The sequence below is a fragment of the Pieris rapae genome, chromosome 18, assembly GCF_905147795.1.
Source record: "Pieris rapae chromosome 18, ilPieRapa1.1, whole genome shotgun sequence".
NCBI lineage: Eukaryota > Metazoa > Arthropoda > Insecta > Lepidoptera > Pieridae > Pieris > Pieris rapae.
This window is the reverse complement of record NC_059526.1, coordinates 1,886,995-2,005,049: the sequence shown is the minus strand read 5'-3', so window position 1 is coordinate 2,005,049 and position 118,055 is coordinate 1,886,995. Positions and strand designations below refer to the sequence as shown.

Sequence of the window (118,055 nt, the reverse complement as noted above, 5' to 3'; positions counted from 1 at the left end):
TGAATACTTAAAAATATGTAATAGGACTGGTAAGTTATTACAAAGGGATCAGTGACAGCGAAGACAATATATTGAAAGATTTGAAGGTGTTGTTAAACTGTTTTAGAATAAGTTGACCAATATCAAATACATTAAAACATCTTTATCATTGAAATATTATTTCAATCAATATTTAAATATTGTACATAAATACTAAGTTTCGCTAATAACGCTGACAGACTGATTATTTTTGTAATATACACTACAAAAGTTAAGTTAAGTTCTGTGCTTAACAGAATATATTCAAAAGTACTACGCTTTCCCTTTGAAAATATTTTCATACAAAAAATGTGTTTTTCTCAATATTTAAATCTGAATATATTCTACGCAGAGACAACTTTAACTGCGAACGCAGTAGCACTAGTATCTGTCAAATGTCATAACATTTTGACGGATGGTAGAGTCCTGTCAAATTATAGTGGGTTGATAAATAGGCCCTTAAATTGTCTTTGTTAAGGTACATAGAATCAAATCTTATGGTATATACCAGTTTAGACAGTGCTCAAGACTAGATTGCGACTTGAGACATGTTATTTAATTCGGGCTTCAGTAAAGTGGAAAGAGATTTTACGTATTTGGTTCATGAAAGCGAATTGTGTAGGTAGACGAAATTTAAAAAATCTTTCTACCCTCGAAAATATTTCTTCTGTACAAACAAGTTAAAAATTAACTATAATAACGCTGGTAACTCCATAATGGCAAACACAATTACAGTTATAACGTGTAGAAAACGTCTTTGTGATAACATCAGAGCTGGTTCATCACCTCGATTAAGGCACCTTCACATTGAGCACATTAAACTATGTACAAATTGTATAAAGTATAGAAAAATATACATATAATAATATCCATACAAAAATAATATTCTGATTATTTATAATGAACAAATGTAGTTCAATATTGCACCTATTATCAATAAATGGAATTTTATCCCAATAGTATTTATCAGGGATTTGATCCCAATATTTTGTTTAATATGTAAACTGTCAAAAAATAATAATTTTGAGATAAAATTTCAAAATTCTAAAATCTCTTAAACTATTATGAAACCTGAATCAGTTCAACACATATTGGTCTCTTTCTCACAAATTGTATTTGTAGTGTGTTAAAAGAAGACGTCTTTAATAAATAAATCCACATTGATTTATTTATTAAAGACTGTTGGAACTGATATAGTTTTTTTGAATAGGGATATGTTGCATCATATATTTGCATATAATATATATGTTGTACCGATTTCACTGAGCTTTATAAGCTATGTTTAAATGTTTTTATAAGTAATATAAATTTTTATTGTCCTAAATTACATTTGTGAATGTTGAAAATACTTTAAATCTTTCGTATGAAGGCACAAAAATCACAATGAGCGTAAATATAATTCATAGATTTCTATAACACTTAATATTTTATGCATTCAAAAGGCCGTTGCACAGTCATTAAAGTTTTAGTAAAGGCCATTATTCGCCTTTAAAAGGCCGTCATCCGTCTAGTGAAGGCCATTCCTCCCAAAAGGTAATTAAGGCAGGCTTATTATTACGCACTTAGATCCATGTCAAAGCAGTGATGGGCGTGGGAGTTGGAATGGTGTGGCGCGTGGTGATGTCCCAAAAGAAGTGGGAGAGAGCTATCTCCTAATCCCACGCCAACCAGGGAAGACTCGCCGAGGAGGGAAGAATCTGTATAAAAATAAACACGTTATAAAAAGAATAAATTTTAGTATATATTAATTTATTTAATTATAAGTAATCTAACATAACAATACACAAAGCCAAAACAGATTACACAGATTAAATAAAAATTTTGTATTAATAGTATATTTTTCCGTTTTAAGAAATTAACGATCGACAAAAATATTTTGTCAAAATTTTATAGATATATAACACAAAAGAATAGATGATAATCAGCAATAATAATTATCAAATAACACACATATTTATACTAAATTGTTAGACGCGCACGTAAAGGGTCCATTAAAAGTATGTATACTTAAATTTGTAGCGTTGGCGTTTAAAGAGTTTTCTTTGCCACAAATTAATAATGTGCGGAAAAGTTTTAGAGGCCTACCTCACATTTTTTCAGAATTGTTATACCCTCCCAGTGATACCTAAAAATCGCTTATGCGCAGGTAAGGACAGGGTTTGTTCAAGATGTTTGCCGGTATAAAAAAAAAAAAAAAAAAAATACGTTTATTTTGGAACATAAGATCAATCTAGGTATCACTTATTCCACGTCATTAAATTCGAACCTATAGGCATCCCTACTCATCGGCAAAGAAGACAGAGGGTGTAGGCCGAGAGAAAAAGCCCGCGTAAAAAACTCTCGGTACTCTTTTAAAAAAATCAAACAATATTTAAAACAAATATATCAAATTAATCTATCTGTGTATCTGTACGAAATACTTGAACGGCCGTAAGTCAAAAGAGCATCATCACGACATGACACTTTTTATATATGTGTGTCTGTCCGTCTAAAAAGTTATAAAAGAGACACAAATATAGTCTTTCCAAAGTAGAAGCAATCTTCGAAATGAACTTACCATTATGATGGTGCGAGAGGTCTATGTGCAACATCGCTCGGTCTGCTGCATCAGCCACGGCTGAACTTAATCCAAGTTGAGACGTTGGAGATGAGCAAAGCATGGGATCGCCTATATTAAAAAAATGTATTTCAATCAGAAATTATGTTGTATATAACGCGCCAAGTGGATCCCCAAGGACCTCCCAAAATAGACCAGGGATCGAAATTGCAGAGGCGAAAGCAGCTAGAGTGACCTGATATCCCTTTAGACCCTGGATTCCCTCTCCCCCACATGGGGTGTACCTAAATGACCATTTCTTTTTTGACTCAAAACGGGACATTGTTTTAATTTGGTCAAATAATAAGGCACTGAAAAAAAAAACGCATTGTATATAATATTATGTACGTATCGTAGTGTGCCAATAACCAATCGACGGATTGTAACAGCCATCAATACAATCTATCTATGGTAGATTGGATCGGTGTATGTGGTACCTTTGTATGAAAATGACAGTTCAACTGTGCCAATATCCTATCTTAAGATTGTAACTTACCCCAGTTTTATAATAATTAAAACGCTATTTGATGTTTTAAACATAGACATATATATTTTAATATTATTTGTACGGTTTTATTTCTTTTATTTACTTTATATTAATTATCAAATATGAGTGTAAAGAGCGAAGAGATTTCAATATATCCGTCGCCAATTGGCTTGTCTTCGTAGAGTTTGGTTATTGGGATGCAGATAGGAGATCGATCGACTGACACGGTCTGATTAAAAACAATCTGAAATTGTGGATTAATTATTGGGTTCGGGTGTTAGTACTATAGGGATATGTGATTTTGTAAATAAATAATAAAACATACCCGTAGTGACTGGATTGTGTGAGTCATCATCCATAAGATCTTCGATCTGCGCAAGATTCAACACAGCTTCACTTTCTTCGCCGCTTAACAAACTTGGTGGTGGTGATAGACGCATCTATATATATTTTATATATATTACTATGTTTTTATACAAATAGTATGTAAGCGGTGTGCACTTCTCTTACTTACTGCTTCTTACTCTTTCTTAGTTTACTTGTATCAAATACTTAGGGATTAAACAGAGTAATAATAATAATAATCTTTATTTATTTTCTCACAAAACTTCATACATGATAACTTACAACTATTTATTAATGTATGTAAATAATTGTCATTCTTCTCTTGAGGGGTTATTGGTCAGCAGGCCTCCACCACTTCGGATCGACAAAAGATAATAAATAATAGAGAATAGACGGAATGGATGAACGAAAAAGTGCGTACAAATAAGTATAAATGTCAAAAACAAGAATTGTAACGTTTGAAATCCCGCGTTATACGAGGGGACTGAAATCGCGTAATATGAAAATGCGTTATATGAAGGTAAATATGTCAGATGGAATATTCGTGTATTACATAAAATGCTGCGAAATTACTCACCTTAATATCCTTGTGGTTAAACAGATGGTCCGTCACGGGTTCGAGGCATAAATCAGGTTCCAGACAGTCTAAGGACAGGCCATCAGATCGACTTAGTGGAGAGCAGGAACCCAGTTTTAGGCCATCTGGAATTACACAATTATATGGTATCATTAAATATTTATTGAAACAACAGGTTGAAAAGTTCATCGATCTACGCATAGATGGCGCTTTTAGCAAATATTTAATAAGATAGTTATTTTATTCAGCCCATTCGTCTTTAATATTAAATGAATTTAAAAAATCAGTGGCGCTAAAAATTTAAGCTTAAGCCTCAGATTTCAGTATCTATTTCGAGAGCGTTTGTTTGTTTTTTCTATTGTAAAGAGTTATAAATTATTATAAATATACAGTATTTACAATTAAATTAAAATAATCTTAGGACCCCGTGGAAGTGAACCCTTAATACTGGCAGCATTTCCTATCCGTATTGCGATACTTTCGTAAAAATATATTTCGACATATAATTTTGGTTAATTAAATCCTGTGACCGTTAAATGTTTTAAAACATATGATAAAGAAAACAAAATTATGATATTTATAAAATCTGAATTATGATAATTAATAAAAATCTATACTTACACTTTTTTGTTTATTTTTTTCTTCAGCCTAGTTCTTTAAGCATAGCATATTAAAGCATAAATCCAAAGAAGATATAAATATAACCTTACCTAAAGCATCTAGTGCGGAAAGTGGTTCGGCGGGCGTGTCCCTCAAAAGGTCCGGAGGGGGCTCGCTTAGCTCCATAAGGGGCGCTGGCTCCGTTTTAGGGACCATTATCTCCTAAAAGAGAAATGCTTAAAGTTACTATGTATTCCAGCAAAATATATTTTAAACAAATATTAAGTTACTGTTCAGTATCAGTTGACATTATTTGTGTGTTAATTTGTGTTTGTGGATAACAAAGAATCATATATAACGATATATGGAACGTTTTGGACAGGACCGGGTTGTTAATATTATTAATTTTTATTTAAATTGTAAAACACAGGATTCTTATTTTATTTAAGTGAATAGTTCCATAATGTATCAGCTGTCACTTTGACATACACTTATGTAAACAGAGAAAATATCTTATAAAAAGGTCTTTAAGTAAAAGAATATTTATTTTCGTCACTTTTAATTATAAACTTTGTTAATAATTATTAATATTATTAGAAAAAGTACTATCAGCAATGCAAATGCTGATAGTTCTTTTTGTAATAATCTGTCAGCTGTCATCCGTCAATGTGAACATTCTCTTTGTCATTCAAAAATCTGACACGTTAAACTTAAAAAATATTGGCATGTCAATTACTTACCGCTTGAACCCTTTGTGGGGAAGCATAAGGTTCTGGAGTCGATTTGACCCCGGAGTCAGTGGAGTGGGGTGACGACCAGCCCTGGCTTATCAGGCTTTGTTGTGATATGTTGTGCTGGAAGAGAAATCAATCTTTGATTGAAGAAGTAATGAATATAAATTTTCTAATGACTTTATCAAATTCTATCAAATCTACTAATTTATTTTTATATACAAAAGTACATACACACATAAATTAAACCGACAGAAAATACTTGTCAATTTTATTTACCTAGGTAATATATGAATAACAACCCATATTTAAAAAATTGTCTCCACCAATTATGATGAGAATTCTGTGTAAATTATTTATTAAATCAAATGAAATAATGATTCATTTATTCAGTTTAGATGATTCATGATTCAGTTAATAATACAAATTACTCACAAGGGGTGTTCTAGCAGGTGATGCGAATGGTTCCGAATGCGCTGTATCGACTCCAGAGTCTTCAGCGTGAGGTGATGACCAGCCATCGCTGGAGACGGGCAGACCGTGCATTTTTGCTAATCTCTCTAATTCCTGTAATTATTTTTATTTAAATTTATATGCATATTGAGAAGATTTAGTATGTTGCTATTTCTCCTCATAAATAACAGGCATTTAGGGCATGGGTTATTAAACTATTTAAAGAAAGATGAGAATATTTTTTTAATAATTTTTTAACATCCGCCCATGGGCATTTATAGCACTGAGGTTATCAAATTTACTAACTTGTATTCTCAACATTAACTTCCGGTTGTGCAGTTCAATTTGTTTCCGCCTTTGCTCGCTCTGTTTCAATCGATTCACTTCGTCCCGCAGGCATTTAATGTAGTCCACACTGCTTTTTAGTATCGTGCCCTTATTCGGTCTCACGTCCCTGATCACTTCATAGAATGGGTCATTATTTTTGGGTAGAAGTGTCCCTAACTCTTTTATACGGTCATTGATGTTGAATCGACGGCGGCGTTCGACTGTAAAAGGGTTTATTAGTTGAGATAAAATTCTGTGAAAATGCGCATGGACTGTCTAAGAGGTCAAAATGTGGACCCATTCTCGTAATTAGTTTTAAAATAGTTAAGAAAACAGATGTATATATGTGGCTTTAAACCTTCATAGAAGTTATAGATCACTGCCGTAGTTTGTATTCAAAGTGGTGATGTTTGGTGATGAAATGTTTAAAGACAAGGTTCCTTTATAGCGTGTGGACAACAATATTGTAAATAACTTTACTGTTTTTTTTATTATGATAATTAATATTACATATGGCCATTCTTTATGGAGCGAATTTTTTAATAATTAATCATTCTACATATAAAACTTTCTTTGAAATTAATCAATTTAATAATTATATTTCATGGCCCACTTATTCACATCCAAAATCATTGAAATGTTTAAGACTGCGTAACACAAATCAAGTTAGCATAATTAAGTTGTGAAATTAATTAAGTTTTTAGGAATTACAGTTTTTCCAATACAATTTTTATAAAACTAGACATACTCATATTATGATTATCCTTCTTCTGTCTATCCTTGGCCAAGGCGTGCATGTCTGCATCAGAAAGTAGGCCACAATCACCAGCCACAGAGCTGGCTGTAGAGGCTGGCTCTGATGATGAGAGGGGTCCACCCCCACCATCTAACGATAAAATGTCTTCTAGGAATTCATCCGCCTGAAATTGTAATTTTAGGTTGTTTTTAAAACTATTAAAATTTACAAAAAGCAGATAACGGAACAATCTGCTCTGCTTCAAATCTGTCTCGAAGGACCAAAAATTTCGGTAGACTACCCATCAAAAGTTTATTTATAAGTGTACTTGTGTATGACATTATCCTAACAGATGCATATGCGTTGATGATAAGGTAAATGAGAAAAATGTCTGTAAACTATACTGGCATCGAACATACAGTGCCTTTCAGATATGGGTGATCATAAAAAAAATTAGTAATAGCAATCTCTCCTATGGCATTGCATCTTCGTAAAAAAACTATTGATTTTGTAATTGGAGTAAAAATTAATAAGTTTTTACCTCAGAGTTACCACCACCAGAGCACATCCCAGGACTCATGAGTCCACTTGATGAGGCTCTGTCTGGGGAGTTTGCTCGTCTCCCCATTTCTGGGGCGGACTGGATGGGGGCACTTCGACCATTTGAAGATACCTGGAAAATTATAACAACCACATTAATCTTTTAAAACATGCCCCAAGAAATCTATTTAGACGCAATGTAATCATTTGAATGAATTTAAAGTTTAAAAGACTTTAGTTCGTCTCTCAGAACGGGTTGGCTGGAAGAGATCGCTTATGGGCGATAAAGCCGTCTGTTGCACTTCAAATCAAATCAAATCAAAAATCATTTATTCATGTAGGTAACATAATGTACACTTATGAACGTCAAAAAAGAAATATACAATAAATGCTTCTAATTTTACATTTACTGCCAGTTCTCAAAGGGCGTAGAACGGAAGAGAAGAACTGGCAATAAACTCTCCGCCACTCTTTTTAATCGCCAAGTTTTTATACACAACGTTTGTAAGGATCTGCCACCATTACACCATGTTCCATTAACTTAACCTTTAGATTTTTTTGTTTCATTTTTATTGTTTTCTTGTGTGAAAAGAAATGTGAAATTAATAAATGGAAGGGAGTTGAAAAGGAGATATTGTCAAATCAGTTCCTAAAGCTATACGCTATTGCTTGAAATTTGTTAAGAGCATAATCTTTATCAAACTTAATGATTATAATACAATTTGACTGACCTGTCCTTGTGGAGTGAACGATTCACTGAGATATTGTCGCACCTGACTCTTCTGTTTCTGGATCACGTGATACCTGGTTGGATTCTCCAGAACTGTCCGCACCTGAAGATTCACAAAATAAATTTTACAAATCACTACATAGTATAAAACAAAGTCGCTTTCTCTGTCCCTATGTCCCTTTGTATGCTTAAATCTTTGAAACTACGCATAACGCAACGGATTTTGATGCGTTTTTTAATAGATAGAGTGATTCAAGAAGTTTTATATGTATAATAACATCCATAAAGAGTGGAGAAGTACTGGTATTTTTGAGGTTTCTAATGTGATGTCGTAAAATACATTTTTTCCGCTTACATTGCAAACGCAGGCTGAACCCTACGAGTTTTATCAAAATAATGTGCTAAGTATTGTACACATTGAAAAGGTCTACAGAAAAGTCCGTGAATTCATATGTCTATATGGTATAGGTCGCGTATATTATCGGAGCTTTCCAGCGACGAAAATAACAATACATAATAAAAACCTGCTTTTCATCAGCATTGCCCCCATTGTGCGAAGCTGGGGCGTGTCACTAGTTATCTTATATGTTGGTGATACATGCTGTAGTTTAAAATAATATTTCGAATGTTCACCTGCAACACCTGTGGCGGCAATTCCACGTGTGGCGTGATCCTCGGCACCTCCGTTGGGCTTGATTTCTTCTTCTCCTCTCCATCATCCTTTGATTGACCTGCTTGCTGCGCCTGAAATTCAATAATTTTTTTCATGATCAAACTTTTGATTATCTTTCATCGTAATAAAAGACGTTTTAAGCACTGCCAGTAAAAAACATCCACATCACCGCTTCGGTCAGTAAATAAAAAAAGGAACTGAATACGTAATTTCTAAGAAGTAATTACTGGCAATATAATTATTTCCTGTCAATTGTATCGCACTCCACACTAAACCAATTTTGAAATTTACATATCAAAATAGTATTTACACGTTCGCCCAGTTTATATTCCCAACTGTTACCTATGAAATAACCTTTATCCACATGAACTACATGTTGGAAAGGTCAACTTTTGAAGAATCATCTTTATTTTTTTAAGTTCAAAAGTGCCATTTTAGGGGGTCTAATTGGAATAAATGATTTGACTTGACTTGAAAAGTTGTATGACCTAACCTTTATCTAATATAAAAAAAATCGTTAATATTTTTGAGTAAACCGAGTTTCTTTTCCCTTAAAGAGACTGTAAGATTTTTGTACACTTTCCTATTTACATATACATTTGAATAATTAGGATAGTTCTAAATTACTTAAAATGTATCTTTGTGCAGAGCCTGTTTTGTCTCTTAATTTTTATAAAACAAAAGAAAACTAATATTCAACTGTTCAAGGCTTTTGATATATAAACTATATAATCCTAGTGATAAGTTACTGATATGTGACCATTATTGTTAGCTATCTTTAATTCAAGTTTGTGTGTGTGTAAAGTAGGTTTGTATATGTTATTACCTGTAATGATTCTCTGCGTAGTTGCTCCTGCGCATGTTCTCGCATCAACTGTTGCTTGAGTTGCGTGCGCGATGTCGGCGTTAATGTTTTGAATGTAGGCGGGCTGAAACAAGACATACATAACTTGTTAGAGAATAAAACGTACTAAATATACGAAATGTATTTTTTTTTGGAGTTTATGGCCTGGTATCTAGACCTTTAGGCCAAGTCTTGAGTACTTTTATTTGGTTTATTATAATTTTCCCACTGTATTTTTGATAAATTTATATAGAGACACGTAATAAGATCTATTTTTTAACATATCACTCAGGCGGCGGGAGGGATCTTGCACTACCACTTGATTTTTCTCTATGTCATTAATTTCACTTACAAGAATCAATCTGTCAAAAGAAAAGCACTCGCATACAAATATGAAATGTTCGATATCACCAACAGGATTATTGCAGATGGTATACGAAATGTAATTAACACCTGGTGTTAATTACATTCCATACGAGGGGAAAGAAAATCGTTTTCTTTAAAAATAATAACAAATTCTTTATTTGAAAGTGGAAGATACACAAAATATAATGAACTGCAAAGACAGTATGTCTAATCATAATCTAAGAACTCCCCGTACTGCAGAAGCAATAAGATTTTAAAAATAATATAAGATTAAATGATTTCCTTGATAATAAATTTCTTATTTGTTGAGCTATAATAAAACAAAATGCTTTTTATTGAGAGCTACTAGGTATTTTGGATATTCCAGCTTCCACTACACAGAACAATACATAGACTACAATTATGAATATATGGGGACGGAGTGCCCTTTCTCATGAGCGTCTCAAAAACACACCGGCTGTACACTGCAGGATTAAATGGACCACTAATCGAATTTCTCTCTTTGTGCCTATTTCGGTCGAATAGTGAAGAAGAATATCCTGGAGAAACCGGCTTGCCTTAGACACAAAAAGCAGACTGCGTGTGTCAGTTACAGGAGGCTGATCACCTACTTGCCTAGACAAATCATGAAACAGATACATAAATGTGAGGCCCAAGCCTAAAAAGCACCACCAATGATACAATACTTATTTTTAGATGGGTTTTGTAAATTAATAGGCAGAAAGATTGAAGTCTGATAGGCTCAGTAGATGGCCGGTTCAATAAGCGTACTTTATAAATGAGTTATACATAAATGTATTATTACTGTTTTATTACTTTAACTATTCTATTGTTTATGTTAAAGGCGTTAAATACTAAATACCAGCGGTCGATAATAATTTCACTTATAATCGTTTTCTTTACGTACGTTGGTACTCTGTAACGCTAAAGTAGATTTTGTTCATACTAAATCGTTCGTCGTTCCCACTCTTAACCATAATACCGACAACTTTGCGAATATTTAAAGAATTTATGAAAATTGAATACAAAAACTTAATGGGCGGATAGATAGTCCCTATTAGCTGTCGTTAGTTTGTCTAAGAATCCCTCCACTGTATGCGATAGGACAATTGTTCCATGAGCCTCGTATGAATACGAGTTACCTACCTACATTATTCGCCAATGTTTCGTGTTTTAGCTATGACACTAATTATGAAGACTTAGATATTGTCCATCTAACCAAAGATGGGTGGAAATATTTGAAGAGGCGGAAACACTATGACTTTAATTAGCAGAAGCAATTTAATATTCCTTTGAAATATTGAGTATCAAATGCTGTTTGTTTAATGTTAAATTAATAATAATAATAATATATTTATTTTATTTCTCACAAAAACATATACAATAATTGTCATTCTTCTTTGGAGCACTGCTATTTATTTAAATTATATAATAGCTGTGTAATTAGTAATTACTAATAAATAAATACTCAAAATTGAAGTGTAGATCGTGACAAATAGGTTTGCAAAGACTGAGCGGGATCTGCGAGCCCGTAATTTTGTTATGATGATAAAGTTTTAGTGTTATATTGTAAATAAATAATATTATATGATACGAAGGGAATTCCAGAGGCTTAAAATACAATTATACTATCTGTGTTTTTCAAAATTATTTACGCATTAAGATATCATTTATATATACAACTAATCTTTATGGATTACATAAGATTTGTGGCATAATTTGATAATTTAAATCGGTTTTTAATAACATAAATGCGTTACTTATCGTCTGCATATATTACTTAAAAGAGCTCATTAATAAAACAATTGTTTTTCTTGTCTCCACTGCAATGTAACCTCAACGCACTCACACATTAAAATACTTTTTATAACGACTCCTAGGAGAAGAATACCATTTAAGGGTGAACTTAAATTTTATTTTTATGAAACTGGCTGTATTAAAGATCCTTTTAGGTCATTAGCCAACCCACGACGGCCCAAGCCAAGGTTCGAGTCTCGCAGGAGACGCCCTTGGGCTAATCGCGGTAAAAGAGTCCTGAGTTGTTAAGGATATAAGAGTTAGATTTCGTTTAAAAAAGTAGTACTGGAAATATAGGTACTTAGAGAAGAGGCTTATACCCAGCAGTGGACGCTAAAACGAACGAAGACTCCCGTTCTTCAAAATCTATTCGTATCATACATTTTGACGTACGGCTTAGCTTAAATTGCGGTTTTTGAAGCTCATCCACACACCTTACCACAAGACTTCTATAGTTCTATATTCAAAGATGGTAAATTAAGCAATGTATACTATAAAATGCAATATTTTGTTGAGGCAAATAAACTTTATTATTATTATACAGTAAAAATATCTGCCAATTGTAAGTCCGTGTTTTTAAAATAATTGGTATGTTGTAAGCATTCGGCATAAATTCGGTACTTTCTTCATCCTTAAACCAATGCCAACACATTGATATTCAAGTCGTTGAACGAATTTGACAATACAATACTCCGCACGCGCATTTATTCGTTAAAACGGATAATATTTATTAAAGCGTTTTAAAATCAAACATTAACGTCCCCGCTGAATTATTTTTATAACACAATGCCGATTTTATTTAGTATATTAGCTTTTTTAAACCTTACAGACTGAATAAAAATACATACAACATTTGTACCCTTTATAAAATGTCTAGTACAATTATTTCATGTCAACCATAATTAGTATGACAATTTTAAATGACGCTATCACTGATGTAATGCTCTAATAATTTGTACAATGTATGCCAAATCAATCAAATTCCTCTTGTCAATATACGTGTTGATTTATATTTATTAATGTCAGCCGTGTGTGCGTGACAAATGCAAATTAGTTTCAATTCTAGCAATATAATGTTAAAGTTATTTAATATCAGTTCTTGCTACAGTTGTGTTACACGGATATTTTAAAGGTTTGTTAAACTACTTATTTTCATACCTAGACATTTTACGCATCTTTCAGTACGGTTAACGTAAAGATTTCGTACTAATAATTTGCTTTTTCTTGTTTTAAACGATTCGTTAATTAAACGAATCGTTATTATTCTTGGCTCAATTGGTCCATGTTTAAACTGTTACTGGTGTATTTGTATGCTTATAAATAATGTCTAATATCCACTAAATTTTCCGTTACGATACGAACAAGAGTTCTTTTTTTAACGTATTAGTTATATTTTACAATCTCTCCCCTTATTCATACAAACATCTGTAAAACAGTATCATTCACACTAATCACACCGTCCATTCAATTTGTCAGAAAGAGAAGATGAAGATTCTAGTTTTATGCAGACGTCTTATTACTGAATTTTGGAAGTTGAAAGATCTCTGTACATTTCAGCATTGAATATCAGAATGGTAACGAATTTTTTAATGATTATGTATTTTCCAGATTAAATTACTCGTTATTAAGCCCGTTAAAAAGGGTAGCTTGAAAATACTAATTGGCAATTATTCTCTGTCTAATTTTAGCACAAATAAATTCTAATTAGCGGTCAGGGTTTGCATGTGCAAGCGTCAAGTTTATTTGTCGAAGGGTATACGTTGTTAAAAGTTTTTATGACTTACTTCCGTAAATTTTAATATGAAATTTTATTCATAGACATTAACAATACACCGTCGCAAAGTTATGTAATAAAAATTCCATCAAAACATAACTAAGCCTCGCAATGGATCTCACAAATTTTTCTACCGTAAAAATCCATCTAAATCCTACCTAGTCAATTTATTCAGACCTACTTATCCCCTGGACCCCCTGTCTGAAGTCAACAAGTAATTAGCAAAATTTTTTTTTCAAACCTAGCTTATGACATGTTATATCATCGTAACCATATCAATATTGCAAATCTCATGTTTTCAATAAATACATAAAAATTTCAGGCTTCTAATTTAATACTCATTAGGTAAAGTATTAAGGGGTCGAAAATAGTCAATATTTAAGTTGTAATAGTTCAATAAAGGGATACTACTGCCGTGCCGTAAAGTCGAACAAATCGTTGTTCGACTTTACTCACATTTGATTTTTTCTTCCTTTAGTAACACTAGGTGTTTATTAGGTATACAGGATTATCCCAAACTGCGTTACATGCCTCCATAAAACAAACAATAGTATTTAAAAAAAAACATTAATTTTTGAGCCCAGATAGCATTAGATAGTAATGACTATGACGAGCAATATCTAGGGCAGTTTATCAGTGTTTATCATCAGTTCTATGATTGATGACTTCTACTGTTTGCACAGTTCAGACGGCATCGGAGTTTCCATGTTCAAGAAGATTGGTGCATAATCCGGATATAATGGAGAGACTGGGTCTACGGGTACCAAGTAGAAACCTGAGGCTTACGTCTAAACTTTTGGATGTACCGCGAGCACATTCCAACTTGGCTTGTAAAGAGCCACTCACGCGAGCAATACAAATAATTAACAAAATTTCTATTGAGGTAGACCTATTTGTTTGTACACTGGGCTGATTTCACAAGAGTTGCTTGCTATATTGTTAGTTATAATATTTAGTAATGACCATATAAGTATAATTTGTTAATGTTTTTATGTATTCGTATTGACTCGGCGTCCGATGATTTTAAGAAAAATAAGAAATCTATCATTTTGTTTATTTCAATGGCTCTTATTGTGTATTGTGTATTAACATTACAGTTTTCGCAAGTACTTATATTACGATTCTGCACTGACAAAGGCTACGTGCCCGAAATATATATTATTTACGAAACGTAAGGGTCAATGTAGTAATTCGTAATCGAAATGTCAGTTTATTAGTGTCGTTTAACACATTTGTTTTACTATACGTTGTTGGTTAATTATAAAAAAAAACAATGGCAGCTACAACCTATTTTCCGTTTGAAGTGAGCTGGTTACGCGTCACATATTCCGTTACGCGCCATCTTTTCCTGTCACTATCACGGTTGATTCGAAGAGATTAGAAAGAATAACAAAAATATATAATAACGATAACAATGATAGTAATAATGCTACTACAATTAATTAAATAGACTTCAATAATTTTTCATCAGTAAATCTACAAGCCAGCGTTGACAATATTCACCAATAGTACCACAAATTACGATTGAATAATTAGAATAACAGCGCTTATGTCATATATTATATTTAGGGTCTGTTTCACAATGTCCGGATAAGTTCCAAATATGCTATTTATTACTTATTGGTAGGATAAACACTATTGTTGCGTTTCGCGACTGTCAGATAGCGCGATTCGTCATGAAAACTGAAGTTTCTTATTCGGAAGATAATACTTATTATGTGTTGCATAGCTATTTGGTACTTTATACGTACATTGTGAAACAGGCCCTTAGGATCGCGTGAACTAAAACTATTGAAGCTAAATTCACTGGCCTTAGAAGAACAAGCTAAAGTAGAAAATGGTTCCTCCAGATCTTCCTCCTTACGCTAGTCTACTTGATAGTGCTTCCAAAAATACAAAGAACACTGCAATAACTGGTTATAACGGGTGTTAACCAAAAATCTGTGTCAAAATGTATCCTTACGTAAGTTAAGCCTTCTACAGTGTTGATAGTTCTCATCAATCTCTCGTGACTGACGAGTTAACATAGATATAGTTTATGTTGTATACATTATATATAGGTGTGACGTATGTTCATTTTATAGTTTCCGATGAAAACTGAACCTTTTTTGGGTAAAATCTAGGGTAAACGGTGTGGTAGAAGGAAACCTGGCAACGTTAGGGATTAGACGGGTGTTGCGACAGAGAAAGAGTTGCTGCATTTGGACAGGACACACTGCCTAAGCAAGAAGATAGAAAAAAGTAGAAAGAAGATAGAAGATAGAAAAGTTTAAGTCAAGAACTTAGGGATTGAAATAAGTCTTCTATATTTTTGGAGTTATTCTTTTGACGCGTTAGGAAAAAATAATAAGATTTTTTACGATGCGCGTGCACACTGTCACAAAAAACCGACACCCTGAAGTTAGCCTATGTTTCAGTTATTTTGTGGTATTAATTTGTGATATATTAAAAAATTATCACAATAAGCAGGCGATAAAATTAAAATGATGAATGTTCTTTTAGGCAAATGTCCAAGTTTCATTGGTTAAAGGACTAATTAGCCCAGTATTGTCTTTTATTAACATAACTTTTACACATTTAAAGAAAAACAGTTTTATTACGGATTATAGTTACATAATTTAAAATTAACCGACGTATCGGTTAAAATTATGTTCAAATAATTATAAGTTTAAATACAATAATACATAACTATTATCCGTAAAAAAGTGTTTTTCTTTAAATAATTAGCCTTTTTATTTTCTATCTTTACAAATAGTTTAGATTTTTCATACATTTTTTTCTACTTTCGTAATATTATAAATTCCTTCCGATGATCAGATCTTCTTCATAGTTCAAGGCTCTCCATTTCTCCTATCCACCTTTGGACTAAACAAACGATAATTTCTATATCCAAATTTATCAAAATTAGTTCAGCAGTGACCTATGCAATCTTATCTATAATTGGTTAACACGATTTTATAACATGATACGTAATTTTGGTGCTTTTCCTTCATATTACTAATCGGCCCAATACGATAATATTATCGGCCAGATTAATTGCGCTTACGCATATGAGTGGTAATAATATTTTGATTTTTTTACAACTTACGCGTACTTGTTTTTTAAATCATGTTATTTGTTTAATAAATTTGGAAATTTGGAAACATGGAACAGACACATTCGTTGCTTATAGATAAAATGATTGCCTTTTTAGTTAGACGATTATCCTTCAACCTATTAATTTTGATATTATTGTATATGATTGCCTTTTTAGTTAGACGATTATCCTTCAACCTATTAATTTTGATATTATTGTATTCAATAATTCCAAGTTTCAAGCGATTAGCGTTTTTCGTTCTTATTGATCTATTTTTTTCTCGCAAACACATTGTTTCTTATAGAACAGGGGCAAAGGGATAGGAGGCTTCTGATACCGCGTGGTAGGTAGATATTCGCGAATTGGAATTTTAAGAATTGGAAACTTATGAAGTTATGTCTTGTTTTTTTTATTATACCTCTTTCATAACACAAACAGACTTTATTATAGACATGACTTTACTGCTGTAATTTGCTGGGACTATATATAGATTGAACCACCTGGTATCAGGCTGAAAATCTGTATTTTATGTCTTACTTGAAATTTCTGATATTTTAACATGCGTTAAATTTAAGCCATTACAAAACCTCATTAAAACTAAAATAGTTGCAAAAGCTTATTTTTGTATCCATATATTTAGCTCAAGCAAAAATACGATAGATTTTGAATACGTCCTATATATCGCATAACAACTACTTTAAAATGTTTTAATGCAAGTCAATGAGACTACAATCTTCAACCATGAGTCACATGGCGCTTTTCGTTTGTGGTCATTAGAGGGTTAACAGTTTTAACCTCTTCACTCTGGGAACTGAACCAGCGACTTTGGGGGTTCTATTAACAACTGTAACGATAGCAAGAGGCAAATTGCTGCTACGATCATGAGTTCTATGTCTGCGTAATGAATAGACGTTTAGATACGTATTTATGTGTAGCGGCTAAAAAGCCACCACACATTTTGGGTCGCAGAGCCAGTGGACAAGTATGAGATGGTAATATTTTCCAATAATCATTTTTTTCAGTAATAGGTTACTTCAATAATCGACTTTTTTGAGATTTTGATGTAATACGCCTTCTAACCTAATCTAAATAGTACCCCTCCACCCTTACAATATAACCTTACGTAACCAGGTGATTATTTTTTACCTAAAAGTAATTATGTGGCGTCGACTAGAATGTCGCTAATATAGGGTCGTAGGTTTGATCCCCGTCTGTACACCAGACATTTATTTGTATTTATATGTCTGAAGTATTTCCAAATCATTTCGTCTTAGGGTCCTTCAAGAAAAGAGCGTACCGATTCTTAAAAGACCGGCAGCGCGCTTGCGAGCCTTCTGGCAGTGCGAGTGTCCATGGGCGCGGTGTCACTTAACATCCGGTGAGCTTCTTGCTCGTCTGCCTCCTGTCACATAAAAAAATATGCGCATTTATCTCTCGCTCATCCGGTGAAGGAAAACATCGTGAATCAACATAAAGTTTAGAAAAAGTCAACCGCGAGTGATCACAGGTGGCTGATCATGTATCTACTTCGCTATTACGTATAACGTTATTAAAAAGCAAACATAAATAATTCCACTGATTAGACCTCAATTAATTTTCACACGCATTACATTCGAATAATAGCGGGTTAAAAGATGATGACGTGACAATTCATATAACGGCCTTCCAACCAGCCGGTAAATGAGTCTCTTCCTACAACCAAGGACTGCAATCGTGAGAGTGAATCTGTATTTCCGTATTAATTTGAACAGTGTTCAGTGTTTAGCAAAACTTATTTTGGTCAAAGTATTGAAGTCGAAAAATTAAACAAATAATAGTTGTTTTATAAACAATAAATTGGTCTTCAATGGTTTTAAATGACTCATCGGGGTGACACGGCGTAAAAACTGAGCTTAAAAGTAAGTCGAATAACTAAAGAAGATGGCGCTGGCCTGTAAACAATAGCTCCGTGTATTTTATTGTTTATAAATAGTTTCATTGCATTATTTCAATCAAAAAGTTAATCAGTGAAGTTTGTAAAAGTTATCTTTGTGATGGTAATATTAAACAAGTACTTCTTTATGAAACAGTGACAATATTAACAATAAAATGTTTGGCCCCTAACATTTTACATAAAACCATATTTTGCTTAAAAATACAATTCCCAATCAATTTACAAACTTAAAAAGTGACAACCTTACCGGTGAAGTGCTACAAACTAGTAAACTGCAATAAAAGTGAAGAAACTTAAAAATTAAGTGAATCCTTTGTTCTTCGATGTGACTCACGTCAGTTGAATTCTAACGTTTTTTCAACGCAATTTACACAAATATAAATAAATAATAGTTAACTTCGAAGCATACGTAATAGGCCTGTTGGCTAATGGTACTATCGACTTACCTCAGATACATAGGTTACTATTACGTGTCCTGGTTCGAATCACGTCGGTTCAAGCCAAACGTCTGTTAATCATATTTTCATTTTTTTTTTTTTTTTTTTAATAATGGAAAACGACTATGTTACCAAAAGAAGAAAGCAAAGAAGATCTATTGAATCACTTAACATTTCATCTAGTTCTGCTCAATCAAACTATGACTTTTCTGATCCAAGAAGTTTACCAGAAATATCTACGAGAGGTTTAGATGAACATTACGAACTACTGGAGCAAATAAAAAAATTAAAATTAGAATTAGATTCAGCACATCAAAAAATTAAGAACCTATCACTTGAAAATTCCACCAAAAGCCTTGAAATTATACAACAGAAGGAAACTATAAATAAACTAAAACAAAATTATTCTTCACCTTCCAATAATATTACTGCCAACACATTACCACAAAAGCAAAACCAAGAAAATGCAGAATCCGCCTGCAGTCACTGCCCTTCCAAATATAAAGAACTTAAAAAGCGCAGTATACAAGAATTCCCACCAAATATTGAAAACCACAATCAGAATATTAGGGAGCTGCCAATAGATGTCACTATAAGAACAACAAAATCAGATATTCAAAACGACAATGTCAAGACGGTAAATGGTCAAGCAATAGAAAATCAACCCAAAATAATAATATTTGGGGATCAGCAAGCTTGTGGCTTAACACATAAACTAATAAAATCAAGATCAAATATGCAAAAGGAAAATTACAAAATAACTTCGTTTATAAAGCCCAATGCTACTAGTGTACAGATTCTTAGTAGCTGTATTGGTGAGATTAATAAGTCCATAATTAAGCCCAAGGACATTGTAATGTTGGTAATAGGTGCAAATGATAAACGGCCTTATGCCTTCATCGCACAATTGTGTAATGTGCTATACCTACTGCGACAGCAAAAGGTGTTTATAACAAATGTACAGTATAATACTCACTTAAATGTAAAATTAATTAACTTTCATTTAGAATCTATAATATCTAATTATAAATATTGCCACTACTTAAAAATACGCCACTCGAAATACGATAAAAACACACCCTATTCTCATACAAAACACCTCTTCAATTTATGTGATAAGATAAACGCGGAAATCGAGTACATTCGATATTATACACAGCATAAGACAAATCTCAACAATAAATCCATCCATAGTCACACAAACTCAACTCGCACTGTACAATTAAAAATAACAAATTTTTTTAAAATGCCAAGTACCAATATTATAAATAAAAACCAGCCTTCCGGTGAGAATTTTTTTCGTTGCAACTAATAAGCAAAATAAATTAAGACTCATCCATCAAAATATAGCAGGGTTGCTTAACAAACAAGATCTGATTAATATAGCCATCATAGACCTGCAAAGAAATTTAGGAAATGTAGACATCATATGTTTCACAGAAACTTTTATTAAACAAGGTAGTGAATCCAACGTTAAGATAAATAATTATAGATTAGTCTCTTCATTTTCTCGGCCTAACCAACGCCGAGGAGGTTCGTGCGTCTTAATAAAAAACAATTTAAAATACAAGGAAATTTGTTACCCTAGACTCGCAATACCTCTTCAATTCGAATTTTGCGGCGTTGAAATAAGTAAATACAACTTAATAATAATATGTATTTACCGGACTCCTAAGTTAGATGTAACACCTTTTTTATATAATTTAGAACAACTTTTAAGTAACCTATGCAGGAAACGCAACAAAAAACTAATATTATGTGGAGACTGGAACATTGATATTTTAAAAAATGATAAAAATTCCCGAGAACTTATCTCTATTCTTCAAAATAATAATTTACAAAATCATATAAAGCTCCCAACACGTAAAAACGCCTGCTTAGACTTAATAGCAAGTAACATAAATGACACACAAGCGAGCCTCCACTACTTGGCACTTTCAGACCATGAGACCGCACAATCGCTGACTTTTACACTCGAAGAAAACGAAAACTTGAAAGATATCCCAAAGTACTGGTATATATACAGACGAGAACTCAATAGAGAAAACACTAATACATTTATGAGGTGTCTATCAAGCCTTACCTTCTCGGACGTATACAGCTCCACAACAACAAATGAAGCATTCGACAACTTCCATGACACTATAACATTATTTTACAATTTGTGCTTTCCGATCTTAAAAATCAAAAATACATTCAAGCCTATCAAAAATAGATTCTTTACTAAAGCGCTAAAAAAATGTTGTATAAGAAAAAGAACGTTATACCTAAAATATCATTTAAATAAGCACAATAAAAAACAAAATAAGTCTGCATATAATAAATACTCATCTATCTTAAAAAAATGTATACATAAATCCCATCAACTTAATAATGCAGAATACATAAATTCCGCAAAAAACAAAACTAGAGCAGCCTGGAATGTAATTAAAACTAATACACGAGACATGACATTTAATTCAGGAATAGAAGCAATTAATATCGATAACAAAACATATGAATCACCGCATGAAATATGCAACTTTTTTAATGACTATTTTACCTCACTGCCTACTAAAAATAAAACAAACAATTTGCCAGAAGCTAAAATCCCTCTAAACCATAAAAGTATTTTTCTTTCCCCCATAAATAACACGGATATACTAAAAATTATTACGTCGTTGAAAAATACAAAATCTACAGGATACGATAATTTAGATACCAAAACAATTAAATCATGCGCATTATACCTACTTGATCCACTGACATACATAATTAATCTATCGATAGTAGAAGGGATCTTTCCTGAAAAACTAAAAATATCAATTATCAAACCATTACATAAAAAAGGAGCAAAAACACAAATGACTAATTATAGACCAATAACTTTAATTCCCATATTATCTAAAATTTTCGAAAAAGTCATGTATAATAAAATAGAGAATTTCTTTTTATCATACGATATTCTAAAAAAAGAACAATTTGGCTTCAGGAAAAATCGTTCCACTACCCTTGCGTGCTTTACCCTAGTTAAACAAATTACTGAATGCTTAAATCATAAAATGCTTGTAGGTTGCATCTTTTTAGACATGACAAAGGCTTTTGACTTTGTATGCCATGAAAGACTTTTAAAAAAATTAGAATGCTACGGAATAAGAGGTAATGCCTATAACTGGGTGAAAAGTTACCTTGAAAATAGAATGCAATATGTGGAAATAACAAAGATTTGTAAACTAAAACAAAAAACCTATAGATCCAACTATAAGAAAAATGAGTACGGAACACCTCAGGGCAGTATTTTGGCCCCACTACTTTTTCTAACATACATAAATGACCTCCCAGATGCTATACACCAGAACTGTATACTATTTGCTGATGACACTACACTTATAATAAAAGGCAAAAACGACCAAGATTTAAAAAACAACTTAATTAAATCTCTAGACGACGCCATCAACTGGATGAATTCAAATAACCTACAAATAAACATGACCAAAACTAACATAATTCATTTTCAGACATATAACTCTAAAACACTAATAGACGTACAATATAAACACAATAAACTGGACATAATGAACGAGTGTGTATTTTTAGGTATAACGATAGATAAATTTTGTAATTGGAAATCACATATTGAAAAATTACAGAACAAAATAGACCGTTTTGTTTTTGTGTTAAAACGACTAAGGGAAACTGTTAACCATGCTGCGGTATTAGCTGCTTATCATGCATATATTGCATCTATAATTAGATATGGAATTATAATTTGGGGAAATTCAGTCGAAGTGAATAGGGTATTTAAGGCCCAAAAAAAATGTATTAGAGCAATTTGTGGAGCAAATTGCATCGATAGTTGCATGCCTCTATTTAAGAGACTCAAAGTGTTATCTCTTCCATGTATTTATATATTAGAAATGTCCCTGTTCGTACACAGAAATATACATATTTTTAAATCGAATGTAGTAAGTAGTAGACATGGGGAGAAATTGGCTGTGCCAAAAATAAATTTAGAATTATTTCGGAAAAACGCCTTCTGTATGGCAATTAAAATTTACAATAGATTACCGAAAGAACTTAAAGATCTTCCGACAAGAATCTTTAAAAAGCGACTTAGTGCATTACTTTTAGAAAAAACGTACTACTCAATAAACGATTATTTGTGTGAGACATGGTAATTTATATAAATTTAATTATGTATAATAATTGACTTAATTGATATGAATCTGACTAATAATGTAAAATCTAAACTAAGATAAATTTGCGCGCCACTGTGTGTGGCAGAATATGCGAACGACTGACAATTGTACCACCTTGACATTTTATACCATATTCGTGCAATAAATAAATTATTATTATTATTATTATTATTATTAAATGTATATATTAGTTAATAAATGTGTGAGAGAATATAATAAAACTAATATTTTAAATGTGTGTGTGAATTTTGTACTGTATCATTCAGAATCCTATAGGTAACCCAAAGCTTCATATGCCGGCGAAACTAAAATTTTTAACTAACTAAAAGTCATCAAATAAAACTGTGTTGAAGGAAGTATGATCGAAGTTTAATGTTTTTATGTACCTGTATATAGTGTATAAAGTCATTAATAAATCATAACTATGCAAACATATATTACGGTATTATCAATTAAACATCAATGCGAACCGCAGTTTATGAATGAAGGCGCAAATACACAAGCTATTATATGCAAATTTTATCGTAAAATCGTCTTAATTCCCTCCACTAATAGACGGAAAATTGCTTGCATCCGGCATCACTAAGACACGGCCGCAACCTAGGTTTTATTACCTGATGTAAATATCAAATAACAAATTGCGTTAGAATAAAAATGGAGAATGATAATGTAAATTAAAATATTAATAAAGAACTCGATAATAAAGACGATAATGATGACCTCGTTAAAAGATTTTATTAATTTTGCGTAAATAAATTTAATTTTCAGGGAAGTGATTCGAATTGAAACTTTAGTACTTTTATCAGGACATATAAAACATAAACATAATCAGATTTACGCCCGAACCCAATAATCTATCTAAATCCATTTTTGACCATATTAAAGGAAAGGCAAATTACAAATAAAGAAAAAGTCTTTATTTAGAATTTGCCTTTCCATGTTTGGGAACCTATATGACAACTTTTGAAGATAGCCTCAATGGAAGTTTACGACTAAAGAACGGTATCTTATACGAAAATTTTAAGTTTTTTATTTAGGCTACGAGCCAGCCCTAAAAGTCAGATGCCGCAGCAAACGGTCACCCATTGGTTTTTGTTGCGCTCGAACCGATTTCACAACTCACTAGTTCAAGAAAATAATTTTAAAAAAATACTCACTCTTTCTTATTGTTGACTACAATGACTAGTTTCACTTTCCGAGGGCCCTTGGTCATTTTGCAGTTATCCTTGCTTTTGTCCACCGGGCCCTGGTTTAAAATTTTTAACAGTGGAATGTTTTCGTTAAACTAACACTAAAGCCGAATGGCTATTGTCTATAGTCACCTCACTGACATCTTCACTATCTCAGTCCACTGCTGTTCCGACACATTTCACTTAGATCACAGGTCACTTGTTGAAATCACTTTAATACTGTTTAATGCTTTAGTTTCATAGCTGCTGTCAAAATTATCACACATGATATTGACAAAATAGATTAAATGATTGATGGGTTTATGTAATCATTACATACACTTATCAAACATCGACTAGACTATGAAAAAGGCTCTAATTTTTTTTATATAACCTTAAAGAATTTTAAGTATTGCGTATGTAACAAAGGGTAGACGGGGGTAAAATCGCCTGATCTTAAGTAATACCGTCAGACACTCACATTGCTAGAGGGCTTGCAAATACGTTGCCGGCCTTTGATTTTTTTGGCTCAAATCAAAATTGCTTATCACTCAAAGATATTTGCCAGAATAGAATAAAATAAAAATAAAGGTTATGTAACAAAATGGCACACATATGCAGGCGCCGTCAAGATTTCTGAATGATGAATGATGATGCATAGCGACATGAGATTAAAAAGATTATGATAAGAAGTTATCTGTGATACGAAAATTTCTAAATCTTAAGAATACAAAATTGACGCGGCCGCAGTGCAGGCGGAAAGTAATAAATGGCTTAAATATAATAGTCGTTTATTTAACTTTGATTTTGTTTAGGCCCTAATTAAAAATTTAATTTGGCGCCTGGTAGATAGTATTGGACACCCTAGAGATTGTGCTTTCCTCAACCCATAAGTAATACAGCATGGAAGTGCTGCCAGCGTTATAGTGGGACAATATATATATTTTTTTATTTTATGTATTTTATTTTAATTCTTATTACTATGTAGGTTATGCATATTGTAAATACTTTATACTTGTTGAAAATCAATATCAAACATCTTCAATACATTCAGTTAAAATAATTCTACTAAATACTGGTCAAAATACGTCATATCACATAGCATTTAATGTCTCCATTTATCTTTGTAATTACTAAGGAATTAATCAATCATACACATTTTATCTAAATCCTTGTTACGAAGCAGTAAATACATCGCGCGATTCCGAATTTGTTTATAACAGAAGCTGTTTAGATGATATTGTGTATTACAAGAAACATTTCAATGCAAAGGCATCAGTAACAATCATATCAATTTATTTGTAATGTCAGTGTAACAACGTAAAATAATATAATTGAATATTGTGTAAAATTAATCTAAAACTCTTTAAATTTCCCTATGATAAGCTAAGTATGTATGTTGTGTGTTGTGTTTTTTGGGAGGGGGCAATCCTAGGGGGTATATCCCAAAAAACACAACATACATACATATGCACACAAGGCAATCATACTGATGGGAGATTTCAATGGCCAGATTGGTAAAAGATTAACAAACGAAAATAACATACTAGGCCAATTCAGCACAGGAAAAAGAAATTATAACGGACAAAGACTAATACACCTGGCACAGGCACATAACCTTAGGATATTAAATAGTTTATATAAGAAAAACAAAAATAAAAAATGGACCTGGATTTCTCCAGACAGGAACGTGAAAAATGAGATAGATTAATATTGTCAAATAAACCTAAATTCTCCAAGGATGGGAAAGCCTAGGGGAGGCCTATGCCAAAAGGCAAACTGATACCGAAAATTGAAATAAATCTAATGTATATTTGTTACAGGTTAATCAGTAATAAAGGCTATTTTTATTTTTTATTTATTTTATTAAGCTAAGTATGCTTCTAAACTATTCCGTCTCTTTCTAACAGATTGGGATTATGCTATGATGAAGAGAGAGCAGTTCTTCATTTATTAACCGACAAACTTCGATCATAACAGCTCAGTGGTATAAGCTTAATTGGTCGTTCTTTATGTTAGATTAACATGTAGTTGATACAAATATTTCTACCACAAAACTAAAACAGCTGAACGCCTGAATCTTCATTGGTTGCTAAGAAGCATGGAGCGTTCAAGAGCTACGACGCAACACGTTAAACCAATACAAGAGTTCCTTACGTCGCGTCGGGGGTTAAAACAATTCAGAAAGTAAGAAGTACTAGACATCTCAGATTTAATTCAAGCAAAACTAAACTTTCCCAGATCATATTAAAGTATATAATACAATATTTTCTAGATGACATCTGGAACTCGAATCAATTTAGGTCGATTTAAAATCAATTGTTTCATGCTTATATTTATATTTTAGTGACGTAAAATCATTTGCTACAATCAAACTTTTACGTCATATCTGCAACAGATCCTATCTTTTAATTAGGGACAAGTTAAAGATTAAGATCCATACTAATATTGTAAAGAATGGATAATAAATAAGGTAAAATAAAAAAAATAATATACTGTGGTGCTAACTTTGTACAAGTAGGTCTCAGATTTCAGAATCTATTTCATGATCGTTTGACAAATAGGCAAGTAGGTTATCAACCTTCTGTGCCTGACGGACGTCTTCGACTTTTTGAGTCTCAGGCAAGCTGGTTTACCCACATAGCGCGCACATAGAAAGTCCATTGGTGCACAGCCGGGGATCGAACCTACGACCGCGGGATGAGAGTCGCACGCTAAGGCCGCAAGGCCAACACTGCTGAATTATGTATATATTTTAAAACTTGGCGGACCCGATCTGGCTACATGACTACGATGATGTGCGGCGACCTATTTTTTTTATAGAGATATTGAAGTTTAAACAGAACTCTTTTGCTTTATAATAATGAAATTTTCATAAATTTTCACGAAAATGTAAAATAAATTTAAATGAGAAATTTACATTTTTTTATGGTATTTATGAATTATAAATACCAAATGAACTACAAAGATTGTATTTATAAAACTGCTATTGTAAAACGTTTAATTAGTAGGAGACATGACTTTAACAATAAAAGAATATCCCATAAAGTTAGCAATAAAATATAACATTGTCGTCCATATTGTCTATGGTTTACCTACTCCACGTAATTTAAACATTTACATGATTTACTTAACAAAAAGCAATGTTATTATTTAATACAAAAACCAAACTTTTTAAATTTGTGTTATTTTTATAGATTTACATTATAACATATGGTTAGGATATCAGTTAATGTATTATTTATATTAATAATAAAAAAATATATTATATATATAAAATTAAAACATATTTAAAAAGTTGGGCCCTGTTTATATATACCCGTTAATTCGTTTTAATACTAAATATTTCTTGAACTCTTACAGTAGTGATTAGCTTGTTCAAACATACTCTTCATCTCTATATTAGGGTAAATATTGGAGGATAATTAGGGACTTTCGGCTGAAATAACTGTTTTTTCTTGTTCTTTAATGCAACAGGGAAGAGTTTGAGAACTTGAGAGCCGGGAACAAACGGGCAACAGGCTCACCTGAATTTAAGCAATCGATCTCTCTCTCTCTCTCTCTCTCCCCCCACGCATGCACAAATCGCCAGAAGTGTGTAAATGCGTTCCCGGGCAAAAATGAGTAAGATTATACATTTATTTGTAACCAAATCAGGACAAACTAATTTTAATTCAATTAATCTCAAAAACCTTTGATAAGAAACGTATATAGGTAAGTGGGTTGCACATTTTCAACTCAGAAATATTAATTAGAACAAGAAAGAATGTAAATATGTACAAATGATATGAAGGTAAATATATATAACACGATAAGATTGTATAATTAAAAGGAAAAAGTATTAAAAATTGCATTATAATGATTTTTATACACGTAAAGCTATTTTTTTATATACACGTAAAATTTCTTACTATTTTTATTATTTACTTACTAGTGAGAGAGGGACTAAACTAACATTGACCAATAAAGCCACCTTAGGTAGTCTGATAAGCAATATTTAGACAGCATATCTATATTTTGGAAGGTATAAAATCTCTATGTATTATCATGATGGATTTTATAACGCTGTCAAGTGATAAGAGGAACAATGCAAGGTTTACTACAACATAGCACATATATAAGATATAAATAACCAGTAACAAATGACTTAAAAGTACTAAGTACTACTAATTAAGTCTTTATACAATAAAAAATTGTATGCCCGCTATAATATTTTTGTATCGCCCTCAAAGGCAGCTTATATAATTAAATTAAAATCTATAATAAAAAACATTTTTTTCTATTATTTTTTTCACACGATAACAGCCAACGAATAAAAGTAATATGTCATCTTGTTAATGTTCGAATAATTAATTAAATGTTTTGGCAACCATTTAATTTAAATAGGTACACACTGCCACAGAGACCAAACTTTTTAAATTAAAACACACTTAATATTTTGTTTTGATATTAAAAGTTATTATTGTTTTATTTAAAATACTAATGATACTAGAAACAAAGCAGCGTATAAAGCTACTACTAATCAATAGTAACTGCACATAAATAGAATATATTTTGTGTAAACTAGGTTATGAATAATGCAAACTGTTTGCTTATATACTAAGGAATTAGATAATTAAACATTTATGTAATGTTATATTTTAACATATAAACATAAATTGTTTAAACATATAGACAAAATTATCACGCCATCAACCCTCAAAGCAATTAAAATCAAATTCATAGAAGTCCAGTTCATAAATAAAATTTACGTAGCAAAAATTTAGAATTTTAAAAAGAAATTTAAAAAGCTAAGATAAAAACGCTACAATTACGCTAAAAGAACTCTGTATCTATTTCGTCATCATTGTTTTTTTTTTATTATATATTATATAGATATTCTAATAGACTTGTCGGCGACCAGTATACTGTGTCTGATACAGAAGAAGATTTGGTTCTATAACATGTACATATAATAATTTCCTTCAAGAACGAGTGCGCACACACACAGGAACGTGAAGAACCTACGCCCTTACTTTCTCCTAATTATGACTCCCGTATATTAAACACTGGATTCATCCATCAAACTCTACCTTTAAAGCAAAGCTTAAGATGTCCCATTAAAAATAAACTTCATTTGTTTCCTCCACGAGAATGGGATTCAAGAGAACAAAGACTAGTGTATATTATTCCATACATTTACAGATCAGCCTAAAATATCTAAGGCCGTTAGGATATTCAGCCAAGACGTAAATGATAAACTATCATGCTAATCTGGACGAACAGTACATGTCAAGTGTTTTGATAGATGCGTGATGATAGTGTTCAAGGTAGTTCTTCCTATTTCTTAATACATTTATAAAGAAATAGATAGAAATCGAAAAATTTATGCCAAAAAGCCAAGTTTTCATCATCAACAATAACAACTTTTTTCTTTTTAATAAATGCCATTTCATTGTTATTTGAAATACTACATGTAACGGGGGACTGATTGTATAAATTGAGGATCAAATATTCTTTATACTTTTTTCATACAATTCCAGGTATTGTTAAGTGTGATGCGGCCTATTGGTGACGCCTGGTCCTGACCAGATATATGCCTGTTTCGCCGCCGATTGAATGAACCTAAGTTACAGGCTTTAAGAAAAATTAATTGGGGCAATGAGTTCCAGTCATTGTTCAAACCCACAAGAAATGACGCAAATCGTGTACCGTGCTTCTAAACGAGCGTAGTTGGAATTAGTATGAAGGAATCAGTTTGAGTAATGCAAAGGAAAAATATATTTATTAATATAGGAAGAAATATGTGGATGGTGAATGCATCTTTATACACAAGCAGACACACTGACACATTTGTATCAAAATACAATGTGTAATTATAATCTATAAAAACTAATTCAAGATAACAACTGAAATTCCGACCAGAACTAATGTACACAAATCGACGTTATATTTTTAAATAACAATCACAAGTGAGCAATTAAGCAGAACGACGAAGATTTCGTGGACATTTAAATAAATTACATAATGAGACGTCCTCGAAACGACTTCATTTTAGGTGATTGTCTTGAAAAATGTCTTCAACAAAATCCTTAGTCAGTAATGATTTACAATTAGGCGTAAGTGGGCTCACAATTTCGAAAAATAACCATAACACAGGTGAGCAAAATGTCGTGAATACTGATTAAAACCCAACACCAAGACTTTATATTTTTTGTCGCATCTATTTTACAATCTAATCAGATTTTTTTACGATTCATTTTATTTGCAATTGACAGTGTCACAAACGAGCAGTGTTGGCATCAGCATGCGACTCATCCCGGAGGTCATAGTTTCAATCCCGACCATGTACCAATAATCTGTCTAAATGTTCATTTAACATTCGCTTGAACGGTGAACGAAAATATGAAGCTTGCCTTAGACCCAGGAAGTCGACGGCGTGTTGAAGAACAGGAATCTGATCACCCCCTTGCCTATTAGATTGACAAATGATGAAACTGATACAGAAATCTGAGGCCCAGCCTATAAATGGCAATGCAGAGTAAAAACTTGTTACAAGATACTATATAAGATTATAGTAGTTCGTCATATATGTATGTTGTCTAATGTTCAGCGGCATCAAAAAGAAACTATATGTAAAATTATATCAAAGTCCAAATGCAACTTGAAACTGTTTCAAACAGAGTGTCATTAAGATTTTTCTATTGTTCATTGCGTGGGCACTTAATACATATCGCTAACAATCTCTTAATTAACTTTAATTAAACCTCTTCATTTATGCATGGATTCTATCAAGCTTAAGTTAAAACATCGCGAAAACCATGAAAAAACGCGCATCAAATCAAACGAGGCCATTCAAATTAAATAAATAATTATTTAAACTGTCTCAGACGCATCTTATCATAACCTTGTAACAAAATCACATCTCTTCATACGTTCGATCCGTGAAGATAATAGAAGCGACAAGCGGTGCAAATTTTTAATGTAAATTGCTACATGCTTGCATTACTTACGCGAAAACACAATAACACTATTTCATAAGTAAAGACCGTAGCGTGACCAGGTAGATACGTCAGGTCACGTCAAGCGACAAAGTGGCACTGATTACCATTATCATGAAAAACAATACAAATAAGTGAGATAATTATGAGAAACTACGATAGTAGGCGATGGGAGCTCGAAGCGTACGGTAGTGTCCATGTTGAATGCAAAGTTTTACGATTTTTCATGACAAACATTTCAAACTTTCTACAACCACGCGAAACGTGCCGAAACTACTACATTAGCCACGAAGTTTGAGAACTAGCACTTTGGGGAGTGTTTTACTCAATAGTTCATAAAGCGTGTCTAGATAAATCATATTCTTTTATTTTAAATTGGAATGCAATTCTGTATAAAGTTTAATATTAACCTTCACTGAGATTGTAATATCTCTGTGAAGATCTAACGCGATGAAGACATACTGTGGACGTCCTCTGTCCCATCTAGGGGTTATAGGACATAAAGTCAAGTCACGGCGATATTGTATAATAATATAACATTTATATATTTCGACCAACGTGGAAGAATTTTATTAGATAATACGAAACAAAATGTCAATAATGATTATTTAAATTATGATGTAATGAAGCCAACGTATTTGATTGTGTTATCTTAATTACTTGTAATCATTTACGTCAACGTGGACCACATTCTTGATGCGCAAAATTTTGTATGTATGTTATTGTTTGCCTTCGCTTGGAAAACCATGCAACAGCGACCTTGTTAGAAATGTAAATCCTCTATCAGCAGGAGGCATGGTGAATTGGACCACGCACTTACATTCTCGTAGGAACAACACGCATTTACGAAGTCGAAATAACTAACCGCATACACGAATTCAACTTCGACCACTCACCACAAGTCACCGCAATCTAACCCAAACCCCAGTGTTAAGGGAATTCAAACATCAAACCTGACACAAAATAGAAACTCATAAATTAATTGACATCACCCAAAAGTGAAATCCTTGAATTGACGTATGACGAAATACATTTTATATGAAATCGTGATTGAAAATTTTAGCGGGTCCACTGAACGTGGTTTTCCAATTTATATGTAAAAAACGAGGCTAAATATGTCATGACATAGTTGCGTATGCCAAGTTCGCCATTTGCAATGTATGAAGTCCAATTTATTTACGTTTAAGTCCTAAAACAACATATGCTCGGAAGATACAAGAAAAATATAATGTCACATCAATTATGTTAGAACATAAAAAATTACAGCTAGCAAAGAAAAAAACACTAGCTAATAGAAATAAAATAGAAACTTAATTCTCAACAATAAGAGCGAATATGAAATAACCTACGTCATATATTGAAACGAAAGATATTCCACACACACATATATACAACATATATACATTATTTACAACATTCTTAACTTACAAAGTAAAACTAATAATTAAAGATTGATCAATTTGACATTTGGTCTCTGTGGCAGTGTTTAAACGCTACCAATTCCCCGTCTTGCGATACTTATTCTTTGAGGAAAGCAGATCTGGGGTCATCGTTAGTATACCACGCGCCAAGTTAAATCTTTAATTAGCCCATGTGCAGTTGAACCTGAAAGATTCACTACTCCAAAGGAAACAAAATCAAAGTTGGAGTGATATTGTATGTATGTGATATATTTATTGCATTTATGCCTAAAACTATTTTATAATTTCTCTATATATATTATATATTTCTCTATATAAAGTCTGGGAGTCGAAGCTATCCCCTTGTACACTTCGCTAAATGCTACACAGCTCTCTGTAAAGAACTTAACATACAAAGTACAGACTAAAACGATGAAAGGAATGCAAGCTGTAAGTGTAGTTTTTTTATTTATTTATTAAGTCTACAACATCATACATATTACGAAATCTACTGATAATTTTATAAAATCTTCTATCTAATATGTACGACAATATAATTATGTAAAAATAATTATAGCAAAAAATACGAATTAAAAAAATACAATTAAAGAATATCAATATAATAAAATAAAATTATCAAGAATTTTTGGTACTTAAAACAGAGACAAAAAAATCTTTTTATAATAATTTTTATTTTTTGTAATTTTAATATTATTAATTGTTATTTTTTGTGTTTTGCTCACTGTAATTGACATATTTATAAGGATGGATAGATTATAACTTATGTATGATGTGGTAAACTTAAATAAATTTAAAAAAATGAAAGGACGAACATCTGGACACTAGACATAATTTCTACCAATCGTATAATTTTCTATACAGTCCATCGAACCTGTTTTTTATCCTTATCGTTCGTCTTGGATATTGGAACCGTATTTAACCGATATAACCGATAATAACAGTTATAACTAAGATAGATCTAACAATCGCTATATGTTAATATACATATACGTAATATATAATTTGTATATTTTTATAGATACGAGATCCGGTACTGTTTAGTTTAAATAGTTATACAACCTTAAGCATTTACTATAATTGAATGCATCGTGACCGCTCGCTTTGCACCAAGCAACGTGACTAAATCGAATCTTAAGTAAATTGTACAAATATTACATGTTCACTGTGAATATAAAAAATCTAATAGATTTCACAAATTGTTGCTATGTTCATTTTAAACATGTTTATATTGTAGAATAATTCAAAGTTAAATTCGTCTTTACGTCTCGGCTTTCACATTGAAAAACTTCTTTAGCACATTGTTGAAGCATGCTGAATATAAGAAAAGACTGCCATATAAAATAATAAACTAGATTAGAAACTAGTAATTTATATTTTTAAACTAAACAGGCTAAAAAAAGGTTATACATTAATTTATTCTACCGCTGGTTTAATGATTAAATCAAATTGATATTTATGTATACTTATAATCAGTACATATGCAATAATCCTTTTTATTAAGTATAATAAAGTTCTTTCTTTTTAAACGTCGGCAGTAAACAGGTATTATTAAATCCTACAGCTATATTTAAACTACCAGTCGTAATTGTAACCGCAGACTTTTCTACATATAACATAAACACACACATTCTACAAATAACATTGCAATAAGTACATTAGCCATATTTTTTAAAGAATCAGTACTAAAAAATAAGGCTTTTATCTCATTGATTGTTCTAAAATGCACAAGTGCAAATGTGATAAGCTATCAAAAATTCGTACGACCTCTAAGCCTATGTATGTCAAGTGAAAGATATCATGTTAGGATTTCTGTGATTTATACAGTTCACCTGACTGATAATATTTAAAATTTATTAGGTTAAAACGTGTTTAATTATGTTGGTTAGTCTATATTTAACATGGGATTGGTACACACGAGTATATTATTTTGTGATTGATTATTGTTATGACAGCGACATCACCCCGTCACCACAGAAGACGAAATTGTAAACGTATGATTACAATGCTTTTGCTGTTGCGGTAAAGGATTTTTAATAACTATGTAAAAATATGAGAATTTAGGAATCTATAAAAAAGAGGCGAAATGAGGTCCTTGGTTTGACAACGGTAGTAAATGCAAAATAAGAACCATACTTTTTAACGTTCATAAGTGGACATGGTTCCCTATATGAATGTAGGAATTTTGATCGTCGATTAAGGCAATTGTTAAACAAAGCAGTGAAGTAAAGAGTGCCCATCTTTGGACACCCCAGCACCAATATTAATACTACAAGTTTTTCGTAACTTTCCTGATTCTAATTTGATTTATTAGAATGACGGAATATAATAGCCATAGCCCTCGTTATCACAAACCTCTGGTAAACGCTGTCAAAAAAAACAGGTCATCTTTCAAAAATAGATTTATTGACAAAATCTGTAATGTTGTGTTTCTTTGTAACTATCCAAATAAGAAACAATGCATCATGATAAACGCCGAAACATTGGTAATCGTTTTACGTTTTTCCGTATCTTGTCGCTGAGAGAAATAATATTTTTACACAAATATATTACGATAAAAGTAAACGTGGCAGTCACGAATCAATCATAAGATAATTCTGTTAAGATAACTTGTAACTACTACACTTGTTTAAATGAAATACCAAACAAGAATATTGTTGCTAGGTTGCTACGACCAATGGTTGCGGGTCAAAGATGGCTAGAAAAAATGGAAAAGCTTGGAATTTCTTCGAGGAAGATTTTAACATATATAATATTAAAGTTATGTTTAAACTCAACTTGAAGTATTTTTTAAATTTAGAATTACAGTAAAAGTGGTAAGGCCATTAATTTGATAGTTTTTATCTATCGCGTCCAAACGGATATACGTACGTATATAATGTTAAGGTATTGAAATACGAAAAAATTAATGAGATAGTAATTAAAATATATTCCTACTACTTTGTAATACTATAATTAACGTTTTCATTTAGAAAGTACTTTACTGGATTGATACGAGCTATACATTCATATTTTACCAGAAGTTGTGGACATATTTGTTCGGTTTTTGGGGACATTTCTCTGTAACATATTATAATCTCATAGTTTTTACTGCGTACCTGGGCCACGTCATGACCGCTACCACCTTCAACTAATTATAATGGGTAAAAACCAAGGTAAACGGTGTGTTGGTGGAAGGAAGAAGTCATGGCTTCGCAACGTTAGGGATTGGACGGGTATTGCAAATGCGGAAGAGTTGCTACATCTGGCGCAGGACGAGACGCGTTTCAGGAAACTGACGGCCAACCTCCAGTAATGGAGAGGCACTTGAAGAAGAAGAAGTTAACTAAATTTTCGCTTAAAGTCAAGAACTTGAATCAGTGCTTTTTTATTAACAAAACGTAGGGCTATCTCTTTAAGAGTCCCGCCTGTTAAAAACGTCATACTTCGCGTCGGAAGTGTAAACTCTTTTAAAAAACTTCATAAATGCATTGTCTACGTTATATTTAAATTTACCAATGTTCGTATATAACAAACCTTATCTGTAGGCTATGATCAGTCACTGTCAAATAAAATAGAGCATAGATAAGAGAACGAGAAAATCCAAGAAAAACAAAGTCCACTGAATGGAAAATTCACTGATATTTGGCTATGGCCTCGTATATACAGTTATAGTAGTTATAGATAAATAATTAATACAAAGACGTGACGTAGATATGTAAGGTGTCGCTGAATATTTAACCAGATGGAGAGTGATCAGAAACGTTTTTCGGATTAATACTTGCAGCTTAGTCATAATCGGACGTCGAGGTAAAACAGGAATTTCCACCCGTATCACCTCGACGTCCGACGTTCTGCAACTCAGCGTTATTTCACATTTTCGAAGACAGTCATTGCCGCGCACCACCATGAAGTGTTTTCGAACTAATTTGACTTAGCGTCCTTCAAGAAAAGAGCATACCAATTCTTAAAAGGCCGGCAGGCAACACACTCGCGATCCCTCTGGCATTGAGTATCTATGGGCGGCGATATCACTTATCATCAGGTGAGCCTCTTGCCCGTTTGCGACCTGCTAAAAGGTTGTAGAACCACAGTTTATGTTTTCAGTATCTCTAATACTTATAAGAGTAAGATTATTACTTAAGACTGGCCTTCCCTTTAAATGCATTAGATGGTAAAACAATGATTTGTCATAATTCGTTCACTATACATTACTGGAAAGAACGAACTATGACAAATCACACACAAAAAAGACACCTTTTTATTTTACCTAAGGTGACCAAAGTAACCATACATTTGGTTTTGTATACAATAATACTCGTATTACGGTAAAAATTAACAGAGTTTATCCACAACTATATTTGTACTACAACTTTTGTTTGTAGTACAAATCAAGTTACAAGTTTCGCTAATTAGTAAGGGCACGTAACACCGTAACGGGCTCGTTCGAAGGTCACGCGCACAATACGCTATATTTTATTTTATTGCTGCACGTGGGACTCATCTTGTATTATCGATGGTATGTACTCCAATCTATTTATACATAATCTATAGGTATAGGTTTTGACGGATATTGTGTTATTCACTGTATCTGTCTTAACATAACCTCGCTTAATGATCTTTTGGATTACATTTCGCACTGAACAGAATTATTTTTGACAGTTTCTTTCCAGGCGTAATGCCACTCCACTTATTTAAGTGCTAGTCTCTTTTAGTAATTCGGTGATTGTCTTTATGTAAATTTGTATTAACCTAAAACACCTGGAATGTCACCCAGTAGGATAAACGAAGCACGCAAAATGAAACGGTATCAAATTTAAATATTGATTCATGGAATGCCAACAATACTAGTACTAGGAAATCACATGTGCATCTTGCAAGAGTATAATTTGATGCTAATTAAAAATCTTAACTTGCAATAAACATCAATTATTTTAATGTACAAAGATGCGATTAAAAGAGAAACTTGCATGACCATACAGGAGTCGAGATTACATTTTTTTAAATATTTTGAATAAAAATAAAATACGATAAAATAAAAATAAAATAAAATCTCTTTCTCAACCACTCTCATAGTTTAGTGGCGTTCTTCATTACTGAAGGCTGCGAGGGTGTTGCATATCTCCCCCCGTTCCTCCTTGTCTCTGCGCCTGTGTAAGGCCTGTAAGCTACTTTGCTTACTCTTGAGTAGGAGATGGACCCGGTCATCACAAGCTTCTCCATGTTATGGGGACCGGTGCGTGCTATATTTTCAATAAAGCTTACGATCCTGAGAAAGATGACGTCTCTTGTAGTTGTCTCAGCATTGACAAACTCATTTTTTTCGCTGTCCAGGAAATCCTGAGAATGCGCCTTCAAAACCACATTTGTTTACAAACCGACTTTGGACGCTCGCTGATGATGCTCATACTAATGTAATCAGAAATATTTAATTGCAACAACCTACTAAATCCAAGATGTTTTGTTGTACTAATATCATCAAAGGCGAGCGTGCTTTGAACTCATTGAATAATATTCCAGTTGATAAATCAAATCAAAATAATAATTAAGAAGATTAATTCTGGTAATTGTTTTTATAGGTTTATCGACCGGTTATCACCGTTACTTAAAGCCTTAATACAAAGTATTTAGATGACATATCCGTTGACATAAAATCGTAACTGGCTAATGTCTGCTAATTTAATACAGAATCGATGTCACTAACGATTAATAAATTTCTCGTTTGGAATTATGTGAAGTATGTTTTAATACTGATTTCTTTTAGCCTTATCATCATATAACTGGTGATTGAAGACACCAACGACATCAATATGTAACATTTTATAACTTTAGTTACTTTCAGTTGAATAAAATAATTTTATTGTTACCTATTCAGTTAATATTATTAGTTCTTGACTATATGGTTTTTTTTTTTTTTTTTTATAGAACAGGGGGCAATGGCAGGGACTCACCTGATGTTAAGTGATACCGCCGCCCATGGACACCCTCAATGCCAGAGGGCTCGCGAGTGCGTTGCTGGCCATTTAAGAATTGGTACGCTCTTTTCTTGAAGGACCCTAAGTCGAATTGGTTCGGAAATACTTCAGTAAATGTAAAGATTTATTAATGGCGTATAAAGAACATTATATTTAGTAAGTTAGTAATAAGCTGTAAATCTTTCTCAATAAATTAAAAAATGTATTCAGGATGGAGACAAAGCGCGACTGTATAGTAATATCGCATATACTGTTTTAGAAAGATAGCTTCTTTGGATTTATCTGCGCATCATCTCTTGCCTGCCTCTTAACATGTGGTCTGCTGGTTAGTTAAAAATCTCTTATAAAAGAGATTTTATCAAATAATATAAAAATAAATCAGCGACGCTACAATCTTTTTAGGTCTAGGCCCTGAGGCTTAGATATAATAATTAATAATTTATAGATTCTGTTATGACCTTTGACCCGTGGCCACTTCGTTGGGTTACATTTGTGACTAAATCAGACATATGCTGTTTGAGTTAGCACGCTAGCCTTTTTCTAGAAGTTAATCATACATCTAATCGTAAAGGTAGCGTTATTCACCGACTTTACAAATCCGATCACGAAAAAGCCTTTTGATTTTAGAGTTAATTAAAATTTGTGTCATTATATAGAGGTTGTGTATATAGGTCAATGACACAATTATTAACGTCAAATATATCTAAAAATCACCCCCCACAAAGTTGACCTCTTTATAAAATAGATGATACAAAAATACTCGATGAAGCAAGACAAGCCATGGACAAATACAAAAGACAGAAGCGAGTTCAAAGCGTTGTGTTCGCAAACAAGTTTTTACATAATAAATAATTGTTGCAAATGAGATCGTGACGACCTTACTTTTTACTTTTCAGTTGATTTTCTATACTCAAGGAGAGTAAACCTTAGTCTGTTAAGACATCCCATTGTTTAGTATTAAGGAAGAGCTACTGGTGCAAAACAATTGTTCTTGAACATTTTGTTTAGAATTATTTTTATTGAAACTATCACGTTGTTTTTGGAAATAGGGTCCTTCAAGAAAAGCATCCATGGGCGGCGGTATCACTTAACATCAGGTGAGCCTCCTACCCGTTTGCCCCCTATTCTATATTTAAAAAAAAACATTTGGGTCAATTGGGTCTAGTAAGATCGAGGAAGTTCTATGCTCTTTGCTTTAAGTATCTTAATACTTGAAGATCAAGACACGTTCAGCCATCTTAGATTACGGCTTTTCAGGGTTGCCAAACGGTACATATATGTAAAATAAAAGGTTATAATTTCAGCATGCATTTCATTCGCGGCCCTCATTCAGAGACTAGAAAACTGAACATCGCATACATTTTTGACAGACGCGACACATTTTCAGTACTATCATAATTGACCACGTATAGCCGTATAGCGTATAGTGATTTATACGTTACAAGCAAAGCACGTTTACTTCAAACACATGTTTTGGCATTTGTCAAATAATAACCGTACATAGATACCACACAAAATGATTACCTACCATTCTTTATATTCAAATATACATACATTTATAGAGTAATTGGAAGATTTAAACACGTCACGACTGAGATAACTTATCTTATCCGCGTGTAATTAGAAACAGCGACTTTTAAATTACTTTAACATATACAAAACCATATATATTTTGTAATTGCTAACATAAAGATTTTAATTTATAGCAAGTTAATGAAAGTTTGTTCATAATTTGTACATGAAAATGAACATAAATGAGTATTCGACATCGTTGTTTTAAAATAAATGTGAAATTTTTCACATATTGTTGTGCCCTTATAGTTCATATATAATTTTTATTTATTCACACTTCGTTGCTAGAAAGAAACACAAATAGCACAATACATATAAATTACAAGGGATGCAACGGGCGGCCTTATCGCTAACAAGCGATCTTTTCCAGGCAACCCTAGTAAGAAAAGAAAACAATAAATAAATAAAATATATATAATCATTTTCTAAAGGAATATTCTAAAGCCCATAGTTGCGGATGGTCAATAGCGTCGTCATAATCAACCTGTTCGTTTGCTCGTATTTCAAGCAAGTATATAATTTAAATTTGGAACGGGCTACGCACCAAAATGTAGCTTCTCAGATTGGACATTTGAATTTCGAATAGCGTCGTCTACGAACGTCTACGACAATCGAGTGGGTTTAATAAAAATGAAGTTCTATATAATCAATATCCGGCGATCTTATCATTGATGGTTCGTGTACCTTTCATAATAACCATATTCTTATGCTTTTAAAAACCCTGAAACCATTTCAATCATTGTACAATACCTTCGTCCTAATACAATTTGTGTTAGTGTGTAAATTAATTCACAAACGTGACAAAGTGAACGCCGGCTCATGCGTAACTAATTTTTCATTAATGCTGAGTTGTTATGAAATATTGATCAGTGTACTGTCTAATGTTCAATTATCAACTAGGTTTGCAATACAAATAATAATAATAATTTATTTATTTTTCTCCCTTAAAAATTAACAATAATAATTCATAATATAGTAACAGTATTGGGAGACTGGTTTCCAAACTAGGTAAGAACCTGTAATATGGATAACCAGGCTTCCATTCCATAGCATATACATAACAAAAAAGGAGTTTGTAAGGGATTGTGTATGTGAGTGCGATTTCCCTATATGTCACAGGAGATTTAAATCGTATGTACAAAATATTTTTTTATATAGAATAGGCGGGCTGGAGGCTCATCTGATGCTAAGTTATAAGTCCGCACACTCAATGCCAGAGTGTTTTACCGGTTGACCCTAAGTCAATTTAAATCGGAAATACTTCAGTGGGTAGCTGGTTTCACATAGTGGGCGTACACGGCGTATTTTCCTAATATTTCCCTCATCCACTATGTTGAAGATGAAATAAAAATAATATAATATTTTAAATGGAAGTGGAAAGCTGCTATATACAATGTTTATAATACCATAGACCCAATTTAATTGCGAATATTAGAAATGGTCACACCATGGTCATCGAAGTATAACTCTTGCGCAATATTCATTGGGCGCATTGCTATTACAAGGTCAAACGAATTAATGCCGGTGATCGAGATATCGAGAAAGTTCGATTGAGGATAAGTGATAACTATTCTAGAAATCCCTGCTTATATAAATCACATAACATCGCTTTTGAAAAGAGAATTTTGTATACAAATGACAAAAAATGACGCTAGTAAAAAATTACGATTCTCGCATACAATACATTAGTTTATTTAAAACTCCTACATATATCACAAATTGTATATAGCAAAACACAATTTTACTTACGATGCACAGGACGATTACACAGTAGATTATCCCATTGGTGCCGACGATATAGTTAGAATATTTAGAACTATTGATATTAAGAACACTACCGATCTTTGGGGTATTTCTGTAAAAATAATTAGTAGCATAATTGATATAATTGCCCCCCATCTAGCTATAATTTTCAACAATTGTATCGAAAGTGGGGAGTTTCCCGATCTTATGAAACATAGTAAAGTAATTCCTTTATTTAAAGCAGGTAATATGTCCGACCCCAGTAACTTTAGACCTATTTCCGTACTACCTACCTGTAGTAAAATCTTTGAAAAAACTATATTAAATCAACTTGTAAGTCATTTTAACGCAAACAAATTATTACACATTAATCAGTTCGGTTTTACCAAGGGTCGCTCGACAGCCGATGCCGGCGTTGAGTTATATAGATATATAGTTAAGGCTTGGGAGGAGTCGCATGACGCCTTAGGTGTTTTCTGCGACTTATCCAAAGCATTTGATTGTGTCCAACACGAGACCTTAATCGGGAAACTCCGCCACTATGGCATCAAGAATACCGCACTGAATCTTCTGACTTCGTACTTACATGGTAGAACTCAGAAGGTCGAAGTGAATGGTAAGAGGTCCTCTGGGTCGGCAGTGGATATGGGGGTACCACAGGGCTCAATTCTTGGCCCTTTCCTCTTTCTTGTTTATATAAATGATCTACCTTTCATGGTAGAGAAAAAACATCAGATAGTTTTGTTTGCAGATGATACGTCCTTGATTTTTAAAATCAAAAGACAAATAACCAATTATGACGATGTGAACAACGCTCTCTCTTCGATTGTCCATTGGTTTAGTATGAATAACCTTCTGCTTAATGCTAAGAAAACGAAATGCATTAAATTTTGTGCAAGAAATGCGAGGGTTATGGGTACTAGACCAACTATAAATAATGAAGAATTGAATCTGGATGATACAACTGTATTTCTTGGGATCACCTTGGATTCAAAACTTCAGTGGTCCCCTCATATCAACGGATTGGCGAAGAGACTTAGTTCTGCAGCTTACGCGGTTAAAAAAATTCGCTCACTGACTGATGTCGATACAGCTAAACTTGTTTATTTTAGTTACTTTCACAGCCTAATGACTTATGGCTTATTGTTATGGGGTCACGCTGCTGATGTCGAATCTGTTTTCATTCTGCAGAAGAGGGCTATTCGTGCAATCTATAATTTAAAATGTAGGGAATCTCTCAGAGATAAATTCAAGGAAATTAATATACTTACCTTTCCCTCGCAATATATTTATGAAAATATTATGTTTGTATACAAAAATAGTGATAAATATACTAGATTAGAACATACGCACAATGTCAATACTCGGAACAAACGCAGGCTGCAATTTCCCCGTACTAGACTGTGTAAAGTTAGTAATTCTTTTTTGGGGAAAGGGATACTCTTCTTTAATAAAATCCCAGAGGCTCTTTTATCTCTGCCTTTTAATAAATTTAAGAAATGTATTAAAGAAAAGCTGTGTAAAAAGGCTTACTATAAAGTTATTGATTATCTAGTTGATAAAAGGGCCTGGGACTAGTGCTGGGCAGGCTGCCTCTAATTAATTTGATATATTTGTTTTAAATATTGTTTGATGATTTGCTTTTTTAAAAGAGTACCGAGAGTTTTTTACACCGGCTTTTTCTCTCGGCCTACACCCTCTGTCTTTGCCGATGAGTAGGGATGCCTACAAGTTTGAATTGATTGACGTGGAATAAGTGATACCTAGAAGATCTTATGTTCCAAAATAAACGTATTTTATTTATTTTATTTTATTTATATTAATTTTACCGGCAGCGCACTTGCGAGCCTTCTGGCATCGTGTGTGTCCATGGTCTCAACAATGATAGTTAATAAACGTATTTAAGAAAATCAAAGACTAATGCTTACGTAATACTTAAACGGCTACTTACATTAAAAAATATCAATAATAAATATATCAAAACTATATATAATAACTAAGTAATCTAAATCGTTAATTATTTTATAAAGTTAAAAGTTAAGTACCAACGAGTCGATAATACACTTCTCATTCCTGTTAGTATTTTTATCACAAAAACTCGCCTGTTTGTAATGAGGTGCCACGCTTCATACTAAAGTTTTAAAACCGTCATTTTAACGTAAATATATTGTCAACAAAAACAAACGCGACATTTAATTTAAGAATAATGACGACCTACGTCTTCATAAAGATTAATTGTCTATTGTTTTTCAAATATTAGTTCCTTTGTATTTTTTATCGACGGTGCCGTTTTGCTTAATTATGTGATAATTATTTCGTATACGTTACGATTTAGACATAGAATTCTGGCTAGCTTGACTTATTGTCACTAAATTTGGATTAAACCATTCTTAAAAATAGGTTAGTTTTTGAAGTACACCCTTCTGCGCCATACATTTTTTGGGTCTAAGGCAAGGCGGTTTCCTCACGATGTTTTCTTTCACTGTTCGACGTACTTGTAAATGCGCACTTAAAATGAAAGTTAATTGCAGCATAGCCGGGCATCGATCCTACGACATCAACAATGAGAGTCGCACGCTGAAGCCAAGGCTGTTCCTAATTTCCTTAGCAAACGAATACTGGTATTGAAATTATTTCAATCGAAGCAAAATCCAACGAAAAGTCTGGTAAATAATAAGGTGAAGACAGAAGAAAGAAAAGAAGCTGACAATTCCAATTATTTGAACTTATTAAAAATAAAAACTCTTCGTCTAGCGAAGAGTTTTTATTTATTTTTACAACGATTAAAAAGCCAACTGTTTTTTATTAAAAAAAAACAATGGACCTAGTTCAATGCTGGCTCGAGTTTCAGTGGCCCGGTTTCTTTAAGGTGAAGGTTCGATGATATAAATTATTTTGACCCGTACGAGGTCTTAGTAATCAACTTTCAAATGTTTACTATGAATTAACATTCAGTATACATTAAATAAAATTCACAATATAAAAAGTGAAGTGACGAGAGAAAAGATGTGAACATAAATACTATAATAAATAATAGTACTAGACTATGTAAAGTTAGTAATTCTTTTTTGGGGAAAGGGATACTATTCTTTAATAAAATCCCAGAGGCTCTTTTATCTCTGCCTTTTAATAAATTTAAGAAATGTATTAAAGAAAAGCTGTGTAAAAAGGCTTACTATAAAGTTATTGATTATCTAGTTGATAAAAGGGCCTGGGACTAGTGCTGGGCAGGCTGCCTCTAATTAATTTGATATATTTGTTTCAAATATTGTTTGATGATTTGCTTTTTTAAAAGAGTACCGAGAGTTTTTTACGCCGGCTTTTTCTCTCGGCCTACACCCTCTGTATTTGCCGATGAGTAGGGAATAGGGATGCCTACAAGTTTGAATTGATTGACGTGGAATAAGTGATACCTAGAAGATCTTATGTTCCAAAATAAACGTATTTTATTTTATTTTTATTTTAAATATTTGGCCGGTTTTTTATACTAGTGATGTGAGAATGAGAAGGATAAAACCATTTTTGAATTAGTGAATTAGTGTATGCACTAACACTAATTATATTACACTTTTTTGTGTTAAATATCACTTTTTAGTAAATTACATTTGTTTAAAATACTTAATTTTAAGCAATAGCCTTACTGTTACAGTAATGTTAAAAGATCTAAAGTCTTTGTGCAGCGACAATTTATTAAAAATTAAACAATGTCTAGGAATTGAAAAAGCCGAAGCCATCCCAAAGTTAGTTTTAGCCGTTTAGTTAAGTATAGACTAGAATTTCTGTGTACTATGCGTTGCGAATGTGATTAAAACTATTCTGGTTAGACTATAGTGCAAAGTATCTTACCTACCTTCTCTATGTTCATCTATAGTTAACATTTAAATCACTTGGATAGTTTAGACGATAGCGTACAGACAGGAAGGTATCATCATGTGCAGTGCAAATATTTTTTTACAATTCCAATGAATTAGTCAACCAAATGACGGTTGAATCATTGCTTAGGAGGATTAAAAACTAGATTAAACCTCATAAAAGTTATCTTGCAACGAAAATTAAGTCGCACAAATCTACAAGGCCAAAATAATCGTTTATGATTTAATGGTGTGTAAGTTAATAATATAAAACGTATAAAAAAGACTTAGGAAATACTGTTAATTAAACTCTATGTTTTTCAATTCAAAATTAATAAAATTACTTATGTCAAAATATTGCCCGTATCATTTAGATGGCGTTTAAAGTTCTGATTTACAAATATATCAAGAAACTAATTTAGGTAAAGTTACAGAATTAGCATCTATTAGCATTAGCTTAATGAGCAGTGTTGGTCTAGTGGCTTTAGTGTTCGACTCTCTTCCTTCAGGTCGTAGGTTCGATCCTCGGCTGTACATCAATGGACTTCCAGTCTATGTGCGCATCTAACATTCGCTAGAATGATTAAGAAAAACAAAGTCGACGGCGTGTGTGATAGGTGTCTGATCATCTAATCGCTTAATATATTGAATAATTATCACATAGAGAAAGAGGTCTACATCTAAAAAGGTTGAAGTACCATTGATTTACACACAGTTAAAACAAAATAACGACGCGTGTGTTAACGGTTTAGACCTATGCTAATAATGCTAATAAACTGAGAACTAGGTTTGTGACTTTAAACACATAAACCTTAATACATAATTAATAAAAAAACATTCGCGCCTTCTCACCCAAGGTTCAACAATACTTTAATACGAAAGGTGTTTTCGTACGAACAAATACAAAAATTAAATCTTATTTCTTTGATTAAATCTTTTTTTATGATATGCACTTACAAACGATGTGTTTCTTATTTAATATTTAACTAACACATTCATTTCTACCTGACGTACATAGATTGAAATTTTGTAAACACTGTAATAAAAATGATTAAGTTTTTAATTGAGTCACATGTTTGTATAGTAATCGACCGCATCCTTTTGGAAGACATTATCAGTAAAATAAATGTTTAAATAGGCATAATGTCATTGGAGAATCGAGAAAGTTCATTGATGTATCGTTTGCAGTTAATATACTTAATAATCAAGTTGATTGCCGCGAACTTTTAACAGAGTGTCCATGGGCGGCGGTATCACTTAAAATCAGGTGAGCCTCCTGCCCGTTTGCCCCCTGTTCTATATAAAAAAGAACTCATTACATTTGTTCCTTCTTTTCGTAGAACGCGTTTAGGCCAAAACTCACCGACGTTAAACAAGCTGGGTTTGGATGTCCATAGTCTTATCACACATTAAAATCGATATTCGTTTATTTTTATGTAAATTACATTATTGTTTTGTTTTGACTTATTTTTATTTACTGTTTTATGCTATACTTAAAGGCAATTAAATGCTTGTCGCAATAAAATTTTAAATTTTATTTTTCTTGTACCAATGTTTGTGTGCCGAACGTTAGCAAGCTTAATGCAGTAAAGAGTTAAGAGCTGCTACCAGCTCTGAGAACACTTTTCGGTTTTCGGTTCTCTCTTTTTCTAACTTTTTCGGTATTGATAGACAGACAGATAGGCAACATTTATTACAAACAAAAAACACACACTTAAAACCACACAAAATAACAATAATTAAAAAAAAGAGGTTTCAACAATTAAAAAATCTCATACGGCTCGTTTCAAATGTGTTATGTGTGTGTGCTGTGGCTGTTGGCCCTGGCTCAGCATTATGCTGACGAGCAGAATGTTCTATAGCGCTGGTCATTCTGCCAGAGACAGCACCTAGTTTGCGTCTCAGTCGCAAAGGATAGAAAGAAATAATATAAATATTATTCTATATTCTCTCGTATAGCACGTTACTGTGCTAAACAATTATATGCAGCGATAAGTATCGTGGTGAACAAGTGTATTATCATTATAATTTCGTGTACCACACCGATACTTACCGATAGCCACTCACACGTGTCCTGCATAGTGTGGTTCACCCTGACATAATTCTTTAGAGGAAAAAGAAAATCTTAAAACATGCTTAGTTTTCGGATTGAAAAAAGTTTTTTTAATAATACTTTAACTTGAGGATCGGATGGGACTATATTGTTAATACAGATAAGTTTAAGGGCCTCACAATGTCCGGATGAGTTCCAAATAAGCTATTTATTACTTATTGGCGGGATAAACAGTATTTTTGCGTTTCACGACTGTCAGATAGCGCTATACGTCATGAAATTCGAAGTATCTTATTTGGAACTTTTATCTTTCGAATAATTTATGTGTTGCATAGCTATTTGATACTTTATCCATACATTGTGAAACAGGCCCTTAATGTAGTATACTTAGACATTCTGATATTTTTGAGTAGTACATGATATTTTGTTTCAATAGACAATAATGATTTTTCCTTACAATTGTAAACCAAAAATGTTTTACATGAGTGGCAGAGTTTCTTTGATTCTTAATGTTTATTAAAATATTGACGTGTACACATATAAACAAATCGAGATTTGATTATATGTGAATTTGTTTCCCGGTTTTTGCCAATATTGTATAGAAGTCGTCTTACACGTTTCGTAACTTTTAAATCTATTTCGTAAAACATTAAATTAATAAAAAACTTAGTTACGCATACCACTTATGTGTGAGACCTAATTAATATATTTATTGAATGCAATAATCAATAAATATATTTCGTAATTACTCGCTACAGTCAATAAATTTGCTAATTTATTTGCAGCTATCTTTATACGATTACAGTTCTTTGAACTTTAATAATATTTTTCTGAGTATTATTTTGTTTTTTTTTTATAAATTGTCTCTGCATAAAGACACGATCTACTAACTAAATAAGTAATTGAAAACTAATTTACTAAAAAGAAAGTGTCATACAAGACTACTCACACTATTAAAGAGGACAAACATTGTAACGTTCATCTGTCTACTGGATGTTGTCTCAATTGACGAAGCTAATTGGGTATGTTAAGGGCCTAAAGCGTATGGAATTAAAAAAATATTACCATTAAACCTACATTTCCCTGTTCTCCTTTTACCCCTTTAATACCTTACAGAGTCCCGAGAATATCGAATATCGATCTTTGCTTGAACAGTTACAAATATTAATCAAACTTTCCTCAAAAAAGTACGATCTCTTTCAACACAATTTGAAGAAAAGAGGCTAGTATAGAGAGATAGTACTCGAAAAATAATTCAATTTATTTTCATCGGAAAGTGACAGGTATTTACTGGTTACTCCTAGTACTCTCCTACTCCTGGTCCTCCTTGGTCTATGACAGCACTATTGAGGATCCACATTCAGGGGTTTTACAACTCATTTCCTTCCCAATTACTATGATTCACAATTTATCTGCAATGACGCGGTTGCGATAACTCGCTTGTTATTGTTACGGTTTAAAACGCTTAGTCGACTGATGAAATGTGTAATTACTTTTGGTTTTGAGTGATGCTAAGCAGGCTGTTATAATCTGTTTAATAGTTGTATTTAGTTCTATTCTAGAGGTCGGTTTTACCAGATTATAAAAGTTAAAAAGATTTCAAGTCTAAACTTAATTTTATATTTATATAATTATGTTCTTGACGATGTGTTTTATATATGTGTACTGATATGTTCACGAATAATGTTGGTCAACATAGTACTATAAAGCTTAATGAGCAGTGTTGACCTAGTGGCTTCAGCGTGAGACTCTAATCCCTGAGATCTTAGGTTCAATCTCGACTATGCACCAATGGACTCTCTTTCTGTGTTTGCATTTATCAGTCGGTTGAACGAAGAAAGAAAATATCATAAGAAGCTTGTCTTTGACCCAAAAAGTCGAAAGCGGCTGTCAGGAACAGGAGCCTGAACATCTACAAAGATGATTATGGAACATAAATCTAAGGCCCAAACCTAAATATATAAATCTATTAATAATGATAACCTTGATTTGGGAACTACAGAAAAACTACACTATGTGTGACCAGCAACCCACTGAAGTATTTCCGAACCTATTCGACTTAGGGTCCTTTAACACTTACGCACACACTTACACTTGCAAGCATTCTGAAGGGCGTGTCCGTTCTATCAAAAAAACTCACTAAATCTAGAACTTCCCTACTATAAAGAAAATATGATTAACGAAAAGATTAAGGTCTCTTCGTGTTACATAATCGTTTTTGCCTTTGGTACTATTTTATAATGCGTAATGGGTATGCACCTGACTTGTATCAGTGAAGGTTGCATGGTACACCACTTTGAATACTAGTAACCTACGTTTATTCGTTCGGGAACCAGTTCGTTACACATATGTGCTCTCAAGGTGACACATTACGCATTGCGCCGGCGGCGTTTGACACTTGCTCTCTATTCGCAAAGTAAAAGGATGATATGTAAACAAGTTTTGTGTTCTTGAGTTTATTATAGGGGGCATAGAGGCACTAGTAACCCATGGTCACAATGCTAGAATTTACTTTTAAATTTCCAAAGGATTACAGCACCGTATTCAAGTGTATTGTAAAATATATCTTAAGTTGAAATAATAAAGATGCTAATTCCGAGAATGTAACATAATAATTTTATTTTATCATCTCAAAAATCACACATGTCAAAACGAGGACAATCTTATGAAAACATTTTATACAATGGACATATTATGTTTAAAAATTACAAGAGAACTTAATAATGCGCAGCGGTTACCAGATCCATGAAACTGCCTCACAATCGAGTAGCACGCAATAAAAAAACTGGGTCTGCAAGAACCCGCGAAATTACAATGTTGATACAAAATTATGTAGGAATAAAAAAAATAACAATGATAGGAAATAATTAACATGCAGAAAATTTAAAATTAGAAGCATTTAGCAATTTATTTGTATTTTTGAAGTGAATTTCTTTATCGGAGTAGGAAAAAAATTACCGTCACATTTTTCGGTTACGCGACACATTTATCTGTTACGCACCATCTTATTCTTGTCACTAACACGGTTGATTCGAAGAGATTCAAATCTGTTAATAAAAAAAATATATAATAACGATAACAATAATAGTAATAATAATATTACAATTAAAGAAATTCGAATTCTGTATAAAATAGTTAATTCATTTAGAAAAAATATATAAGTGATATATTTTAGAATTTATATTAAGTTTTTTTATTTAATTTTTAATTGTCTAATTCAACTTTATTTAACAATATCTTTAAAGTTGCATATATTATATCATTTTTCGAAAAATAAGGTTCACTTGTTACATGTTAAATGTTACTTGTTAAATGTAGTACACGCTAGTTTCGTGTACTACATTTACATATTTATTTCTTGACGTACATAAGTGAATAAAAGTGTGATTTTGAATTTTGTAACAAAAATATGTTATTAAAATTAAATGTATACTTGTAATATTTGTTGTGTAACCATTGAGCAAAGACGTGGTAAGAAGTAAGATAACACTTATTTTTATCATTTATCTTAAGCCTCTCTTAGGCATAGGAAAATAAACCGACAACCACTCTAGTTATGATTCAACGAATCAACATTTATACCTAACAAAACAAGTTTTTAGTTTTTTATTCTTGGATTTGTCTGACCCCTTGCCTACTCCTAGTAATGTCCCAGCTTAAACTGCTTAGGTGTTTATCTACATATTAATAATATATGATACACACATATATACAACACGCATACATTTTTGTTATCCGAGATAAAAGTTTTAAAATGTCTCTGAATGTTCGCGTTGTGTACTTTGCTATGAAGGATCTATTTGTCATACAATTTAAGTAGCCTTCAATTGTATCAACAAGTCATTTAATTAATGTTCAGAAAAAGCTGTCAAATTGTGATTAACGTTACGAGTGAGCAGGCTCGGGTCACGGACAAATTTCGCATGAATAAAAAAAATAGCTAGTGTCAAATCTGTCAAACCTTGGACAATAGCTAGCAATCACCTTTACTAAAAAAACACTCCGATAACAAGCAAGTTCAAGTACGAATTCAAGTTAAAATTTATTTTATAGTTCAATTTGGTCAAAACAAATAAAATTACCCTAAAAACGTTATTAATAGCTGAAGTATGTAATAGTTATAACTAATTACACCAGTTACATAGAGACCAATACTGTCTCAATTTCGGTCTCTACCAACCAAACATGCATTGTAGTGAATACATTTTAATTAATTGCAAAGGTCATTACTATTATTATTAATTGCAAAGTTAATATGAACAACAGATTAAAGACGCGTCTGCGTGGAAACTATATATTTTATTTTATTATTTTTTATTTATTTTTCTTGACTTCGCTAGTACGATTTATGAAAAACGTATAAAATTTGATATACGGAGGACATACTGTGAATCTTTTGGTAAATCTTGCTACGAGTAATGGGAACACAACTTTATTCTTTTTTTAAAAGACAAGAACAAAGTGTTTGAAAATAATACAAAAGTAAGTATTTGAATGTGACATTGTCACCGATAACGAAAGATTTTGTATTTCTTAATCTTGGATTTGCGAATTGTTACAAAAATATCTTCTTGTTAAGATAATGATTTAGCATTTACAACAAAAAAAACGTGTGTGTTCTTAGATACAAGCGTTAGAAGACATACTACTTTGGTGTAACAGAGAAAAATATTTTGGTATACTTGGAGGATATAGCATTTACTGGCAATTTTGTTAATAACTTAATTGTATCTTTTATTATTTTATATTTATATATCTTAGTCTGAGTTTGGCCATGTATGGGTTGTAAGTAAATAAATTATACCTACTACACCGGCTGTAAAGCACTCGAAACGTTACTTTCACATAACGTTATATTCGCGTTTATAATCTTTAAAGTTAACTAAAATAACTTCAAGTAATTAACGACCGCGGGACAATAGACGTAATACACGTCAAAATACCAATGATAAACTAATTCACAACCCAATAGACTAGAAGGCCACACATAGTTTAATTATAATGAGTATTTGAGCGACAAATATTTAGGCTCATGAAATAACGTTTATTGTATGGTTAATTTAGCTCGTTTAACTAATTGTTCGGAGGGCCTTATCTGGCGCGTTACTTTGATCTACTGAATCGCCATCTCATACATCGTTCCCATAATAATGTATGCACAAAATTTTCCAGCGGTTAGCGGTGCGAGAAAGAAAAATTACAATAATAATTCGGTAAACATAATTGTACACGCCTGCTTTCATGCCCCAATCTTACTAGAATACTGATATGAATAGACTTACTGCTACCCAATCTTACTGCTTGTAGCAGTAAGATTGGGTAGCAGTAAGTCTATAAGTAGCAGTAAGTCTATAATAAAGACTGTTTAGACCAGTGTTTTCCAACGTGGTGTTCATGCCCCACAGATGGTAATTGGATAGTTAATGGGAGGCTATTCGAAAATTTACTAAATTTATTTGTATTGTGTATCGTTACCAAGTTACTAGTAAACTAGTTACCAAGGTACTAGTCTTCCTAAGGAGTAAACATATTGTTTCTTTAATTTACCGTTTCTTTTTTCAAATTAAAAGTTATGTATGTCGAATAGGCTAAGGTAATGATAGGATCATTATCAGACGTAAAATTCTTCATGACAATAAAATGCATATGTAATGTATCATGCATATTACACGATTATTTTGTATTATCTATTCTTCATAAGATCTTGTCTCTTGAGTTAAGTCAAGATTAGGAAGTGTTTGAAACTTTTATCTAAAATGATACACATAAGATAATATAATACTACATGTCGCAGCCAACTAGCTTATTCAGCCGTTCAATTAACAGCCTAGCCTTTTAACTTAACGGCGTCGTTCAATAGGCCTGAAAGATGTTCAGCCTGTTGACTGTTAATGTAAATTTAATTCCACTTACTGCCACTCTCAACGAAACAAAACTCTTCAAGCTGTCAATATGGCGTCGGCAAACCACAACTTTGATGGTGTTTTTCAAAATTTCATGAAAACCAAGAAGTATAGGTAATGGACGAGTGTATTAGAGTGTAGCAAGTGAGTGTGTGTAGTTGAATCAAGCAATTTAATTTTAAAAGAAATAAGTTTTCTTTTTGTCATATGTTTCACCTTTTTTTCAAACGCGACGGTTGAATATTTTTCAGGCCGCTAGTGAAACGGCGCCGTTTAGTTAAAAGGCTAGGCTGTTAATTGAACGGCTAATTAAGCTAGTTGGCTGCTACATATACACAGAAAAAAGGATACACGAGGTAGACGTTTTTAAAACTACTTTTTTTCTGGAACAGAGGCCAAACAGGCAGGAGGCTCACAATATACCGCCCCAATGGACACTCTGATTGCCAAATGGCTCGCGATTACGGTGTCGTTAAAGAAGGAAGGTAGAAAGAGAAGGTAGTGATCGCAATGAGACTTAAAATTGATATTTAAATCAATCGTCAAGATATTATCTTTATAACAAACAGTTTAGTGTGTAAACGAAGGGATAGTTATAATTGTATAATGTATATTAAGCTTCCTGAAAAGCTCTAAAGTTTTAGGTCCCTTTCGTTTTTCCACTAATAGATAGAGAGGGCTCATATACACGCTCCTGAACATTCACATTACAGGTTCGCCTGCGTTGCCAGACTTTTAACAATCTTTATCGTTTTTTAATGGATCCTAAGTTGGATTAATTTGGAAAAACTTCGTTGGCCAACTGGTTGGTAATAAATACTACTTACCTTAAAAACGTTGAGAAATCAAAATCAACATGATGATTTATGTTGATGTTGATTGTCTGGTCTGGTAAATAGCTGTCAAAAATTGAATTTGGAATTCCTATCCAAAGAGATATTTGAGGACCAAGTATTACAAAACGCCGATTTCATAAGCAATTATATTATTTCCTAAATTTCAATTTGTATATCTAGAGGATTTAACGATATCTTAGACCCGTATTCTTCGCAAATATGTTAAGGTTTTATGAATATTCAAGTGACTCTATAAATGCGGGTTGTCTCGTACCTGTCGCATCGAATTAAGTACGGTGTATTAATCTTAGTTTCATTTATTAAATCTATAGAATTTTATGGGAGAACTGGTAAACAATCGGTGGTATTGCTAACCGGTACCCATGGACACCGCCTTTGAGGATGGGATTTTTTTATTTCATTCAATATATCAGTTGTAAGCATAACAAAACAACAGTAGAGACACTTAAAACGTAATCTGAAATATATATCGTAATTGCAGTAATGCGTAAATTTTTACATTACTTATATGACAGCCGTTGTATATAACAATTTATTGCCATAAACATAACAAACATGTACCCAGGCTCCTGGTATAGCGAAAACTGAATTTCAAGAGCCTCTAACCTCTCAGTCACATGTTTCCTACTGAATGGATTTCGAATCTACAGAGGCCTCACTATGTAATTCGGCATGACCGTAGTTTCAAAAACTAACATAGACACATCGAATATGAGAACTCTCACACTCTCAGATACGCACACACCCATTCACACACTCATACATTCACGCATACTTAATATCTAAAACGAATAGTGTTTCATTAGATACTAAATTACTTTTTTAAATTGTTTAGAATAGTTTTTACATATCCCTACTGCGCGATAGGTGAATTTTGTCACAATCATATTTCTGCCTGGAATATTTTTTATTATGTATTATTAATAACGTCTTAAATTTCTTTTAAACACTTATTTTAGTTACCAAAAAACACCTAAAATAGTTGAACAATACGCTGCACTGTGAAAAATCACATTCAGTTCCGACATTGTGTTGTTAAATGCATATTACTATAACAAGTCAAGGTCATTTTTCTCATTACCATAATCTACATATCTAAACGCGTCGTTTTTTTCTATTGAATATCTATGAAAATCAAGTTTCTCTGATATAAATAGACTAAAAAATAAAACTAGCAGTATTGGTCTAAATGATTAAGCGTCATGCGCAGTGGCTCCACCATATCTTTTAGGTCGGCTTCAAATCGCTGAATCTCTTTCGTGATAATTTGTCAATCTAATAGGCAAGTTACCTCTGGATGCTTTCCTTCATCAAACGATAAATGCACACATAGAAAGAAAGAAAATTGGTGCACAGTCGGGGTTCGAACCTACCACTTCGGGGGTGGAAATTACACGATAAAGCCATTAGGCCAACACTGCTGCATATATCATGCCAATGCAAACAAAACGTAACACTACTCCCGACATTATTCCCAGTTCTTCTCTTCCCTTCTACGCCATTGATTTAAGAACTGGCAGTAGATGTAATAGAAGCATTCAATGTATAAGTTTTTTTTGACGTTCATAAGTGTACATTGTGTTACCTACATGAATAAATGATTTTTGATTTGATTTAATTTATTGTTTGTACCAATAATACTCGTAAAACAGTCTTTTGAGACACGTAATACCGGCCAATGCGCATTAACAAGTAATTCCTAGTGAAGCCATTGATTATATTTCTTATACTGATAACATTTTGACAATATAGTGCCTCATCATACGAAAATAAACATTTATAATGTCAGTTTAAATAATCTATAAACCATAAAAAATTGAAACAAATTCATTTTCAAAACAGGTTTTGGTCTTGATGTCATGAAAGTAAATGAAATTCTTAATGTATAAATTAAATGTTAATTAGAATTCGATAAGTGCTGAAATTTTAATACTTAATTTAGGGCATCGTAACCGACTACAAAAAAGGATGATTAGTTTGACATGTGTGTGATAATATTGGAATTAAACAATGTCAGATCTATTTAGGCTGTTTGTATGTTTGTTTACATGTCTGCTATATATATGCTATGCTTTTGAGATATTATTTGACGTATTTCTGGGATATATAGTATAAATGTAACAGGTATTAGAATTAATTTTTAACAAACTTTATTACTTGTCAATTTTCGGCGTCATACATTTGTACTGTTTAATAATAATCAGTGTTTACTATTTGTTTATAACATAAAACAATTTACTATGAATAATTTATAACTTAACATAACAATTAATATTTATTTAAATGTTTAATATGAAACGGCAAGTGAGATTTCTTAATCTACATCGCTAGGATACAAGACAGGAGTTGACTTTGACCCAGAACCTCCAGCGTTGCAATAAAACCAATGACAAACAACGTATGTGCCGTACACATATCAAGTTAATCAACGAATTAAATACACTCCCATTAAACATCTGGAGCTGTCTACTTTTCCATACGTTTAATTAGTTACAAGCAATATTGAACTGTATGTATCAAACAATAAAAGCGACACAATCAAACGCGCCTCGGACACTTGACTTCTATTTATCGAAGTATTGATTGTTAAAGTAATTTGGTATTTATCAGTGATTTCCTTAAGGTTAGCTCACATGCTGTTATCGTAAGCAAGGCATCAAAATAAACAATGGCCGAGCGTGCCAAATTATACCGTATAGAACGTTGAGCAATCCAACGAAACACAAACTAGCACACACAATTGATATTAAATTGTCAACAGTTATTTACTAACAACGCGTAAAAGAGCGCGTGGCCGCGACAACCACTCGCGTTGACGTTACGAATGACACTGACGGGTTAGCCTTCTGAATTTTGATACGCGTGGAGCCGGCGCCTGCGCATGTCTATCAGGTATATAACAGGTAAATTGCTGCTGAAAATTGCTGGCAGTGATGCAACCGTCAACTGTTTTCCTTCCTACGCAACCTTTCAATGAATTATCGAGACAGGTTGAGACTGAAGTTTAACAGATATGCTTTGGTTGATCTCTTAGTACTGAATGATGTGTTTGTGATGTGTTTGCATGTGAGGTTATAATGCATTTTGTTTATATATAGAAAACATACAATTTAGGAGCTAAATAAATAAATTCCCAGACGGAAAGACAACTTCATAGAGAAAAAATCAATGGCGCTTCATTTTAGGTCTGGGCCTCAGATTTCTGTATCTGTTTCATGACCATTTCTCAATCTTATAGGCAAGTAGGTGATAAGCCTCCTTTGCCTAACACCCGCTGCGGACTTAATGGGTCTAAAGCAAGCCGCTTTCTTTGCTCATGATATTTTCCTTCACAATACGAACGAATGTTAAATGCCCATTAAATGAAACTCCAGTGTTGCACAGCCGGGAATCGAACCTACGACCTCAGGGATGAGAGTCTACTTTATCAAGACGTATTTAAATAAAAAAAATATATTAGTGAACTTGAATTTGCAATCCGTCTGATTGCTTTCATTAAACAGAACTATAAATAAACACAAGAGAACATCAGCAGATTCCCAGAAACATCTTGAGGCACGATAATATTTGCTATCAAACTTGTATTGCTAACGTGATTTAAAAAACGGGTATATATCTGTGAATGACGTTTATGATTACTCATATTATAGGAAAACATAATAGGTATGTTAGTTTTATTATATGTTAAAAATGAACAGGCCAGGACGATATAAACAAGGGTTTTTCAACGTGGGACTCAAGCCCCACAGGGGGACAAATTGGATTGTTAAGGCGCTATTCGAAAATTTATTAAAACTACAGTTTTAGTTTTTCATTATGTTTTAAAAATTTACTTAAAGTGTATCGTTAAAAAAATTCAAGTTATTTCTTCCTATCATCCATTTATAAAACCTATCATTTATGTATTATTAACTGAACAGTTGAATTTTTTTATATTAAAAATTATTTATACTTACATTTATAAACGTTGATTTAAACAAATTAACTAACGTCCTCCATATAATACATATTATTCATTCAAGAAATAAGTTGTTATAAGAATATCACTGATTCAATCAGAGCAGATAGAAAAATACTTATGACTACAGTTAAACACTGTTAAAAGTATAACATACTGATAGTATGCGAGTTATAATAAATTAGTTCGATCTACAAGTTTGAAAGTTTCTTAACATTGATATATTTGCTAAGATAGTCATTAAGTTTTAGAAGTTGTCATTTTGCTAATTAAAAGATAGGCAAACAATTTCTACATGTTGACAATTGGGTTAGTCGAAAACGATATTGATCATTCTATTAAATTTAAATGCAACCATTCATTTGTTTCATTCATGTTGTATCGAGTAAAAAGCAGTTATAAGATGCATCCTTGAAAATAAAACAAGTAATGTCTCGCGGTTAGCAACACTCGCGTGATGAACGGCCAATTCGTTCTGGGACCCTTCTCAATTGAAATACACGCGATTTTGAACTCTCGATGCAAATCTTACAATGCAATGCTACTACTGTAATTAAGTACTCCTGAATGCGGTATACTCTACTTGGCTCTCTGGGTAGAAGAAGATATATTTGGAGTGAGTTCAGTTTCTCACATGTGATGTCGGGAATGCGAAAAACCTATTTCCACCTTAGATAGAAAGGGTGCATTCTATTGTGACACATTCCGCATTTAGGCGCTTATGGGTATGGGTGTGCCTTAAGTCCTGGCTAATTAACCCAGCCTATCTCTTTCCAGGTTACGAATTATTTCTGAAGTATTTCAGAACCTCTATCATTGGGAGAATCTATGGGCGGCGGTATCACTTAACATCAGATGAGCTTCCTGCTCATTTGCCACCCGTTCCATAAAAGTGCGTACGCACGAAGTACATACACATGTCGGAAGTCAAATTTCTTTGTAAATTAATTATTACTTAGTTAAAAGCTCCAAAAGATTATCATGTATATGATCACTCCATGTATTTGTATATCTGTTTCACACTGTTTACACACTGTATATGTGCTAATGATAATATAAATAAATGAAAAATCTGCGTTTACTACACAAGAAGTTATGCGACAGAATTGCCAACCAAAGTTCTAATATGTAACTACTAAACGAATACATCAACCAAAAGCGTGTATTTTTTCTCGATCACTCTCTCTCAATCGGTCTTTATCGCTATCTCTCTTTTCTTCGACAAAAACGCTGCACATCTTCGTGACGTTTTATTCGTAAAATTTTTACCCTCTACGCCTAAAGAAGTAAGTCCTCAGTGTTCCGAGGATTTCTGCTCTAGAAAGCTACAGCCTCTAACTTCAAGTCTACTTGTGGGACTGATTCCTCTGAGCTGAAACAGCGTCTGCACAAGGTACTATTTGTCGCACCATGGACAAAGAGATGTTTAGGAATTAGGAGACAGTGGACCATAACTATCTCAATTATTATTTTGAAATGAATACATCTTGTCATTACTGAACGCGTAAACTATACTGTATTAGTGTCAGTCAGAACTCCTTTTTTACCATTAAGTTGTATACAGCTGAAAGGCAACGTCAAAAATAACTAATAAGTGTTAACTTTTATTACACATACTATAATTAGTAGAATTACTAATATTTGATCGACACGTATTTGAACATTTAGGTAAACTCAATAGATCTAATACTCCAAGGGCAATATAATAAATTGTTATAAATAGTCGAAATGATTTAACCTCAAAAGAAATGTCAGTCGGAATCTGTATATTAGCAAGACACACAAATGATTTAAAAATACTATTTAGTGCGATTAACAGTAGTACTGTATCGTATATTAAAAGTCACTTTATTTAGAAACTATTTAAATTTTATTTATTATTTTAACTCTATGTGTAATATGTCTTATGAAAATCCAAAATGCCCTTTTGCGTTATTAAATTATTCAGACTTTATTCTGTAGACTGTTCCTTGCATATGGACTTTAATTAAACCATATTTTTTGTAATATGTAAATAAAATCCTCGTTTCGTTATTTACGATTTAAATGTAAACCTAAAAGTAGTTTTGATACAACCTTCGTTTTGGTTATTTCCATGCTGGTTTGACTACAAAAAGCTGCAGGGAAAAACCGCATAATTATTACATAGTTGATTCACTATATACACATTTGATACGATCTAGTACATATAATATATATACAGCCAATATAAAGTAATAAATAATTACTAGAAAAGTTTTTTTTTGTAACAAATATTATATTCAATTATTGATTGGACTAAGTCAGTGTGTTTATTAAAAATATTCAATGACATGGTGTTAAATTAGTTTTAATTACATAATAACTTAAGATAGAAGGTGCATTAAGTAGGGACTGAATTAAACTGACTGGATCTTACAACTGTTTTATAGAACACAGTTCGAGACTTGGTGTTTTTATTAGTTATGCTATTGATGAAATCTTCCATTTTTATGCTGGTCATCATGTTCATTGTGTAACAATATTCTTTTGTGGTTAAATTATTTCCACTATTTACTTCACTCATTAGAACTACTGTAACACCAGGTTATCCTATAACTGAGTTTTGCCAGTGTCAAACGCTATTTTCAAAATAGACAGTATCTCATACGTTAAATTGCCACAATGGTACCTCAATTTTTATAAACTTATAGAAATGAAAATTCAGTAATCGTAAACAAAACAACTAACTCATAAATTGATTTTTAATGCATTAATTCTAATTACTATCATTTCATTTAATCAAAGACTAAAAATACATACAATAATTAAAACAGGCCAAACAGCTTACAGCACTGTTGTTAATGTAATTCGAGTACTTGCATATCACTTTCACTAAACACAACACAGGCCATTCATTATCAAAATCATCAAGCCTTCCAAAGTCACAAAAAAAGCCCGTTAAAATTTCGCGGTAAATGTCAAAATTGGCGCGCGACGCCATGATGCAAATATGACGCGCTCCGAAGAAAAACGACGCGTCCCAGTCGTGTTCCGAAATAGAATATGTATCTGCCAGACGGGCAGACTGAGGGTTGAAAATAACACAGATCGAAGATATAGACCAAAACCAAGGTTCGAAATACGAATTTATTGCGCGTAATTCACTCGGCTTGTAAACTTTTAAACATTAATTATTAAAACTATAGGCAATTTCGTTTGTAACACAATTGGAACATGTATCGTATACGTCCCGAACTGAGTAGAGTATGGAGTCATTTTAACTCGTTACAACTAACTAAATGTTATTTTTATTACTAGTACGACGAAATAGTCTGTACACATAGAACTATTACTATTTCGTCATCATCAGCTCGGGTAGAACGTGATGGCAAGCCCAGAAGACTTGACGTAAATCAAAGCACCCATAGGTTACCCATTATTAGCAATAGCTTGGTTTGATGTTATCTGTTACCTGAAGTTAGCTGCGTCAGAGATAAATACGTAAAACGAATCTACTCTTCTGAAATCCAAAATTCTCTTAAGTATCACTCTGCCCTGTTTCGGTAAATGTTAGAACCTTCTTTGGCCAGATCTATAGTATTAATATTTTTGTTATATTATTAACTGTAAGATTATATAATTTTAGGAAAGGAAGGAAGGAATATAATTTTTTGAGGATTTTTACTTGACATCAGAAGAGCTTCATGACTGTTTGTTTCCCGTTCTTCAAAATAGAATGAATAATACATCTATTAAAGATTACAGCGACCGTTTACGCACGTTTAATTTTTAATTCCTGACTAATTACAGCATTAGTTTTCCTCGCGTAGTACGTATACGTGATTCACGAAAAAACCTCAATTTGACTACATATAGGACGCGTTCAAACAAGTAAAAATTTATTGCATTATATATACTGCCGTGTCAATTATTATTTATATGTAGTAGGCTTAAGCATAGCGTTCGTAGGTTCGATTCCGGGCTGTGCACCAATGCCAAATTCTTTCTGTGTGCGCATTTAATATTGGTCGAACGGTGAAGGAAAACATCGTTTCCTCATGATTATGGCTTGCATTAGACCCAAAAACGGCCTGTGTTAGGCGCAGAAGATTCTTATTCTATACATTATGTTTATAAACACAACTTATTTGACGGATTTAAACGAAAGGAGACGACCCCCAATCACATTCATTACTTTATACAGATTGAACTTTATATAAGGATGTTGTGATTTTGAAACAAAGAAAATTTTGTATTAGAAAAAGAAAAAGTTCTGTACTGTCTAGTGTTATTAATTATTATTTTTGCATGGCTTCTTTTGCTGCACCAGAAATTATGTTGTATTTTTTTACTTATTAATATGCATCTTCATGTTAAAGCACGGCCAAGCAATCCCAATTTGTAAACCAAAGAACGAATTTCGCAGAAATTTCGGTACGTATGCTGCAGATAGTCGAGTTTATTCCGGGATAGGAAGTTTTAACTAATTTAGGCAACTTACATTTTTTAATTGTTTTATTGTTGTTTTTGAGGGTAGGAGTAATGCTATGTAAAGTGTTTCATTGTATGGAAGATCTAAACCATCAAAGCTGAGCGCTTTAGAGGCGTCGTCGTTAAATGGAGAGACGTTATATGGACATTTCACTCTATTTTTAAAAGCTTTCAAACGGACAGGCTCAGCTTATGCGAAATGTTAAGATACTCACACTGCGAGTGCGAACTTTTGTGAATTACTACAGAATCAGAATTTACTAAGCTGAATCCTACGCAAGACGATTCGTTTACCTAACGAGACATTTATATACATTCAATGTAAACAAACATTGATTAGTATTGTCTAACACATGCGCGATTGAACTATTCGCGTATAAAATCCCAGAACGCGTAGACTGTAAGATTGGCAAAATAGTTACTCACTTTGTAAATTCTTGGCGGTTATTTATCTAAAATACAATGTATTTATTCTATACTGTTCTTCAAGAAAAGGCCGGCAACGCACTTGTGAGCCTTTTGGCAATATGAGTATTCATTGGCGGCGTTGTCACTTAACATCAGATGAGCCTCCTGTTACATAATATAAAAATAAAATTTACATGTGGTGTGCTCGGTGGAAAAGGTGAAAATGTATTCATACTAGAATTACCACTTCGTCATCATCATCATCATCATCAGTGGCTCTTGTGGGCCTTATCCTAGCGCATGCTGGAAGAGATTATGAAACTGAACGTTCCAGACAATTACCACTGCCGAAAACTCTTATACTCCACTTTCTTTCGCAGCTGAATAGCTTTATCAATTCTTCGCCGAAAAGCAACCAATTTATGATGCGCATGGGGGCACATACTACATGTATAGAAGATTAATGTTAACATACTAGGGTTATTAAATTATAAGTTAATCATTCTTAAAAAAGAAATACAAATTATATCTTATAGAAAATCGGTATGAATTCTGATTCGAAAAACTGATTCCTAACATCAAATATTTACACATTACGACCGCAGATAAAATAGTAAAACTATGACATTGGACACATCTACGCGTGCGTTAAAATTAGAGATTCGCATGTCGTGACGTAGTGTGACGTCATGAAATGCGTATACGAGTATTTTGGTACATTATGAATTAAATGGGTTTTTAGAACATTACATATTCCTTCATTCATTCATAGTAACGATATCAGATAACGAATTTCATACGACAATTCTTAGTAACTATACTCTCTAAAATACACAATGTGAGAAATTTTCTGTTCTGAGCGAAAAAAAACCTAGAATGGTAAGAATACCATTGGCACATGTAATCTTTTACTCTGAAAACTGAATCATGCGTTATCTAAATGACATCATCGGCCATCGACACAGTTTAATTGATCTGCAATCATAATGTGGGACAAGGATCAAATGATTGTATCTAAATCATACAAGTAGGTGTTTTTTTTACATTTAAATCGGTTCGATTCCCAGACGTGCAATTTTTAGAACATCTTTGAATGCAGAATTACGTACTTTGAAAAATAACATGAAGTCTTCTTTCAGTAAAATAACCTATCTACGACATTTAAGGTCCCTTCTTGTCCCATAACTTTGGGACATATATTGTATATATTAATAGAGGACCGACAGACGCTGTCCTGCATGATATTTCGAGCGATTAGGATATGAAACAAATTATGAAAGTACCGATTGTAGCGCCATCTGCCCGGCTGATTGAAAGTGAATTCATCCAGGGCGCCACCGAAATATGTACATACAAGCAAATCCATTGAAAACAGTCCAGTAGAAGAATTATACAAGTAGGTATATATATATATCAGCGACAATTTCAAAAGAGTAATAGTAAAAAGAGTACTAGTAATACATAACGAGTTAGTAATACATAATTATAAGTTTTACTATACTAACAACATATGGACTTATTATTTAGTCTGAATAAATGATTTAATTTTATTATTATTTTAATAAATACATGTTCTCTACAAGGTATATTTTACAAATACTAACGAAAATAAAACAGTATAGTATTCAAACTATTTGTATGGTTAAAGGTAGCGTAACAGAAACATTGGAAGAAACCATTGAATCAACTGCGCAATAGCCGCACTTCCAAGAAATAGCCGCGATGACGTAGCATGGCGGCCATTTTTTGACATACCACTAATTAACAATTAGTTTTTGCCCTGTCGTTTATAAATTTAAAATTATTCTTTATTACTTAAGATAATATACATATTGTCATATGGAACATTGTGTAATGATTGCAGCCAAACGTTTTGTGAAAAAATTACTTGCCGATTAAAATGAGTGGCAGAGAGTTTATTGCCAGTTCTTCTCTTTCGTTCTAAGCCCTTGTTTTGAGAACTAGCAGTAAATGTAAAATTAGAAGCATTCAATGAATATTTTTTTTGACGTTCATAAGTGTACATTATGTAACCTACATGAATAAATGATTTTTGAATTTTGAAATTCATTATTATATAAAGAACCATTGATATGTTAAATATCTAATTGTATAGATTTCAATCCTATTATGGCTGATAATTATACACAATATACAGCATATAATGTACATTAAGGTAACTTAATTTTCCATAATACTTGTAATTACATTGGATTAGCTTTATCAATTTACAAGTTGGAAAATAATAGTCATATATTAACTGAATTGATTGCACCATTAATTTCATATTTCCAATGGAAAAGGAGACGTTTCGGACGTGCCGGACAATAATAAGAATTTAAGAAAAGTTTAGGGGCCATAGTATTTATAAAGATTATTATGCATTTTCCCCAAAGGGTTTAGCACGGATCTCCACTTGCTAAGATCCTGACATACCTTTTGCTGTTTCTATTCTTCTCGATGGGAATTTTTTAATGACTTAAAAGGTCGACAACGCACTCGCGAGCCTTCTTTTATATTATTTCATTCATTTAGTGAAGATTGTATTTTATTTACAAAAAATAGCATTTATATAATATTGCGAATTTATTATTATTAGCATGACGCGTGCCTTATGCTGAAATATTTTAAATAAATACATTCTTATATCTAGGCCGGCGCCCGCGCACCTCAATTGTTTGCCATTGATAAGGCGTCTCAAACTGTCAACCTGTGATAGAATAACAAGTCGTTTTCTTACTTTTCCGACACTTGATACAAACATATAAGCGGGCTTTTTGTTATCTTCGGATATTCATGTGCTACATTTAGGTACTCAATATATTTATTATATTGCTGATTACAGAATTAGATGAGAACAATCAATTAATATAACCTGTCGGTTCAACTGTCAAACAATGTCACATAAATTATAAATTATTATATTTACATACAAGGGCAAATTTCATCAGTTTTATTTAGGTATGTTTAGGTAGGCTTTTAGGCATTCATAAGAGTTACTACTTAAGTGTTATCAATAGGTACTTGTATTTTAAAAATCAACTTGAATTGGCTACTTACCTCAAAAATATTTCTATTTTAAACTGCGATAAGATATCGGTTTCACTCTTACCTGAAAAGAAAAATCACAATTAAATGTTTTGTTGAAAATTTTTTTATTATCACGCCATCTAGCGTTACATTCGCGAACTATAACGGTCGTAGATTTGGAATCACTTTCGAATGTGGACAATTTTCCACAGATAGAGCTAGCGATATTTAAACATCGGTAAATGGAAAGTAGTTTTTCTTCGTACTGACTTTCGTTAATTATATTGAGATATTATACATTCCAATAATATCTACTTGGTTCAGGGGCAACAACCCTTACAATATAAAAGCTACCCGGGATGCACCCACAGTATGGGATACATTCATAAAAAAATATATATTACTAATTAAAATACTATACATAACGCTTGGAATAAGCGCCAGGGGCGGAAATCTCAGATGTAGAACATGAATTTTTCCACAAATCTTAAAATTATATAAAAACTAATATATACACATGTACGGATTCTAATAAAAATTTACTGTGTAAACTAGGTTTTACTTGGCATTATAACAGTCACCATTACGCAATCGCAAGTGAAAGTCTCTCCACGCACCGCTTCTAAAAGTATATTAGCCCCTGACCAAGAAGCAATAAAAACAATTAAAAAATCAATTATGCATACAACGACCACTATTTAAGCATTCACTTGATTAAGCTATCGCGGAACCTACTTAACAGGAGTATTAGGAATATCCATAGAGTTAAATTACCTATATCATGAACACAACTCACATACATACCCTCACATCATCAGACACTACCCAATTAGGTATTACTTAGTGAAGTATTTAATAAATTGTATTGATTTTTTTCGTAAATGTTTGCATCTTTTGTATATACAATGTATTCCATCTTTAGCTATTTCTTTACGTACAGAATAATTGTTTTTTGTTATGTATAATTTAAGTTAGCTGTAGGATTACGAAATTAATAAATAACTTTGTATATTATTCATATATCAATCAAATTGCACCCTTTTACAAAAGTACTCAACTTTTTATAATAAGTTACATTACTAATGTCAAATTATAGAATAATAGACTATCCGATAACAGTTTGTAAGCATGATTCTAAATTGTACGTTTTTTTTTATATAAAGGGACCCCTATATCCTAGCCTTTTTCGTTAGTGCGTTAAAAAATCGTTAAGATTTGTTACTCGTGATGTATACGCATCCAGTTAACTACGCCATCACTGTCTCGCCATAGTAATAACAAAATTAAGGTTTATATTGAGCTGGATTTAGTTTCTGTACTATTTCATTGCGTTTTATGATTTATTTATTTTTATTCACATAGTCAGCTTTTATAAAAAATCATAACCAAAGGTATAAATAATGAATGAACGGCCTACCATAGTAAAATATAATGCTTATAAATATTTATGTCTGTGTGTACACGAATGAATTAAATGAGGGCCAGCGTTGAAACCCAAAAAGAAAATTATTTGAATTACTTTAATTAACTAAATACGAAAAATAATTCAGCCCGATATGAGGTCCTCGATCAATAACCTATTTAATAGACATTACTAGTCGATAATTGACCGGTCCGATATGAGATATCAGATAGCTATTGGTATCTGTTGTTCGTTTTTTTTATAATGGTGTGTAAATGAAATGGATATATAACAAGGGTGTGCGGGTTTGTCAATGCACGTGTGACTACTTAATATATAGTATATAATTTTGTACTTTATTAAAAAACAAATTGTCTTTTATTAACATACCTTTTACACATTTAAAGAAAACACTTTTTAAACGAATTGATGCTATGTATTATTATAAAAAATATGTATAAAAAAGAATTTACTTAATATTATGTAAAATAATTATAAGTTTACAAAAAAATAATAATGTGTGAAAATCGAGATTTCTGTCTCTCACCTTCTGGAGACACAAAATTTAAATTGAGTTTATTAGATACAGGATATAATAATATAAGAGTAATTAAGACTTATTATAAATAAAAGTCTGTGGTTAACACCACTAAGCTGCGAAGGCAGTTTTAAATAGAAAATGTGAAATATCTTTTTTCGATAACTTTCGATTTAGCGTTACCAACAGCACGCCAATCTAAATTTTGAAAAGTTGCCAACGAAATATAATTTGCATAGTGAAGCATTTGTGGGCATTAAATGCATTATTCAAATCCATACATCATTATTTAACAACATTAACTCATATAACTATGTGAGATTACAGCATATTTTGATAAAAATGTATAAACATTGTACAAATAAATATTCGTTATATATATAAATAAGGATTGTTATTTTGAGGTAAAAAAAAATCAGTGGCGCTACAACCTCTTTAGGTCTTGGCCTCAGATTTCTGAATCTGTTCCATGATCATTTTTTAAAATCTAATAGGCAATAGTGATCAGCCTCCAGTGCCTGACACACGTCGACTTTTTGGGTCTAAGACATGTCGGTTTCCTCAAGATGTTGTCACCGTTCGAGCAAACGTTAAATGCGCACAGAGAAAGAAAGTCCATTGGTTCCACAGCCGGGGATCGAACCTACGACCTCAGGTATGAGAGTCGCACGCTGAAGCCACTAGGCCAACACTGCTCTGTATTTTGAGGTAAGGTTGGTCTAAAATTCGTTATAAAGATGTAAAAAAATTACATTATTCAACAATTATTGTTTAACGGACAAAGCGTGTCAAAACCTCGTCGCGAAATTAATCGCTATTATACTAAGAATCATATATTTGTAAGAACTTTATATGAAGGTTTTGGGTTGAAAAAAATCGTTAATGAGAGGTATTTATATTTGTTATAAAGAGGATGTTTTCAAAAATGTTCGTATTTAACGGTATGTTTTACATAGTCTCTTCTTTTATTTTTAATTGCTTTAAAAACTTTATTACGTAAAAGGAGGTAAGCCAAACGAGTCGTATGTATGACCAGTCGTAAAAAATGTTCGTTTTCATACAATAAAGTTTTCATAGAGAAGTAGAACTCGGATATTCTGAATACTAAACTCCAAAAAATAAATATATATGAAATGCTTTTAATTTTCCATTTACGGCCAGTTCTCAAATCAAGGGCGTAAAACCAAATAGAAGAACTGGCAATAAACTCTCCGTATTATACGTATTAACAAAAAAAAATGAAACGTGTTTCTTTTTAATTCCATACAATGTAGAGGTCATGTGGAGCTTAAATAAACGAAATCTATTTTTTAATTATGCAGTATTCTCACATCGAATATAATTAGATAAGTTGATACATTGAACACTATTGCAAATTGATTCATACTAGACGACGATTAAATACGCCAACGACATGCATTGGAGTGTTCGGTAAATTTAAAGGAGTACCAACGACTGGGAAATAAATATTATCTTTGGTGTAATGTTTAGTATGTAGATCAGGTAGGAAAGCTCAGGTCGAAATAGGCTTCGTATGATAGATAAGGACACAGGCTGTCTAGCTGTCGCTGAACTTGTTTTTTTACAGAATAGGGGGCAAACGGGCAGGAGGCTCACCTGATGTTAAGTTATACCGCCGCCCATGGACACTCTCAATGACAGATGGCTCGCGAGTGCGTTGCATACCTTGCGCATAGATTTTTCCTATTACACTATCAACTTTCATTAAATAGGTATTAATTCTAAATACAACCACTTAACCCTTCTCATATTTTCTATGTAATATTTTAACTAATATATTTTACGTATTCTACGTACTATCATATATCAGAGCTATCCGATCGGGATTTGAGACCTCTGTATGTATCCAATTAAACTACTTAGAAGCAGTTTTTTATAATAGTTTATTTCCGATTTATTATTTAATTAACTGCGTCAAAACAAAATTCTCCCAGTAAGACAATGATTTCAAAGTGTGATTGGGGCGAAGGGGTCTTATTACAATTAAAGGAAGGTTGAATTTATAAAAGTAGGTTACAATGAACGGAGCACGTGAAACGGTCAATAACATAGAGCTAAATTGATATTTAGAAAAAAATATATGCTTGATTGTGTCTTTTGTAAGTCTCAGTAACTTGGTGTCCATACCCAAAGTAATAATTGTAAATTTTTCTAGCTGTTTTACATTCGTATAAAAAGTTTCAATTAAATAATATATATGCTGCAATACTATGTAATTTACTATTAAGTTTGTTATGGAACAGCTGGTGACCATGACACGGGTAATTTTTACTTAAAAAGGTTCCAAAATCTTACACATTATAATATATTGTTGTCGAATGAAGAAACACACTTATTTTCCATATATTGCCATATAATGTTTACAGGATGTACGCGGATGCCGCCAACCAGCGGGCTCCGACCCCATAAATATCATAAGAATATTCCCGGAGCAGGTGTCTCCCGCCGGGCCTCAATTACAGGGCCTTCTCTGCTGATCGGCGCTCGGCCACAGATCTGCCTAAATGAGTCTTCTTCTTCTCATTCGGTACGCTCTTGCCAGAGCGGTAGTGATCGCTATGTAGTAGAAGTAGAAGGCGCAGATGTAATGCGCTTCACGACGCTCCGCCACCGCCTGATTGAGTGCTTGATTTATATTGCCGTTATATATCTATCTAAAACATATTTAAAAATGATTGTACTGACTACTGATCTTTAATGATTTACTATGCCGTCTTTGGTATGGAAAACAACTTATCATAATTGTTCTATCAAAGGCAGTACATTTATTACACAATGCGAATCGAGCCTTAAACGACAGTATTCGACTGAATGAACGACTATTAAAACTTATTAAAATATGTTGACCACCCATGCAGCTTATAAATCATTTGGAATACCTCAAAATAAGACATATTATATTTCTTTATTACATGTCGTTGCATTTAAGAGAGACTCTAGAAGATAAACCACTCCTTATATGGAAATTGTATTCTTTCCTCAAATGAACTCCCAAGCGAAATTAGAGAATTATCACTATATAAATTCAAAGCTTTCGTTAAACGTAAATTAATCAATAAAGCTTTTTATTAATGTGATGAATACTTAAATGATCCTAATCCTTGGGATTGATATACTCCACTTCAAACAGTTTGTATGACTCGAAACTTAGCGATTAAAAAGAGTGACGGAGAGTTTCTTGCCAGAACTTCTTGACTTGCTGGCACTGGTCTGGACCAGTTCCAGACTGGTAGATATGTAAATTTACAATTAATTTAACTTTCCGACGTTCATAAGTGTCCTTGTTTACCTATATGCATAAAGTTATATTGACAATAACATAATAAAATTGAACATAATTTAATGAAAATGAACTGGCGGCGTTATCGCTTTCGAGCGATCTCTTCCAGGCAACCACTGTGATTTATTTATTTATTTTACAGGATAACATAAAGATCAAAAAATTTTATAATAATTGTATTTAATTGTACTAGTATCTTAGCAAATAAACGATTTCATCTTATTAATCATATTTCACATTAGAAAACTACTGGGGTTTGTATTCTTGTAATAGCAGCGCAACAAATGCATACAAATAGTATTTCAACTTACTTTTTATGTTACTTATCGTTAAGCTATCTAATAACTGACTAGGTAATCCATTTATTAGCCGCGATAGCAAATACCTCAACGTTATCTCGCCATAGATATATTTGCTCACGATGCACAAATCCGAACCTGCGTTTCAGTTAGGTTTTTTAGGTTAGCTGGCCTCTGTAGCTTGAAGCTGCTCAATAAAACTTGCTGCGGTGGTTTGATTTACGATGATTGGTGTCTTGCCCATTAATAAAACAAACAGACGCACTTTACACTTTATAAATAGGAATGAACAATAAACGATGGGCAAGGACGAATAAGGTCATTCACCTGCCAAGTTCACAAGGCTCACTGAGGTCGACAGATGCAAAATCGATGAGCCCCGTTAAGTTAGTTGTTGGTTTATATTTGGTTCTTTATTAATGAATTTCACGTTCAAAAGTGCCATTTCATGTGGTCTTATTGGAATAAATGATTTGGTATTGATATAATAACATTAATGTTAGATATGTTACCATAGAAGAGATAGAAATCGGTAATAAAGCGTTTGAAGGTTTTTGCCGCGAAACCACAACTATGTATGTTTGAAACTATTTATTATATTTATCCTTTATCGCTTTATACAAAAACACACATAACAAAAAAAAACAGTTACAAAAGTTATAAGGCAAAGGGCGGTCTTATCGCTTACAAGCGATTTCTTAAAAACTACACTTTTTTGACCCAAAAACACAACAATAAAACATAACTTTAATCCGTTAAAAAAGTGTTTTCTTTAAACAATATCAATTATTAAAATTACGCAAGAGTCGACATGCCATAGAAATATATTTTCCAATCAATATTCCATATTTATAAACTATTCGTCTGAGTATCATTTCTCTGTGTTCAAAATATGGATTCTTTCATGAGCGTTACGATTTTATCCGAGGTGGCATTTTTACCGAAAGTAGCAGAGCTAGACTAGCGTTGCCAGACGTCCCGTATTTCACGGGACGTCCCGTATTTTAGGTCTACAATGTAGTATGTTTATTAACTTAAAACGTTTTTATCTTACTTTGTCGATCGTGTCTTATCGTGCATGATAATCTGGTTCTCCGTTGGGATTTTCATTTCAGCCTGCTGGGGATAGAAGACGGGCAATCCTTTGTTGAATACAAACAATTTAATTCTGCTGTCTTAGGTAGTACTAATTTACAGAAGAAATTCATGCCTAAAGAACTCCAGCTTATTATACTATTAACCCTTTATTAATTATTTTTAAACTGTTATATATATGTTCTATATTAATGTAATGATGCCTTCTCCAGCATCTTTATTCACCTTCTTCACTTTCAACTAACATTCCCAGTTTTCAATAGATCATTCGCACAAATCGCAACGCACCAATTACGAATACAATAAGGTAATTCATAGATAATAGAATCCATATAATTAAAATATGACAGCAAGGAAGTACCAGTTTTGGCAGGAGCATCTCTAGACATTAATTTTTGGCAGTGGCAGTGGCGCGCAGTGTTTATTTGTAGCTATTTTCAGTGCGCCCGCGCACCAGGTTCAAGGGCTGGGAGACATGTGCTGGTTATCGTATAACCAAATAGGGTTGGCGAATCGTTACTAGAGTAAACCGATAAATACTTTTTGTACGTAATAATTTATTTATAAAAGCTGACTAACGCTTGGCACACTAATATATTGGTACAAGAAAAATAGAATACAATTTTTAATACGATAACAAAAGGAATACTTGACATACACGAAAAGATTTTAAAAAAAATAACAAATCAACATCAACAACTAAATGAAAATCGATTTCAAATTGTAAGAGGAGCAACTATGGATATCCAGACCTAGCTCGTTTATCAGATAGCTCAATCTGGATATCGGTGAGTTTTAGCCAAAACGTGTTCGTCTGAAAGGAGGTTACAAATGGGATGATATACCTAGGTTACCTATAAATTTAAATTTAGCTAAACGATTTGGGCAATCAACCAGATTGTTAAATATCTTAAATGATCAACATCCTGCTTTTTTAATAATAAACTTATTGTCTTCTTTAGTTTAGTGGTGAGAAAAGCAATATTAAAGTCAAGCTCCTAACGAACACTTATAATTGTGTGTGCAATGAATATCGGCATATCTGAGACACAATAATTTAATTTAGATAACACAGAAGACTGTTTGCACTTGAATGAATAAAACGGTATCGATTCCTCTGGATTTTATCATTTTTAATCCCATTTTAGTCACACACACAGACAATTAACACACATCTGTCGTTTATTACATTTAGAAATGTCTACAAATTTCCTGAATTTTCTTTTGGAATACAGCCAGGTGAAATTTTCGAATTTAGTAAAGCTTAATCTCCCGGAGGGCACATGAGTTTAGCATTTCAAGCTTGCACGAATCAAATAACTTTTCCGCTATAGTTTAAGTGTTATTGTTGTTCTGGGATTAAAACCTAGGATAATTTGAGCTATTTCATACGGGGTTACAGATGCGATTTTAAAACGTAATTCATTTTTGTAATAGGATAAATTAATCTCAAGATGTTATAAAGATATCATTATCGTATTATCTTACTATACTGTTGCCATAAAATAATAACATTATTTATCATTAAAGTGCAAGGTGCGTTATAAACGTATAATAAGAATTTTAAATTGAAAATCTGAAATAATTTTAATTTGGTTTTGGTAGTACACCACGATCGCTTTCAATATTCTTTATTAACAAGATTCAATAGCTTTAGTTTTATCTGTATTAAAGTACCGATATTGAACCTGAATTTATCAAGTGTTGTAATTAATATTAAATAAAAAAAATATGTTGATAATCATCGGACAAAATCCACCCGTATCACCTCGACATTCCGTTCCAAAGCATTTTAAGGCAGTTGCCGTGCACCACTATCTGTAACCAGGTTACAACTGAGGTATTTAGAGGTTGTACTAACCATCTAAAAGCAACGCATAGGCATCAGGCAATGTGAATGTCCGGTATCACTTAACACATTAACTGCTCTTTTCTCAGATCCGAGTGGAGTGGTGCCACCCACTCGGATCCGTGCGAGCGTCCCGTTCATTTTTTAACCATTGCCATCCTTAGCTCTCGAATAGGATCTGTTTTTTTTTAAATAAAAATAATAAATTCATTCATACATATTTTCAAACAATTATATTTACTTAATCATAATACTCATTAAAAGTTTTGGTTTACAGCTATTACTTTGTATCCATTGTTCAAGCATTTCATGTGATAACATCAGATGAGCTCCTGCCCGTTTGCCCCCCATTATATAAAAACAAATGAATCATTTACTACGTTTCGCTGTTTCGTAAATACTTTATATGTCATGTTATATAGCAAATCTTCGTCTGCGATGTTGAGAATGATTTATTTAAGAGGAATGTTGGATTTGCGCCAGTTTCTCATAAACGTTGCGAGAACTTTTTCTACGACTCAAATGTTATGTAAGAGAGCTAACATTTATTTATTCACCAATATATATTTCAAACAAGCCGCATTTTTTAAAGCATGCAGGTATGCATATTTAATAATAATACTTTACATTAAAATAACAAAAAAACAGGAGAAAAATAAGATTAATGAAGACAAAGAAAAGGAAATTCCTTCCAGACAATAATATAATTATTAAAAAAAAAATACAACAGCGAACTTAAAACTACACAAATACTCAATATAAAAAAAATATAGGTAACAAATATAATATTTATTAGTACAATCTTTTCATTGATTTTCGAGTATAAATTTAGTCTGCGAAGATAACAATCTTTTTGGCTTTGTGTTTGGAATACTAAAGGTAGATCGCTCGGCCGGTCACTAATCAAACGAATCAAATGATTAAAGACAGATCGTCAAAACTCTATGATAAGAAAGTACTACTGAAAGCTGTGGTTACCAGATAAAGATGCTACCCTGTTGACTACGATCAGACAAGTCTGTATTTGACATTTTCAATGTATAATATTGAAAATTTCAGAATTCAATTATCTTTTTGTTTTGTTTTTGTTAATGATCGATGATATAATTTCTTATTTTTAGCGAGGAATTGCTGCCAGCATAAAGTTACACTGTCACGAGGAATAAACTTTTTAAATTAGTTTTAATTATTAATTATTTTCCATATTATTATGCAGGATAAAAAATATAATTACCTTTTGTACATGTGATTGTTATGTTTAGGTTTAAATTAACGATTTTTTAATTTAATAGTATAAGTATTATTAATAATAGTAAATATTGCATAATATGTTTAGTATAAGAATCGAAAAAAATATTGTACCCAAACAAACATGTTAAAATAAAACAGTTCTCCTGTCATATAATTACGAAATAAATAGAAATGCCAGTTTATTTATAAAGAGCTTAACCAGAAGATCAAGCGTATGCAATTGGAAATCGATAGGCCATACACATGATGCCAATTTTATCCCAAAGCAAGCGCTCGATTGGATGCGGCCGTCGCGAGCATACCTAGCGTCGTACAGATGAAGCAAAGAGAGCTGGAAAGACTTGGAGCAATGTGAAATGAGGGTCAAGACTTAACGCGATGGATATTCACTGTGGAGCCCTCTGCCCCATCTAGGGGTTTTAGGACATTAAGCCAAGTAAAAAAATTGATAGTTTAAAATAAACTATTAATGTAGGTAAAATATTGGTTGTACTAATGTGTACTATAAAAATGTAATGTAAAATGTGTAATGTAAAAACATTTTTTAGAGAGATGGTTTTTATAACTCAATAAAGGTAAATTTTCTCTGAACTCGTATGACGTTGGCAGTTTTCCATTAACCATTAATCTCGCCTTTGTTATTCGAAACAATAAAGATTTTATTTGTCCATTAATCTACCGTGACATGCATTAAAACCTAATAAAAAAGCCGCTACTAAGATCTATATTCTTTACAGATTTTTTAAATAATTATTGTTGTCCAAGAATTTCTGGTAATATTTTAACACATTCGATAATGATTCTATACTACGATAAAATTTGAATTTCTATTTATCCGGAGCATCAAGTATAAGGTTTTTATTATTATAACTGTATTATAATACTAGCTGCTTCCGCGAACTTCGTTTCTCCTTAATGCCTAGCCTACCTTTTAAGTACATGCCAACATGGAACATTTTGCTATGCTACCCCCTTTTTTATTGAGGGGAATGCATTTCCGCACAGAGTGTGGGGCTCGCTCTAAAAGCCCTACCCACTAAACCCCTCCCACCAATCACGTCACTGTTGGGATAACTTGGGCTCGCGTAAGTATTCTACCAAGAGACCCCGTGACTGACTTCTGTAGCAACCATCTTCCATTACATTGACATCGCCTGAGAAGTCTTAACTGATTAGTAGTAGATACGCAAAATAAGTAACTTTTTTGGTTTATTTTTTACACCTTGTGTCCGAAAAACCCTAATATCTTACGGAACCCTATTTTTGTTCAAAATTAAACATATTATTATTAAAAAAATTATCATATATTTCTCGTGGATAATGTAGCTTTCGAATGGTAAAAGAATTTTTAAAATCGGTCCAGTAGTTTATGAGCCTATTCATTACAATCAAACAAACAAACAAAGTTTTTCTCTTTATAATATTAGTGTAGATATAGAGGAAAATTTTGTATGTTCATAACGTAAGCTTAAAAACTGTATCAATAAAAAAAAACAATACGACATTAAAATGATATATTATCGCTGTTACATTCTTCTTTTAAATCTCAATAGTTTTAGTCTAATTCAAAACATAATATCACTTCACACCAATTATTACAGTATCACAGGCCTTTTTAACAATATGAGGGGTATTGCTAACTTATTCGTGAGACTGCTAACAACTTGTGCACGATGTTTTATCGTCCAAGGACATGAAAATCCGTTTTAGAATCAAGATGCGAGTGTTGGGAAACCTGTATGGCATTCGATTCACGAAATCCCAACTAAATTATAATAACTTAAGTATATACAATTTTCTTAACCTACAAAGTAATAATAAAAAGAAAATTAAAACTAAAAAGTTTGGTCAAGTTAAGTAAAAAGTCAAGCAAATGGTGATCAGTTTTCTGTGTCTGACATTCGCCGTCGTCATGAGCGAGTGCTAAATGGACATAGAAAGCATATTGGTATACAGCCGGGTATCGAACCTTCGACTTCAGTGATGAGAATCGCACACTGAAGCCACTACGTCAACTTAGTATCTTATATCTTTAAACGAGCAATTCTTGTGTATATATATATATATATATATATAATTGGAATCTCGGGATCGGCTCCAACGATTTTCATGAAATTTATATACTTGATATATAATTTCCAAAAACACAATTTATAAAAATACCGAGCAAAGGCCATCCAGGTACTGTTAATAATACACGATATCCTTAAAATTTTTCTTCACAAATTTACATAAAATTGATTATAATAAAAAAATAGATTAAGGATGTTGAACATATAGTCAAACAGCTTCATATTCAGCTAAACCACAGGGTCAATGTTCTATTGTAGAATCGTCAAAGCTGAAAATTTTCTGAATTTAAGTGTCGCTATCAGAATGAGTGAAGAATAATATTTGACCATTTCTCAATGTGTATTGACGTCACGAGTTAGTCATGATATTTTGCGCAAATAAAAAATAACATTTGCAACGAACTCAACTAAGCCATTTGCAAATTTGGCAAAATTAAAATCAGGTAATGCTTGAGTTCCGGTTCCGGTTGTTAAACAGTCAACACATACGTCAAATGTCTGTAAATAATAAATACAAACAAGTGCGATAACACGTTCAAGTTGAGTTATTTGTGAAATACATACTGTGGATACTTAGTTTTTACTTCCAAATGACTGCGAAACTGAACGTCCTTCGATATGTCAACGCCAAGTATTCCGATGCTGGCTGGGGTTTTAAAAAGAGTGTCTTCGAAAAAAGGAGTAGCGACAAATGGTGTTTTTTTAGCGGAAAACGGTAAACTTGTTTTTTCTCGGGGTTAAATTGGACTGGAAAAATGGGTTAAAAATTTCACTCAATGGACACCTACAACACCAAGCGGAGGAGAGGTAGACCATGCGCACAGTTGGAAGACGTCTTTCCAAAAGCCACTAGACCTCTGTGGCAAAGACTTGCCAGGGATAGGAAGCATTGGAAACAGCTGGAAGAGGCCTTTGCCAAAGGCAAGCTTTACAAGAGGGGAGCCGTGCAACAAAAACTTCATAAAGATCTTATTTATATATATGTTATAAACTTTTTCTTTATTACTTTAAATAATACTATTCTCGTGTGTCAGGCACAGGAGGCTGATCACCTGTCTATCTTATAGGCTCACTTACCTTTTAGATTGACAAATGATCATGTCAGATACAGAAGTCTGAGACCCAAACCTAACATTCATAATTCGGTGAGACTGAAATACATCCAAGCCGACCGAAATGTATTCAAACTATCCAATGGTTCATGAAATAAAACCAACGGGAATTGATCATATAGAACCTCACTGATTTAGAGTTAAGCAAAATGCTTCTTGCCCTTGCTGACTGACTGTCCAATGTATGGCTACAACAAAACACTGAACTAATTATAAGAATGAACATTATACAGACAGACAATTACAAAGTAATAATATAAAGCTAAGGAGGTCTTTTAAAATTTGCTATTAATACAATACAAAAAGTTGTTAAAATAAATAGCCTTATTAATCATACTATATTTTATGCAAACAGGCAGTAGGTTCATCTATGTTAAGCGTGTTGCAGGCCTTTAATTAGTTACAAATACTATTTTGCTAATGATAATATCACTTCAATCACGATACAGTCGGGAAATTAGTCGACAAAAATGTATATTTAAAAAATATATACACCCAAAAATGATTTCCATTCATAATTTAGTACTTGTAAGTACTAATCAAGATAATACTTCAAGTAATTGTGATAAGCAACAATTAGGCACTTGATGTAAAGAGTTCCTTATTGAAAATCATATTTCAAATTAAAAATGCAATCAAATTGCCAAATATTTTTTTTGTGTATAACGCGATCTTGCAAATACGCCTTGAAATATAAGTTTTTTTACAGTTTTTGTGCTTGTATGGGCTGAAAAAGTTTGTAAGATATAACGTGTAATACTAATCTTTAGGACTGTCACTTTTTGCGATTAGATTCTACTTGGTAGGAGATTAATATGGTTATCAATAATTGTTTATTATTATACTATCACAAAAGTAATAGGAATATAAATTAAGTTATTAAACATCAGTGATAACCTAATGCCTCATACAATAAAACAAAAATGTGTTTATTCATTTGACATCAATTCATAATAATGTGTAAGATTTGGGAACCATTTTAAGTAAAAAATATACCTTTGTCAGAGTTTCCAACTCTTCCGTAACAAACTTAATAGTAAATTCCATAAAAATGTATAATTTAATTACGATTATGATCTTTATTTTTGCAACTGTTTTCAACAACAACAGAGTGCAGGAGTGTGTGGGTATGTGGGTGCATATGAGTGAGTGAGTGAAATGTGTATTGTGTAACTACATATTAGGTCCCAAGCAACTCCGTAAGTTGTGATCTTCAGCCCGTCCTTTAATCGTATTTTCAGATTGTAGCCGGTAAATGGGTACATATTAAGCAGCCCATTTAAACTATAATAGACTAGCAGACTCGGCCAAGCGTTGCTGTGGCTAAGGTTTTTGTTATATTACATAGTAGTAAATTAATCAAGGGAAACCGTAGGAGAACTTATGTGAAACGTTGGTACCACGACACGGACCTAAACTAATTGTATCAAATAATAAACAAATGTTAATGTTATCGTAATTTTAGTAAGGATGCCTATTTTTTTTGAAAATGAAATATAGCCTATGTCACTCAGGAATGATATAGCTTTCCAACAGTGAAAGAATTTTTCAAATCTGCCAAGTAGTTTCGGAGCCTATTCAATTCATACAAACAAACAAAAAATCAAACCTTTCCTCTTTATAATATTAGTATAGATATAGCCTGCCTGTATATTGCGTATGGCGAAGTCAGTCCCTACGGTCTAGTATATCTCGGAGTTCGGTGTGCTTCTTGGCAAAGGCCTCCTTTAACCCTTTCCACTGTTCCCTATCTTTTGTGAATCTTCTCCAGTTCTGTGCTGTTGGTTTCAGTTCGTCCCCACATCTCTTGCGTTGTCGGCCTCTTCTTCGGATTCCGTTTCTAGGGTGCCATTCAGTCAATATTTTGCTCCATTTTTCATGGGGCTCCATAGCATATGACCCGTCCATATCCATTTCATTCGGTCTATGTTAGTGATAATGTCTGTCACAGCTGTTCTAGCTCTTACGTCTGTGTTTCTTTGTTTGTCTAATTTTCATGCTTCTTTCCATGGCTCATCGGCAGTGCTCTAGCATGTCCCGCTGCTGGTTAGAGAGCAATCAAGTGTTTAAGAGTTTAGTACGTTAAATTTGTCTCAAATAATTCGGCTCAGTGAAAAGGTCCCATAGTTTTTATTATAAAAAAATTAAATAAAATACGATTATTTTGGAACATAAGATCATCAAGGTATCACTTATTCCACGTCATTAAACTTGAACCTATAGGCATCCCTACTCATCGGCAAAGAAGACAGATGGTGTAGGTCGAGAGAAAAATCCGGCGTAAAGAACTCTCGGTACTCTTTTAAAAAACAAATTATCAAACAATACTTATTTTAAAACAAATATAGCAAATAAATTAGAAGTAGCCTGCCCAGCACTAGTCCCAGGCCCTTTTATCAACTAGATAATCGCTAACTTTATGGTAAGTAAGCCTTTTTTAATCAGACATGTATTCATATATCAGACGATTTATGAAAGCTCAACCTTGATAATATTTTTTAAAAGTTTTTGAATGAATACTTCCAAATTTACAACGCTAATTTGTAATTACCTGATTTGTAAGCCGACGAATTCCCGCACATAAATGATTCTCTAAATAATATGCTCAAGCCACGACAATGAATCAATGAACATGCGGTTCACTACAATTAACCTCTCCGCACTCTGATTGGTCGATATGATTGAGAGATTGATATATTGACCAATCAGCGTGGTTTCAATTGATTCTAATTTAGTCTGCGTCTGATAACGTTGCCAACGTTATCTTATGCTTGCTAAAAAAGACCCGTTTACACGTTTAGTTTCTATCGTCATGTTATTGGTACCTAACCTTGTACTTATTTTGGGATTGATAACAATTCAGCTCTAGGTCCTGAAGCAAGGAGACCTCTCATATCGGAATTCTTAAGTGAAATAAATATTGTATCATAAGTTTCCTGGCCTAAATGTACCCCTAACTAATTTAGTGTTTTTATTGTTTAATTTGTACCGGTTAGCCTGGATTAAAATCTGGCAACCATCTCTAAGCTTTTAAAAGGTTTTTACCGTATGTGAAGCATCTAATATAATTGTTGGAGATGATGCTGACTTTTTTGTGAGAATTATCAAGAAATTTTTCCTAGATCGCGATCACAAGGAGGTAAAAGAATTATCAAAATTAGCTACGTAAATCCAGAGATTAATTGAAACCTCAATCTTTTTAATATATTTAATAATAGAAATACTTTTTGAATAGGCAAAACGTGGATGGCAAAATGGCCCTTGTTACCGAGTTTGTTTTTGCTTTGAGACTTCAAAAACTATAATACCCAGGAATCATATTTTACCATCTTAGCTCCCTGATCCCTCGAAGACTTCCAACCGTTGGATCAGATGATGGGATTCTAGACTTTGCTGGCCTTTTAGCGAGGTTAAACATTAAAAGCTGAGCTTTAAAGCTTACAAAATGCTCGTAGTCGTCGAAGCAGAACACAAAATTTCACTCACCACGACGATCGTCGTTCCAAACTGAGTGTTTTTCAAAAGCAGTTAACGCACCATCAATATGGGGAACCAGGTGCCCACTGAAGTATTTCCGAACGAACCAATTCGATTTGGGATCTTTCTTTCGACCCAATTCTTAAATTACGAGCTATCTGTCCATTTGCCCCTTGTTCTTTAAATAATAGAACCGAGACAGAATAATATTATTTAGCATTAATTGATTAAAATCGGAAATTATTATTTTCTTTAAATATTTTTTTAATAAAATTAGTCTACGTGGTTCACATGTAATTATTATCTTATACGTTGTTTGTTGACTATCTCCAGAGTAATTGTTGACACGATTACAATATCAATACCAAATAAAGAATTTCTTTGGGCGCGTGATAGTCACGCGTTTGAAAGCTATGTCTGGAGGTCGTAAATTAATTTAGAGCATAATATATTTTAATAAAGAGTAAAGGAAAGCGCGGGAAGTGTAAAAATAGGCGGGCGTCTTTTTTTTGGCTTAACTTTTGAAAATTAAATTAAAATAAAAAATACAGGATCAGTTAAGTTATAAGGTGTATATAGTAGTAGTTATTGTTGATTATTTATATTTTTAGTTTGTCTTAATAGCCTGGTAAGTTATTTTATTTTATTATATGTAGATAAGAATTTTTCTCTTGTCGTCCATGATGGAGCCCGAAGACCCTGGAGGGACATCCCTCCAGGTGTCTCATGTAGTTACAATCGATGCGTCTGGAATGGAAACGGAAGGTTCCATTATTGATACAGACTGTTCAGATAGCACGAAGTCTGTTAAAAGAAAAAGAGTATCTGTGAGAAATGAAAAAAAGAGAAAAAGTTCCCAAAATTTCCCTAATGATTTAAAAGACAATATAACTCCTAAAGTCATCGAGTCTGATGTTAAAACAACAGAAATACCCCCAAATGAGGCTGCCCACTCTAACAATATTCCAGATAGTCCTCGCGTTGCTAGGTCGCTTTACCAGGCGTCAGACCCTGCGCCTTATGTTGTCCATGTTCAAAAAATCATGGAAACAAATCAAACCGGATCTGTTCACCCCATACAATTTGGATTTTTCCTTAAAAAAAATTATGTAAAAAGCATTGTAGAGGGAAGTATAAAAAAAATAGGGAGGAATATGCTGTCATTGCAATTTGAGACATTTAAAGATGCTAACTTATTTTTAAATCATAAATCTCTCAACACAAATAAATACAAAGCCTTTATTCCGGCTTTCACAATCACCCGCATGGGAATTGTGAGAGGTGTTCCGTGTGAATGGGATGAAAAAGAAATTTTAGAAAACATTGAGCTTCCGCAGAATTGTGGAAGTCTTTTGAAAGTTCGGAGATTAAACAGGAAAATCTTTGAAGGAGAGAATTCCAAGTTCATTCCAACTGAGACTGTAGTCTTAACCTTTGATGGGAAGATCTTACCTCCCAAGGTCTTTATATGCTACAACTCCCTACCTGTAGACCTTTATATTTACCCCACACTGCAATGTTTCAATTGCTGCCGTTTTGGTCACACCAAAATGCAATGCAGAGGCACTCCAAGGTGTTACAAATGTGGTGACAACCATTCAAGTATTAGTTGCAAGACTGAAAGGGATGATGCTGTGTGTATCTTATGCTCTGGTTCTCATTTTGCAACGGATAAAAAGTGCCCAGAGTATGCTAGGCAAAAAGCTATTAAAGAAACAATGGCTAAAAAGTCAATATCATATTCAGAAGCCAGTAAAGTTCATCCACCAATTTCTAAATCTTATGCAGACGTTGTTGCTTCTGCGTCATCGGCCCATTCTGGTCCGAATATTTCTTATTCCAGTCCCTATAATTTAACAAGCCCTACTAAGACTTCCACACAGTCATTTAGGAAAACAGTATTCATGAAACCCAAAGCTCGTCCTAAAAATGTAAGTAAGGGATATGATCAAAAAACGCATGCAGAGCTTATCCAAGATTACAGCAACATTCCTTCCTTTTCTAAAGGTTGTCTCAACAACTATAATGATTTGTCAGAAATAATAACAAAGGATCTCATCATTTCTATAATACAGTACCTTTCACAATCTGACATAATTAAAATACCGTCCAACGATGCCCCTTCTACAAAAAGTTTTTTAACTAATGGACAGTCAAGACCATCCTCAAAACCAGTCTCTGGTGATTCAATGGAATTGCCGGAGCATTAATAGTAAAAAAAGTGACCTAATTTTTTTATTAAATAATTACAAACCATTTGCCGTCTCTCTTCAAGAGACTTGGCTTCGTCCCGGATTCAATTTTAGAATTCAAGGACATATCTGTCTTAGAGAAGACAGAACAGATGGGTATGGTGGAGTTGCACTTATTCTTAGAGGAGGTGTGCCATTTGTTCACATACCCATCCCTAATCACAGTGATAAATTTTCTATTATTGCTGCTAGTGTAAATAATATTTGTATTGTAAATATATATATACCTCACCCTTCCACTGAAGTCTTTGACAATATTTGTAGCATTCTATCTTCCCTCCCGCGCCCTATTTTGGTCACGGGAGATTTCAATGCACAACATACTATGTGGGGAAGTTTTAAGTCTGATCATTATGGGGCTAGAATCTTGGACATCTTAGATGATTATAATTTATGCCTTCTAAACACCGGTTGTCCTACTAGAAGGACACAGCCCCATGAGGGTATTAGTGCACCAGATCTTACCCTGTGTAGCCCTTCCCTTGCTCCTACATTAAACTGGTGGACTCTATCGTCTTCATACGGAAGCGATCACTTTCCAGTAATTGTATCATTTCCTCAAAAAATTAGAGAACAGACAAAGGCTCCTCCCCGTCTTAAATATAAACTTAAGGAAGCCAACTGGTCATTATTTAGAGATAAAGTTCAACAAAATTTAACAACCATACCTCCAGTAAATGACAGCAATAATCATTTTTGTGCTGAAGCTTTAACACAAGCCCTATTACAGGCTGCTGAGGAAGTTTTTCCAATTAAAAATAAAAGTGGCAATGGGTATATTCCATCACCACCTTGGTGGGACAGTGAGTGTTCTGCGGCTGTAGCGGAGAGAAAGAAATCTGAAAGGAATTACAGAGAAAATTCTACAACACAAAATTTTAATATTCTTAGTAATCTTATAACTAAAACACGTAAATTATTAAAGCAAAAAAAATTCAATGGCTGGAAATCTTTTTGTGCCTCAATTTCACCAGACATTTCTCCATCGGAAGTTTGGCAAAATATTCGGAGATTCAGATCTGCCTTTAAACCTCCTAGATCTCATTTTATGGATAGCAGTACAGTTGATTTGTTTCTAGACAAATTAGCTCCACCATATGTGCCATTTATAGATAATATTTCTTTTCACTCACAGCCTTCTTTCCTCTCCCAGCACAGAAGTAGTGATTCACTCATTTCGTTTAGCCTTTCAGAACTCAAAGGGGTTCTTTCAAAACTTAGGGACTCAGCCCCAGGTTGTGATGGAATTCCATATTCTTTTCTTCAAAACCTAAATGACTTCAGCCTTTCTTATTTTCTCAGTTTAATTAATTCAATTTTAACATCAGGTAATATTCCTCCATCATGGAAAATCCACGAAGTTATCCTAATACATAAGCCTAACAAACCGATTAATGATCCATCATCATACAGACCAATTGCATTAGCTTCAGTTATATCCAAAATTTCTGAACATTTAGTTAAAAATAGGTTAGAATGGTTTATTGAGAGTAACGGGTTATTATCTCCAAACCAGTTTGGATTTAGGAAAGGCAGGGGTACTATGGATAGTCTCAGTATATTTATGACAGACTTAAGATTGGCGTTTTCATACAACAAGCCTGTGATAGCAGCATTCTTAGATGTGTCTGCAGCCTATGATAATGTCAACCTTATAATTCTGAAACAAAAAATGATTAATTTGAATATCCCACAAATTTTTATAAGTTTCATAATAAATCTTCTCTCTGGTAGAATGCTTAAAGTAATGTCAGAAGATTCCTACCAATCCCGTATTGCCTGGAAAGGTTTACCACAGGGATCAGTTTTGAGTCCCTTACTTTACAATATATATTCTCATGATCTGGAAGCCTCCCTTAAGGGTAAAGTTAACTCACTCCAATATGCAGATGATTTACTCTTATATATCTCAGGTAATTCTATTGACAACATATCTGATACTATGACATATTCGCTTCAGTTGCTAAAAGTCTGGCTGGACAATAACTCTCTAAGCCTTTCAGTTCATAAAAGTATAATAGTCTTATTTTCACGTATGAGACTTCCTCCATCAGTAACTGTATTTTATAATAATATTAGAGTTCCTGTTAAAAGTGAAGCAACATTTCTTGGGGTAATTTTAGACTCGAAACTTACAGGAAGCTCTCATTGCAAATATATAAGTGCCAAATGTGAGAAGATCCTAAATATACTGCGTTGTCTCTCTGGAGTTTGGTGGGGAGCCCACCCTTTCTCTTTAAAGCTTCTATATAATGCACTAATAAGGAGTATTTTAGACTATGGAACATTTATACTTGAACCCTGTAGTGCAGTAGCTCTCCATAAGTTAAACATTATCCAGTCTAAGGCTCTGAGAATAATTACTGGGGCTATGAGATCGAGCCCTATTAACGCTTTGCAGGTCGAATGTTCTGAAGCTCCCCTGCACCTCAGACGACAATTTCTTTGTGACAGGTTCCTGTTTAGGGCATTACAAGTCTATAATCATCCTCTTTATTCTAAGTTACGGTCTCTGTTGGAATGTATGAATTACCCGTACTGGGCTCATAAATCGCCGCCATGCCTTATTATTAGTCTCCAAAAATACTTAGCTCTTCAAGCTCCAACACACAGATCACAATTCCTTCCTATATTTTGTGTTAACTATGATGCATTAACATTAGATCCTACTATTTTGTTTGACTTCGGTATAAGTAAACAAGATCTTTCTGCAAATGCCAAATTTACTGATATTATTGACAGTGACAGCCAATGGAAACATTACCATTTAATTTTTTGTGATGCTTCCAAACCCGGTCCCGAGGAGTGTGTGGGAATTGGCGTTTTCCATCAACAGTTTGACATTGTACAGAAAATAAAATTACCTCCAGAGACTTCAGTATTTACTGGAGAATGCTTTGGTCTGCTGAGGTCTCTGGAGTACATTTTAATAATGAAGCTTAAAAAGTCAATAATTTTAACTGACGCTAAAAGTGTCCTCCAAGCGTTGAAAAGATTTCCTTTTAGCCGTAATATAAATAATCACCCAGTAATTATTGCATGTCGCGATTTATTATATCAATGCTTCATCAAAAAGTACACTGTATCTTTTGCTTGGATTCCGGGTCACTCAGGTATCTTTGGCAATACCAAGGCTGATAGGCTTGCCAAAGCTGCGGTCAATGACGGAGACCTGGTTCCATACAAAAATTTTTCTTGTGATTTAACTCTCCTTCCTAAATCCCAGTTAATAAAATCTTGGATAAACATTTGGCGTTCTTCAAGTCAGACGAAAGGACGGTATTACAACATGATTCAGGGGGATATACCTCCTAAACCATGGTTTTCTACTTTGACGCTTGGTAAAGATATTACTTCGACCCTTATACGTATGAGGCTGGGCCATGCATGCATACCCTTGCATTTGGCAAGGCTTAACCTTTTGCCTGACGACACATGTGAGTGTGGCAATGACGTTGGGGATTTTAACCATATATTTTTTGCCTGTAATAGACATGACCGTTCCGCTTTTATATCCTCGCTTTTATCCATAAATATTCCTTTGCCTACTTCTATTTCTGTCCTTTTATCTAATATAAATATTGATGTATATAAAATTTTAGCTAGTTTCATTTTTCATAACAATATAAAATTATAACCTATGTTTTATGTATATACGTACTTATAAAAAATTTATCTGATCCTTTTCCAAATTCCGTACTAATTTCCTATCCAATAAACCTAATAATGCACTTCCTAACTTTTGTACATGGCTGACGCACAAACCGTGCAGGCCAAGAAAGGGGAAAAAAAAAAAAAAAAAAAAAAAAAAGAGTAAAGAATTTCATTTTTTTTTTCAATTTAGTTTTAGGTACCATAAATGTTAATACATTTTAGATACAATTGTTTGTAACTTATACCGTAGATTTAGTACTATGCATCTTTAATATGAATGGTCACTGTTCAAGTAAAATAGATAGTATAGTGATAAATAAATTAAGGTTTTTCTTTCTTCTTATACTTACTGACAACACAAGTATTGCAAACTGTTTAAAAGAATCAATACAGTTTATTCAAATCAGTTTTATTACTAATATTCAATATATATATATATATATATATATATAATATATATATATATATTGATATATTTATACTAATATATAATAAATTATTAGTATCACCGTCGTATATGAAATTGATTCAATAAAAACACCAAAATAATATTTATTTATTCACACTGTTTAAATGTACCCTTACGAAACACGTGTTCTACATATAAAAATATGTACTAGAACAACAACTTGAACATAGTTATCAATTTTCATACCACCTTGATTTAGCTTCATGCTGTAGGTGTCGGTGTGCGCGCGCATCGTAAAAATTCACTCTCATCATTTTTCTCTATCGCGCCAAAAGAAGTATAACTTCAAAAATGTTTAACTTTGTTATGGAAGAGCTAGGAACTCTAACGGGTATTTTTTACTTCAAAGGGTTCTCAAATATACAAAATGTAATGCATTTTTTTTATTTATACAAAATCTATGTATTTAATAAATAATATAATATACAATATTTGCATAACCAGGGAAAGAATAATATTATTAAAATATATTTTCAAACGCATTTCAAACTTTGTCATACCCATAATAGTATTATATATACTATCAATATTGTATATAATTTTCTTAGTTGCTTTGATAAATAGTTCAATGTACGGCGATCACGAACTGACTACGTGACTGGGTCTGAGACCGCTTCTTGCAGAATGAACTAAACAAAAACGATCGGAAATTCTATTGCGATAGCAATGTCATTAATAAATATTTAATTTGGCACAATTTGTTCGTTTCGGGTAACGCCATCTATCGCATTTACATAACAAATTGGTTAGGTTATGTACAACATTTTTCTAGAATAATAAATTATTATTATAATTATTATCAAGCAGATTCTAGAATTTAATTTACGATATATTTTATTTACTATTCTTCTTTATGATATTTATTATTTAAGAAGATTTCTGTGAGCAAGATAATACTAAAATATAATTTTAATACAGCTATTCTGGCTGCATCACCTACATCTGTTTTTAATACTCTGGTAATTGATTGTACCTATTAGTCATACGCCGATCGTTATATGGACGCATTTTTCAACATTGGTTTTTCACTAGCAAACATGAGGTTCCACGCTACGGGTGATATTCAGAGTCGAGATTTAGTGCTTATAATAAGTTATCGTATGTAAAAAACGTATTGAATTTTAATATACGCGCTAAATCTCAAGTGTGAATCTTAGTCCTGTAACAAATTGGTCAGTAATTACGTCTATTTTACAAGTAGAGCTTTCTAACTAACTATAAAAAACTACCTAGTCAGTTGTCAGGAATTGTTTCTAAGAGTTTAGACTTTGAATAAATCAAGTGCTTAACTAAGCCACAGAAACGTTCATCTGTCCGTCAAATTGATATTAAAATTACTTCTGACTTTAGAATCCTGATAATAAGGCATTCTCACAGGTTCACGTTTGTTGCCGACACGTACGCATCACGTCCCCGACTTGAAAAAGGAGGTCAATTATGAAAGTAATGTCTTTAAAATACCAACAAAATCAAATTCTGTTGATGATCTGCGAAACCCGTCATGAACGGATAGGTATAATTTATTTATATTTACAAAATTAAATAATTAATTATTATTTAATCAAAATTATTCAAATAAATAAAGCAATATATATGAAAGTTACATTGTTCCGTGTCTTTAAGTCAGCTCCTTATTTTATTTTACATTTAATATCTTCTAAAATTAAAATTTTATTTATTTACAGTAAAAATTACTCTACCTGATGTGCACTCAATGTGTATGAAGTTTACAAGGGAGGGTAATGCAAAAATATTTCCGTGTCTGTTTTATGAACTATTATATAATTACATTTATTGATTGATCAGCCCTAGAAAATATGAATTTTATTATAGGTAGATATAATTTATTACCATCAGAATTGTACATGAGATATACAATTTCACTAAAAATAAAATACTACTATATTATTATCTTTCTCTCTATTATATGTTTATCTTATCATTTTTATTATTGTTATAAGATCATTATATGAAATTAAACAGTAGGACTGTGTGAAAGAATGGCTCCCTTCTAATTGGTTTGTATATACTCTTCTAATTAGATTCACATGGAAATATGTATGGATACACTGAGTTCTATTGCATAATGGTCAATGTTTTCCAATTTAAACCATGTCCAGTAATACTGGATTATCTATAGGATTAGAAAGTTAGTTATATCCAGGTTACCTAAGTTTAAAATTTAAGCAGAATGAAATAATTGAACATGTGCCAAGAATAGATTTCAGGGCCAAGAGTAGAAGCTTCGGAGAAATTATTTCTCATACGGTATACGCATTATTATTTAAAACAAAAAGATAATCTAGACATATTATCTAAAAAATGCCGCGAAAATGTGTTCCATGCTTAAATAATTCTTACCTTTCAGTTATCGGTACTGCTTTTGATTTAAGCTCGTAGAACATAAAGTCCTGCTGAGGCGGACCGGTCGTCATCTCCTCCAAAATCTTCTGGTCAACATTGAAGTCATTCGTCAGCAGGGATGCAAGATCGTATCCCATATCGATGCCGGACTCATCCATATTTACAGATCACTTTCACAAACTATTCACAATAACCGAAGATAATTTACAAATCCTAAAACCATGCTCTAAGCCACAAACTGAAACTGTTTACATCTGAAAAGGACGGGTTATCATAGCTTCCATCCTCCCAGCTGTCTACTTGTTGCTATTGTTGTACTTGTTTCAAACATAGACAAGGGTAGTTCAGTAAAAACGAATGATCTTTATTCGGATAAATTCAAAACATATTTGTTCAACATTTCCCGGAACTTGTTCGAAACTCTCTAAATCTGTAGTATAATAATTCCATGAACCATAGACAAGCCTTTATCTATATATGCATAGACTTATATATACTTATATACGCCAGTATATACTAAGTCTATGTATATATGCATAACACAAGCTCAATATAGGAACAGTATGCTACTTATAATTATTTTCTGATTTTTTTTAAAGTACACAAAGATAGGTTTGTACAAATAACTAGATACTCAAATTATGTGTATATTATTACTAAATTCCCAAAATGCATTCTTTTAAAATAATTCTTATAGTGAATAGTCTGTAGTTGCTGCCGATTTATAAAACATAAGTCAAGAATGTGATGTATACTGTGGTCACAAATTTTGTTATTTGTATTCTGTGTCTAGTGAAATTATTTGCTCAAACAAGCGATTGGCGTCATTGTTTTCTTTACTTTTTCAATTGCAATAAGTTCGTATTGTAATATTGTTATCTACTATCGAATTTAATAATCGTAATAACTTCAAACTACTAATATGTCCAAAGCACATCCACCAGAATTAAAAAAGTAAGTTATGAGTAGTCCTAAGCATAACCTTAAATATTTAAGCATTTTATGTATTTGAATGTTTCTAACTTTTAATCTGTTACTTGCACGTGTAATGCCCGTTTTCCGATTGATTCACAATTGTTTTGTTATTTTTCAGATTCATGGACAAGAAATTGTCATTAAAGCTAAATGCTGGGCGGGCAGTTACCGGTGTCCTTCGAGGATTTGATCCGTTTATGAATTTAGTACTTGATGAATCCGTAGAAGAAACTAAAGATGGCCAGCGAAACAATATAGGCATGGTGGTATGTACAATATTATATACACGCAGTTTATATAAAGTATTGGATGGAATTTAAAAGCTACAACAGAATTTTAAAATATATTTGCATTATGTTATGTGATATCATAACAAATGTGAAATATAATTATCAATTCAAACCACTGCTTTTTTAGAGAACTCTGAAATAAAAAAAATATGCAATGTTAAAAACCTCTTTTTTTACAGGTTATCCGAGGAAACAGTATTGTTATGTTGGAATCATTAGATAGAATATAGTATTAGTTTCCTTTAGGTTAAAGACTAGATTTAATATAAATAAATTTGTATAAACACATATCTAAAACATGTGTTTGATTAATAATACTATGATAGCATTTTTTTGTTACTATATCTTATTTGTCTGTATTTTGTAATGTGTAAAATAAGATAAGGCCCTTGTGTGAAACTACAATAAGCTATTTAAATTTAACTGCCTATTATATAAATAAAATATCAGTCTGTATTTTTGTGTAATTATTACCTCACACTGTGATCTTGTTAAACCTGAGCAAAACCAATGTCACATGAACTAAATATTTAGTAACAGGAACTGAGTTTAGGGGCAGTTTTTTTGTTAAAATGTTAAATAGATTTTTATTAAGCTGGGTAACAACTGACTAATTTAACAAAATGAGCTCATGACTAATGTAAAGTTAGTGATAGAGGGGTTGTGATGCTCTTAAAAAACAAACTTGGCTTACCTAAGGGTACATAAATCCAAATGTGTCATGTTGACATTATCATAAACCAGAATGTTAAAATACAATTTTTTAAGTTTATAATGGTAAAAACTAAAAGGCTCAATTGTTCACATTTGTTTTAAGCTTCTAATTAGTAACTTAGTAGGAAGTGTTAGTTGAGCAATATATCTAGTAAGTAGTACATAATGTATGATTAGGATCTATAGAATCGCCGCGCCGGTGGCGAATTTTTACCTCCAGAACCGATTAGGTTAGGCACTTAGGCAGGCAAATACCCAACTAGTAACTACTTACAATTCTATACTTTTACTTCCGATTGATAACAAGGTAAGCCTTTTGAACAGTTTCCATAATCATTACAACGATGTATTAATATTTGAAAGCCAGTTCTGTGGATATTAATAATCGCACGGTGCAAGACTATAGAGTACAGACATTTAAATTTTTAATATGACAGCTGACATTGTTTTACTCACATATCTGACGTGATTCTGAAACTAACGGTAACGTCTAACTGCTTAATGTTGATGTTGATGTTTCATGTTTCCGATTGGGCGTCTTGAAAACAAAGCAAAACTGTAGTAATTTCCTATATAATAAAAAAAATATTACTGGAATTGAATGCTGCCTGCTTCCCAATGAATATGCCTTAATACAGGCTTTCTACATTATATTAGACGACGGGGATTAAACTATTGTGAGTTGTGTTGAGTTTCACTCCTGTACCTTTAAATTTGCGAGTTTAGGTAATTTTATTTGTATTTATATGGTTTCTTTACCTCTACTGTCAAGCGTCTACATCCTTAAATAGTATGAGCAAGTCAACAATATATTTAAGTTATTGTATTTTTTGCCATTCAATTAACAGTATGAATGAGGTCATTTTGTGAAGTGGGAGGTATTATCATATTGCCGTGGGTAGCTATTATTACTAGATTGTTTTAGCAGCTGGCAGCTGTATAAGTCTAGTAAATATTGTTAAACATTATCGGATAATAATTACTCCTCATATCCTCTTTTGCAATGGGGGATTTTGCCCTCAGTAAGTTGAAGCTGTAATCTTTGTGTTTTTATGCAGTAATTGTTATAATAACGTTTATTTTAGAAATCGTCTTAAACCTTATTTGTTTAGTTACTTTACAGTCATGTGTTATTTGACATATTGAGAAATTATTGTTATAGTATAAAATTTCTAACAAATGCATATTGGAGTTTTAAAAAACTAATAGAAATAATGAAGATATTAATTATTTGTCAAATTGTAATCTTCAAAAATTATTCAAGCCCATTCCCTGAATCAGTACAAAGGTTTATAAAGGATATAGTATGATTATAATATAGGATATAATATGATTGCAGGTTAACATTTTATATTGGAAATGATACAACTGAGAAATATTTACTCAATTAAATAATTTCAGTGACAAAGCCAGTTGTAATGGCGGAAACAATGGACCCTTTAGCACCAAGTGCAAATGAATCAAGCTTCACACCAAGTCTAATGAATAAGTTAAGAATGAGATTTGGTAGTGGGTCTGCAACACCAAGATCAATGGCAGAGGGTAAACAATCCTTACTATACATTTTTATTCAATACTGCCTGTGTACCTGTGCTTATCATTTTACACCAAATGAACCATTTTATTTTTTAATTCATTTTATAGAATAAAATAAAGGGGAGGGTTCATATGTATGTATATAATATTAATTATATAATTGAAACAGCTAAATGTTAGTAAAAATATCAGAATTTTATGAAACCAAATAAATGGTCATGCAATTTTGTTATTATTTATCTTGTTACCATCCACTTTATATATTATATGTATCTAGTTTTCATACTTTTTATGTCATTGTAACTATTAAACCATACTTATAGAACAATCAATATAGAACATCTATTTATCATTATACATATATGGCTTTATTTTTTATGTTATAATGTTATTAATAAACAATTATATTTAGAAATTCATAAATTTTTTATTAATTGTTATGAATTGTTTTGTAATGAAATAGATAATTATATAGACAGAGAGATATCTAGTACCCTATTTAAAGTGATTACTCAAATCTAATTGTTTTGTAACTAAAAAAGTCATTTATGCATCAAGGTTAAGAAAATTACGGAGGTCAGTTTTATCATTGTTAATATTGTTGTTGATTTGTAAATACGCGTCATGGTTGAGAAAACTAGTGGTATTGTTAATTTTTATTGTTCTTAAAAAACTTTGCTTAAATGTCGTTATTAGCTAAATAGCGTGTTAATAATTTCTAAAGATATACCAGGGATTTAGGATAATATTGATTGTAGTGTTTGACACCATTAAGTTTATAAATTATTTTGTATATATACACATTCAATTACTAAAAACATTAATAAAATATTATTATTTTTTAATGTTTAATGATCTCTTTATTTCAAAGTTTTTAATATCTGTGAATTTTCAAAGATATAAATTTAGAATGTAACTAGAATCAATTTTTATTATACTTTTTATTTTCTTTAGGATATGTGGAGTTTGGCGAGTTTCGTGCTCAAGCCCCTGGGGTTAAAAAAGTTGGTACTTTTGCTGGTGTCTTCTGTCCGGTGGTGCTTTCTATGTTTAGTGCACTTATATTTATAAGAATGGGTAAGTTTTATAACTTAGAATTTGTATTATGTATTTCTTTATTAGTGTTAGCCAATGCTTTGTCTGAAGGTGTAGAGGTGTTTTGACTGAAGATTAAATATCAATATTCGTATGACAGCAATAATTGATATGGAGTAGAACGGGCTCAAGATTTATCAAACATCAATATAATAAAACATTAGTGATAGGGACATAAGAAAGCCAAATTAGTAAAATAGTAACAGTATTATGCTTGAAAAAGAGTTCTCATTGTACATGTCACTATTTGTTATTTAATATATAGATGAATCAGACTTCTATGGGTGTTTTTATTGGCTTTTTGTTATCTGAAATAAAGGCAAAAAAGATCCCAGGCCTGGTCTGTTAATGTGTTGATAATTAATGAGAGTATGGCGTTTTATAATTTATTTAAACTTACAGGTTACCTAGTAGGCAACGCTGGTACTCTAGTCACATTAGCTCAGTTTGCTCTTGCCTATGGCATAGTAGGGTTTACTGTAATGTCTATCTGTGCAATATCTACCAATGGTGCTGTGGAAGGTGGAGGAGTTTATTGTATCCTTTAAATAATATTGTTTCAGACTTGATCACTATCTTTATACATAAAATGTATGTGTAATCTTCCCTTTACATAGGTTTTGGCCTCAGATTTTTGTTTTACTTTTTCATTGATAATTATACTGTGTCTGACTCTGCCCACTTAAATCATCCATTGGTTCAAACGCGTTTAGTTACCTTAATCAATGAAATTTCTTTTATATATCCAGAAATATACTGACTATATATACGAATACTGGGTGGCCAAAAAATCACCTATATAGCTATGTACCTACTTGCATATAAATAAATTTTACGTGTGTGCTACCCCTGCTCTATTGCAAACATCTTCTTAATATATATAAACCTCCTGTCACGATGTTTGTCCGCGATGGACTCCTAAACTACCGAACCGATATCAATCAAATTTGCACACCGTGTGCAGTCTGGTCCAACTTAAGAGATAGGATAGCTTAGATCTTTAATTATAGTCGTAATTTTATTTTATTGCAAATTATTTGTTTATTATTTGATACAATTCTAACAGATGGCGCTGTGTTAAACTAGCAACCTTTTACATAAGTTCTACCGTTTCCCTTGAATAGTTTACTACTATGAAATATAACAAAAACCTTAGCCACAGCAACGCTTGGCTGAGTATGCTAGTATAATATATTTTACTTGATTGTGTATCACATTATATATTTACTTAACTATAAATTCAGTTATGATAAGTAGAACCCTAGGTCCAGAATTTGGTGGTGCTATTGGTACATTATTCTTCTTTGCTAATGTCGTGTCGAGTGCCCTTTGTATTTCGGCGTGCACTGAAGCTTTGGTGGAAAACTTTGGGCCTAATGGTAAATAAAATTTACAAAAGAAGGTTAATAATAATAACTTTATTTATAACAGATTAGTATTCAAATTTGACTAATGAATATTTCAGCTATAACAAAAGAGACTTTTTAAAATTCAAATAGAGCTACACATATGTGTTATTCGTAATTCCTAGGAATTGTTGTTGCAAGTTTTCTCAATATTGTATAAGTAATGGTTTAATGATTTAACTTGCTTCTAAAAGTCTTGTACAAATTGTTATTATTACACTACTAATCTACACTAATATTATAAAGAGGAAAACTTTGTTTGTTTGATTATAATGAATAGGCTCATAAACTACTGGACCGATATTAACCATTCTTCAGATCTTTCACCATTCGAAAGCTACATTATCCACGAGTAATATAGGCTATATTTAATTTTGAATAAAAATAGGGTTCCGTAAGATATTAGGGTTTTTCGGACACAAGGTGTAAAAAATCAACCAAAAAAGTTACTTATTTTGCGTACCCTGCCTAAACTTTCAAAGATAGAAGCATAAAATGTTCTAAGTAATTGTAGATCTTATATATATGTACAAAAAAGTCCTCGACACACTATACCTATCTATGTCGAGTGAGGCACAATAACCATAAATGATATACATGGCAAAACGAGGTTTGCCAGTTCAGCCAGTAATAAATATATTTATCATTTACACATACATAGTTTAAAACATTGGTGTCCTTGTAGGATACCTTGTGGGAGACAGTCCAGGTCTACCAAACGGAGATTGGTATCGGTTCCTCTATCGTTCAGTATTGAACACAATTGGTCTAAGTGTGTCTTTGGCTGGAGCTTCGCTTTTTGCAAGAACCAGTTTAGCCATTTGGGTCACCATGGTTGTGTGCTTGGCCAGTGCCTTTTTGAGTTTTTTCATTACTACGCCTGGGATGGTAAGAATATATTATATTTTACCTTCTCATGATTTCTTAGTCGCCAAGTAATTTACTACTAAAAGACTTTATTAATTAAGAATTATTTCTGTTGATGGCAAATTTTAATAAATACGTGTCACGTTGTTTGTCCGCTATGGACTCCTAAACTACCGAACCGATATCAATCAAATTTGCACACCGTGTGCAGTTTGATCTAACTTAAAATATAGGATAGCTTACATCTCAATATATACCAGCAATATTATTTTATTGGAAATATTTGTTTATTATTTGATACAATTCTAACAGTAGCGCGCTTTCACATAAGTTCCCCTACCGTTTCCCTTCAATAGTTTACTACTATGTAATATAATGGTAGGGGAGCCCACGATGCTAAATGGGGATTTACTCGAGCGTCGTGGAGACCTATTGGGTTGCAAAGCTTAGATGATAAGAAGAAAAAAATGTTATATGATATATACCTTTTCATCGGTGGGGAAAGCGGCTATAGATGTTTAAATATGTAAAAAAAAACTGTTGCATGGACATACTCGAGCGCGTCAGATATTGATAGCATCAATGTCCTACGTATTTTTAATAATGTACGTATGTTAATCTGATCATTTGCATGATGGGGGTGGTTGTACGTAAGAGTTAAAAATGAAAAAAAAAAAAAATTTAATCGAGCGCGTCAGGTTTTCTAAGGGGGCGTTAAGTGCACCAAAAAAAAAGCTCTCATTCAATAATCTGACGATTTCGATCTGACGCAAACTCGCAGCCATTATTATAATGTGCAAAAAAAAATCGCCATTTTGAAATACTCGAGCGCGTCAGATTAAGATATATATGGTTCAGATTTATATTCTATACGTACTGTCTCATAATCTGACGATTATCTAGAGGGATTTGCCTGATCTGACAAAAAAAATATTAGAAAAACGGTTCACCCTAAAGGCCATGCCTGCAATTCCATTCCTGGGCGCTTAAAATTGTACTTATGAGCTCGCTGAGTTCAAAGAAATAATATTTCTATGCGTTTGAGTTCTCCCAGCTCGAAAATCTGATAGAAGTTTCACAGAACACTATTTTTGAAATTTTCAAACCCCAATAACTTTTGAATGGATCAAGCAATTTTCCCGCGGTTGACGGCGATCGACGCATTTTTTAAGCTCTAATTATTTAATTTCATAAAAAACGATAATCCGATATGAAATGTCGAAGTTATGTGATAGAAACACTTTTTTCGGTTTTCTTTCGTTCACGATATCTCTCGAACGAATCAACCGATTTTGACCAGTTTGGTGGCGATCGACGTCGTTTTTCAAGCTTAAAGATGGATTAGTTTTTTGAAGTTGATGGATAAAGCCGTTTAAAAGTTATTGCAAAAAAACACTTTCAAAAAAACAAATTGTTATTTTTTTAGATTTTTCAAAATTTCTCAAAATCTATCGGTCCCCATCGGTTCAAATTCACATGAAATCTAATTTTGAGGGAAACGCGGAGAAGGAAATGTAGGCATCACGCAGCTGCACGCGTTTATCGCACGAACTTTATCGACGAAATTTTGTTATTTCGGCTTGCGCAAATCGTCAGATTATATATTTTTCAATATTCTTGAATTATTTCATTCAAAATAAAAAAAAAATTAGCTACGCTCGAGAATGTCAAGATGACGTTTTTTTTTTACAACTTTGCTGCCCTCCCCTCTCTTTACGTCACTCTCAAATTGTCAGATTAGTGGAATATACACTTTTTAGGATGTGATTAACTCACACTACCTTAATCTGACGCGCTCGAGAATGTCTGATGATCAATTTTTTTTTACTAATCTGATCCTGTATCCTTCACGGGCGGCCTTATATATGGGCCTCATATTTGGTGGAGGTACTTAACCGGGTACAAGGTATCCCCCTGTATATTAATCTGCCGCGCTTGAGTAAATCCCGAAATCCCCTCTTGGGCTCCCCTACTATAACAAAAACCTTAGCCACAGCAAAACTTGGCCTAGTCTGCTAGCCTTGAGTCTAGGCCTATAAAAAGTATACATTTCAGATAGAGAAACCTGAAACGAATACTCTAACTAACGCAACTATCTTCAACTACACCGGATTCAGCGTAAACACCTTTTATGAAAACCTTTATCCGAAGTATGGGAGGGATTATAGTACAAATGATGGTGAGCTGGTGGATTTTGCGTCTGTATTCGGCGTTTTGTTCACTGGAGTCACTGGTGTGATGGCGGGAGCTAATATGAGTGGTAAGTTGAAAAAAATATTGTGAGACTGTAGACAAATCGTTCATGTATTTATTTATTCCGTATTTCTACAGCTAACTTAAAATATATGTAATAAAAAATAGTTATACTTAAGATATAGCCAAAAAATAATAATAATAATGAGGGACACGGGGAATGTCGTGATAAAGCTTATTGCATAGCATTTTGTATCAACTTATCCAATCATAATTATTAATTTCATGCAACATTTATTTTCTTTGATATTAAGTAATTCAAACTACTACAATATCAGACTCAGACTAGCACGCCTATATAGTCTATCTTACTCTAACGCGTAGCGGCCGAACGCGTAACGCGTTCTGTCCCGTTATAACACGTAGTGGCCGCACCTATATTACGTCACCGTGTGTTAGGTTTATTATTTTCGTTACGGAATTTCTTAATTTAGTCGCATTGAAAGCCCGCAATAAAATCTGTACAATAGCTTAAAAACAATAAAAAAATTTATTACATTTAACGAAGTAATACCTAATTACGCTGTGTTGTAGGTTGGTGCTAAGTCAGGGTATATGTGAGGATGTGTGCAGATATTCTTAAGATACCTTTTAAGCGTTATTTACGAATATTTAATAAAATTCCATTCGTGCACTGCACGGGGTTTGAACCTACGACTGAGAGTCGCAAGCTGAAGCCACAAGGCCAACACTGCTAAACTATTTAAAAAATTTCAGGTGAACTTAAATCTCCATCGCGCAGTATTCCTCTAGGTACCCTCACTGCGTTACTCTTCACTGCATTGTCATACATCGCGTTGACATTTTTAACCGCAGCCACTTGTTCAAGGGATCTTCTACAGAATAACTACGTATATTTGCTACCTATCAATGTATGGTCGCCTTTTATTGCCGTTGGTGAGTTATATTTCTACTTTTTTCACACAAAGCTTTATAGTTTTTGTTGAAATATTTTTTTAATCCGATTTACAAACAGGCTAAGCTTCAAACTTTATTATAATAATAATAGTCTGTGTCTCCAATCATTACAAAAGTAGATTTTACAGCGTAGATTTGTTTTCCTATTATATATACTTGCTTCCGTCAGTAGCGGTGATCGGAACCCCTTCACACCTATACGCCTTTGCGTATACTCAAAAATATATTGAAATTAATTTGTTTTTGATTACTATTCTACATTATAATAATTATATATTTTTCGCAACATCAAAGATAATTATTAAGATTAAGGTTCAAGCTTCCTTTTTTCCCCTATTAACGCCTTTTAATCCAAACCGGAATTCTATGTATGAACACTACAATTAAAAAAACTAATGTTAATTCTGATAAACATTAATTCCAGATATATCAGTATTTTCTTTATTTGACTGTTGACAAAAACAAATATAATTTTTACTTCTAAATTTTGTTTAATATTTTCATAACTGTTCTATTAGCATTAACAACACAAATATACCGTATTTTTAATACTAGCCAACATAGTAATAATAATATTATTTAAATGAAATTTAGAATATAAAGACTTTAAAAAGCTAATATAACTTTCAATACAAATAAATTTTATCTTATAGGAATGCTTACGGCGACATTTTCTGCTGGTCTCTCAAACCTCATCGGTGCTTCCAGGGTGCTGGAAGCTTTAGCTAAAGATAATATTTTTGGTGAGTACATGAATGTAATGTTGAGCAGCGCTGTGTGGACAAATTTAGAACTAATCGACACAAATATACTCACTTTAAAATATCCAAATAATATTCTATAGCAAAAATTACTTCAATTAACTAACTCTTAGTATAAACCTTACATTCTTTGGACATGGTGGCCGTGGTGATCAGTCCATAGAACGCCTTGTCGTCAGGGGAAAGTGGAAGGTCACCTACGGGGTGGACTGATTAGATCAAGTCTGCCATAGGAGCTTCATTCAATCAGTGCAGCAGGATGGATGATAGGCAAGGATAGAAAAAGTGTAAATCTGTCTATCTATCATATTTTGTAATAATTATTACAGGGTTTATCCTCCGTCCAATGGTGCCTCGGTCTGGGAATCCCATCCTGGCTGTGATAATGTCTTGGTTTCTAGTTCAAATTGGTATTATTACTGGATCACTCAATGCTATTGCTCAGGTATTTATAATTTTAAAAATGATATGTAACTGTTTAAATATTAGTATGTTCACTCACACACAGTTTTACACAAACACACAATAAAAAGATATAAAAAAAACATTTTAAAGACTCTGCTGGCTCTATAACCAATATATGTCTCCGAAATGAGAAATTACCATGTTTCCTTGTCTTATCCTACTCCTAGCAGGTCTTCTGGGCTTAGGTTCAGGTATTCAGTGCTTCATCCGATCAAGGTGCCTCAGCCAACTTGGTCAATATTTTTTTCAGTAACTAACATCTATTTATTATCTTTCAGGTGAATTCAGTACTCTTCATTACAAGTTACTTCGCTATTAACCTTGCCTGCCTTGGCCTAGATCTCGCATCTGCGCCTAACTTCAGGTAACAATAATAAATATTCCAATACGAATTGAAACGCAAAAAAATTGTTTATAAAAAAATTATCTACAAAATTTACACTAGACGTAATAAACCCTAATCATTTTCAATTTTGATATACATAAGTAGAAGAGAGATAAGAAAATTATAGAAAAAAAATAAAACATATTTTTCTGAAAATGTTACATGGCCTAATGAAACTAGTTGCTTAAGTACATATTTACTTTTAATGTTGGATCATTTTATATTTAGACACTTTCAAAAGCACACCACAAAAATGGCAAACCAACTTGCTAAATACATGCGTATTTACGATGACTAAACACCTATATAGTGAACGAAACCATAGACACTCCATGTGAGAGGACTGGCGAGTGTGTTGCTGGCTTAAATTGACACTTAAAGAACATTTTAAAAGGCATACATATCCTTCCACTCAGAGTTATGCTAAACAAATAGTAATACCCGAAAGCAATCGACTTATGAAAGACACTTAAATTAAATAGACATAGACATTTTATTTATTACAAACAAAACACAAACACATAAATACACAACACAGCAGTAATCAAAGAGAAAAAATTAAATAAAAGATATAAAGAGAGGTATATTATTTTTTTCCTTTTCCCCTTCGGTTCGTCTCAAGCATATATATAATATTTTTTTTTATTTTTTTTCTTTATTGTATAAATAATCTTAAATTATAGAAGTTGGTATGGTGGAAACATAAACTGGACACAGTTTTTCTGTCCACCAGGACGTCGAAAATATTCAGTTAATTATAATTAACTTAATAAAGTGACATAATGTACAACAAAACACCTTTACCCTCAAAAATTGCACAAACAACGCACTAAAACAATCGAAACACCGCCGCTTCATACATAGCCGATGCAAGAAACCTGTTCTTGACGAGAATTCTCAATCGACTACAGGATGTGTTCTAATATTTAAATATGAATTAAATGACGAAGTCTGATTTTTGTTATGCGTAATTTATAATTGTTTGCTTTATGTAATAATTTTTTAATTTAAATTTAATATTGTTTCTAGTTATATTAGTAAATAGTGCATATAAATATATTAGTAAATATAAAGCATATAAATAATAAATACATTTCAGACCAACGTTCAAACATTTCTCGTGGCTAACTTCGCTCATTGGTTTGGTGGGTTGTGCCGCGCTAATATTCGGTCTACGTCCCGCGTACGCGAGCGCCGTCGCTTTGGCGTGCTGTTCGTTGGTCGTCGCGTTGCATTTGCTGTCACCGGCTGCGTCTGAACCGAAGTGGGGCAGTCTGAGTCAGGCTCTAATCTTTCATCAGGTATTTAATATTAATTATTTATGCAAGTGAGTTAATTTGAGGAAATAAATGTAAAAACAAATTTAGGGAATATATTATAACAAATGTGACTTAAAACTTTTCAAACACGTACTTTCTAATCGTAATGCATTATGCATATGATTACGATTAGAAGTACGTGTCTGTCTACAAATTTCTTTGACATCCATATTTGACTTTGGCCCATATTCTTGAATGTCGAAAAAATTTAAATATACATAGTTTCAAGAGCAGTCAAACTATTTTTCTGTATGTAATTTGACATATTTGACTTGTAATATGGCCCTAAAAGTCATTTTTTTTTATCTTAGTACTCCCCAAGTACCTTTTGACTTCACAAAGTAAACAAATTTACATCAGAATTAGTTTAATTCTTTAGATATATCCACGTAAAGGATATACATTATATAAGAATGTCAAGATGTTTTAATTCTTTTTTGAAACAACTAGCCGAATTAGTGAGGCTTAGTTAAACCTAGCTTAGGTTTGACTTGCGCACGCGCACCTAAGAGTTGGTTATTGGAGGAGGTTTAGGAAAAACATCAGTAATACTATATCCATTCTAACATTTCTACCGTGCTAAATACATTTATTTTTTCAGAAAGAAAATAATACAACAATCTAGAACGATATTTATATAGATGAATTTGGATTCCCTATGCTAGTACATTATTTTATTGTCATTTTAATGTTTTAATCAAAATAACGGCGAGAATCGAATCCACACCCTCTAAGTATAGGCCTTACTAGAATGCATAATGCGTGAAAATGGCTATGTTTTTCTACCAGACATTGAAATTTCAGGTCCGTAAATACCTACTCCTCTTGGACCCTCGCAGAGAACACGTGAAGTTCTGGCGACCTCAGATGCTGTTACTCATCTCTTCTCCGCGTCAGGCAGCACCGCTCATCGACTTTGTAAATGACCAGAAAAAGGTATACTCTTTTTTGCACATTCAAGATTTAAAATAAACTTAATTATTCAAAGTTTACTTACATAGGCTGGCCTTAATAAAAACGTTGGTTTTATTTTAATAAAACAGAAACTAAAATAATTTTCTTAAATTCTTTAAATTAAAGATTCATTAAAACTTTGCTTATTTGAGTGCTTTGGTGTATTTAGGCTTTATAAAAGTTTTTTTATATGGAGAAATTTAATAATAATTTATATGCAAAAATAGAGTACAATTTAAATGGAATTTTATATATATTGTGAGTCATATGATTATAGTAATTTTTTTTATTATTTGTAGTCCTTAAATGTCACATTATTAAAATATATAATATTTATATGAGCCTTTTGTGCACTGTTTTATCAAAAATGGTTTGAGAAGAAGAATCTCAAGAACTACTTCTTGATGTGTCCACGTGTGTAGTGACACTTGGCATTTAAACTTTTTTAAAAATATTTTTTTAATTCTACAGGGTGGTCTGTTCGTAGTGGGTCACGTGAGGGTGGGTGAATTGGACGGTAACGGAGACCCACTTGCCTCAGAGCATAAGTACTGGCTCAAACTTATCGATCATCTTAAGGTATATATCATTTTTTATTTATATAAAACCTTTTTATTCTTGTGAATAATTAGGACAAATACGTTATTTATTTATTTATATTTTCAGTCGATATATTTGACAGATAACACAATATATTTATGCTTTATCACGTCTAAATATGCATTAATTAATATTTTGGAGAATTAAAAAAAAAAGGGTTGTGGCTTGTCTGGCTTGCATTCCGCAAACTATTTATGGTCCCACAAAATTGTGGAAGTTTCAAGAGAACGTATACGTAATGTATACGTTAGATAAGGTATGGTATACTGTAGAGTAGAAACTAGCCTGGCCGGAAGGTTAGGAATTTTGGAATCGATGTAACTAATAGATATTGGTTGCTTTAATTAATGGTCTTTGTCAAAGTCAAGTGCTATGTTAAGAAGTAACAATTTTTATATTTTCAGGTGAAAGCCTTTGTAGAGCTTTCCTTAGCAGAATCCATCCGTAGTGGCGCAGCGCAGTTGACACGTCTCGCAGGTTTAGGAGCTATGAAGCCTGATACTGTACTCCTGGGCTTCAGAGATACGGCAACGCCCAAGGACTTCTTTAGAGAGTGAGTTTTTAAGTGTTGAAAAGTTAAAATGCTGCAGACAAAACATATTATAAAGGCGTCTTAAACGAGAATTTTTTTTTTCAATGGTGGCATACACTATGCTGGAAATAGTCTTATTTCAATTCTGTATTAATTATTTTTTTGCTAAAAACTATAAAAACGTTAATCTTTTAACTCTAAAAAATACTATTTAATAGTGCTACTGATTTTGAAGCTGTGGAGATATCACAATGTAATTATGTTATAGTCTGTGAATAAGTAAACTAAATAAAATTGTAAAAGCCGCCAAATTTTCACAAGATTTTCATTTTTAAAATGCTTGAATTAAATACTTTTATATATTTTAGTCCAACATCACCATACAAAACGGAGCAATTTGATCTAGACTCCGGTGAAATAATATTCCCGGCTCGGACATCCGTATCGACCCGGATATCCGCGTCCGAGTACGTCCGGATTATAACAGACGTGCTGAGCGTCAAGAAGAATATATGTCTTTGTCGGAACTTCCACACGCTTGATATGGCTGCTGTAGAGAGGTATGTAGATAAAAAAATTAATTTACCTTGTGTTTTATGGGTACAGTTAATTATATAGATGAACTAAGTATATAATTATATATAGGCGGTATCAGGTGAGCCTCCTGCCCGTTTGCCCCCTGTACTATAAAAAAAATACTAATAGCAAGGAAAAATTGACCACATTGCAACTGCTCCCGATTTATTTTTCATATAACTCTCAGGGACACAAAACACCGGCCCAAAAGGGAACAAAACCCAGTTTTCCAGCCATTTCTGCCCCACCTTAGGCTTTAATTACGTTTTTTTTTAATTAAAAATTGAATTGAATTAAAACTTCAGCAATTACTGGGAAATTTTTAACGAAACACAGAAAGTAAAATTTGAAAGCAAAATTAATAACATTGTGTCCACTTTCGAATTGGCCCGGCACATTATTCAATTTCAATACGAGTCTGAGCATTTGAGTCAAAATATAAATTTTATTTTTTTGTGAACGTATCCATTTTATTTACACATTAAAAGTTACACGGCGAGTGATAATTACGTCATCACAAACAGTAAAAAATATAATTTAACATTTACTCTCTTAATTGTTTATAATATCAATAATTTTTGTGGTATATATTATATTTTTTGCGTTTTAACAAATAAGCTTCCGACATATAAAAAATAAAAAAATATTTCCAGACGCTCAGCTAGCCTAAAATACATAGACGTGTGGCTGGTAGAGCTTTTGACCCCATCCCGCGAAGAAGCTTTCAGTGTGAGAGCCTTATTCGCGTTACAGTTAGCAGCCGTAGTGCGATCCGCCCGCGGCTGGCAACATTTGAGACTACGCGTCCACGTTGTTGACGCTACACCGCTTTATGCTGACCGTATGTACTAAACAAAACACTAATGAGACAAAATAGATATACTCAACCCTGATTTTGCGCATTCGAATCTTAGTGAATCAATACTTAAAAGGCCGGCAACGCACTCGCGAGCCCTCTGGAATTGAGTGTCCATGAGCGGCGGTATCATTTATTATCAGGAAAGCCTCCTGCCCGTTTGACCCCTGTTAGAAAGCAGGCTTATTGGTGCAAAGGCGGGGATTGAACCTACGACCTCAGGGATGAGAGTCGCACGTTGTGTATAGGGTGTTCAAAAAGTGCCTGCTATTTATTTTAATTAACTTATTTCTAATTACTTACCTGTGTGAAATGCCACCTTTAATTTTATGATTTTTCTTGATTTTATGTTTTTCTTTAAGTATTAATGTTATGTCAAGCTTTTCGGGCGACTATAGAGGGTGTTCATTTTTTTAAAAAACCATAATAACAATTGACACAGTATACCTTGCAGAGTTGGACAGTATGGACAGCGCAGTTGAGCGGAGTAACCCCTCATTATCTGCTGCCAGACCCGTCCACGAAAGATTGGAAGAGTTATTAAAACTGTTAAGAATCAATGCTACTACACACACGGTGAGTACTTAACACACTTATGTATTCATTATTTATTACGTTTACAGGTACCCTCCTTTATAAACGTTATAACGTTATAACCTCGTTTGTAACGTTTGCGTTTTGGTGCAAATTTTAAATTTATGAATCAAAAATTATTTTTTAAGTATTAAACCTAAATTTTCCGCAGAAATATTATGTTTATTATAATTCATATATATTTCCAAATATTATAGAACAGTTTCTCAAAATTTGTCATCATGGCTATTGTGTTGGAGAATTTTTTTTTTTGGATGCGTTACTATATAAAGCCCAATGATGCACATTCGGGGTTCGAACTTCACGAATGAGACTTGCAAGCTGCCGCTAAACCAACACTTTGAACACACAAATCATTTATAATTTTCACTTAACTAACTAATAACTAAATACTCCAAAATATAATTAATTATTGATAGCTTAAATTATAATTATTTCAGGTGTCAGAATGGCCAGCGTTGGATGACTTTGGACAATGGTCAGAAACCAGTTATGACAATGGCACTACGTTTACTAGAGTGCCTCAAAGTTATTTGCAAAAGTATGATTTTTTATTATCTTTGTGTATTATTCGTTTTTAACATTTATCTATAGATTTTAATTTTGTATAGATTTTAGGAAATTTGATTTTAAATTGCATCTATAAATAAATATCTGTATATGTATATTAAGTAACTTAAAACTTATAACTAAAAAACATTACCAGTTCCACAGCAAGAATATAAAGCTAGTTTTAATAATCTAAATTAAAAAAATAATATGTTCTGTATACTCAGGCTCTTAATCTCGAGCCTGATATAAACTTGATTCTAGTTTAAAGAGTTGTTAGTTGCTAATTACAGATGGCGTTTTTTCAATTGTTTTGCTTGTTTCTTTATATGGACAGATATAGTTACGAGATAATTTTGATGGAGTGGTTGGTTTTAAAATCTAGCCTAGATTAGGTTTTAATTGAACACGTATCATTCACATATCACAAGCGATGAAAAAAAATTTCAATTAACAATTACATACTCGGTCTGAGGAATATAAGTAATATAAATGAGAATATGAGGAATATAAATATAAGGAAGCATTAACTTTAAACTCCACTAGATGGCGCTACATGCAGGTTTTCTCTTAACATTAAGATTATAAATATAGCTTAAATACAATATTAAAATGACCATTTTTTTATAATAAAATAAATCAGTTGTCTATCCAATAGGAAAGTAAGAACAGAAATGTAAGTTTTGATACTTAATCAGTTGCGTCTTTATATTAGGTTAGGTTAAATGCCACCAATAATAATCTTAATCTGTTTTGAAGGCTACGTATATTATGAGAGATAATTATAAGCTACGATTTATGAATGAATTATGAGCTCACTTTTGTTTTAAGTAATATTTTTACATCGTTATATTTCGTCTAGGGTAAATCGAATAATCAAGAGTCGCTGTGAAGATGGGACAGCGGTCACATTTGTCCAATTACCGCATCCACCGAAGTTGGCCCCGCACGCAAGTGACGCAGATGAACCTGTTTGCGAACAGTATCTTCAGGTACCTAGAGTTTGGGGGATTTCATAGTATTTTTTTAATTTATGCAATCGTAATAATTTATTCACTTTTTAAATATGCATATTTATTTTCTCTTTGGAATTAATTAAATCTACCACTGTCCCAGACTAAGACGCCTATATAGTCTGTCTCACTCTCACGCGTGCTTCACCGGCCGTGGTTACGTTACCAAGAAACGAAAGATGTGAATACGTAATATGCGTTCTGTCCCACTCTAACGCACCAGCGCTACGTCACCGATGTGAGACGCAGTATACGTTCTGTCCCACTCTAACGCGTTTTGGCCGTACCTACTGCATACGGGCACATTATTTCTACATAATTTTGGGCAAACGAGCAGGAGGATACCGCCGCCCATAGATACATCGCCAGAGGGCTGGTATGTTGCCATAACCATATTAACGATTTAGTATTGTTACTAGGTAAGATAATCCCAAACAGACTAAATGTTTGGCTGTTTTGTTACCATGGTTACCATTCGAACATAGATAACCATAGTAACATACTTGGTCTACGTTTAATTAAGGTCTATATTTTAATTCAAAGTATTAAGAAAACAATTGCTTGGTTAAGAATTATTTTTACGCTACGCAAAAAACTTTTAAACAATTAAAAACTTTAAGACGAGGGCTAGAACTACCTCATATTAAGTTCGTCCTACATTTTATAACAAAAACATTCATTATTTAAGTAGTTCAACCTTTTTTAAACACTAGTATTTAAATTTTCCTCACAACTCTTTTAAAAAAGATATTCTAAGAACACTATCAGGCATTAACGTTAATAAATCAAGCCGATTTTAACATACAAATACAAACGCATTATAATATATATGTTATTGTTTAGTCTGTGAAAAGTCTGAATTTTGTACCATGTGTACGTTTAAAAAAAATAAATAAATAGGGTTTTTATTATTTTACAGGTTTTAGAAGACTTCACGAAGGATCTTTCACCGACGATATTAGTACGAGGACTGAAGTCGGTAACCTCCACAGCTCTTTAAATATAGACATATTTTTGTGTCTCTAAATTTTCGTCACAATAAGTTTTTGAAAAATTTAAATTTTGTATGTATTTTTTTATTATTAATTACGTAGCTCCGATGCTACTGTGATTGTTTCTATTTTTTTCTATACGCAACGACAAAAAAAATAGTGTTAATGAATATGCATAACTATTATTTTATCTTTATTATTTATTATTATATTTTCAATTATTTCAATTTGCTTATACTAAAACATTGCTTTATATCAGTCTTATTTAGTTTGCTGATTATTTATAAGGTTTAGAACTGATTTTTCTATCGAATTGTAAATGTAGACTGAAAATTAGTTTATAAGATAATCGTTTTGTAAACCATAAAAAATACCATGATTTTAAAGATTATTTATCAATATCACTTATAAAGCCGAATAGCTTAAATAACACCGCCATCATAGTAGTGCACAATGACACCCAGAGGTTTTAGATTCGATACCAGAGAAAGAAATATGAATATCAACTTAAAATAAGTTTTTAAATTGTCCTTGTAATAGAAGTTTTAGGTCATATTTTTATAGGACTTTCATTAATAGATAATTCTATTAAAGTATTATAATTTATTTTAAATGTTACCTTAATATTGTATTGAGATGAATATTTTCTAGTTTAATTTTTGAAGTTCAACTTCATATTGACGATAATTGATAAATTTTAACATAGACGATTCAGACAGCACATTTTGTCAGATTTTTGTTAATTATAGGATTTAGCTAAAAAGTAAATTTCTTGCTTACAAATATTGTTTTTATATTATCAAATTACATTGAAGATTCAAATAAGTTATAATTAATAAACCATCCTTATTTTTGATTATATTAATTGTACCATTTTTGGTGAAGTACTGTCTCTTTCCATCACAGGGTAAACACAATTTGACAGATAGAGACGAAAGAGTGATATAGTGCAATTACACGCATTTAGTGTTTATGATAAACTTAATAAAAATGTAATCTTTCGTATTTTGTGATTCACCCAAAGATATATTTAAATGTCAATTAATACCAATAAAAAATTGTATCGTTAGTTATTCATATAGGACGATAGTTGTTACCCTGGAACGACTTTATATCTCTTTATATTTTTTTTAAACCGGGGCATGGGCAGAAGGCTCACCGGATGTTAAGTGATACCGCTGCTCATGGACACTCCATGCCAAGGGGCTCGCGAGTGCATTGCCTTTTAAGAATTAGAATGCTCCTTTTTTGAAGGAGGTAGCTGGTTCCACATAATCGTGGACGTAAATTAGTATTTTTCTGTCTCAATACTTTAATAGTATAGGTGGGCAAACAAACCCACGGGACACCCAAAAGTGATAACGGCCCATGAACACCAAATTTAGTCGGTGCGTTGCCGGCCTTTTATAATTTGAATTGTTAATCGCATCGAATGATAAATAGTTGCTTAGTTGTATTGAAAGTTCTAGCCTAGACTTATTTGAGATTTGTTTTTTCGGTTTTCTTTGCTCTCATCTGATTAGTGATAACATCCAAGGACACTGCCAAGACTTGTCTTCTTTTTAAGAATCGGTACACTCTTTAAGTATATTCTTCAATATGAATGCATCTTGTATCTACTTCTCCAGGATACATTTTCTTAGGCACCTATTAATAAAACGTCATTAAATTTAATCTGCAAATGAATCACTATGTCTATTTAAACTTCGTAATTTTGACAGTGATCAAGCGATTGTGACTAACGTTAGTCAGTTGCAAACATCGAGTGAGACTTATGTAAAAGCCTCGAGAGAATTTTGAAATTTTTGTCCTTATCACTCTTCCAATAAATAAATGTGACAAAACATTTTAATGTATCAAATTTACTATATACATAGGAATGATATACTGAATGATATATTTTTAAAGAATTATTTGATTACCACAATTAGTTTACAAATGTAACAGTGAAAAGACTTTAATCTCTGACTACAGAATACAGAAATGTAGATTTATCCAAAACGGCACTGTATAGAAGTTTATAGACGGGATCAATAATTTTAAGTTTTTGTATTAATCTATGTGATAATAAATAATATTTTCGGATAATGTTTTTTATTTAACCTTAACCATATACAATCAATCAATCAATTAAAATTCATATTTAGATGCGTCTTAGGGCATGCTTATGAATGTCAAAAACGTTTGCAAAATTCACGAAAGAGCAAAACTACGCTATCCGTTCGCAAAACTACCAGGAGTCTTGTAGTGAGCTGTCTTCTCGACAAATGCCCTCTGATATTTTATGTTTTAACTTTTTTCTTCACTGTACGGCGAGTGTTAGTTGTGTATATAAAAAGATTTGTATTCTTTAGCCAAATTCACAAGGACAAAGTGGAGAGACGCTCAAAAGCCAATGGCCAAATGGTCATACTCTATAAAAATTACTTTACGATCTGATTTCTGTACATCTGATCACGTACGGAAATGCAATTCTGCATTTTTAACGCTAGTACATGAAATATTAACTGTTGGTGAAAAACGAAATCGGAACTTTTGTTTCGTACCCTATATGCGTTTCCTAACCCGAGATTGGCGAAGGAGCATAACGGATTTTGCGTCTTTTGGGAATGTTTGTATAACTGTCTTCCTTGAGGTCGTAATTTTATTCCAGCAAGTCAATGCATTAATGAACTTTTTTCTATGCATTTAAAATTCCAATACATATTTACCTTTAACTCTAAAGTCGACGGCGTTTGTCAAGCCGTCTTACCTATAAGAAAAAACGAACACTAAACACTATTCATAATATTAACACTAAATGCACTGTGTAAATCATACAAAAAGTCAGTAAAATCAAAACAATATGGATGAAATACGACTCCTTTGAACTCCTGGTAAATTGGATCGCAGGAAGAGACCTCTTGACCTACGTTAAAGCTTCCGCAAGGGCTTTGAGGGACTTTGTAATCTTTTGTGTTCGTTAGGTAAAAATTACCCGTCTTAAGGATGCTTTAAAATTGGCTTTCGAGTACTCGGCGAAATTTTCGACTAATACAATCGAAATCGTATATTTAATGATTTATGTTTTGGTAAGTATTCGCTTCATTATACATTATTATATTTATTTTCATTATAATTATTAAATAAATTACTATTCAGATCTAATATCAGAAGTTGAAGTTGGCATAAGCTCAAACTTCAGGTCGAGCCTTTGAACCCTGTTTTATAATACCTTTTCTTAATATGTGCGTAACTAACGTATAACATAAAATTCGTTTTATATACTTCGTGATATATCAGGGGTTGTCGTGGAATATGTTATTTATAAGAAAACCTCATGCCTGCAACGGTTAATATAATTGTTACGTTCAAGTTCAAATTTATTATAATTCGGTTTCATATTTTTGTACCGAAGAACTCACCAACTAGTGAATGGATTTAAAAAAAGTAACATAGGCTATATTTAAAAAAAAATCTACTCGTTCAAAACCAAATCGTCTAGTAATGTAATTTTTGGATAGTTTCTTTAATACATGTGTCTTGACTAAGACATTATAGAACATTACCATATTGCCTAACTTAAGACTAATAGGTAATGTTAGTCTAACCTAATTTGCTAGCAAAAATATTTAAAATAAGAAAGTTTATCTCTGTTTTCGTGTTCTATTATAAGTCTAGTAAAGTAATACAACATATATCAGAACTTATTTTTGTTTCTACGAAATTTCTACAGCGTATAATCTACGAATTGCAATATCGAATTCGGTTAGACGACACACAAATCCTTTTATCTCATCACATGACAAGCTCACTAGAAGCAGCTTACGTCATCAAATACCCAAGTGTAGGTATATCAGTACAGAAGGCATTTTAGTTTATTCGGGAAAATTCATGCTCTTAACTTTTTTCTGATTCCAATTGAATTTGGTTTACCTTCGGATTAGAACCGATTTACGTTAAAAAATTAGTCTCCCTACAACATTTGGTCTTGGTATCAGATTTCCGAATGTTTCGTGATATTTTTCCAATAGAATATTAATTCTATTCTTATTTATTAATAAGTATATTTAACATAAGAAATTGTGAAATATTCAAATGTCAAATTCGCAATATTGGAGTGTTTGACAAATTCAAAAAGGCAATAAAGATGCATGTTAGAATGTGTGACTAAAATTAAGACGGCTTATGGCGACGTGTATCTCGCTCGTATATATACAGTAAGAAATTAACAAATAAAATTACTAAAAATAACCAAATTAAATTACACGAAATTAACCACAATTTCAACAACAATAGTAACGTCCTATATCTAGTGCGAGCGTCGAAGAAGTGCGCCCGACCATACAGCGCGCCGTGCTTATATAGCCTGAAAACCAGTTTAGTCCAGTATACCCCACTGCTACACGTCCCTTGACTTTTTACAGCTTATTCGGCCTCTCCTGACGACGGTGCGTCCTCGCCCGTGTGATGATAGGCAGGTTGGCATGTTGAAACTTGACCTGCTGATGACTCTTGTATCACGTGCGGTGGTTGTGGTGAAGGACGATAGCGTCATCATCAGCGCCACCTAAAAATTACATGATTTTTGTTATTATAACGTTAAATTAACATAACTTCATCGAAAGTAAGAGCGCATCCATTACTTTCGACACAACATTAGTTCATTTTTTTTTTTTTTTACATAGCAAGAGCGTCTCCATTGCTGTCAACAGTAAGAGTGACTCCATTACTTTACATCACACTAAGCAAGAGCGTCTCCATTGCTTTCAACAGTAAGAGTGACTCCATTACTGTACATCACACTAAGCAAGAGCGACTCCATTGCTTTAACAGTAAGAGCGACTCCATTACTGTACATCACACTAAGCAAGAGCGTCTCCATTGCTGTCAACAGTAAGAGTGACTCCATTACTTTACATCACACTAAGCAAGAGCGACTCCATTGCTTTAACAGTAAGAGCGACTCCATTACTGTACATCACACTAAGCAAGAGCGACTCCATTGCTTTAACAGTAAGAGCGACTCCATTACTGTACATCACACTAAGCAAGAGCGACTCCATTGCTTTAACAGTAAGAGCGACTCCATTACTGTACATCACACTAAGCAAGAGCGAATCCATTGCTATTGATAGTAAGAGCGACTCCATTACTATCACACAAGACTCCCGCAGGTCTTTACCAAAATAGGTACTACCTATATGATAAGCAGTCCTAATAAAATGACAGTTCTCACAAACATTTATCAATACATAAGTTTTGAAAAGGCAAGTAAAAATTACTTACTCTCAAAGAATGCGGCACACACATCAGGGGTCCATTCCCCGCAACCCCCAGGCAACATGTATTCCGCGGCAGCTTTACCATAAGAACCAGCGACTAATTTTAGTTCATATCTGTCCTGCGGCAACGTCGCTAAAACCACATATGGTCCGCGCATACAGGAGTCTAGCTTACCAACAGCTTGGCACAAATGCAAAATCGCCGCCATTGAAATGCACACCCTTGCGAGTCAACCTCGCAAAGCACGATGTCTTCATATCTTGACCATTGCTAATGACTCGGCATAGATACTCGATCTCCGTAGTCTGAAAGTTACATTTTTTTTTTAATTAATGAAAAAGCCTGCCTGAACCCTTACCCTTACCCCCATCTCTGACACATCATGTAATGTACCTAAACCCTGTTCTATTGTTTTACTAGGTAATAATACGTCATATACACAATTACAACACACAAGGGCTCTGCCTGAATCTATGTAAAATCGTAACGTATTTGATATAATTCGTTGATATACAACCTGTGCATTGCCTAATTCTTATGGCATCTTTATGTACTCATAGTGACCCTCAGGTGTTACGAATCTCGGGAGTGGTGTCGATTTTTTTTTATTTAATTTTATCTGGTTGTTAACATGTAAAGTTAACATTTAGCCTACCGCTCGACTCGGAACGCTGTCGAACAAAACAGTCCTCCGTTTTATGTCCTACCTTCTTACAAAATGTGCAAATAATTTTGATATTAGAAAACTGCCTTTATCTTCCTTTATCTAAGCTTGAATTGTTTGTAGATTGAGTCTCTGGTGCGGTTTCATACTTAGTTTTTTTAGGACACAAAATTTGTATATGACCAATTTCCCTACATGAAACATGAACAGTTAATATTAGACTGAAAATTATCTCGTTTTCAGAAATTATCTCGCAAATTTGGCCTTTTAACGTGATTTTGTATTATAGAGCGCGGTTCTAGGGGCTTGGTATATAATGAGAGGAATTTAACTAAGCCTTCCGATGATAAATTAGCACAAGTCACGGCGGCGCGAACTTGTGGGTCCTTAATACCCCGAATAACTACTGCGACAATTAACTTTTCACTCATTCCTCGTACAACACGCAATACATGAGATAACTATCAGAGTCTGTTGTCTCTCAACTATGATCATTACTAAGCCACTCATTTAGCCACACTTTAGCATCCCCTTTCAAAGAATATCCAATCAGAGATAAGCACTCACGGTCATCCCAATAATTAGACAACCGCGCAGAGTCTTCCTCCTCACACCATATATCGAAATATTTGAAAGACGGATCAAAATTTGAAATATAAATGGAGTTAGATCTTACCAGAATTGTGCTCAACGCACTTACTAGTTTGTCGGTCACCTGATTAAGTACCAGATCAGTGCTTGACTCGCATGCGCTGCTTGAACTTGGCACCGGAGC

General features: G+C 32.7%; 3 protein-coding genes across 10 annotated transcripts; 2 read left to right on the top strand and 1 right to left on the bottom strand.

Moving 5' to 3' along the window:
• Positions 1 to 465: 465 nt before the first annotated feature.
• LOC111004302 (transcription factor EB) lies at positions 466 to 92,043 on the bottom strand. 5 transcript variants are annotated; one of them, XM_022275292.2, is made up of 15 exons: positions 57,411 to 57,551; positions 24,376 to 24,654; positions 9,640 to 9,742; positions 8,774 to 8,884; positions 8,142 to 8,243; positions 7,412 to 7,543; positions 6,883 to 7,054; positions 6,114 to 6,355; positions 5,790 to 5,921; positions 5,364 to 5,477; positions 4,734 to 4,845; positions 4,024 to 4,148; positions 3,427 to 3,541; positions 2,576 to 2,686; positions 466 to 1,715 (listed from the first exon to the last, which is right to left on the bottom strand). In XM_022275292.2, the coding sequence occupies exons 2-15, from the start codon at positions 24,429 to 24,431 to the stop codon at positions 1,573 to 1,575; spliced, it is 1,770 nt and encodes a 589-aa protein (XP_022130984.1). In that variant the 5' UTR covers positions 24,432 to 24,654; positions 57,411 to 57,551; the 3' UTR covers positions 466 to 1,572. The 5 variants fall into 5 exon arrangements, with proteins under 5 accessions (XP_022130984.1, XP_022130985.1, XP_022130982.1 ...); XM_022275293.2 differs by having other exon boundaries at positions 24,376 to 24,651; XM_022275290.2 differs by lacking the exon at positions 57,411 to 57,551 and adding an exon at positions 31,380 to 31,465.
• Positions 92,044 to 92,474: 431 nt separating this feature from the next.
• Positions 92,475 to 93,422, top strand: LOC111004280 (probable small nuclear ribonucleoprotein G). Its single transcript, XM_022275253.2, has 3 exons — positions 92,475 to 92,655; positions 92,795 to 92,942; positions 93,146 to 93,422. Exons 1-3 carry the CDS (start codon positions 92,624 to 92,626, stop codon positions 93,194 to 93,196), a joined length of 231 nt encoding a protein of 76 aa, XP_022130945.1. The 5' UTR covers positions 92,475 to 92,623; the 3' UTR covers positions 93,197 to 93,422.
• Positions 93,423 to 94,172: 750 nt separating this feature from the next.
• On the top strand, positions 94,173 to 111,521 carry LOC111004282 (solute carrier family 12 member 9). Of its 4 annotated transcripts, none has more exons than XM_022275256.2 (21): positions 94,173 to 94,357; positions 95,082 to 95,222; positions 96,171 to 96,293; positions 96,714 to 96,848; positions 97,556 to 97,690; positions 98,403 to 98,605; positions 100,640 to 100,844; positions 101,555 to 101,734; positions 102,409 to 102,498; positions 102,846 to 102,961; positions 103,260 to 103,345; positions 104,466 to 104,667; positions 105,490 to 105,621; positions 106,111 to 106,218; positions 106,644 to 106,792; positions 107,140 to 107,331; positions 108,001 to 108,188; positions 108,646 to 108,779; positions 109,238 to 109,338; positions 110,209 to 110,338; positions 111,279 to 111,521. In XM_022275256.2, exons 2-21 carry the CDS (start codon positions 95,099 to 95,101, stop codon positions 111,357 to 111,359), a joined length of 2,814 nt encoding a protein of 937 aa, XP_022130948.2. In that variant the 5' UTR covers positions 94,173 to 94,357; positions 95,082 to 95,098; the 3' UTR covers positions 111,360 to 111,521. The 4 variants fall into 4 exon arrangements, with proteins under 4 accessions (XP_022130948.2, XP_022130949.2, XP_022130947.2 ...); XM_022275257.2 differs by having other exon boundaries at positions 94,173 to 94,406; XM_022275255.2 differs by lacking the exon at positions 94,173 to 94,357 and adding an exon at positions 94,588 to 94,702 and having other exon boundaries at positions 108,658 to 108,779.
• Positions 111,522 to 118,055: the final 6,534 nt, after the last annotated feature.

Coding starts and splice junctions, on each gene's coding strand:
- LOC111004280 (XM_022275253.2), top strand. CDS start 92,624: ATGTCCAAAGCACATCCACCAGAATTAAAAAA. Junction 92,656..92,794: donor CATCCACCAGAATTAAAAAA/GTAAGTTATGAG, acceptor GTTATTTTTCAG/ATTCATGGACAAGAAATTGT. Junction 92,943..93,145: donor GAAACAATATAGGCATGGTG/GTATGTACAATA, acceptor CTTTTTTTACAG/GTTATCCGAGGAAACAGTAT.
- LOC111004282 (XM_022275254.2), top strand. Junction 95,223..96,170: donor ACCAAGATCAATGGCAGAGG/GTAAACAATCCT, acceptor TATTTTCTTTAG/GATATGTGGAGTTTGGCGAG. Junction 96,294..96,713: donor ACTTATATTTATAAGAATGG/GTAAGTTTTATA, acceptor TTAAACTTACAG/GTTACCTAGTAGGCAACGCT.
- LOC111004302 (XM_022275289.2), bottom strand. CDS start 91,859: ATGGATGAGTCCGGCATCGATATGGGATACGATCTTGCATCCCTGCTG. Junction 9,743..91,698: donor GCAGTACCGATAACTGAAAG/GTAAGAATTATT, acceptor GTCTTGTTTCAG/CCCGCCTACATTCAAAACAT. Junction 5,922..6,113: donor AGTTAATGTTGAGAATACAA/GTTAGTAAATTT, acceptor AAATAATTACAG/GAATTAGAGAGATTAGCAAA.